The sequence below is a fragment of the Rhea pennata genome, unplaced genomic scaffold (assembly GCF_028389875.1).
Source record: "Rhea pennata isolate bPtePen1 unplaced genomic scaffold, bPtePen1.pri scaffold_32, whole genome shotgun sequence".
NCBI lineage: Eukaryota > Metazoa > Chordata > Aves > Rheiformes > Rheidae > Rhea > Rhea pennata.
Window position 1 is genome coordinate 3,171,867 of NW_026907679.1, and position 139,770 is coordinate 3,311,636.

The window sequence follows — 139,770 nt, forward strand, 5'->3', positions numbered from 1 at the left end:
AGCAGGGCTCCAAGCACTGCCTGCAACTGCTGACCTGAGAGGAGACAAGGCTGACAGTGAGATGTGATAGGCAGTGTGGAGCAGGAGGCCAGAAGAGAGCTCCTTGCAGGAGAAATTTTAACAGGTCTTGACACAGTAAGTCTGGCTGAGGAGCAGTGCTACTGAGGTTCCTGGAGGGGTCTTCTAAACCTCTTCCATCCCAAGACTGAGAGCTTCTTTTAAGGATTACTCTCCTGGCTTCTCTAGTGTTGGGAAGAAAGAAATGCTTTAGAGCAGGGATTCCCTACCACATCATCAGAGGGACAGGGCAGGGCTATGAAGTTGGGACATGCACCACAATCTGTCCTGGGCTGTGATTCAGAGCAGCGTCCCAGCACGACAGAGGAAGGTCGAAAAAAAGGCTCCATGAAAGGGAAGGAGTTTCCTTCCAGGACTTTCAGCTCCCTCCTTTTGGCAGGGAGAAAATGGAAAGTTTTCTGGATTGTCAATGGACTGGGACTCACTAACCTTCACTCTTAGAGATCTGTAGGAGGTCTGTGAGAAAGGTCAGCAAATCCCTTCAACTTCGTCTCCATTTCCAGCAGCACCAGCAGCACCTTTATGGACTTACAGGGGTTTATGTGACCTGCTCCTGAGGACTTACATGCACAGAGATGTCCCTGGAGAGTGCCCTGTCCTAGGCAGTTTCTGTAGGGCAGAACTGCACACACAGAGGGTGGGAGAGGGTCTGTGAGCACCAAGAGGGAAAAGATATTAGGACAGAGAAAGCTGCCAGCAGAGACAACTCCAGGCAGCAGAGATGGGCAGGGAATGAGAAGAAACTGCAAACAGAATTATCGTGGGAGGATGGATTTGGGCAAGTCATGGTCAGGCTCTCCAAATCAGACACCTTCCTCTGGGCAAGGTGCCTGTGTCTCCTCTCCCACTCAGCAGAGTCTCTGCCCTGACAGCCACGGAGTCCAGGCCATGAGCTGTCTCCTCTGCAGCCAGACCTCCGGCAGAGGAGAAGGGCCTCTCTCCTGCCACGAGTCTGTTTTGTGCTGCCGAACAAAGGGGCTGAGAGTGACTTCCCTGCAATGTCACTGTCTGTGATGTGGCATGCCCACCTGGGTAAGATGAAAGTTTCCCCAAGTGTCATTCTCTGTCTCTCTGTCCCTCTCCCCCTGCCTCACTCTCTGTACTTGTCTGCCTTGGCATCAGGATCATGGTGTTGCTCTTTGTTTCCCCTCCTCTCCATGATGGTCCTATTCTCTCAGACTTGACAGGACTGGGGGGATGTCAGCTACAGTTCAGATCTTGACACTGTGAGTTGGAGAACAGAAGGGTCTGCATGGGAATGAGGTTTTCCCAGCTCTCTTCTTACCTGTGATGCTCCAGACAATGCAGTTCGTGAGGCAGGGAAATGATCTGATTCTCCCTTAAGGAGAGCCCATCTACAGCCCTACTAGTCCTTTGACTGCTTCCCTGTGATGTCCTGCTAGGCTCAAGTTCCTCCCCAAAAGCCAGAGCTGTCTCATAGCACCTCTGTGATACCTGAGAGACAAGCGAGGAAGGTGCAGAGATGCTGAGAGTCTGGAGACGGTGGTGGGAGGCTGTACAGAGGCACCTGAAAAGAGCCCTGTGTGTCCTTGGCTAGAAGGGGAGTGTGCAGAGCTCCCTCAGGTGCCTGCAGAAAGGATGAGAAGTTTGGAGACCTGCTCTTTGAAACTAGATTCCTCTGCACTCAGCAGGGGCTGGTTTCTTTTTAGGGTAACATCATCCTTCAGCTCAAATAGGTGTGAGCACAGCACAGCTGGGAACAGGGCTTATAGATAGACAAAATGTCCCCACTCTGTGGTAGGTAAAATGAATTTGATCCTCTCAGAACTTGCAGTAGAAATGCTGAGGATTTCTGCCTTTAAGGAACACTGCACGGCTGTGACAAGGACATCTCCAAGAAACTAAACACTATTTAAAAATCCCTAAAACCTCAAACCTCATTCTTTAGAGTAGGAACTGAAGATGCTGAGATGCTCTTCGACAAGGTGAGTGCATTTCATTTGACAGAAAATGTGAATGTCAGGGCTAGTCACCTCCACTCCCCTGTTCCCACTAATGTACAGCAGGACAGATCCCTCTGCAACCCACTGGCAGAAGTCACTGCTCTTCAAAACACACTCAGTCAGTGCAAAACAAAGCTCAAGCAAAGAAGCTGCACAAAGATCCTCCCAGTAAAGAGAGAAGCAGTGAGGGAGGGGTTTATGAGAACTAGAACATTTGGGGCCTTTTTTGCTTGAAAATTCTCTCCTAACTTATCAGTGTCTTTTCTTCTTTGGACAGTCCCCCATGCCTGGAGAGAGCAAAATGTCGAACAGCAGCTCCTTCAATGAGTTCTACCTCCTGGCATTCACAGACAGATGGGAGCTGCAGCTTTTGCACTTCTCCCTCTTCCTGGGCATCTACATGGCTGCTCTCCTGGGCAACGGCCTCATCATCACAGCTGTAGCCTGTGACCACCATCTCCACACCCCCATGTACTTCTTCCTCCTCAACCTGTCTGTCCTTGACCTCAGCACCATCTCTAGCACTGTTCCCAAATCCATGGCCAATTCCCTCTGGAACATCAGGGCCATTTCCTACTCAGGATGTGCTGCTCAGGTCTTCCTGGTTGTCGTCTTGTTTTCAGCAGAGTATTCTCTCCTCACTGTTATGGCCTATGACCGTTTTGTTGCCGTCTGCAAACCCCTGCACTATGGGATCCTCATGGACAGCAAAGCTTGTGTCAGAATGGCAACAGCTGCCTGGGCCAGTAGTTTTCTCAATTCTGTGCTGCACACTGGAAACACTTTTTCCATACCACTCTGCCAAGGCAACACAGTGGACCAGTTCTTCTGCGAAATCCCCCAGATCCTCAAGCTCTCCTGCGCAGACTCCTGCCTCAGGGAAGCTGGGCTTGTTGTGATTAGTCGCTGTTTAATCTTTGGGTGTTTCATTTTCATTGTGGTGTCCTACGTGCAGATCTTCAGGGCTGTGCTGAGGATCCCCTCTGAGCAGGGCCGGCACAAAGCCTTTTCCATGTGCCTCCCTCACCTGGCTGTTGTCTCCCTGTTTGTCAGTACTTCATTCTTTGCCTACCTGAAGCCCCCCTCCTTCTCCTCCCCAACTCGGGATCTGGTGTTGGCTGTTCTGTATTCATTGGTGCCTCCAACAGTGAACCCGCTCATCTACAGCATGAGGAACAAGGAGCTCCAGGATGCCCTGAGGAAAATTATTTCATGGACATTTTTCAACAGTGATAAGATTGCCTTTGCCCTCCGCAAATGATTCTCACTGTATCCCATATCGTGACCAAGCATTGTTTACTCACTTTTTTTTTTTTTTTTTTTTTTTTTTTTTTGCTATTGGTAGTAGTACTTGTAATCAAATTGTGGTATAAATGGTTGGATTCATTCCACTTTTACTGAGACTGCTCTGTCTTGCCTGATGCCTATGTAAAAGAGGCAGAAGAAGAAAGGACAGAGAGGCAGAAGAAGAGAGCTGAAACGTTGATTTAAATAAAGTAGCTCCTCAGAACAAATTTTCTCCATTGAAAGTAATGATAGGAAATGTTTTACATTGGACCACATAGAGAGCTGTTTCTGCCTGAGATGCCCTGTGCTTCCGTGTGGTGCTGGAAATTTTGGAGATAGCTCCTATGGCTTGTCATTTGTAAATGTATTCCAAACCACCTGAGCTGGGACAACTTTTACCTCCATTGACAAGAACGGGAAGTCCAGACAAATGGGTTAGACAGAGACATTTGCACTGATGAGGTCTGGCATGGGGTGAGATAAGCCTCCTCCCTGTTGTCCCCCAAAACAATGTCACACTTCATTGACCATGCAGAGAATGAAAAGGGAGTGTGGCTAGATGTTTTAGCGACTCCTTTAAAACGTCATGGTAACGTAAGTATGTTGAGATTTGTGAAAATTTGGCTATCCAAAACCAGAACATTTTCTTTAAGCTGGTCATCCTGCTTTCTTCACCAGTCAAGAGAGCCTGACACTTCAGAAAGCAACATGCTCTGCACAAAGACTGAGGGTGGCATGGACAGCCATGGGCACTGGGTGGTCTTCTGAGCAGCGGACTCTGTGTGAGACACAAAAATACCTTGTTTAGTATTGTAGGCCTGATTATAACAGAGATGTTGAGAAAATGAAAGAAATTAAGAAGAAGGTTTAAAATGAAGAAATGTTTTATTTTACAGTCCAGCTTTTACTTTTTCTGTGATTCTTTTTTTTTTTTTTTTTTTTTAAGAGAGAGAGAGAGTGTACTTTCTGGGGGATTTAAAGGCTTTATTTAATTTTATTTATTTATTTATTTATTTTTAAGGGAAGAGATGTTCAGAATTGAAGTGGGATATAGTCACAGGGTCATGGACAGCTGGTGCCATTGCAGGTGCCCTGGTCCCCTCTGCCCTGCCTCAATCTGCAGATCTGAGGAGCTCCAGTCTCCAAAGATTCCCTCTGAGAGCTACCAGGCCCAGGCAGGTCCCTTGGAGACACCAGAGCTTCTCCAAGTACCACTCAGTGGTTGTGGTTGGATAGCAGAGCTCTGCCTGGAAAGGTCAAGAACTGTTTTCAACATTTCAAAAATATGACCACACTTCCATTAGCTCAAATGACAGGCTAATTTTAATGTCAGTATTTTCCTATGAGGAAATAGTGGAAGAGGATTAATCTCTGAAGAAGAACCGTCGATCTGTCCTTGACCTTGTGTTTTCACTGCTCTGTCTATTCAGCTGTGGATGTAGGTCTATTAGGGATATGGATGTCTCACATATTCCCACATGTCCTGATTAAACTGATCATTTCTAAAGTCAGCTTTGCATCAGATGGTCTGGGCGTATGCACTTTCTATATTTCCCAGTCTTCCTCCTCCCTTTGAGCTTTGTTCATTCAGATACCTCTCAACTCTCCAGGTGCTGCTCTGAGTTTCTGGGAGTCTGAAGCTTGTCTCATCTCCCAGCAGGCTACCTGTCTCTTTACATAGCTCCTCTGCTGTGGTTCTCTCTAGCCTTTCCTTTCTATCTGTCAAAAAACATTTTGAGGAAGGTTATTTCTTCTGGGAAGTGGACCTTGCTGGAGGGGTTCCCTAGGGGCTGATGAGAGCAGAAAGTTTGAGGCACTGATTGCAGGTAGGCAAAGGCAATGTGCAGGTGGCTGTGATGCCGAGTCAGCCCTGATGTGCATCGTCAAGAAGGATGGCCAAACCTCACTGCCAGCCCTAGGGAAGGATGATCCTTTCCCTCACACTTTGCTCAGGGCTCTTCCTAGGGACAGTGTGAGGGTGGGGGTGTGCAAGGCCAAGTGTAGGACAATGATTCAGCACACTTTGGGCCAACAGGGGAAGGGGAGCCATGAGACCCTGATGCCACAAGGAAGAAGTTTCCTCTCATAGGCCTTTGTGGCAGACACATCAACCATATCAGATCTCAGTTCTGTTGGAAGCTTTCAGCCTTGGCATTGTGCTCAGTCACCTCCACCACAGACAATCCAAAGCTGTCCCAAACCTGAACCTGTTTCCCTGCAGCCTGTAGGCACCCAGCCAGCTTCCCCACCTTGTTCTCACTGCAGGATCTCCCCACCTTTACTGACATCCCTCCGTCCTTGTTGGCTGCTCCTTGAAACACAAAGCCTGGAGCTGATCATGGAGTCCCTTTGGGTGTCCTGTTGCACCACAGCACTACCCTACAAGTGACATTCTTGTTAGCTGAAGGATAGTCTGAACCTCTCAAGATGCAGTTTGTGACTCTTTCCCCTTCTCATGCTGCTTCCCACTGCCAAAACAGACTCCATCATCTCTGAAGCCACCCTTCAAGTAGTCACAGCCAACTACTCTAGTGACCCTAGCCTCACTTCAGCAGGCCAAAGCAACCCAGGTCCCTCGGTCTGTCCATACAGCCCATGTACTTCAGGACCCCAATCCCATCTGGGTAGACCTCTTCTGAACCATCACCAGTTTCTCCCCACTCTTCCAGCCCTGGGTAGCTCACACTGGGACCCACTGTTCCAGACGTGGCCACACCAATGCTGAGTTGAGGAGGATGAGAACTGCCCCTCTCTGGCTGGCCATGCTCTTCCTAAAACAGTCCTATGTGTAGCTGGCCTAGTTTGTGGTGAGCATGCACCACTGACTCATATGACATCCTTCATGACATTCTCCTCAGGATCAGTCCTCTGCCAGCCAGGTCTCTGCCTGGCCTGATGCATGTGTTGTTCTGCCCCACTGACGAGCCTTTCAAACAGGACAGGATGCAGAGTGTACCGCTGTGGACCCCACCTTTACCTGACTTCCTGCTAAAGCCTGACCCATTCAGTAAAATGCTCTGAGCTTGATCATCCAGCCAGCCTTTTGCCCATCTGAATGTGTGCTGGATATGCACTACTCTCCTCTTCTCTGCATGTACAGGTCATTATCATTTTATCACAGAAGACAATCAGGTTATTGAGGAATGTTTTACCTTTAATAAATCCATGCAGACTCTTCCCAGGCACCTTCTTCTCCTGTCCAGAAATGTGATCTGAGAGGACTGGCTCCAAGACACACTCCTCACCAGGGTGAGGCTGATCGGCCTGCAGCTCCCTGGTTCATCCTTGTGGCCTTTTCTGAAGAGGGGCACAGCATATTCAGTATTCTGCTAGCTGGGACCTCCTCTGATCTCCACAACCTTTCCAAGATGAGAGAGAGCAGCCTTACTGTCCTAGCAGTTGATTGTCCCTATGTCCATGGATGCGAGGATTCTAACCCCATAGACTTCTACAGGTTGAGTTGTAGAGACTTAGCCATTGTGGGTTGCATTTTTCCTCAGGAGTCCTGACTCTAGACACAACAGCTCAGCAGACCTTGATGGTGAAGACTGAAGCCAGGAAGGACTTGACTTCCCGGGACCTATCTACATCCACTTTTGCTAGAATCCTTGCCCCATTCAGCATTGAGGCCACATTCCCTTGTTTATCCTGTCACTGTGACTGAAGTAGTAGCAGCTTTTCTTCCTGTCCTTCACATCCCCTTTAAGTGTCTCTGTCCCAGAGGAGATTTGGCTTCCTTAACACCATCTTGACTTTACTGGACAATATTTCTAAATTCCTCCTTGGCAGTCTCTCCATTCTTGCTCTTTCTATATGCTACTTTATTGCTCTGGAGCTCACATGTGAGCTCCCTATTTATCTAAGATGGGGTCCAGGGATGTCCACTAATTTCACAAACTCTGTGTTATGAGTGTTCTTTTGCTTGACCAGTGCATTCCTTAAAAACCTGCCAGCTTTCCAGAACTCCTTTGCCATTTAGAGCTGCCTCCTTTGGTCCATCTCATGGAGCAGCTCCATATATCCAAGTTTCCCACATAGGGCTTCCCTCTCCTCATTTTCCTGGTGGTTTCTCCTGAAGAACTTGTATCTGCCATTGAAGGACGACAGTCATGTAAGTGATCCCACCATGTCTCAGTTATTCCAGCCACATGGCAGTCTTGTGAGAGATTGTGCATCTCCATTTGCTCCTGCCTGAACCCTAGGCTGTGTATGTTTCCATATAGGTTGTCTTCAACACCCTCAGCTGTGGCACCGACCAAAGATTTGTCACAGGGAAACATGTTACTAAGGACCATACTCATGCAAAGGCTTTGATTGCACATGGTGACATGCTGGCATGGATAGCAGGTGGTGATGTACTGGTGAAAGGAGGTTCTTACTAACAGAACAAACCCTGCAGTGCCCAAGGCCACAGGGAAAGAGCTGGGCCATGCAGGAGTGGGAGGAGAGGGGCTGTCTGCCTGAGCTAACTCTATGGCACCATTGCACCTGTGACAGACTTCCTGAACCAATCTCCAGGAAGGACAACGTGCCACAGAAGCAGTCCCTGTGCCTGGGCATCCTGTGATGCAGGCACCCTGAGGACATCATTAGTCTAATCCCTGTCCATATCATCTGCTGTGTGAGAAGAGGTTCAGTGGGAGGAGAGCTAGGAGGCTTTTTGAGAGTACTGAGACTAGAGCAGACATCGGTGTGATGTTCATATTCATAGGTAGCCATCCTCTGATGAAACAAATTGCAATGTTGGAATCAGTCTCCCCTTGCACTCTTTAGAAAAGGAAATTACGTGGATGTTTTAATCTACTTTAGGGAACATTTCCCAGGAGGAGGGAGCATAAGAGACAGAGATATTCATGTCTTCAGCTGGATCACTGTTGCCGAGGGGGGCCGGGAGCCTGGGACAGAGGAAGATCATGGCAGCCTGGCAGCACTGCTGAGACATGGTCTTGTGCAGGAGCAGCTCCTCTGCAAAGAGCAGCAGGGCTCTGGGCACTGCCTGCTGCTGCAGAGATGAGATGAGTGAGAGAGAAGGCGAAAGGCAGTGTGGAGTGGGAGGACGGAGGAGAGCTTATTGAGAGATAAATCTTCTCAGCCTTTTGCACAGTAAGTCTTTGGCTACAGGACAATGCTACTGAGGTTCCTGGAGGGCTCTTCTGAACCTGTTCCATCCCATGAGTGTTTTTTTTACAGATTACTTTCTCAACTTCTCCAGTGCAGAGGACTGGGAGATGCTTCAGAGCAAGGATTCCCTGCCACACTGTCAGAAGTACAGGGCATCCTGCTTTTTCCTCCCAGGGATGGCTGCAGGGGTGTGAAGCCTGTGCATGCATCCAGGTGTGCATGGACTGTAAATCAGAGCAGCATCACTACACCTCAGGTGCTGTGTGCCTGGGGCAGTGACCCTGCCGCCTGTGAGGGTCAGCACTCAGTCTGCCTGGGAATTCCTCACTATGCTGTATGGAGAGGCTCTGGGTGGGAGGAGTGACTCCCAGCAGGGCAGGTACTTTCTCCCATGGAGAGGCTGTTGAGTGGGTGAGGACTGGGGGACATATCTGGAGGTGACTTTTCAACAGGAATGCCAAGGCAGGGGAGAGCTGAAAGAGAAGGTGCTTTCATGAGTTGGTGCTTTCAGTTATTTTCTGTTTGGGTGGGGTGAAATGGGTCTGGATGTGTCAGGTTTAAAAGAGTACTGAGGCTCCAGGATACTGATACTGAGAGAGGGTTAGTTCTGGGAGGGACTCGGCAAATCCCTTCATCCAACCTGAAGCCTACCGATAGGGTCAGCATCACCTTTCCACCCTCAGCTAGCTTTGCTTCACCTGCTCCTTAGCACCTACAAGCCTGGAGGTGCCCCTGGACAGTGCCCTGCCTCTGGGAGCTTTCTGCAGGGCAGAGCTGAATGCTGAGCATGAGGGATGGGGTCTGTGATCAGTGAGGGGAGAGATGTGGGGACAGAGACACAGCTCCCTGCAGGGACGGCTTTAGGCAGCAAAGCCATGGTCAAAGTGTGAGAGGAAACTATCAACTCCAGAGCCCCCTCTCCTCTGTGCCCAGAGGCTACACCAGGGCTGTGCTGAGGATCCCCTCTGAGCAGGGCTGGCACAAAGCCTTTTCCATGTGCCTCCCTCACCTGGCCGTGGTCTCTCTCTTTATCTGTACCTCATTTTTTTGCCTACCTGAAGCCCTCCTCCATCTCCTCCCCATCTCTGGATCTAGTGGTGGCTGTTCTGTACTCAGTGGTGCCTCCAGCAGTGAACCCCCTCATCTACAGCATGAGGAACAGGGAGCTCAAGGATGCCCTGAGGAAACTGCTTATATAGGTACAATGTCAGCATCAGTAAATATCCAATGTGTGCCCGTGCCTCCTTCACAGGGCATTTGGCATCAAGGCTCCGTGTTATGCATTTCTTTCTTACTTTTCTCTGATATATTCTTGTAAAATGAAAAAAAAAAAACATTGTTTTGGTTTGCATCGCTTCTCAGGAATCTCTCATTTCAATCTGACCCAGGCTTCCCGCTTCATCAGCAGACATGGGGGAACCTCAGAGCCCACTAGTCTGAACCCCCTCAGATGCCCTCTGGGCAACACAGGTAGCTTCCCTTTGCAATGTCTTTTCCAGCACTGATACCAAGGAAGCTCAGGGGGACAGAGTCGGACTCAGATGAGTACAGACCGGGTGATACCATGGTCCTGTGTCCACTAGAAGAGCTCAGCTCCCCTGGCCACAGTCAGTGTGTGATCTGCCATCCCTCTTTGGGGAAGGTGGCAGCCAGCTGTCACTGTGACTGGTCCCTTCCCACTGCAGTGCTCCAATGCTCACAGCAGAGCAGGAGTGGGGAGGAGAAGAGTCTGGAGGCAGCCTGTGGAACAGGCCCTCTGCTCCTCAGCACCATCCCCACATTACCACAGCTGGCATTTCCTTGCCGCAGCCTTCGATTAGGGGGCTGCAGATTTCCTGGAGAATCATTCACCAAAAGTAGCAAGACTTTCCCTTTTCAGAGCTGTTCTCCTAAGTTCCACACTGTCCTGCTGTGTTCTCATGTGTGTGTATGGCCTAAGTGCCCTGGTAATGTGGTGCTTCCTTGCGGATTTCTGTGAGCTCAGGCAGGACCAGGCACTGGGCACCTTTATGCCAGACCTGGCCTCCAGAATAACATTTCCATAGTGACAGGGGATCTCCTCTGTGACGTGCCTGAGATCTGGCCTTTCTTCAGAAGATGGAGTCAAAATTAACCTCAAGGGATTGCACCACAAAAGGGAATGCTCTTTTTCTTGTAAGCTCCACGGGATCCAGGGGATGAGCTTAGAGTCTCTGGCTGATCTGCTAGGGACACAGGTCTGGATTCACGGCACATCTGTCAGTGACCAGTGTAGATGGTCTCTGAATTACCTGCCCTCAGTTGTCCTGCAGGTGACAGTGCTGATGACAGATGCCCGTCCTCCTGGAGGGGAATCAGAGCCATGAGGAGAGCTCAGGGGAGCTCCAGGCAGAGTGTGTGCCTCGGGTGGGCAGGGAATGGAGCCTCGCAAAGTGAGGGATGGTCCACAGTGGAGTAACCAGAAAGTAAAGCACTAAATCCCGATATTCCTGGGAAAACAAGGGCTCTGCAATGCCTGGAGAGGCAGTGGGGACCCGGGAGGCCCAGGGAAAGGGCACTGGAGAGTGATTCCTGCACCCTCAGTGAAACACCACCGGCTGGAGTTAGTGCCCACCTAACACATCTCCTGCCATTGCAGATGGCCTCGGGTCACTCTGAACATGGTCCCTGAGCACAGACACACGCCAGCAGTATCAGCAGTGGTCATTCCTGTCTGATGAGGTCTGCTTCTCACCCTGGCCAGCATGGCCAGGGCAGAGTCAGGAGTCACCATGTGACCCCTTGGCTCCACAGCCGCTCACTCTGCAGAGAAGCCCTGCCACCCCGGGGTCCTGTGGGGAGCACAGGGCAGGGGTTCAGGAACAGTTGGCCTGGCCAGCATGGACACACTGACCTGGGGAAGGGCTTTCTGGAGAGCAGGGATGTCCCAGCAGAAAAGGCAGGCAGCACTCAGAGATAGAAAATGAGAAGGAGAATGAGGTTTCTCTGTACTCCAGCTCGGGACAGATGGCTCTGCCCCTGGGGTAGCAGGAGCCGCAGGGCCAGGGCTCCTGTGCTGTGCTGGGCAGAGAGGTGAGCATGGAGGGGCTGCAGGCAAACGGGGAAGCGGGTCTTCTGGGCACAAGAACAGGAGAGGCAGAGAGTGACTGGACTCACTGTGGGGCCTCCTCCCCTTTGCTGGGAAGCTTGGGCCATGAACCATGTGGACATGAATGGTGTGGACGTGGCTGTGCCTGGCCTTGCACCTCTCGAATGCTGACCTGACCCTGTTCTCGTCCTGCTGACCCAGCACCCCATCTCTACTATGCATTTGTCTCCTCACTACAGTCAGGAAAGCCTTGGCAAGGGAAGCTGGGACATGAGCAGATCCTAGAGAAGGTTGTAACTGCAAAAGGTGACTCTATATCCATAACAGCCCACCTGATATCCATAACAGCCACTCTAGCCTGACAGCCAATTTCAGCGTGTAAGGAGAGCTTCAGATCTGGGACTCCTACACAGGTCACACTGCATGTAGAAGTTTAGCTGCATGACAAAGCAAGGGCAGCTGCTTGGGCCTGATTTTGTGACACATAGTTGGGCAGGCAGGTTCTTCTGTGCCACAGCTCAACTACTTAAGCATCATTTGTGATAGGGTTCCTGCTACAAAGAGGATGTGGTCGGGAGCAGCAAGAATGGGGCTGCTCCGTATAGGAAGGGAAGCAGAGCCAGGAGCAGAGGGCACCAGCAAGGCAGGCAGGGCAGGGACCCACCCATGGGAGGTGCTATCCTGCAGTGCCTGGACAAGAGGAGCAGAGCAGGCTGGGAGATGATAACTGGGGCCAGGCACAGTCCAATAACAGCAAGACAGGACTGGAGGACTCCAGTCGGCCCTACTTTGTGTGGGAGGCTGGACAGGAGACCTCCAGAGGCCCCCTCCCACTGAAACTCCTCTGTGACTCCATGAACTCTTGCTCTTCAGCCTCTGCTTCAGAAGCACTGCAAGCTCACTGTGCATGGGAAGCCCATGAACGTCCCTGTGCTCCTACCCTCAAACAGGCATCCACTCCAAACCTGAAGCCTGGCCAGTGCCTTGGCCGTGCAGCCGAGGGCAGGGCTCTTCACCCCAATTTCCCTTCTTCTCACCCTGCTCCTGGCATTGGTGCTGCTGTGCCCATGTTAAAACCTCCTGGCACCAGGCTGCCCTGGGGCCCAAGGTGGCCCCAGCTCCCTCCAGGGCTGCACTGGAGCCTTTCAGGAGTGAGCTGAAGTGGTGCTGGCACTGCCAGGGTGGATGAAGAGAGGGCAGCTCCCCTCTGCCATGCTGGGGCAGGGTCTGGGTCTGGGCACAGTGTTTCCCTGGGGACCTCCCAGAGAAGTTGCTCAGGGAGATCCTCCACCTCTGCCTGGCAGCAGCACCAGTGCTCAGGGTGCCAGGCAGGACATGCACAGATGGGAGAAGGAGGAGGAGCTCCACAGGGGGAACACCCTTCATGGCCTGGTGCCTTCCCCCAGAAACCTGCATTTGTCCTGCAAGCACATGGCATTTTTCCTCTCCCAGGCCTTTTCCAGCCCAACCCAGCCCCTCTCTGGCTCTCCTCACATCTCCTGCTCTCTCCGCTGCCCACCCAGCAGAGCAGCCCCAGATAGGATGGCCCTACAGCAGTGCCTGCAGTAGGAGGCTGCAGAGCCCTGGACACTCACCCCACAGCTCCAGCCCCTCTGAAGGACACAGCAGCTCCTGTGGGGCAGAGAGGGGTGTGAGCCTCTCCATCAGCACCTGGGCTGGGGGTCAGCAGTGGCACAACAAATGGAGACTGATGGCTTCATGTCTCCACTGCACCTATGAGCAGGAGGTCCTTAACTCTGGCTGCCTGCAGCCCCTTTGGGCAGCCCCTCTCCCCAGGACAGCACAAGAGTCCTGGCCCCGGAGCTCCTCAGGCAGTTCCAGTGACAGAGCAGCTTGCCCTGAACTGAGAGACATAGCAACGGGTTTTCATTTATTCCCCACTACAAGCACACAATTGGTCCTTTGCTCTTCTCTGCAGACATCCTTGTTCCCCAGAGAGCCTTTCCCAAGGTCAGTGTGTCTGTGCTGGCCTGGCCGGCCATTCCTGCACTGCTCCCCTAGGTTCCCCACAGAGCTGCAGGATCGCAGTGCTGCTCCGCAGGGTGAGTGGGCTATGGGGCCACTGGGTGACTCAGCACTGGCCATGATGGTCAGAGCAGAGCCAGCTGGACCAGCATCGTTGCACCTGACAACCTCTCCCCCTGCCCAGGATTTATGACAGTGGAGGATGGATGGAGCAATGACAGGGCATTTCTCAGAATCACACAGAGTGGCTGAGGTTGGAAGGGACCTCTGGAGATCATCTAGTCCACCCCCACCCTGCTCAAGCAGGGTCACCTAGAGCATGTTATACTGGATTGCATTCAGGCAGGTCTTGAATATCTCCAGAGAAGGAGACTCCACAATCTCTCTGGTAAACCTCTTCTAGTGCTCTATCACTCTCACAGCAAAGAAGATCTTCCTTATGTTCAGGTGGAGAATTTCACATTGCTCAGGATGTGTTCAGAGGTGTCATGAGACCCAGCCCACTCCCCCTCCTGTGAATGAAGAGCCCTGATTTGGTGCATTCCTTGGTTTGTCCCTTTCCTTTTGATTTTGAGGGTCTCCACTCCGGAGAGTGCCAGTCCAGGCACACGCTGCCCCTGGAGTTCCCCTCTGTTTGCCAGGTGACTCCATATTCCCTTCCAGAAGAATGACCATCTGTCACCAGCCCTCTAATATGTGGTACAGTCCCCAATAGAGACCTCTTTGACCACTCACCCTCTCCAGGGACACTGGGCATCCACAAGTGACGGCTAAATCCATCCCCATTCCCTCACATAACACTCAAAAGAGTTGATGCCCCTTTGTCCATGGGAATCCCAGGCACAACAACAGGGCCTTTATGGGTGCAATTCCCTGAGCACATTCTTCACTCCTGCTTGGGAAGAAGAGCCCAGCCTTCAGGCACAGTACTAAGGAGATCTCCTTTTATTACAGAGATGTTACTTGGGAGGCCAGCTCTGACACAGTGGAAAGTCAATTTTAAGGAGGCCTCTGGATCACAGAGATGGGATTTGTGCTCCTGCAGGAGCAGAATGAATTCAAACATTTGTGCACAAATAGGACTATTACAGAGAGAATTCCTGCAGCACAAGTGTTCTGTGAGATAAACTGGGAATCGCTTGTGAGGTGACATGGGCAGCCTATGGCTGCTGTACTTGTACCAGCTGGAACAGTTTCCTCACTGACTCCTGGAGCTCCTTGTTCCTCATGCTGTAGATGAGGGGGTTCACTGCTGGAGGCACCATCGAATACAGAACAGTCACCACTAGATCCAGAGCTGGGGAGGAAAAATTGGGGGGCTTCAGGTAGGCAAACGTGAGAGTCACAACAAACAGGGAGACCACGGCCAGGTGAGGGAGGCACATGGAAAAGGCTTTGTGCTGGCCCTGCTCAGAGGGGATCCTCAGCACAGCCCTGAAGATCTGCACATAAGTCAGCACAATGAAAATGAAACACCAGAAGACTAAAAAGACACTAACCACAATAAGTCCAACTTCCCTGAGGTAGGAGTCTGTGCAGGAGAGTTTGAAGATTTGGGGGATTTCACAGAAGAACTGGTCCACAGCATTGCCTTGGCAGAGTGGTATTGAAAATGTGTTCCCAGTGTGCAGCACAGCATTGATAAAACCACTGGCCCAGGCAGCTGCTGCCATTCTGACACAAGCTCTGCTGTCCATGATTGTGCCATAGTGCAGGGGTTTGCAGATGGCAACATAGCGGTCATAGGCCATGACAGTGAGAAGATAATACTCTGCTGAAAACAAGAAGATAACCAGGAAGACCTGGGCAACACATCCTGAGTAGGAAATGGACCTGGTGTTCCTCAGGGAATTGGCCATGGATTTGGGGACAGTGGTGGAGATGGAGCCAAGGTCGAGGAGGGCGAGGTTGAAGAGGAAGAAGTACATGGGGGTGTGGAGGTTGGGCACACAGGCTACGGCTGTGATGATGAGGCTGTTGCCCAGGAGGGCAGCCAGGTAGATGCCCAGGAAGAGGGAGAAGTGCAAGAGCTGCTGCTCCCGGGTTCCCGCAAGTGCCAGGAGAAGGAACTCATTGAGGGAGCTGCTGCTGTTGGACATTTGCTGCTTTGGGGCACAGGGCAACTGTCCAAGGGGGGAAAGACAGTGACCACTTCTTTTCTCTGAGAAAAACTTTCAAATTTTCTTAGAAATACTACCCACTTAGCCACCCACCCCACAGTATAGACAAATTTCTTTTCTCCTTCTCAGGAAGACCTTCGTTCAGCTCCTCAGCTTCAGCTCCATCTAAGTGTTTTGGAAGGAGCGGAGGCCTGTCCTACTTTACAGCAGGTGGTATGTGGGGCTGGTTTGTGATAGCTCTGATTTTCACAATTGATGTGCCCACCTTTAAAGGAAAAGATCTGTTAATATCCTTACATACAGTTCTACAGAATTTGTGCTGCATACAGAGTGGCATTTTTTTACAGTTATTTGTTTGTAGATTTTTTAGATTCTTCCATCACATCTGGTGAGTGGTCTTTTTAAGGACAGATGATTTCATTTCTGCAAGGATGAAAAAAAAAAGAGAGAGGAGAAAGTGAATTGTAGTAAATGCTGGCTCAGGAGTGCTGTTGAGTCCTCCTGCCTTGCTCCCAGCTGCCCTGTGCTTGCACTTGCATTACCCAAAGGATGATTTCACCCACAAGTTACTCTAAAAAAAGACATTGAACTCTGATGAGATCAGGGGAGGCTGGTTTCAAAGCACAGATCTAACTCTGCTCTCTTTCACAGCCCGAGGTGGAGATGTGATGGAGAGAACAGAACGTTGCTCCTGACATACCTGATTCGACCAAGGACTCTGTGAGCTGACTGCTGAGAGTGGAGGAAACTCTCAACACTTCCATTCTAGCCGAGGAAACGCTGGGTTCACTTCAGCTGCACACATACGAAGGTGCTCAGCAGCATTTTCTGGTGTTAGTACCTCCTGAACTACTTGAAAGGGATCTCCAGCATTGCTAAGATCCAATGGGAGAGCTGTGTCCTTCTGGAGGGCAGCTTTCAAACCCAGCAGGACACCATAAGGACTCACTCACATGTTCTGAAAAGGAGATCTCCGAAAGGGAGAGTCAAGTTGTCCCCCAGACCCTCAAATCACATTTCCCAGCACCCTGGGATGAGAACAGGCCGTGGGCACCTCAGCCCTCTGCAGACACCTCCATGGGAGGACCTCAGGGTGGGTGTCTGAATTTGTAGCTGAACCTCCAGCTGACAGCAAGTACAAGAGCAGAAAGGGAGAGGGAGGACCACGGGAGAGTTGCCTGAGTCCAGCCTGCCACAGTGTTTCTGTGGGCACTTTCCTCACGTTTCCCGAGAATCTCTCAGCTCCCTGGAGCTGTCCCCACTGGGAGCTCTTTCTCTGTCCCCACGTCTGTCCCCTGTCAGTGCTCCCTGACCCCATGCCACCCACGGGGCATTTGGCTCTGCCCTACAGACTCCTTCTGGCCAAAGGGCCCTGCCCAGGGGCATCTGCGTGTGCAAGACCTAAGGAGCAGGTGAGACTAAGCATTATGAGACTGGTGAGAGCTGCAAAGGTGATATTGCTGCTGCTGGCAGGTGAAAAGGTGACTAAAGGAGCTTTCTGGGGTCCTTGTAGACCTATTGGTCCCTCACAGGAATACTGCAGAACTCTCTTCCAGTCACCTAAGCCTAAACCATCCTTTCCAGTTTGTGCCCTGCCAAAGATATAAAACAAAATCAGAGCCTCCGGAGAGTGCCTTCCCTTTCAGGCAAGCCTGCCATGCATGTTAGAAACCAGGAGAGTGATCCGTAAAAAGCCTTCCAGGCACGGGATGGGCTGGGTTCAGAAGACCCGTCCAGGAATCTCAGTGGTGTTGTCCTGCAGCCAGAGACTTACCGTGTCAAAGGCTGTGAAGATTTTCCCACAGTGAGCTCTCCTCTGGCCTCCCACTCCACGCTGCCTTTCACTTCTCATCTCATGTCCACAGTCAGTGCCTAGAGCCTGGAGCCCTGCTGCTCTTGGCAGAGGAGCTGCTCCTGGACACCGCTGTCTCTCAGTAATGCTTCCAGGTTGCCATGGGCTCCCTCTGTCCCAGGAGCCCGGCCCCGCTCAGGAGCAGGGGGCAGCTGAAGACATGAATTTCTCTGTGCCTTGTGCTCCATTCTCTTGGGAAATTGTCCCTGAAGTAGACTGAAATAATCACCGACGGTCCCTCTCTAAGCCCCGAAGGAAGAATGATTCCAGCATTACAATTTATTTCATCAGAGAATGGTTATCTGCAAGAGATGGAAATCTCCCACTCCGGAAGCCCCTGTTCCATCTCTTAACTAGGCAGGACACCTGGAAAGGGGCAGGAAGGGAGCTCGTTTAGCCATGGCTCAGGTATTGGTTCTGATGAGTCTTTCAGGGCATCGCATGTCTGTTTAGAAGCCCCTGAGCTGCAGTGGGACTCAGATCCCTCCCATGACCTCCACAGGCACAGAGAAGGTGGGATTCCCCTTGCCCGAGCAGAAGTGTGCACAACAGAGATGTTTGCCTGTGAACTCCTTGTCTGAACTGCCATTGCAATCACTGGAGATGGCGGGTGGGAGTCAGTCCCTCACCCACAAATCTCTGGTGTTAATTAAAGAGACAGAGTTAAAGAGACGGATAAGAGTTAAGGAGACAGTTCAAGTATCTGTTTGCTCTGATGGAGCAACTACGAGAATCACATCCTTCTGGAGCATGAGGTGGGGGCCAGGTGGGGAATTTCCTTGGCCATGACACTAGATGTCTAACACTGCTGGAGCCCCACTCACTACGAAGCTGAGACACAAGCCAATCCCTACAGTGCAAAATCCTGATGTGATTCAGTGCAGACTCTTGATTTAATGACGTAAAATAGGCTGGCAGGTCCATACCGGATGCCTGGGTTGTCCAGCACCACTGTGTATTTCTCGCAGATACAGCGTGGCACCTACAGGAAAATCATGCCCCTTTGGCACGCGTGCTGGGCAAGTGCCCCAGGGCATCTTGGGCTTCCTACCTGTGCCCAAACAAATGAATCCTACCTCTGCCCTTAGGCACAGTCATTATCGTCCACATCCAAGCGTGCTGTGTAAATGGGAGGCACATCACACCGGGGTCTCCACTCCAGTCTCGGCACTCTCACACCCTTCTAGCTCTCCTGCTCCTGAACCTCTTCTCACCTGCCCAGATGATATGAACAGGGACTGGGCTAATGGTCTCCCCAAAGTGGCTGGATCACGGGCTTTTCAGGGCCTGGGAATTGCTCAGTAGCACCCTGTCCTTCCTGGAGATCAGTTCACCTCTGACACAGGCCCCACGATGCTGCAGAGTCAGCTCAGGCAGCAAACCCATTCCTGCACAGCCCAGCTGTATTTCTCCCTGGCACTGCAGGGTTTGCTCTCTTAGTGGGAACATCCTTTCACCATAACATTGCCACCTGCTTTGTATGCCAGCATGTCCCTGCTCTGAAGTGGGACCATCACGCACACTGTGTCCTTGGCCCTTGATAACAGGTTTCACCATCACAGATCTGACTGAAACATTGCTAGAATAAATAAGATGTGGTGAGATCACTTGCATGACTGAAAGGAACCAATTGTAGGGTAGAAGGTCTTCAGGAGAGAACAAGGGAGAAGATGAGGAAGGGGGATGTCCTTTGTGTGAAGGGGCAGTTCACATGTGTGGAGCTCTTCCATGGGAGAGGCAAGTGTTTGGGTAAGCACCAGAGTCAGGGTGACATTGTGATGGGAACTAGACCACCTAATCAGGGTGACAAAGTCAATGTAATGTGAGCAATTCTGTGGATCACAGGCCCAAGTGATCTTGTGGGGCAGGGAGGGGGATGGACTTCAGTCTCACAGATATTCTCTGGAAAGGTGAACAACAGGCTGGAAACAGGCCAGGAGGTTTCTGGAGGGCACCAGGGACAGCTTCTTTGCACAGTTGCACAATGAGACAGTCCTCATACTTCCCTCTGTCTGCAATTTCAACAGGGAGGAACTGATCAAGGATGGGACAGTCAGTGTTGTGCTTTCCTACTGTGACAACGAAAAAGCAGAGTTCTAGATCCTGAGCAGAATGGGGAAGGATAGTAGCGGAGCTCAGACCCCGGACTTCAGAGAAGCAGACTTGGGCCTGCTCAGGGGACTGGTGAGGGCCCAGGAGCTCCGGAAAGCCAGCAGGTCTGTAAGGACAGCACCTGCCAAGCACAAGAATGGGCCATAGTGATACTCAGTAAAACTAGCAGAAATCTTGGGAGACTGCCTTGGCTATGCTGGGAAATCAGGATTGACCTCCCAGGAAAAAGGCTGTATGTAAGAATTGGAAGGAGGGAGAGGCTAAAAAAAAGTAGAAATCAGAAAACTTGTCCAGCAAAACAGGGATGGTCTTAGGGAAGCCAAAGCTCTGCTAGGATTGGACTTGCAGGGTACGTCACTGGCATCAAGAAGAGCTGTTACCTCTTCAGTTACAGTAAAAGAGGAAAAAGGAAAATGTGGGCTCAACTGCTGGTTCGGGCAAAGAATCTAGTAACAGAAGATGCAGGAGGGTCTGAGGAGTTCTGTGACTTCTTGGCCCCACTCCACCAACAAAATCTCCTGGGCTGTTTTGCCTGGAGCCAGGTCTTCAGAGGAAAAAAAGAGCCACAGGTGGAAGAGGGTTCAGTGAGGTATTATTGGCAAGAACTCAACCCCCACAAGTCTCTGTAGCTGGATGGGCTTCATCAGAGGATACTCAGAGAGCTGGCCAATATCGTAACAAGGCCAGTCGCTATCATCCCTGCAAGGCTGTGGAGATCAAGCGAGGTCCCAACAACTAGAAAGAGGAATCTGTGCCCATCTTCCAAAAAGGCCACGAGGACAACTTGGGGAGCTGCAAGCTCTTCAGTCTCATTTTGGTGAGGAACGTTTCATGGAGTGAGTCCTCTTGTTGTCCAAAATCTGGGTTCTGTTACCTGGTGTGCAAGTAACCAATAGACACACAGGGTCGAGATATTTATTTGCTTAATTTCTGCACAGAGATGGGTGCTAGGTGTTAGATCCACAAAGCTAGCAAACCTTCTCCCCCTCTCATTCTTCATTTATACACACTTTTCAGGGAGTACTTTATACAAATCTTTCTGTTGGTTACAGTTTCATTACCTCAGGTAATTGCTCTGCGCTTGCACTTTCACATTCCTGCTAATTAGCAAAGGAAGCGAAGAAGAGGCGGTAACATCATTATCATGTCATTTCCATCTCATTTTTCATTTAAGGGTGCGAAGTTTAATATGTTAATAAGCCTTAATGAACCTAAGGTCACTCCTGGGTTATTCTGCTCTTTTTGTCTTACCTACCCCTCGCAATCTTCAAAGCGCTGTGGTTTCATCAAGGTTATTTAGCCAGAGCTGGTTATCCTTTGCAGTACTGTTTTTCTCTCCCCCTTGTCCTTGAGTCTTGTTAACTATTTGCAAGGTTTTTCTCACAGCATTGCTCCAGCACTGTTACAAATGTTCATACCCCTGTGTAAGAAAGAGGTGTTCTAACCACAGCTATGCAGTATGGAAGGTATCGATGGAGTCGAGGGATGGGTAATGTAGAGGGATGCTTCCAGCTTCCCCCAGCATCTGGGGCCAGTTACATGCAGTCTGCATTCCTGTGCCTCATATTCTGAAAGAGAGGACATCAAGAGTTTGACATAAGGCCTGATTGGATGTCAGGACTTGGAAACAGGAAGCCTGCTCTCACTGCTGGGGCAGTGTTAATTCCTGCAGACAGGAATTAACTGCTCCTTACTCCAGTGATGGGATCTGTCCTTGGGACCACCACTGCAGGAGTAAAGCAGTCATTTGCAGTCACTGAAACTCCTTTCTTCAGTGTTCAAGGCAGATAGCCTGCTGTTGGGGGTATTTGGCCACCCCTTCACCCCATGACTTTGACTATCATAACAACGGAGCAGAACTGAATCCTGCAGCAGCTAAAAGTTAAGGACTGAGAGTATGTGAGGAGAATGGTAACTGGCCTAGTGACCCCACCTCCATGTTTGCCTGAAGGATATAAATAAATTGGTTGTTGTTTTATTAATCTCTTACTTTGCTGTAAAGGTCGTGGGGAAGGATGATTGGATCCATCCTTTCCATGTCAGGAAATTACCACCTTCCCAGAACAGTGAGACCTTTACCCAGGAAGATAAAGCCATGCTAGATCATGAAAAATGAAGGAATTTCTGGTACCTGTTGCACTTGTTTCCTTTCCAAGGCCTTGTGGACATGTGAGTCTCTGGTTGCTTGGCCAAGCCAACCATCTCAGAGCATAAACCGAGGACATTTTCCTCACTGGTGTCTTCATCATCCTTACAGGAGTGCCCTCCTCCTGAATGCTGCTCCAAGGGGGGAAGGATTAAGATACCACCGACACGGGTGGCTCTAGGTGACATGTAATAATTGTGGTTCTTGTGACCCTCGTTGGTGTGACCCATGTTACTGAGGCCAGGGGGTGAATAACTCTCAAGGCTGGAGTTGGGGAAAGGTAAGTAGGCCAGGGGCAGCAGAACAAATTAACTGGTGTTGTTCCTGCCCATCGCATCAGCCCCAGGCTATAGAGGCTGGAATAGGTGCAATAACATTATCAACTAACTAATGACTCTATTCAAATTATCAAAATGATTAGGCTGCTAATAAGTTTACTTAGTGTTCGGGTGGCCCATTCCAAATATCCATAATGCAGCCTGAGATTATGTCTAAATAATGTCTCCTGTGCAGCCTTACTGCCCTGGAACCCACATGCACGTTCCCCGTTTAGTCAAGCTGGGTCCCAGAGATGTCCACTAATTTTATAATTGTTTGTATGGAACATTCTTGTGCTTGACAGGTGCAGTCCTTACTGAGCTACTGGCTTTCCTGAGCTCCTCAGTCCTTCAGAGCTGCCTCCTGTTATCCATCCCATGGAAGAGCTCCATACAACCAAGCCACCCATCCACATACAGGGGATCCCCCTCCTCATCTTCTCTGGCAGTCTCTACTGAAGAACTTGCACCCTGCCATTGAAGGACTCCAGTCATGCGAGTGATCCCACCAGTTACTCCAACCCTGTGGCAGTCCTGTGACAGCTCATTCATCTCCATTGGCTCCTGCCTGCACCTCAGGCTGCATACATTTGCATATTAGTTGGCTTCACCACCTCAGCTGTGGCACTGATGGAAGATTTGTCACAAGAAAACATGTTACCAAGGATCTTTAGTATGCAAAGGCTTTGATTGCAAGTGGTGACATGCTAGCATGGATAGCAGGTGGCAGTGTAATGATGAAAGGGGTTCCCACTAACAGAACAAATCCTACAGTGCCCAAGGCCAAGAAACAGAGCTGGGTTGTGCAGGAATGTCAGGCAAGGGGTTGACTGCCCAAGCTAACTCTGCAGCACCATTGCACCTGTGACAGATTTCTTGAACTAATCTCCAGGAAGGACATGTTGCCATTGAAGATGTCCCAGGGCCTTGACAGCCTATGATCCAGCCACCCTGATGTCATCATTAGTCCAGTCCTAATTCATATCATCTGGTGGGGTCAGAAGAGGTTCAGGTGAGGAGAGCAAGAAGGATTTGAGAGTGCAGAGATCAGCACAGAGACCTTGCTGTGATGTGCCTCCCATTTGTGCAGTACACATGGATGTAGGCAAGATGGGCTTTGCCTAAAGACAGTGGTGGGATTCATTTGTCCAGGCAAATGTAGGAAGCCAAACATGCTCTGGGGCACTTGCCCAGCACGGACTCCAAAGGGACATGGTTTTCCCTAAGGTCTCATGCGGTATCTGCTACAGACATACGGTTGTCCTGGACACTTGAGCATCTGACATGGCCCTGCCACCCTATTTTATGTCAATAGATCAAGTGTCTCCACTGAATCACATTGGCTTTTTGTAACACTGGAATCTGCCTGTGTCTCGGCTTCATAGTGAGCGGAGCTCTAGTCATAGTAGGCATCTAGTGTCATTTCAGATGGTCAAGGAAATTCACCACCTGGCCCTATGCTGATGGTCCAGAAGGATGCGGGTGTCCTGGTTGCTCCATCAGAGCAAGGAGACAAAGGCACATACCTAAGACCAACTCTGTCTCTTCAAATGTCACCAGCTGTTTGCATATGAGCAACTGACTTCCACCGTCCATCTCCAGGGATTGTAATGGGAGCTTAGACAAGGAGCTTGCTTGCAGACCTCTTATGCTCACTTCAGCTTAGGCAAGGGGCATCCCACCTCCTATGTGCTTGTGGCATTCACAGGAAGGAGCTGAATCCCACTGCTTCCCAGTGGCTTCTGAACAGGCATGAGATGCCCAGATTGATTCATCTGAAGGAAAGCTGAACCATGGGAAAATGAGCTCCCTTCCTGCCTCCTTCTCGGTGTCCTGCCTAGTTAAGATACGGGAGTATGGATTTCCAGGGTAGGACATTTCTGTGTCTCCTAGATGACCATCCTCTGATGAAACAAGTGACAACACTGTAACTGGTTCTTCTGAACTGTTTAGAGAGAGACCAAAGGTGATTATTGTGTTTTACTTTCGTGAACAATTCCCAGGAGGAGGGAGCACAGGGGACAGAGAAAGTCATGCCTTCAGCTGGGCCACTGTTGACTGGACAGAGCAGGCTGCTGGGGTGGAGGGAGCTCATGGCAACCAGACAGCAGTGCTGAGAGACAGCTGTGTGCAGGAGCAGCAGCTCCTCTGCTAAGAGCAGCAGGGCTCCAAGCACTGCCTGCAATTGCTGACCTGAGAGGAGACAAGGCTGACAGTGAGATGTGAAAGGCAATGTGGAGCAGGAGGCCAGGGGAGAGCTCATTGCTGGAGAAATTTTCACAGGTCTTGACATGGTAAGTCTGGCTGAGGGGCAGTGCTACTGAGGTTCCTGGGGGGGTCTTCTAAACCCATTCCATCCCAAGACTGAAAGCTTCTTCTAAGGATTATTCTCCCGGCTTCTCTAGCGCTGGGGAGGAGGAGATGCTTTAGAGCAGGGATTCCTTGCCACACTGTCAGAGGGACAGGGCAGGCTGCTACAGGAATGGTGTAGGACTGTAAAGCTGGGACATGCACCACAATCTGCCCTGGGCTGTGATTCAGAGCAGTGTCTCTGCACCACAGAGGAAGGTGAAAAAAAGGCTCCATGAAAGGGAATGAGTTTCCTTCCAGGACTTTCAGTTTCCTCCGTTTGGAAGGGAGAAAAAGGAAAGAGTTTTCTGGCTTGGCAAGGGACTGGGACTCACTAACCTTCACTCTCAGAGATCAGAAGGTGTGTGAGAAAGTTCAGCAAAGCCCTTGGGCAGCCTCACCTCCCACCACAGTTGCACCAGCAGCAACTTAATGGACTTACCAGGGTTTATGTGACTTGCTCCTTGGGACCTGCATGCAGAGATGCCCCTGGACAGCGCCCTAATCTGGAAGGTTTCTGTAGGGCAGAAATACGCGTGCAGAGGATGGGACAGGGTCTGTGAGCACTGACAAGGAAAAAGCATTAGGACAGAGAAAGCTCCCAGCAGGGACAGCTCCAGGCAGCAGAGATGGGGAGGGAATGAGAAGGAACTGCAAATAGAATCATCATGGGGAGATGGGTTTGGGCAAGTCTTGATCAGTCCCTCCAATGCAGACACCTTCCACTCGGCAAGTGCCCTGAGTCTGCCCTCCTATCCAGCAGAGTCTCTTCCTTGACATCCCTGGAGTCCAGGCCATGAGCTGCCTCCTCTGCAGCCAGAGCTGTGGCATAGGAGAGGGGCCTGTCTCTTGCCATGGGCCTGTTTTGTGGTGCCTGATAAAGGGGCCAGGAGTGAATGCTCTGCGATGTCACCATCTGTTAGGTGACATGCCCAGCTAGGTAAGGTCCGAAGTGCCCCCCTCTCTCTCTCCTTGCCTGCCTTGGCATCAGGATTGTGATGTTGCTCCTTGTTTCCACTCCTGTCCATGATGCTCCTGCTCTTCCCTCAGGCTCCTTGGGGTTCAGCATTTTCAGCTGCAGTGCAGACACTGAGGCTGCAAGTTGTGGAACAGAGGGGTCTGCATGGGAATGAGGTTTCCCCAGCCCCTTCTAAACTGTGCGGCTAAAGGAACTGCAGTGTATGGGGTTGGGAAATGAGCTGACTCTCCCTTAAGCAGAGCCCACCTTGAGTCCTAAAAGTCCTTTGACTCCTTCCTTGTGGTGTCCTGTCAGGCCATGAGCTGCCCTCCAGAAAGGCAGGGTTGTCTGGTAGCACCTCTGTGATATCTGAGAGACAAATGAAGAAGGTGCAGAGATGCTGATAGTATGGATAGGGTGGTGGGAGGCTGCCTAGGGGCACCTGAAAAGAGCCCTTTGTGTCCTTGGCTAGAAGGGGAGTGTGGAGAGCTCCCTCAGGTGCCTACAGAAAGGCTGAGAAGTTTGGAGACCTGCACTTTGAAAGTTGACTCCTTCGGGGATGATTTCCTCTCAGGACTCACATTAGAAATGCCAAGGATTTCTGTCTTTGTGGAACATTTCCCAAAGGTGATATCTAGAAGAAAATAAAATCCCTATGAAATCCCTAAAATTCTGTTCCTCAAACCTCATTCTTTAGAATTGGGACTGAAGATGCTGAAAAGATCTTCTGCACATGGTGAGTGCATTTCACCTGACAGAAACTGTGAATGTCAGGATTAGTCACTCCCATTTCCCTGTTCCCACTGCTGTACAGCAGGAATGACTCCTCTGAAGCCCATGGGCAGAAGCCAATGCTCCTCAGAGCTAATTCAGCCAGTGCAAAGTGCAGCTCAAGCAAGGGAGCTGCACAAAGACCCTCTCAATAAAGATAGAGACAATGTGGGGGTTTCTATGAAAACAGGAACGTCTGGGACTTTTTTTTTTTTTTTTTTTTTTTTTTTTTTTTTTGTCTGAAATGTCTCTCCTAACTTCTCCATGCCTTTTCTTCTTTCAACAGTCCCTCATGTCTGGAGAGAGCAAAATGCCCAACAACAGCTCCTTCACCAAGTTCCTCCTCCTGCCATTTGCCAACACACCACAGCTGCCGCTCTTGCACTTTTCACTCTCCTTGGGCATCTACCTGGCTGCCCTCCTGGGCAACGGCCTCATCATCACAGCCATAGCCTGTAATCCCAACCTCCACACCCCCATGTACTTCTTCCTCCTCAACCTCTCTGTTCTGGATATTAGCTCCATCTCCACCACTGTCCCCAAATGCATGAACAATTCGCTGTGGAGCACCAGGTCCATTTCTTACTCAGGATGTGCTGCTCAAGTCTTTCTGTTTGTCTTCTTATTTGCAGCAGAGCACTCTCTCCTCACAGTCATGGCCTATGACTGCTACGTTGCCATCTGCAAACCCCTGCACTATGGCACAATCATGGGCAGGAGAGCTTGTGTCAGAATGGCAGCAGCTGCCTGGGCCAGTGGCTTTCTCTATGCTCTCCTGCACACTGCTAATACATTTTCAATACCACTCTGTCAAGGCATGACAGTAGACCAGTTCTTCTGTGAGATTTCCCAGATCCTCAAGCTCTCCTGTGCAGACTCCTACCTCAGGGAAGTTGGGCTTACTGTGGTTAGTCTTTGTTTAGTCTTTGGGTGCTTTGTTTTCATTGTGCTGTCCTACGTGCAGATCTTCAGGGCTGTGCTGAGGATCCCCTCTGAGCAGGGCCAGCACAAAGCCTTCTCCATTTGCCTCCTACACCTAGCTGTGATCTCCCTGTTTGTCAGCACCTCCTTTTTTGCCTACCTGAAGCCCTCCTCTGTCTCCTCCCCAGCTCTGAATCTGGTGGTGGCTGTTCAGTATGCAGTAGTGCCTCCAACACTGAACCCCCTCATCTACAGCTTGAGGAACAAGGAACTCCAGGATACCCTGAGGAGAATGATTTCATGGACATTTTTCAGCAGCAGTAAAATTGCCTTTGCTCTCCACAAATGACTCTTCCTATGTTCCATACCAGGACTGAACTTTGTTTTTTTTTTTACTTTATTATTGCTATTGTTACTATTAGTAGTGGTATTTATTATCACGTTGTTGTATAAGTGCTTGGATTCATTCTGCCTCTACTGAGACTGCTCTATCACACCTGGTAAAGTGTAAAATTGTTTCTGACACTGGGTCAGAGCTGACTCTATCACAGTATCTCTGTAATAAAGCAGATTCTACCCAGTGCAGACCCTGAAGTTAGAGATTCCTACAAAGATGGTGTCAAGAATAGACCCAAGGAATTACGCAACAAAAGGGCCTATAGTGCAGAGTCCTCTTTGAGTTCAGGAACTGTGCCTGGAGAGGGGACTGTGAGGTGACTTGCAGCTGAGCAGCTGATGGGGCACCAGCAGGTCCATGGCTGGGCTATGTGCTTTGGAGCTCACTTCTGCCAGAGCAGCTGAGAGGTCAGCATTTGTTCCGTGGCTGGGGGAGTTATCGTGAGGTGCTAGCTGTCTCAGAGGCTTATTGACCAGTGATAGAAACATGTCTGTGGTGGTGACTGGGAGGTCATCTCCTTCTGGGTCCCTGAGAGCCCAGCAACTGGCAGATAGGCATGGATGTCGATTAGGAGGTCTCTTTTATTAGAGGACCTGATAGGCCAGCAGTAGCAAATGGTTGGGGAAGTTATCTTGAGAAAACTGATGACTTGGAAGCCCCTAGGCCAGCAGCAGGGACCTGCTGGGGGTATACGCTTGTGAGGGCATGTGAGCAAAAGAGAGAGACGAGAGCTGGCATGGTGAGCCCTTGGGAGAGCACTTCCTCTCTGCTTCCTGGAGGTGACAAGGGAGCAGGTACATGGCTGTGGCTGGTTGTTCACAGGCAGTGCCTGTTGCAAGGCCTTGAAGGACACGAAGGGAATGGGAGGGCAGGAGAGTTGGGCTTTGTGTGTTTTGGGGACCTTGGTGGGTCAGCTGCCTGCTGCAATTTGTAGTCCTGTCCCTGATATGTCCCTGCTGCAGAGGTGCATGTTAACTGGCCAGCCTTTGGGGAGGCATCAGGGTGGTGGATGCAGCATTTAACAGTGGCCGCGTTCCCTGTAGTGGGGACGAGTGTGACCCCAGTGGAGCAGTGCTTTGCATGCAGCGCTCTACTAAGATGGGGAGGAAAGGACTAGACCTAGGGATTTGTGCTGGGGCAGTGGCAGTCGGCACGGAAGGCACCATTAGGCAGTCTTTGAGAGCAGAGCAGCAGGCACAGTTTGAGAGCTGAGGCAGGAAGTAGCCTCAGCACCAAAGCAGAGCAGAGAAGGTGCAAAACAAGGTCAGGAAGCAAAGCCAGAGGAAGGCCAGGAAGAGGTCTGAGTACCAAATGGAGGCACAGCTTCTGAGTGCTTCCATCATTGTCTGTGACAAGGTGTAGGCACTGGTGCCTTCAGATGTCCTGCAATAATGCCCCCCGCTCTGCTCAGTAGCCATCAATAGCCCTGCTGCCCACACAGGGCAGCATTTGTGCCCAAGGTCACCCTCCAGAGAGCCTGCAGAGAGCCCTTGGCTGCAGCCAGCTGTGTGCCAGCTGCAAAGCCTGGCAGACTGGCTGGGGCCTGGGAGAGTCCACCTCTTCTACTGCCCCAGGGCATTGCGGCTGCTTTGTGAGATGACACCACAGTGACCTCGAGCCACACCACAGGCTCCTCTGCCAGGTTCACTGGCCCAGCATCAGCATGCAGCACGAGGTCCCCAGGGTGCCATTCCTCATGCCGCCTGTCTCCAGGAAGCCAGGGCAGCTGGGCCTCTCTTTGTGAAGCCGCACATCTCCTGTGTGCGGCCAGGAAAGCCTGATGGGTTCCTTCCTCTGTGTTGCTGTGCACTAGGGTGTCCCTGTCACCGCAGAAAAAGCAGGAGTCCAGTCACATCCTGGTATGGTGAACTGGCTTCTCCCACAGCCCAGAAAGCAGCCAGGTAGATGCGACAAGCAGGGCAGTATGCCAGTAGCTGGGCAGCAGGGACCTCCAGGCAGAAGTGGCAGTGTTGGAGGTGAGGGGCAAGCTGAGCTGTTCTGGGCACCAGATCATGGCCCCAGGGGTCATGGGTGCCAGACCATCTGCCTGCCCCACAACAGCAGTGCCAGGGCCCTAGCCATACTTTTTCAAGCCCAGAACAGCAGCAGGTCCAGGAAAGCAGTGCTCTCTCCCCTGAACACGTGTTCACGATGGACACCACCTCTTGAAGGTTGCACAGTGGTTACTATGACTGTCAACATGAATACCATGCACTGAGAGTGCTGCTGCCAGGCCTCCCAGCTGTTGATGTAGGCAGTTTGAATCACTGGTGCATAGAATTCTCCAAAGGTCGGGACTTAAGCCACATTTCTGCAATAGACTCATGCAGCAAGCACTTTCTGGCTGAGCAGCTGCCATCAAGTCTGTTGAAGACAGTCAGCTCATGGTGCTAGGGGAGAGTCACAGATGTGCTTAGCTGCCTGTTTGAGGAAGAACTCAAGTCATCATTCACATTACACTCTGCAATACCCATGCAGGTGACCAGAGATTCAGAAGGTGTTGTCCCAACCAACCTGGTGAAGCACATGTGAGGAGGTTCATCTGGTTAATTGATAAAGCCTTTGAAATGTAGAAAAGTTCTGATTTTCCAAGCATCCTGAGCAGTGCTGGGAGTGGTTGGCAGAGGCACCATTTAGTGCATTCAGCCGCTCTACTAAACCTGGCACTCAGCCTCCTCACAGGCTGGCAGGAGTTTTCTGGGGCCTTGCACATGCACCGCTGTCTTCTTGTGTGCATACCACCTGGTTCAGCAGCTAGTTGCTACCTGGACAAGACATCTTCTTGGGCTTGCCTGGTCTCTATTCCAGGGACTCAACTGGATATGTGCAGGCCCAGAGATGGGAGCCAAGAACACATGCAGATCATCCAGTGTGTTCATGGCAGTGAGACCCAGAGTACGTTTTATAGTACCTCACCACCTGGCCTGTAGTGCCTGACCACCTCACCTAGCCCCTGCCCAGCCCAGACTGTGCCCCGCATGAGTTTTAGCAGATAGCATGCTGTGGGATCTTCTGGGGTCTCGTGCAGAAGACAGACCATGCAAGGCTGGCCTTTTCCCCTCCATCGGGATATGGAGACATGCAAAAGGATGGAGCTGGCCATGGACCACCTCATGGCTGGGATACGCTGCCAGTGCTGGAAGGGCTGGTCTGGGGTGATGACCGTGGGGCTGCTTCCACACTTTGGGAGATCTGGCGAGGAGTCAGTCTGGCAGAGTGCGTGATCGCAGCCACAAAGTGCGTTCCCTGCACACTGACCAAACTCCTGCCAGGGTCAGGTGTGGATATTCCCTTTGGTCAACAATGTCTGGCTGCTTCTCAGCCAGCAGCTGCTCAAGCTTAGCCCAGCTGAGATAGTTCTAGTAGATTTAATGGCCCCTTAGGACAAAAGTCAAGTCCCACCTGGGCATCAACCTATGCCTCCGGCAGGCTTCCATCAGTGACCCCCAATGCCAAGCAGTTTCTGAGGATCCCCAAGGAGTCTGGAGTTTAAATCTTCTATTAAATCTATCATGATTAACTCCTCATGAACCTTGAGTGTTTCTCTATGCTGATATTTGACACTCCTTTCCCACCTTGCAGTCACAGCATGCAGCACAGAGAAGAACCTGAGCTCTTCTCCTCTGCACTCGCCATGTCTTGGTGCCTTTCCCAGGAGACCTGCATTTGCCCTGCAAGCACGTAGCTCTGCTCCCACACTGCCATTCTCACACAGTAGCTGCCTGCTGGCATTTTTCTCTCCTGGGCCCTGACCAGCCCAGCCCAGCCCCTTCGTGGCTCTCCGCAGCCCCCCTGTCCTCTCCCCAGTCCAACCAGCAGAGTAGCCCAGGCTGGGAGTGGCCCCAAAGCAGTGCTCACTACAGGGGGCTGTGGAGCTCTGGGCACTCACTGCCCCTCTGGGAGTGGGGTGGGGGGACAGAGAGGGGTGTCAGCTCCACATCAGCTGCTGGTTAGGCCAGCAATGGCACAAGGAAATGGAGGCCAGTCACTCCCTGTCTCCACTGCTCCCATGACCAGGAGATCCTTAACCCTGGCGGTCTCCAGCCCCTCTGGCCAGTCCCTCTCCCCAGGACAGCATGAGAGTCCTGACCCCAGCGTGCCTCAAGCAGCTCCAAGTGACAGAGCAGCCTGCCTCAAGCCGACAAACATAGAAACAGGTCTTCATTTATTCCTCCCCACAAGCACACCCTTGTTCCTTTGGTCTTCTCTGGAGGTGTCTCTGCTTCCCAGAGTGCCTTTCCCCAGGTGAGTGTGTCTGAGCCAGCCAGGCTATCCATTCCTGTATCAATTCCCTGGGCTCCACACAGCTCCCTGGTCTGGCAAACAGGCTGTGGTCTCCCTGGGTGACTCTGCACTGGAGATGCTGGTCAGGGCAGAGCCAGCTGGACCAGCAACACTGCACCTGACAACCTCCTGCCCTCACCAGAGTCTGTGGCTGCGGAGCATGGATGGAGCAATCACAGGGCATTTCACATTGCTCAGCATGTGTTCAGAGGTGTCACTAGACCCAGACCACTCCCTCTCCTCATACCAAAGAGCTCTGATTCGGTGCAATCCTTGGTTTGGCCCTTTACCTGTGAGTGACTCTACTTGGCTTTAGGAGTCCTCACTCACTGCACATCCCAGGCACAAGCTGCCCCTGCAGATGCCCTGTGCTCTCTGGGTGGCTCCATATTCCCTTCCAGAAGGATGGACATCTCTCACCAGCCCTCTAATATGTGTGACAGACCCCAGCAGACACCCGTTGACCACTCACCCTGTACAGGGACTCTGGGCACTCAAAAGTGAAGGCTAAATCCTCTCCACATTCCCTCACACTTCACCCAAAACAGCTGAAACACCTTAGCCCACGGAAATCCCAGGCATGGCAAGAGGGCCTTTTTGGTGCAATTCCCTGAGGACATTCTTGGCATCAGCTGTGGAAGAAGAGCCCAGCCTTCAGGCACAGCAGTAAGGAGATCCCCTTTTATTACAGAGATGCTACTTGGGAGGCCAGGTCTGGCACAGTGACAGGAAGATTTACAGAAGGCCTTTGGGTCACACAGTGTGGATTTCTGCCTCTGGAAAAATGGGAGGAATTCAACCATTTGTACACCTACATGATTATCAGGTAGAACTCCCACAGCACAAGAGTTGCCTGAGACAGACTGTAAGTGGCTTGTGAGGAGAGATGGGCAGCTCATTGCTGCTGAACTAGTAGCAGCGGAAACAGTTTCCTCACTGCCTCCTGGAGTTCCTTGTTCCTCATGCTGTAGATGAGGGGGTTCATGGTTTGAGGTACCACAGAGTACAGAACAGTCACCACCACATCCAGAGCTGGGGAGGAGATAGAAGGTGGCTTCAGGTAGGCAAACAAGCCAGTGCTGACCAACAGGGAGACCACTGCCAGGTGAGGGAGGCACATGGAAAAGGCTTTGTGCCGGCCATGCTCAGCGGGGATCCTCAGTACAGCAGTGAAGATCTGCATGTAGGACAGCACAATGAAAACAAAACACCCAAACGTTAAACAGGCACCAATTCCTGTAATCCCAACTTCCCTGAGGTAGAAGTCAGAGCAGGAGAGCTTGAGGATCTGGGGGATTTCACAGAAGAACTGGTCCACTGTGTTGCCTTGGCAGAGTGGAATGGAAAATGTACTAGCAGTGTGCAGAACTCCACAGAGAAAGCCGCTGCCCCAGGCAGCTGCTGCCATTCTGACACAAGCTCTGCTGTCCATGATTGTGCCATAGTGCAGGGGTCTGCAGATGGCAACATAGCGGTCATAGGCCATGACAGTGAGGAGAGAATACTCTGCTGAAAACAAGAAGACAACCAGGAAGACCTGGGCAGTGCATCCTGAGTAGGAAATGGCCCTAGTGTTCCAGAGGGAATTGACCATGGATTTGGGGACAGTGGTGGAGATAGAGCTGAGGTCAAGGAGGGAGAGGTTGAGGAGGAAGAAGTACATGGGGGTGTGGAGGCGGTGGTCACAGGCTATGGCTGTGATGATGAGGCCGTTGCCCAGGAGAGCAGCCAGGTAGATGCCCAGGAAAAGCAGGAAGTGCAAGAGCTGCAACTCTCGTGTCACTGCAAATGTGAGGAGGAGGAAGCCATTCAGGGAGCTCCCGTTGGACATTTGCTCGGCCTTGGTTCAGGGCACTGTCCAAGGAGGAAAAGGCACAGACAAGTTAGAACAGGCTTCTCTGAGTAAAGCCCACTGCACTCCTCATAGCACTCCCCCCGCATTGCTTCTCTCCTTTACCTTGTTCAGCTTCTTTTCTAACCTGTGCTTTGTGTGTAGTGCCAGGACCTCTGCCCACGGGCCCCAGAGGAGTCAGCCTGGCTCTGTGGGGGGACACAAATGGAGGTGTCAGACTGCCCTGTATGTTTGCTGGGGATACCTGGGGATGGGCACCATGAGCTGAGTGAAGGGAAATCCATTCTGGTGACCGGGGAGGAACATTCTCTTTTCAGCACTGAGAGAGATGAATACAGCACTCAGGGCAGCTGTGTCTGAAAGCCAAGTTTGTTGTGAGGGATTCATGTTCCCCAAACTTGCCCTCTTGAACAAGGGTGTCTGTATCTGGATCAGTTGCACCAGCTCCCATTCCAGCAAGGAAAAGACACAGTGCAGAAAAGGCAGGGGCTGACCCAACCCTTCCTAGACATCTCTGTCCCACTGAGACGGAATCTGCCCTCACAGCAGTTTACCATCTTCACAGCAGTTTACCATCTTCATTCTTTCTCCGGACACTGTATTTGAGTGGGAAGTCGCTGCCTCCTTAACCCCAGAGAGCAGGAGAGCAAGAACTAAACTAACACAGAGAGGTGAAGAAACAAGGAGCAACAAGGTGATGCTCCTACCAGAGGGAAAGCAAGGAGCGAGACACAGATAAGCACTCATGAAAGCTCACGAAAGTCTTCACCCTCCTGAGCACACCACTTCCCAGATGGCAACATCGCAGGACAGTCGCTCTCGGCCCCTTTGACACATAGTGGAAATGGGCACGTTGCAGGAGACATGCCCCTACCCTCTGCTGGAGTTGTGGCTGCTGAGGAGGGGGCTCATGCCCTGGACCCCCCGACCTTGAGGGTAGGGGCTCTGTAGGTGGTAGAGCAGACACAGGGGGCTTAATTAGAGGAAGCTATCTGCAATGAAGGGGAAGACAGGGAGATCTCCAAATTGTCCCCCCAACACACACACATGCACGCACATTTATGCTTCCAGTTTCCTCCCATTCGCTGATCATATCTTAACCACTCAGAGCTTTTCCTCCTGGGAGCTGTTTCTCTCTCCTATGTCTTTTCCCTGCCAGCACTCTGCAAACAGTAGGTAAATGAAAGCACAGACTCAGCAGAGACCTTGTCTTTAAGGTAACCCTTGTCCCTGCCTTGAGTGTTGTCTAGAAAAGGCCTGTTGGACATATTGTGGGGGTGAGCTGGAGCTGAGAGCACTCCTGACCCACGCAGCACCCTCTCAGCTGGAGAAGGAACATGCACTGCTGAGGGTCACTCCTCCCACCCAGAGCTTCTTCCCACAGCACTGTGGGGAGCTCCCTGGGCAGGCTGAGTACTGACCCTCGCAGGTGGCACAGTCTCTGCCCTGGACACACAAGACTCTGGGGTGCCGGGTCACTGTTCTGAGTCACAAACCCAGGCAGATCTGGCTGCCCTCCCTGGCTTCACAGCCCTGCACTGTCCCATCTTGCCCCATCCCTCTGGCTGTACACCAATGAATGCCTGCTCTAAAGCACCACCTACTCCACACAAGAGAAGCTGGGAGAGCTGCCCTGAGAGACCCTTTCAGCTGTGGAAGGTTCCAGCTGCAGAAGAACCTGCCAGGAACCACAGCAGCAATGTGGCCCTGCAGCCAGAGACTTACTGTGTCAAAGGCTGTGAAGATCTCTCCCTGTAGAGAGCTCTCAGCTGTCCTCCCCTTCCCAATCATCTTTAGCTTCTGAGTCACTCATCTCATCCTGGTGCCTGCAAGCAGTGCCTTGAATCTTGCTGCTCCTTTAAGAGGAGCTGCTCCTGGACACAGGTGTCTCTCTGCAGTGTCTGCCAGGTTGCCATGGGCTCCTGCAGTCCCAGGAGTAAGGCCCAGCTCAGGAGCAAAGATCCAGCTGAAGACATGACTTTCTTTGTCCCCTGCGCACCCTCACGATGTTCCCAGGGCTCCAGGGCTGACAGTTCCTGAAAGGTAGCAAGGTCACCCCGGAGAAATGTCCACTGAAGTAGACTAAAGGCTTTTCCAGTGGTCCCTGTCTAAACAGCAGGGAGAGATGTAGTCCAGCACTGCAGTTGGTCTCATCAGAGGATGGTTATCTATGAGACGCGCAAATGTCCCACTCTGGAAAGTCTGGCTCCCATCTCACAAGAAGACAGGACACCTACACAGGGACAAGGAGGGAGTTCATTTACTTGTGATTCAGGGACTGATTTGGAGGAGTTAGTCTAACCTACCTATGCCATTGAGAAGCACCTGGGTTGGAGTGGGATTCAGTTCCCTTCTGTGCACTCCACAAACTTGTAGGACATGGGATTCGCCTTGCCCAAGTATGGGGTGCACAAAATGCCTGTCTGCATGGGAGCTCCTTGTCTAAGGTGCCATTGTAGTCAGGGGAGAGGGAGTACAGGAGTCAGCTGTGCACCAAGAAGTGCCTTCTCACACTTGAGATGCCAGAGGTGGTCCAAGGCATGTGTCACTGTGCCTGCTCTGATGGAGCTACTATGAGACCCACATCCTTCTAGAGCGTCAGCTGGCGACCAAGTGGAGATTCTCCTTGGCCATCTGAAAGGACACCTGCTACCTACTACTGCAAGAGCTCTGCTCACTCTGAAGCCCAGACACATGCAGATCCCAACACTGCAAAGACCTTATGTAATTCTGTGCATGCACTTGATTCAATGCAATGGCAAGAGGCCTGCAGAGCCATGTCAGGTGTAGGGCATGCAGCACAACCACCATGTTTCTAGCAGGCACAGCACAGGACCTACAGGAAAATCATGCCCTTTTGGAGGGGCTGCTGGGCAAACACCCCGTGGCACCTTGGATTTCCTACTTCTTCCCAGATTCCCACCACTGCCTTCAGGAAAAGTCCATCCCGCCTACATCCCAGCATGCTGCAATGATGGAAGGCACATCATGCCAAGGTCTCCACACATATGCCTATATTCTCCTTTCTGCAAACCTTTTCTGATTCCCACTGATATGAACAGGGACTGTGCTAAGGATGCAACCACACCACGGCTTGATTGCTGGCTGTGCAGGCCCAGGGACTTTCCCAATGGCGCCTTGTCCTTCCTGGACATCCAGTCATTCCATCACAGGCCCTAAGGCCTGTTGGCCTGTTCCTGAAGTCATGGTGGGCATCAAATACCTCTCCTGCCACAGCTGCACAGCTCAACTCTGTTTCTGCCTGGCCTTGGGTACTGCAGGGTTTACTCTCTTAGTGGGCGCCTCATCATTACATCACTACCTGCTATCTCTGTCAGCAGGTGTCTGCTTTGAAGTGGGACCTTTGCATTTGGTGTCCTTGGCTCACAGAGACAAGCCTGTGCTCAGCCCTGGTGCCACAGCTGAGGCTCTGCAGCCCCAATATACACAAATGCACAAAGCCTGGGGCAGCAACAGCAGGAGCTAGAGATGTCCAGGCTATCACAGAACTGCCACATTTTGAAGCACCATGATTCTCATGGGGAGACTTTAAGCTCCCTGATTATCAATGGGAGGACAATGCAGCAGGGGTCAAACAATCCAGGAGGATTCTGGAGGGTATGTGGGACAATTTCCTAGCACAACTAAGCCAGATATATCAACAAGGCTGATGCTTTCCCGGACTTGACACCTGCAAACAAGGAAGAACTGATCAGAGATGACCTACACAGTGTCAGCCTTGCCTGCAGTGGCCCTGAAGTAGTGAAGTTCCAGATCCAGAGGGGAATGAGGAGGAAGAGTGGCAGAGTCCAGACTCTGGAAGTTAGAAGAACGGACTTGACCTACTACAGGGACTAGTGGGAGGATCCCATTGGAGGCAGCTTGGAAAGGCAGAGGAGCTCAGGAAAGCTGGCAGGTCTGAAAGAACAGCATCCTCCAAGCTCGAGAATGGCCATGCTGATATCAAGAGAGCAAGCAGACATCTCAGAAGACAGGCAGCTGAACAGAGAACTCATAGCTAAAAATGATAGAAAAATGTGGCACCCAGGAATGGGAAGCAGGGAGAGGCTGCGAAGGAGCAATTTAGAAATACTATCCAGGGAAGTCAGGAAGCAGCTAGAAAAGCTAATGCTGCTCTAGGCAGACACTTGCAAGGGATGTCAAGGGCACAAAGATGAGCTCCTATTGCTTGAGCAAAAGAGAAAGAATAACAAGGGAAATGTTGGCGCATGGCTGAATGGGTCAGGGAATCTGGTAACAGCAGACACAGACAGGTCTGGGGAACTCTATACCTTTGCTTCAGTCTCCACCAACAAGGTCTGCCAGGCCACAGTGCCTGGAGTCAGGACTCCTGAGGAGAAAAACAACCAGCAGTGCCAAAGGCTTGAGTCAGAAATTACTTGAAAGACCAATAATGTATGGTATTGGATGGGTTGCATCTGAGGATGCTGAGAGCTGGCACTATCTTGCAAGGCCTCTCTTTATCTTCTTTAGGGTGTTATGGAGATAGGGGAGGTGCCAATGACTTCAGAAAGGCAAGTGTCATATTTAAAAAAGGCCGTAAGGATACCTGGGGAACTACAGACTGTTCAGCTTCGCTTTGATGAAGAGAATGTCCTGGAACAATGTCATGTTCTCTCTGACCACATTTCTGGGTAAACAAAGGAGAAAAGGGGGAAAGGGAACAGTCTGCATGGAGTTCCCGAGCATAAATCATGCTTCACCAGCCTGATGGCCTTCTATGTTAACAGAATTGTATTTGCGCATGAACAGAGAACAGTGAATGCCAGTTTCCTTGAATTTAGGAAGGCTTTTGACGTTTTATCTCCTAGTATACTACCGTACAAGTTAGGACTTCATGGTGTGAATGGGTGGATAAACAAATGGTCAAAGAACTGGTTGCATGACTGGTCTCAGAGGGCAGTGGTGAAGGGGTAGTATTTCCTTTCGGGAGAGACCTGTCCTATTTAAAACCTTTATGAATGGCCTGGAAGGAGCAACTTTCATCACATTCATAGGTGACTCCAAACTGGGTGAGGGGCACCAGTCTTATGCTGGAGGCTGCCACTGAGAAGGCCCTGGACAGGCAGGAGGAATGGGCTGTCAGGAATCTCATGAAACCCAGCAGGGAGAAATGCCAGGTCCTTGTACCTGGGACACACCAACACCCTGCAGAGATACAGGCTGGAGACTGAGTAGACATGGAGCAGATCTTTGAAAAAGGATGTGAGAATTCTGGCAGAGAGTAGGCAAAACATGAATCAGTCATGTGGCCAGGCAGGAAAGAAGGCCAACAGTATCCTGGGCTGTACAAACAAGAGTGCAGCCAGCAGGTCAATGGAGGTGATTATCCCTTTCTGCTTGGTACTTGTTATACAATTTGTACAATACTGTGCCCAGTTTTTGGCCCCCAATACGAGGTCCTTGTATGAGGATGACATCAAGAAGATGCAGCCACGCTTTTCATTATGGTGACAATCTGAAGGTTGAGAGACAACAGCCGTATGTTGAAGCCCAAGAGGAACAGACTAGAGAGATGGAAAACTTTTTTCCTTGACAGGATGGTCAAGCATTGGCATGTGTGGCCCAGAGGAGCTCTGCTGTCTCCATCTCTGCAGGCTTTCAAGACTGGATCAAGTGCTCGGCAACCTCCTCTGAACCCACAGCTGAGGTGCTCACCTGAGGTGAGCACAACATTGGGTTAGAGGTTTCCTGAGGTCCTGTGCAGCTTAAAAGAATCCCTTCCACCAAAGGTCTTCTTTAGTCAGTGTTAAGGAGAGCAGTCAGCTCTCCTTGACCATAGAAGTAACTCAGAGAGAAGCAGGCTCAGATTAACTAGCTTTGTGGTCCTGCTCCAGTCGGGGATGTTCTGACACAAGGCTACTTGGCAGGTATTCAGGCCTCCCTGAACTGCTCTGATCACTCCTTCATTTTTTTTCCCTGTTTTTCTCTCCTACCATCCTCATACTTTCCCATACAAACACCTCTTTTAGCCCTTCTTTCCCTTTAGGCCCTTACTGTGCTTGCTTAATACCTTCATTTCCCGTTTCAGAGATTATTGCTCTTGTAATTCCTACTTTGGTAAGGAGGTCCCTTAAACTAGTACCTCCTTTTATCACTTCTACCATCCTGCAATTCCTTGCGCTCTTGGGTTGTTAGAGGCACCCCATCTAATGCACTTTGCGTGAGCACATACACACTAAGAGCTGACACAAAGGAGCTTCAGGCAGAGGGATGTGAGAACCTTGGGGATTCTGCCAACAGAAACCTTATGAAGTTTTACAAGGAGGAGAGCAAGTCGTGCACCTGGGGAAGTGGAATCCCATGCATCAGAACACATTGGGACCTTGTTGTCCCAAAATCTGGATTCTGTTACCTGGTGTGCAAGCAACCAATAGACACACAGGGTTGAGATATTTGTTTATTTCATTTCTGCGCAGAGATGGGTGCTAGGTGGTAAATCCACAAAGCTAGCACACCTTCTCCCCCTCTCAGTCTTGATTTATACACACTTTTCAGGGAGTACTTTATACAGATCTTTCTGTTGGTTACAATTTCATTATACCAGGTAATCGCTCTGCGCTTGCACTTTCACATTCTTGTTAATTAGCACAGGAAGCGAAGAAGAGGCGGTAACATTATTATCATGTCATTTCCATCTCATTCTTCATTTAGGGGTGTGAAGTTTAATATGTTAATAAGCCTTAATGAACCTACGGTCACTTCTTGGTTATTCTGCTGTTTTTGTCTCACCTACCCTTCATATTCTTCAAAGCACTGTGGTTTCATCAAGGTTCTTTAGCCAGAGCTGGTTATCCTTTGCAGTACTGTTTTTCTCTCCCCCTTGTCCTTGAGTCTTGTTAACTATTTGCAAGGTTTTTTTCTCACAGTATTTCTCTAACACCACCTGCTGCTCCTGCAAATTCACTCCAAGGTCAACAGCACAGACACAAAGGACTTTGGCCCCTTCTCTGCTGGAGCCCCCCTGCCTGCTCTCACAACTGGTTGATTTTGCCTGTCTTCACAGCATTTCCTGATTCTCTCTGCAGTGGACACTGAGGATTTCTTCTGCTACTCAAGACCTTTGGCAACAGTTTGGAAGCTGATGAGTCAGCAGGTGTCACAGCTTGCAGGCAAGAGTGGGCCTCCTGGATAGCACAGCCCCGATCCCAGCAGCATGCGCTGCTGCCTCCCACCAGTGGGCAAGCTCTGGGGCACCTACAGCTTGAGGAATCACACTGCAGGGCTGTGACGGAATGGAGTGATGAGAGATGAGATGGCACTGCAGAAACTCTCACTGCTGGTAGAACAGTCGGGAACTGAGTGATCGAAAGGAAGCCAAGGCAGTTGTAGGCAAGACTGAATCCTGACTGGATCAACAGATGACTGGGCTTGCAATTGGTTTAAGCTGTGACTTCTGGGGAGAACAACAGTGCGAACTATGAAAGATTAATGCCACCCCCCAAGGTGTGGACCCTGCTCTGGGCAGTGGGACTTCCCCCAAGATTCCACCCAGTGAGAAGTGGATGCCCACACCGCGATTCCCCCGTGACCGATGGGGCATCTTAATTCAGCTGTCTGGGAACAGGAAATTTGTCCTTTGGCTTCTAATGGGTCTGCAATCATGTATGTGGGATGCTTCACTTATATTTCTTTATTAATCATGGACTACTGCGGCAGCAAGGTACTCCCCAATTAAGGGAGGGCCCTGTGGCAGCTTACAGGGAGTTTATACAGGATGCCTTTATCCAGAGAATGTTACTTTAAAAAAAAAAAAACACCACCTACCATTTCATTAGTCAGGGACACGAGTACATAATACTCTTACCAATTTCCCTACTTTGGTTGCTGTAAGCTATGTCTTTATTTTAAAATGTTCTCTCTGCCAAGGACCTAACATCTGTGTCTTCTTAGGAAACACCTGCTGCAGGACATGAGTTCCACCAAGGACATGCATTTTGCTCTACTAACTCATCACAAAGGTATAACCCTAGACATCCCCTTGTGCATAAAACCTACAGAGAGAACAGAAGCTGCATTGTGCCTACCACCCCCAATCCCGTGGGGCTGCAGCAAGGAGAAACTCCAACAGGAGAACCAAACTGGCAAAGAGCTGGGCAGAGACGGGCCCGAAATGGCCTGATGCATTACCTCTACCCAGGAGAACGGATACTACTTGGGAACTACTATAGAACTATAGGAATTAACCAACCTCCCAGAGCTTTACCTTCTCTGGAGCGCTTTGTGCCTTATTTATCATATTCCTCACTTGATGGAAGCCTAAATGCTAAGCTCTTCAGAATGCTCAGACTGTTTTGTTTTTTGATTTTTTGTTTTGAGTATTGACCTTAGTAATTGTGTAGGTGTTGGTTCAGTTTGACTCAGGTTGTGCAAACATTGTTGTGGGAAAGGAGAGAACGAGGCAGAATACAAGCAGGGGGCCGAAGAATGATGCTGAGCATATTAAAGGAAGAAGGAAAGGAAGAATTGCCTGGACTAGCAGTGTCAGAATTTAATTCCTGGAGAAGAATCCTCCCTTTGCAGTGCTGGCAGCTTCAGCAGGTACCTGGAGCTACAGACCTCTGGCTTTGCTTGGTTCAGGTGCGGAAAATGTGGGGCTGTCTTCAGCCACAAATCTCCCAGGGGGCCTTTTCCAGTGAACCAGCACTCCTAAAGGAAGGGGGGGAAAAAAGGCACAGTGAGAGTTGAGAAGAGCACGTGACCTCCAGAGCCATGACTTCTGCCTGGGAAGGCAACTAAGGCCTCTCTCAGCAGCTTGTTCCATCCATCAGCCAATGAGCCATGCTGCCAAAACCTCTCAGCGAGCAGAAGGAGAGGCAAGGCCAATTCAGACTCAGCACACGTTGACCCTGGCCTCCCAGAGCTGCCTTAAGGAGCAGGGAAAGATTCCACTTCACCACTCCTCTGCCAAGCAGAGATGCTGCCAAGGAGCAGCTGCAGGGCATACTGCTTCCTCACGTACCAGTCCAGCCCCACTAGGCAGAGAGAGATCACAGCTGTCTCTACCTTCCTCTTGAGCGGGGCTAAGAGCACCTACCAGCTCACATAGGACTCTGAGCACATGCCCCTGAAGCTCTCGGGGGGCTCTCTCTGGGGCTACCTGCCAGAGTACAGTGCGGCCCACCTTCTGCTACAACAGGCTCAACTTCTGCCCAGGAAGCAACTCAAAGGCACACGTGAGCAACTTACAGTGCTCATCTCCAGCCAAGTCTTCTCCAGCAGGTTGCCATGGTCTTCACAGGCTTGGAGGCCCTGATTGAGGCACAGCAGGCTCTGCTCTTCATTCCCCAGCATCAGGAAAATGTAGGCTTTCAGGTGGTAGACTCTGGGGTAGAAGACGGGGCTTGTGGAGCACCGAGAGAAAACCTCTTCGGCTAGCTGCCGAGAAAACAACAGAGAGGTACATCAGGACAAGTCAGAGAGCCCAGCGATGGCTTGGCACAGAGAAGGGCACCAAATCCCCAAAGAGAAAAACCAGCCACAAAGAAAGGAGGAGTGCACAGCTAGCAAGGCTGAGGTACCACACAAGTCTCTCCTGAGCCCTAACACCTCCTATGGAGCAGCCATTTCAGCAGGGCTCACTAGCTCATGGCTGAGCAAGGCTCTTCTCCTCTCCTGTTTGGGCCAAGCAGTCCCACAAGGGAATTCTCATGCGCCCAGGAAGACTGCCTTCACCTGACTGCCTTCTCGTCCCCCTCTTGCTGACACCTCTGTTACAGGAGTCTTTAGCCACGTTGCTCCCTAAGGTGCTACCCTCTGGCACTACCCTGACTCCATCCTGTCGTGGCTGCTTCTACCTGCACAGGTCAACCCACTGCTGCTAGCAACACAGCTTTCCCCAGAGGGCCCTTGCAGCATGCCCCTCCCCTTCCTCCGCATCCCTCACCCTTAGAGCCCTGCGGCAGCTCTCACGGGCCCTCCACGAGCCGTGCTCCATGTCCTTTTTCAGCACCAGGCTATGGCACTCCAGGAGCCGGCTGCACGCTTGGCTGGCCACAAGGCAGGCGCCAGTGCTCTTCAGCAGCCTCTTGGCCTTTTCAAAGGGCTTCTGGAAGTTGTCCCACTGCCCAAGCCTTGCAAACCTACATTGTCCAGAGGAAAAAAGGAAACACAGACAAACACACACTCAGGCACATTTTGTAGAGATGAGCAAGTAACCAAGAGGTCTCCTAGGCTATAGGCTCCAGCCCCAACCTGGCTTCCAGAGGCAATGCATCCTCTAGGACAAGGAAGCTACTGGGGGCGTACTGGGGGGCTGGGGGGCTGAACCGCAGCGTGTTGTAGCTGCTCCTGATAAGCATCCCTGAGAGCACTGCATTGTAATCAGGCAGCAGTAGCTCAATTCCTTCTCTCCCGCGTGAACTTGGTGTTCTCGTCTCCCTGCTACATCACAGCTGAGCAGGAATCTACTGCTGTCCCTCCCGACAGGGTCCTCTCCGCTCCCCTTCCCTCCAGTTTGCTTGACCTGCTTATAAACGTGTGCGCAGGCGTGTGTGTTTGTGAGCCAGCGGCACTCAGCACTCCCCCACAGTGATGAGCGAGACCACAGGGAAACTGCAAGGACTGGAACCCAGTCCCTTGCAGGCACCCAGGAGACACAAGCCATGCTAGGCAGGAGACTGGGACAATGGCTGCCTTCTCCCACCAACACAGCATTGCTCCAGGCCCTCCTGCCCTCCCCGAGCCAAGCTCTTGCACTTAGGCAGCATTCAGCCTGCATCGCTTTCCTGCGCTGAGAGAGAGCCACACCAGTCCGTCCCCAACATTCAAGGGGAAAAGGAAGGCTGTGGCTGAATGCCGCCAAGGCATCCTTCCCTGCAGGGCTCCACAGCAGCACAACCTGGGGCTCCTTGCCACCTTGCTCATCCTGCGTGGCCCCCTGGCCCCTTTCACCACCGTGCTCCAGAAGCAGCCGCCTTGGTGGACATGGGATGGGGGCATGTGATAAACGCAAAGCTCCCCCTTTCCCGGCCACAACCACTGCCTGGGCCTCTCCCCGCTCAAAGCAAGTCTCCCACTTACCAAAGAGCCAGGGACGAATACAGTCCAAGCAGGATGCTGCTCTGCGCCTGGAGAAGGCAGTTGGCTTCGTTCTGCTCCACGAACCTCCTGCACTCTTCAAAGGACTTATACTGCCACCCTGCAATACAAATGTCTCTCAGAGAAGCCGCGAAGCAGCACCTCCCTCCCTGGCCTCACCGTGCCTCAGGCATTCAGAGGAGCAGAAAGCTCCAGCGCAGCTGGCAAAATTCTTGGCAGGCAAAGCACTCACAGAGCAACAAACCTCACAGGAAGCAGGCAAGGGCTGCCCTTCTACCCTAGCTCCTCAGGGCTGTTCAAGTGCACGGAACTGCCCTTGAACGCAAGGGCAGAGAACATCAGGAAGGAAGCAAGAGAACTCCCAACTCCCCTGACACCACGTCTTGCCCTTGAGAAATCTGCAGCTTTCTAGCACTGCACAAAGGCACGCTGCCACTGAGCAGCAAGGACAGCGACCCCAGAGCACAGGCTCTTAGGAGCCTCCTGCTCAGGCACATGCCAGCACTGCTAGCCCTGCTTCCTGGGGAGCCAGAGCAGAGTGAGGCGGAGAAGAGCTTTCAGAAGGGGCAATCTCAAAACACAGCTAGGAAAGAGCATAACTAAAAGCACTGTCAAATTACTCTTGGCTCCCATGTTAGAAACGCAAAAGGGGAAAAAAATGACGAGGATGCAGGCAAAGAGAGAAATGCGCACAGCGGAAAGCTCTGTGGAGGAAATATAAGGATTGCTGGGGGCTCTGGGGTCATTGTTCTACCAGGAGAAAAACTGCTTTGGCCAGCACAACTGTTTCCGTGTTTCCAGAGGACAGGGAAACCTGGCAGAACTCTTGTATTGTCCACTCCAATCTCTAGAAGTCTTGTACTGACGGTGCACTTCTGCTTGTGCTGGGAGGGCTCTGCCTGTTTATACCTTGCACAAAGCCCCCAGCTCTGGCCCACAGGTCCAGGGGGGCAGCATTGCCTGCCCAGCAAACAGGCTCTCGGGGGCCCTCCTCACTGAGCACTTACCAGCATCAAGCAAGAGGTCTAAGCAGCAGCAGCAGAAGCATGCCTGCCCAACGATCTCATCTGCTCCAGACACCTGCTCCTCTAGCCTGCGCAGCACTGCCTCACATTCCGGGTACCTGGGGAGGAACACAACGAGCCTCCAGGGAGCCTCTCCACGGGCTGGGAGCCCAGGCAGCACCTCCAGACACTTCCCACTCCCCTTCCCAGCACCTCTCTCTCCCTCGTTTTCCCTTCTTTGCTCTTCCTCCCAACTCCGTCCCACTTTCTCCAGCAGGCCTGTTCTCACCCAAAGGTCCCTGACCCCCGACACTGTGCAACCCCCACTCTCTCCAGCACCCTGATTACCTCATCTGCAGAAAGAGTGCCGTGAAGAGGGTCCTGAGAACCATGTAGCCCAGGTCAGGCTTCTGCAGCTCCATGCAGAGCCTCTCAGCACGATAGCCTGGGAAGAGAACAAGCAGACTTGCACCGGCTCTCTCGGCAGAGATGCCTTCTTGCAGGCGGCGGGGGCAGTACCTACCTACGTCGACGGACAGAGGCAGATTTCCCAGGCTGAGGGTCAGATGGGACAGGGCCTGGGCAAAGCTGGCTGTGTTTAATACCCCTCCTCCAAAGAGCTGCACCTCAGCGCTAAGCTGCATGGCCGCCCGCCCGTATTGCAGCCACTCTTCCCGGCAGCCCAGGTTCTGGCAGCACAGCGCATATTCCAGGTAGGACAAGAGGACCTAGAAGGGTCCAAACACGACAATGCACACGACTGTCTCTCCAGGGCAATTCCCTGGCCTAGAGGGGACAGGCCACAACCCAGCTGCCAGCTTCTCTCTTCTCTTCCACCCTCACAGCGCGCACCCATACGACCAACTCTTCTTCCTACTGCCACTGCTAACTGCAGCTGTGCCAAGACAGGGGCCCCTGGCCTTGCACACCAGCATTATCAAGAGCCACGAGGAAACTACAGAATACACAGTGGTGCTGCCTTAAAGCCAGAACCACCTCCATGCTCACAAATAGGAAACAAATCCAACGCGAGGGACTACCAAAAGCAGCAGCAACCCACACCCTCTGGAAGTTCATCCAGAAAAGGGCAGGCACACGTCCATCTTTGGGCTCTTCTTGCCGGGGGCAGGCCCTGCTGGTACTCTTGCCAGGCCAGGGAAAAGGAGCCGTGTCAGGGACGGGTCTGCTGCTGCAGAGAGAAGGCACTCACGTGACTCGCGTCCTCGGACTCCTCGGCCGTGTTCACCTTCATGAGTGCTGCCAGGCGGGAGAGCCTCCGACTGCCGGCGGCGCTCTCCAGGCTGAAGAGCTGCCGCAGCAAGGACAGGCAGTGGCTTTGCCGGAACAGCCAGGGGAGCCTCTGCCTCCTGCCACACAAGGGAAACTGCTGGGCTACAGCCGCTAGGCACACTGTGCCGAGTCCCACGGGGCGGGGGAAGCAGGGGGATGGAGGAGACGGCTGCACCTCCTTGCAGAAGGGCAGCTGACACAGGCACGGCCGCAGCGATACAAGCGGCAGAACCAAGGAGCACCACCCAGGAAATATGACTGCTAAAGATGGTGTCTTGGCACTACAGTGTTAGGCAGGCCAAGCAAAGCTGGCCACCGGGAGGAAAAGGGGCCTTGCACGGGAGGCCTGCGCCTGGCTGCAGCCTCTGAGCTTCCTCCCTCTCACAGCTCACCTCCACTTACGCCGACAGGCCCACCTCCTGCTCCTGCCAGCACACTCCCTTCCCCTCCCCACACTCTGCTCCCCACTAACACCTCCCTGCTCTCACCAACACCATCTCCCATGCCAACACCCCAGTAGCTGCCCAATACAACCCACAGCTGCTCCACCCATTAGCCTCCAGCTCCCTCAGCAGCTTTCCCTCTGCCTAGAAGAGCCTTTGCTTTCCCTTCTGCTTCTTACCCTGCCTCCTGAGGAACGGAGCAGTCTCTGTTCTTCTTGTGGGAGGCATGCTCTGACTTTTCCAGCACAAGCTGCAAGGCGGCGCCAGTGGAGGTCGTGGGGAATTTCCTCTTCAGCAGGCTCAATGCCTTCCTGATCATTGTCTTCGCCAGCTCCGTTTGTCCCATATGGTAGCAGACCTGCACAGCAAAAGGGCTTTCAAGGCTGTCCCGTTTTGCACAAAAGCTCATCCCCAGTGCATCAAGCAGCCCCAGGCACAGCTGGGAGTCCTGAGCCTCCCAGCTACTGGGAACGCTAAGAACAGGGATACTGGGAAGGCTCCCAGAGGGCTCCGATTCAGCACATAACCAATTGCATGTCTCTGGCGGAATCAAGGCCAGGACCTCAGCTGGTTTGGGCCAGGGGGCAAAGGGGCCCCAGGAAAGCAGGCTGAGAGCAGCCACAGTTAGGTGGGCCAGGGAGAGCCTGCCCCACCCCACCCTACCCCACAGGAAAGCATTCAACTCCACCCACCAGGGGAGCCCACCAAAACCACCCTGTCACCTTACCTCTCCTTTGAGGCTCAGCAAAGTGGCTTCTTCAAAGCAAGCAAGCGCGTTTCCCTTCTTAGCCACCAAGGTCCTCAGCACTTCTGCTTTCTGCAGGTTCCGGAAGGCCTTTGAACAAGCACACAGAGAGCAGCTGAGCATCGCTGCCAAACCTGTCCCCAGCCCCAGCACTCCCAGGTGCCTCACCTGCATCTGCCCCTGGTGATGCCCACCCAAGCACAGTCACGCTGCCTCTCACACCACGCACAAAAGCACTCCTTTGCACCACCTCCTGGGAGGTGCACCTTGCACCAAGGGGCTGCTTCACGGCCCTGTCTCCCTTGCCACAGGAGAGGCAAACAGGAGGCAAACGCTGGGTCTCCCTCCCACCAATTCATCCCCGAGTCCCCACAAAGGCAGGCCCCCAGGCAGGCCCTATTGCAGTGGGGAAATGGGCTTGCCCAGGGCAAGGCACTTGAGAGGACTCCACGGGCAGTGGGCTCTGGCAAGCACGGCAACTCACCAGGTAGTTGTCGGAGACGTGCAAGTAGGCAGCCGCACCCTCCAGCAGATAATAAAAGGCTCGGGCGTCATTGCCCACTGCCATGTAGTGCTGAGCCAAGGGCACAAGCACCAAGTCCACAATGGCCTTGCAGCTGCAGGAACACTCCACACCCTGCGTCCAGTGGGTCTTGCTGGGCACCTTGGGCATCCATTCGGTCTTAGCCAGAAACCGCTTTGCCGCTCTGGAGACAAGATCACGGAGAAAGAAGACACCAAAGCACACACCAGCGTCACCAACACCGCTCCTTCAGCCTACGTTAAAGACACGTTCTAGCACAGCACGAGGCCACACGCACGAAGGCACCGCACGGGAGCCGTGGGTTGCACAGCCTTCCCAGGCGTGCTGAGGGAGCTCGCTCAGTCCTTCTTTCTACCCCACACAACAGTGACCTGCACCCAGAGTTCCCTGGGCCCTCACAGCTTACAGCTGACACCACTGACTCCAGAGTGGGCTGCAGCCCCCCATCATTGCTATGACTTCCCCCTGTGCTCCTTCCTCCCTTCTGCTCTCACCTTCTCTCCTCCCTCAAGACCTTTGGCTCTCCCTGCATGGCAAGCAAAGCCAGGACAACTCACTCACACAGCACGCTTTGGCAAGATTTGTTCCCTGACACTGTGGGCACATTGACCAGTAAATGCTGGGCACTCTGAGGAGCCCTGGGGCCTCAGGCAGGGCAGAACCGGCATGAGAAGCAACAGCTCCCCTTTTCAGCAATGGCAAGCCATTCCGTTGGCCACAGTTGTAACAAAGCAGCAGGAGCACCGGTCCTGTTGGCGCCTTTGCTGCCCCGGCTCTGGAGGAGCACTGCTCTTTTAGGCAGGCAGAGAGACCAGCTGGCATTTCTGTCCCCTTCCACAAGCCACCCTGCCTCCAGGGGCTCCTTTGCCCCTGCACAGCTTGCAACACTGTTCTCTAACAGCTAGAAAGCCAGGGCTGCTCCACTCCAAACCACCATCAGCACTGGGATCCCACCGGCTTCCCCAAAGATACGCATCCCCATGGCCATCTCAACCCAGCTGCCTCTCACAGGCCTGATCTCGCCAATGCTAGACTCACAACGGGCAGCCCAAGCGGGGAACTCCGCTTATCTCCTCTGCACACCCTCACCCCACTGCCCCCCAAAATCATCTTCAAAACCTTGGCTCCTCACCGAAAAATCTCCTCCAAGCAGCTCTTCTCTTTCAGTACACCACTTGAAGCATCTGCAAAGAAAGCATGGCATTAAACACCTCCTCACTGCACATGCCGTAGAGCTGCTTCTTGCCATTCTGTAGCACCAAGGGAGGAAGAGCAGAGCCAAAGGCCCTGGCGGCAGCTCCCTCTCCAGCTCCTTCCCTGACATCTGCCTTCACTGTGGGGCTCGACTCCAGACTTAACCCAGCTTCACCAAGTGTACTAGACACACTAGCTAATACACCTCAGCCTGCTGAGCCACGCGTGCACCTCTGCCAGGGGATGGGCTGCCCTCCCATAATTCTGGGAAAATGCAGGTGGACACGCAAGGGGAGAAAGGCGCTGCGCTGTGGACACATCATCGCTCTCATTGTGGAGCTGTGCTCAGTGGAGAAATGAACTAGTCCTACAACAGTATCCGCCTTGCACTGGAAGCATCCCCACGCTTGCGTGAAACAAGTGTGCAGTAGGAGTGGGCAGGACCCAGGCTCCAGAGCAGGGCACACGGCATACCCGTAGAGGCGGGGAGCTCGTCCGACTTCATCTCCTCGCTGGTCGCCAGGGAGGCCTCCCAGTTGTGCCAGTAGCAGTCGCTTCCGTGCTCTTCTCCGCTCTCGGCCTCCTGCGTGCTGCCCAGGGCCAAGCGGTGGAAGGCAACAAAGTCGCCTCCCCCGCAGCACTGGCACTTGTGCGCGTGCCTCTCCAGGAAGGCCGCACACTTGTGGTGCAGGGCCACCCTCTGTCCCTTCGGCCACAGCTCGTACGCAGCCTCCTGCAGCAGCGGGGCGCAAAAGGCCAGCATGCCAGACTCCAGCCTCACCCTCTGCTTGCTCTCCTCCACGGATGACTTCTGCGCATCTGAAAGGCAACGGGGCTTCCCATCAGCCAGAGCTGGGGCCAGAGCTGGGGCCAGAGCTCAGGCATGCCATAGCTGCACCATGAAAGACAGGCCTTGGCGTAGGCCCTTGGCAAGAAACCAGCGCTCCTGCACTCAGAGCCTCCGGGCCAGACAGCAAAAGGGCCCACCTTGCCTTCCTCACACTAGCACGGCCAGCGCAACAGGCTGCCGGGCTGCTCTCCCTGCCAACAGGCTGTGCAGCTGCGCTCCAGGCGGCAGCTGGGGATGCTGCCAGCCGCAGAAGCAAGACACAGCCAGCTCTTTCTGCCCACTCTGCAAGACACTCCCAGCCTCCTATGCTCCCCCGGCGCTAGGGGACAATAAAGATCAACGCACACTAAATCCCTCATCTGCACACAGCAGGAGGCGGGGTCAGCAGGTCCGGGCTTTCGTACTCCCTCTCCTACACGGGCTATGAGCCGCGCTTGCAGGCAGGGCAGCAGAGGGACTCGCAGCACCTCACTGCAATATTGCCCTCCAGCACAAAGCACAAAGCACAGGCTCCTCGGAAATGGACTTGTCTGAGCTTTTAACAACCCATCCCTAACTCCCCGGGGTGCCATGAGCATTACACACCTCCTCCGGGCAGGGGGCATTCTCTGGGGAGCCCCACCAGGGACACAGACAGCGGCAGCAGCAGCCTGCAGTGCTCCCAGGCTCCCCTTACCACGTCTTACCGCTCTCCTCCTCCAGAGAGGGGCCCGACCCCTCGGTGGGAACACTGCTCTCTTCTGCCCCCTTGGCAGCATTCAGCCACTTGAGGATGTTGCATCTCACCAGGGCATTCAGCGCCTTGTTCAGCTTGGCCCTGCTCCACCCGGGAAGGATGTGGAACAGCAGCTCCGTGCTAAACAGCGGCCCTAGGATGGCTGCACACTTCAGAACCATCTGCTCCGAGGGCTTCATGCTGTCCAGCTCAGCCAGCGCAATCCCTGCCAAAAGCAAGCCACATGTCTCTCCCTTGCCCGCTCCCCACCATCACAGCCTGCATTAGCTGCAACACTTGAGTGGGTAGATTCTTCCCTAGGGACCCAGCCCCTTGGACAACTGCAACCCAGGGCACGTGTCTTCAAGATGCCTCTGCTCCTGCTTGACTCACAGGAAGCAAGGACGGGGGAAAGCAGAGATGCTCAGATGAATGCTCCCCCACCACGGATGAGCAGGGCAGCATCCAGCACATGCATATGTCCGGGCATGCAGCTTGCCAGCTCTGCGCTCTATTTATGTCCACAGGGCACACAGACAGAGAGCTTTTCCTGCACCGCCGAGGCCAGCTCAGAGCTCCCCACAACCCCGCATTTCCCTTGGTCACACAAGACTTTCCCCTTCTTGGACAAAGCAGCTCCTTCAAGAAGAACACTTGGGCACGGGGGACATTTCTGCCACCCGCATTCGGCCAGGGCTCGGCTCGAGGGCAGCCATGCTCATTCACAGCTTCCCATCCAGCACCCCCTAAAATGGGGCGATTTCTGGGCCAGCCCAGAAAACAACAGGCAAAGAGAGATTCGCAAGAGGCTTTGCTTGGGCTTCACTGCCTTGAGGCCTGCACGAGCAGGAGAAATTACAAACAGAACAATGAGGTGCGAAGCCTAGTTCAAAGCTCAATCGGAGCCATGACAAATATCCCCTGGAAATGCATTTTCTCTTGCTGAGAACAGTCTGCTCCCAATATCTTCCTTTCTCCGCCCCCTGCCCACCCCACCCCACTCAGAGCAGACAACATGCAGGTTTCTCTGCGGACAATCCTACGGGACCAAAGCAACCTGCCCAGCAGAGTCCCAGAGGGGAGAGGCTCAACTCTGCAGCACACCGAGGCCCACACTCTCCAGCTCAGGCCCTGGCAAAGGCACCCAGCACTGCTGCCAGCTGCCGCAGCGCGGCTCAGCCCCTCACCTTTCAACGTAGGGGGAAGTACAGTGTTCTGCAGGGTCACATCCGGCCTCATGGTGCACACCCTGCGGTCCTTCCCCGCACTGGAGCTCCGTGCTGCTGTGGTGGTTGAAGCCTCCATCACAGAAGCTGAGCGGCACAAGGGAGCAGGAGAAAGCGATTAGCAAAGGGAGACAATTCATGTCATGACTTCCTGCTTGCAAACACTCCAAAATCCACCTCAGCGGGAACAAGGCCTGCCTCAGGTGGCCTGATGCACTTGGCCTGCACCAAACATGCTCGCTAAGACGAGCAAAGCACTTCCCTTGCATACCTTTGTTTCATAGCCCTTCCCTAACATTAGCTGTTGCCAGGCAGTTTCCCCAAACACTCCCAAGTCAAAGGCTCCAGACCTCCTGACTGGGGAGGCAACGCCTCAAGGCAGAAGGCAGCAGGGTTGCCGTCATCCCAGAGGCAGGCACCTTGCCAGTGCAAATGCAAAATCGGGGGTCACTCAGGGCTGCTGCCAGAGCCGTGGCAAGCTGGTTGGCATTCATCCCTAGGTCGTGTTACCACTGCCGCCTTCACTTAGTAGCACCTTTGGGGGCTTTCACACTTTGGCATTCAAGTTCCCAAGGCCTGTGCCTCGCCTCTGCTGGGTTTGATGTCAGACTTCTTGGCAAGTGACCTTCTTTGCCTTTTGCCCAGGGAAATACACGCACATTCCAATGCCTCTTAAATAACACGCCTACATCGGCTAGAGAGCAGAGTTCTCCAGGGCATCCCAAGAATTTGGGCGGCGACTCAAAGGGCCAAAGAAGGGATTTTCCACAGCAGCACCTCTGATGTCCCCATGAAAATCCACCCGCGTGGGGCATGCTAGAGGCAGAAGCAGCATGCCCCGCTTTGTGCCTAGCCGGGGTCTTGTGTTTAATCTCTCTCTCTCTTTAGCCAGAGCGTGCCCAAAGCCAGCCTGCGGTCAGGCTGCTCTGCGCCTGCCTGCCCTCACCCCGCACACGGAGCTTCGTAAGCAGCTGTGCTCAGGGACAGAAATTGCTCTTTCCCACCCCTTCAGGCAGGCTTCAAACTACGCTTTGGCCTATAAGGCAGAGGAGAAGGACAGCAGGGGCTCACAAAAGCCAGAGTCCTCAGACCACCTGCTGATGAAGAAGTTTTTTCTGACCAACAAACACGGTGTGCGGCAGGAACATAAAGTGCACCAATGCCGTATACCCATATAGAGAAGAGCCTGACCCCAGCAGGAGCTCTCCTTGAAGCAGCAGACCAGGCATTGTGGACTCCAGGCATCCATTTGCCTTCCCTTGCCCTCAAGTGTTTTCGTTAACATACTGAACTCTTCAGGCCCTCTCTCTGGTCCTCTAAATGCCTCCCACCCAACATCCCTCAGCTCCCTCCAACCTCAACCCTTCAGCATTCACCCCTAGCAGGCCTTACAGCACCTGGCACCATGTGTCTCTGACGGACTCAATCTAGCCCTGTGGCTGTGCACAAGGAACATTCCAGCCACAGGACTCACCACACTGGCCCAGAAGAAGCACCTGCGTTCACATGAGTTCACGACAAGACCAGCACTCATCTGAGTGCCAGGCAGCAGCTCTGCTCCTCCTTTGAAATTGGCTGCCATGGCACCCTTGCTTCTCCTCTCAAAGACACCAGAACTCCCCGGCCTCGGCTTGGGCTGTCCCAGCAGCAAGGCCTGTACAAACCCACACCTGATCCACACCACGCTCTGTGTGGCTGCAAGAGCTGACAGTGCCAAGTTCACAGGGGAAGCCTCGGCCAAGAATGCGCTGGGGAAAATGCACCACAGCAACTAGGCAGTCGGCCGCAAAGGTGCTTACTGAAGAGGCTCTCCCACTTGTCCTCTCGTTTCTCATCCTTCCCCAGTGGGTGGAACAAGAGCATGTCGTGGCCAAGAAGGTAGCGCAGCAGTTCCTCACAGTAATAGGGGATGCCGTAGCTTCTTTGCGTCAGCAACCTGCAAAGGAGCACATCCAGCACTCACTGACACAGGCAAAGGCAGGCGCACACGCACACGTTTCAGGTGGGCGCTGAGCCACTCGGGCAGAGCACAGAAACCAACGTCTTCACCACAGCTCCACCTCACTTCTGAAAGGGCCACGACTCCCACAGGCTTTGGCACCCGAGTCACCCGGAAGATACAGCCTTTGCTGGAATCCTCGGGAAAAGCAGTGCAGATAGAGCCCCAAGCAAGCCTTGTCCTTCGTGTCCCCAACAGCCTCGATGCTCTCCGGCACCGGTGAGAACCTTTGCCCCCGTGAATCACCCCTCAAAGCCTCACCACACAGACTAGTGCCTTTGCCACCCCTGAGCCATGCCAGCGTGCAGGACCACTTCCTTCCTGCCTTCCAGTGCAACACAGAAGGCTGGACACCTCCTGTGCTCTGTGCCTAGGCAGCTGCCCACTCGCAGCTCATGACTGCCAGTATGTCCCACTGGCTAGAGGCACAGGCCCTTCTAGAAGCTCTGCACTGCCGTTTCTAGGGCTTCATTCCCTTTGGCTCTCTGCACAGCTTCAAGCCCTCAGCAAGAGCTCACAGGCCCCGCCTGTGACTTACGTCTCTAGATCCTGGGGCAGGCTGACAACTCCAAGCGCCTGGCAGGCTTTCTGCACTACAGCAGAAGGCTTCAGCTCTCCCAGACGAACACAACTGGTTTTCTGCAACTTCAGGATGTCTACGGCAGCTTTGCAAAGCCTCTGTCTTCTGCAGTGACTGGCAGTGAAGCTCATCACCATGAAGATCGAGACATCCCTGAGCACGCTCCACATCAGACTCCAGGAGGGAGAGTCGATGCAGTGGGCGTTGTCGATGACAAATACAACGCCATCTTCTTCAACAGTCTGAAACAAACAGCTTGCTCTGCGGGGATTCTGATGGGTTCTCAAGTTGCTTCCATAGCAGCAACTTTGGCCTCTTTCTCCCCCTCTCCAGACAGAGAGGGAGAGAGAGAGATGGAGAGAACGCTCTGAAGCCTCTTTCCTCTCCCCAGCTACTTAGGCATTCAGAATCTTACTGACTTGCAATTGCTCTTAGACTTTAAGGCCTCTGGTGCAAAGTAGGACAGAAGAACCTTGTTGCTCCTCCCGAGCACGTGCCCACCAACTTTATGGGAGGAAAGGTATCGGGGGTATGGGCAGGGGTGCTTGGGCTCTGAAAGGTAAGGACTCAGGTACATCGTCCTCCCGCCAGCTCCCACCACTCTCCTCCTGAAGCCTCCGCCTGTGGCATTGGTGTCTTCCTCTGAGCCCCGAGGGAGAGAAGAGCTCACCTTCTGGAGCACTTTCTTCAAAACCAACTCCAGCTCCATTTGCCTTTGAGTGCCACTCATCTGGGAAACTGCCGTCGAGAGGGGAAACTGCCCAGAAAAGCACAGTCATAGAGAAACAGCCTTCCAGGGCTTGCAGCACACCTACCCACCACACAACACCAACCCAGCAAAATGCCTCTCCTGGCCTCACCATCAGCCCTCTCCCCAACACAGCTGCAAGGAGACAACACAGTGCCAATACCCCCGGGAGCCGAGAAGAGAAGCCCTCTGCTTGTTCGCTTGTGATGGCAGCTCCGGGAGGCAGCGGACCACTCACACAGCACTCAGCTCAACACAAGGTCATCAGCCCCATCTCCAAGCATCTCTTCAGTGCCTTTTGCCCAACGCGCTCAGGAACAGAAGCCTGCGCTATATGCCCCTGCTCTTCCCTCCAGGCAGCTAAGCGACTCCCCACCAGAGCCTCCAAACTACAAAAGCTCACAAGCAGCCCTTTGCCAGGGCCAGAGAGGGCCTCGCTCTCACCTTAACGAGGAAGACGTCGTTGAGGAGGCAGTAGCTGCTCTCTGCCATCAGCCCTTGGAGCTTTGCCTGCAGCACAAGCTGTCTGGCACTGCACGATTGACATGCCTGCAGGCCCAGGGCCATGGCCAGCACCATACGGAGGGCAGAGTAGACCTGCTTCAGGTTTAGCTCTGTCAGTTCCACGGCCACTACCCTGCCACGCAAAAGCAAAAGGGACCGAGATTCAGAGAGCAACGCAAAGAGCTGCAGACTTCCAAGGCAAAACTGTCAGAGAAGAGACACATCATGCAGGGCTGTCTGCAAGGGAGCTCTGGACACACAGCCCCAGACGGACTCTTCTTCCGCACACCTCCAAGTGCTTCACAGAGGGCCAAGCTTTTCCCGCGTCTTACAAGGAAAAGCCACAGAGGGGCAATTGCTGCCAAGCCCCTGGCAGAGCCACCACCACACCCTGTGTCTCCACAGCTCTCAGCACCTCCCCCTGCACAGCAACTTGCCAGCTGAAGAAGCAAGGGCTGAGCAAGTTGGGCCTTTGTGTTTGAATGCCACAGCTTTGCCATCTGCCTCCTATACTACGGGAAGCCATGGCTACCGCAGTGGCCTTTGGGGATAAAGCCCAAGGGCAAGCAGCCTTTCTCTGGCAGCTCCACCACACCACTCCCGCCTCCCCCAGCATCTTTCTTCTCTTTACTCTCCAGCTGCATGAAAAGCACGCAGCTTGGGCTCTTGCCAGCCCTTGCAGCCTGGCCTAAGTTTGCAAGAGCAACAGCCCTGGCTCCACAAGCCACTTCCAGCTCCCGTGAGACGTAGTAGGAGAGCGTGCAGCTGCTCCATACCAGCAGCTCCAGGAGGCTTTTCAGGGATGCGGCAGGCCAACGGCCAGCAGCACTAGCAGAGGGGCTCGAGGATGCCACGAACATCAGTGGATGGGCAAGGGAAGTGTCCCACAGGTAGCGCTCCAAAACACTCACCTGTGGCCAGCAGCCTGGCCCAAAGATGCGAGCTCAGTGAGTAAATGGCTCTTTCCAGAGCCAAGCACACCCTCAAACGCTAGGATGCTGCTTTCGCGACAAGTCCTGTAGGCTTTCAAGGCACTTTCAAAGAGGGCAATCTCCTCCTCGCGACCTGTGAAGGCAGACAAAAAGCAAGCTGCTGTAGCGAGCTCAAAAGCCAACAACCTTGGGCAGCCTTCCCTCTTGCTGCCACTGCACCTTCCCTCCACCGCACCTGCGAGCCTGCCCGCACCCAGGGCTCCTTCCCACCCCAACAGCTACAATTCTGCAGCTAGGCCTGCCATAGGGCACTCACAGCCCCACCTTCCTGCTGGAGCCTGGGAGCAGCTGTATAGTTGCACTGAGCCTGGGAGCAACTGCATTCCTGAAAGCTCCTGACACGCTAGCGGTGCAGGAAGGCAGGAAGCACTAGGCGTCTCACTCTGATTCCCACCTCCACTGCTGGCCCAACTCCAACCTTACGAACGAGCTATGAGCCCAAACCTGATGGCCACTGCAGGCAACACCATCCCTTGGAAAAGCATCTCCATTCCCAGGCTGGTACTAGCAGCTACCAAGGGCAAGAAATGGGCATACACAAGAGCAAGGCATTCACCTACCGAGCAAGGGGCCGTACTCTGACCTCTCCTCCATAAGATCCAGGCCAAACATGCTAGCAGGGGGAGAGAAAAACAAAAGTCAGTGAAGGAGGCAGAAGCTGGAGGACAGAGTCATGCGTGCAGCTGAGGACACACTCTTGCCTACCCGCTCTTCTTTTGAGCATAATGGCAGCCTGCCCACGCTCCCACCACCAAAGTTCACGCTCATTCAGGAGAGAGTGCAAACACCAAACAAGCACAGGGAAAACTTCCAGCACATGGAGCACAAGGGCTTCTGACCACACTGGCACAGCACACGCTATCAACGTGCAAGCAACAGAGGCCAAAACATCATCCAAAGAGAACCTACAAGCCTGGCCCAGAGGAACAGCTCCAGTTTCACCAGCAAGCAAGCAGGAAGACAGGCCCGGCCACCCACACTTTCCCAGGGGACCAGCACGGAGCAAAGTGCTTTCCAAGAGCTTCCTGCTCAGAAGCAGCCGAGATAATACCCCCTGCGTGGGTCAGAATTGCTACTGCACTGCCACGTGCATGCCAGCAAGCAAGCACAGGGCAGAAAGCAGAGTTGCAAGCCCTCTGGGCCTACGGACTCCCAAGAGCCCTCTCCACCCCTACGCCATCACTCCCACTCTCCCAACAGCAACAGGCACCAAGGTGAACAGGCAAAAAGCACGGCCGTGCTATGGCTTTCCCTCTTCCTAGCCACAGTGGTGGGAGGACTGGGGTGGGCAGCAGCTTGGCCTCTTTCTGCACAGCTCCTCTTTTTGCCCAAAGCTGCACCCTGGGTGCCTCCACGCCCCCAGGCAGCCTGCTCAAAGAGCACACTCACAGCTTCTGCGACATCCCCAGGTACTGATAGACAGTGCCAGGATCGCCAACCCCCTTCATCTGGGCCTTCGGCAGCTCCTTGAAGTAAGACCGGGGCAGCCGGGACGCTGCGTAGGTCGCCGCATCGCAGGACACCAGCCCCGGGTAGTGCTCCATCAGCCGGGCAGCCAGGTTCACCTTCTGGCCCATGACTGCCACAGAGAGAGAGCACGCGTTGACGTCCTCAGGAGAGCAACCCGCACCACCCTTCCAGGCTGCCGGCTGCATCCCCCGCAGCACAGGCCAGCACAAAACCCTGCTGAGCACGAGCGAGAGCAACAAGGAGGCTCACAGCCCGTCCCCCGTCGTACGGCGGGACCCGCGCCGCCTCCGCCGGTCCCGACGCACCGCCGCAGGCCAAGCCCTCGTCCTGGCCCGGCGCCCAGGGCCCACAGCTTCTTCCCCGACACTCTGCCTCTTCCTGTCATGGACGCGGCCCGGGCACCCGCTCCGCAGACGGACACCTCGTACCTGTGTACTCGTGCCTGACGCGGTGGCCGACGACTCCGCAGAACGCCGTCCCGCTGGTGACCCCCACGGACACTGCCCTGAGGCGCAGGCAGAGCAGCAGGGATCAGCAGCGCCCGTGCGCAGTCCTGCCTGCCCACCGCCGCCCCTTCCCCACGTCCCCGCGCTCTGCCGTCTGCCCCGGCAGCACAGGCCTCGGGGACCGGCAGAGCCCGGCAGCGGACACGCCAGCTTGAGCGGGCTGCGTGTGCAGAGCAGCCAGGCGCTCTGGCACCCCTCCGCACCCCCCGCCCCAGGCCGTCCCAGGCAGCACGCCTCCCCACTCACTCGATTTTCCCCAGCCTCCCGGAGCAGGCGGTGGAGATTTTAATCGCGCTTTCCAAGGCGCAAACGCTCTCGCAGGGCAGCTTTCCTCCAGGGAGGCCAAACACACACAGCAGCGTGCAGCCCTGCCGAGGACAGAGGCAGCACACCTTGCCGCAACGCCTGCACCAAACCCTTCCCGCCCTGAGACTCCAGCCTCCGCCGACCGCAGCAGAGCTTCAGGGCACCCCAGGACACAGGGTACCGCTCCCAACGCCGAGGCAGAGCTGCTTCCCCTCTCCCCACCGTGCGAGAGACAGAGCCGCTTCCCTCCTCTCCACCACCACCCTCGCCCTCGTGCGCGGGGGCACTGCTCCTCCACGCTCACCTTATCAAACATGGAGATTTTGTTGATTTCGCCCTTGTGAGGACGGAGGATCTCCGAAATCAGCACGCTGCTGTCCTGGATAGCCTTGCAGATTTGCGTTAGGTTGACCTTGGCAGCAAACTGCAGCTTCACAAAGAGGCAGGTGACCGGCCGCAGCTCGGATAGGCACGCCAGGGGCTGTCTGTCGTCAATCTGGAAGACAGCAGCGGGCCACCTCCACCAGCCAGCTCGCCCTGGGCGCTTCCTGCCTGCAGCAGATACCAAGGCAGAGCGCACAGAGCGGCAGCAGCGGGCGCTCTCAGAGGAATGCAGAAAGCCTCCTCGCAGTGCAAAGCAGGCGTCAGCCTGCGCGAGGCAGACACGCAACGGTGCAAGAAGGCACTGGGCATGGATGGACACAAGGGGCTACCCTCAGCAACACTGTCACTGCTGCGGAGGCATCCCTCTCTTACCCCAGGGCCATGGCCAGAACAACAGCAGTGGAAAATGCAGAGGGCAATCCACCCCACCCTCACCCCCGGTGCTCTCTGCAGGAGCACACAGTCGGCAGGTTTCTGGCCCCTGCAGCACTCCTTTCCCAGGTTTTTGCATACAGGGGCATTTTCTTTGCCTTACCTGCTGTCTGGAGAACTGCCGCTCTGCAACACACATCTCCTTCTCCCCTCCCTCTCCCCCAAAAGGCACCTCCCAGCACTCGTGGCCATACCTTGCGCAGGACACTGGCTGGGATGTACTTCCTCAGCACCTTCCCCTGAGCACGATGAGGGGCCAAGGTAACAGCAGGCCTCAGGACGCCTACGCAAGGAAAACACACGCGGTCACTGGCAGCAGGGCGCTACGAGCCTGGCTACGGGGGCCTCGCAAAGCAGGGGCTGGCACTGCAACTCGGGGAGCAAGATCCTCCGCCCTTTGCCCGTGTGTTCCTCTTGCAGGTGCTCAGCCACAGCAGTCCCCTGGAAGCAGCAGGAAGCAGCCAGTGCCTCTGCCGCAGCGCAGCTGCGCCCCAAGCACAACCACTAACTAACTGCAAGGGGGAGAGGGCAGAGGCCAGGCCCCAGCGGCCCCTCCGCAAGCCAGTCCCCATCTTTCTGGGCAGGCACAGAACAAGGCAAAGCCGGGGCACTCACCTGGCATTTCCGGAGAACGGCAGTTCAGCTGGGCTCGCATGAACTTGGAGAAAAGGTCTTCACGCTCCGACACAGACATCCGCTGCACGCCTGTAACCTGGAGGCACACGCAGCAGAAGCACTGCCATCGGCCTCCCCAGGAGTCCCAGGGCACGCATCCTACCCTCCCTCCATCCCGCCCTCGCTTCCCAGAGAAGAGGAGGAGATCCCCGTGTAGCAAAGCCACCTTGCTGGATTTGCACCGGGACAAACGCTGGCATCAGCAGCACACGAGCTGTGCAGCCATCAGCCACACACCCCGACGTCTACAGAACACCGCCACGACCCCAGCAGGGCCAAACCCTGACACTCCCTCCTGACCCCACCGCAAACCCAGCAAGCACAATCCACAGCTAACCCTCGGCTGGAAGGGCAACAGCTACAGCTCTCCACCTCCGCTTTACAGCTACAGCCCCCACAACGCCCATCTCCTCAGCCTTCACACACCTTCCTCCCTCACCCCCAGCTCCAGGTGCCCCAAACAGCTCTAGAGGCCATCTCGCCCACCTTCACAGCTCCTTGGCCTTTCACTCTCTTGCTCTTCACCTGGCTCTGGTTACAGAGCTCCCAGCAGCTGGCTGACAGGATAATATCACTTGCACTTGCAAGGTTTTGCGCCTGCCAGACCTCACCCACGGCCTTGCCAAGGATCAGGAAGTGCTGCTCCTTGCGGTCTCCCACAGTCAGCAGCGACATGTGCCCTGCAGAGATCCCTGGGGAGAGACAAGCACAACTGAGGCGCAGAGCACTTGCACCTCCGCAGCCTCCCGCGGCGGCAACTCTCCACAGGCTCCGTTTCAAGCTCAACCCTGGAGACAGGCTCCTGCTCTCAGCTGCTTCAGCTGGAGGCACCCATCCTTCATTACGGAGTCCAGCTGGAGTGTCGATGGGGAGGGGGTACAAAGTGGGGCCTGCCAACAGAGGGGCCTGAAACGGGTGCCTGGAAAGAGGCACGTGAAGCTGACACTGACAAAGTCTTCACAGCCACAGCAAACCAGAGGCCCAGCACACCAGCACCTTTGCTGGCCATCTGCTCAGGGTGCGTGCAGGCAGCTTGTAAGCGGCTGCCTGAGAGCACACAACAGCCTTCCAGGCAGAAGGTTTCCACTGGCCCCACGAGGGATCCCCACCTCTCCCCCAGGCGGAAAAGCACCCTGTGGCCCTGCACAGGGCCATGGAGCCACACACGGCACGGCTAGTCCAGCACACCCCATACCTATCTTCAGTCGGAGCTTCAGACCCACGTCTGTGTCACGGACGCTGTACTTCTCCTGGATTTGCCGGCAGCACTGCAGCACCAGGCTGATGGTGTCTCTCAGCTGTGTTTCCCTCACTCTCCACAGCACCAGTACAGCATCCCCTGCAGAAAGCAAGGGAACGGGGGAAGGCTCTTGTGAGACCTGACGCGCCCTGAGCTGCACCCCCCTGCACGGACAGCAGGAACCGGCAGGCGTGCTGAGGAAGATGCACTCGTCGGAAGGCCTCCTCCTCAACTACAGCTCTCTGGCACAGGGATGCCTTCCCCTCCCCCAGGCCAGCTACAACAGCAGCCACAGAGGATGAAGGTGCACAGTGTGGCTACAGGAACACGGGCACCCCCGCAGCTGGTCCCACTCAGGGCAGAGATGAGAGGCCTCTCTCATCCCCTCCTTCCTACCATGCTGCCTCAACCCCCAAGCTCCCAGGCTGCCTCCCCAACACCTCCACACCAGCCCTGTCCCACTGCAGCTTCCCGCTTGGGGGCCGCGATGGCAGCTCCCCAGGAGCACCTGCATGCCAACAGAGCCTCCCCTCTGGGCTTTGCCAGCTCACAGCTCACTCTGTCCTCTCCCCTAGCACGCCTCTGCAGTGGCAGCAGACAGAGAGAAGTTTCATTTAGAAGGACATACCTGCAAACTTCAAGATGTCTCCTCCAAAGCCCAGCAGCTCTGCAGGCGAAAGAAAGCAAGAGAAGAGTTGCCTCTACACCTTCTCCAAGCAAGCCACAGAAGCAGCCACTCTGCTGCCTGAGCAGCACAAGGGCAGTGGTGCCTGGTGGGGCACCATTCAGGAAAGCACAGCTCCAGCCCCGCCTCTACACTGCTCACAGGCACCACAGCACTGGTGCCTATGGTACTGGGCACTGCCCAAAGGAGCTAGTGAAGATAACACACCCATTTCTCAGCACCAGTGTCCCCCATCACAAGAGCCCAGCTGCTCTTGGTGGCCCTCAGCGCCCACAGAAACCCCCAGCACGCACAAGGAGGCTGCCTAGCGCACCTCTCTGCTCTCCCAAAGAGCAGCCTCATGGCACCGTCCCAGACAGTCCTGCAGAACGGCACTTACCCTCCACAACGTCGCCCATGTAGTCATTGAGCGTTTGCGTTAGCTCGTCCGCACCCCGCTCGAGGCTGACGCTCTGGCTAAATTTCTCTGTCAGAGCAGTGAAACCTCAAAGAGGCACAAACAGGCACAGAGGAATCAGCAGGTGCCTACATGGCCGCCAGCTTCACGCTCCCACCTCAGAGAGCGTGCGCATTACATTGTGCCCTGACCTGGCTTGTGACAATGAGCCTGCACCACCCAAGAGAAACCACCACTCTCGCATTGGCCACTGCTCCTGGCAGCGTGCCTTCTCCCACACCACACAGCCTGGAGCAGGGGCCCCTGGCCCACGCGCTCTTGCAGCCCGTGGAGGAGTGCCTAGCACTGGGTACCTCTGCTGAGCTCAACTAGCCGACTCCCAGCCTCTTCCAGGCCTCTCCTCTTTTGGAGCCCCTTGTTCCTCCTGATGTCAGCCACCTCTGAGCTCTACATCCCCCAAAGTGGAAGATGGCAGCAGCAAAGAGGCCTCCTCTGATGCATTCTCCACCAGAGGTGGCACCGGGGCTCCCAAAGGCCCAGAAAGTCCCAATGCCTCGTGTCTCTGACTTCTTCTCAACACCTGCCCTTCACAAGCCTTGGACCCACCTGAGACGTCCGCAAAGAGCAGTACTACATGAAAATTCTGAACGCAACGGGCTTCGTGCCTCAAGTCCTCAGATAAAATGAGGTCGGGGACGTAAGCAGCTACTTCCCTGAGTTCTGAGCAGTGCTTGGACCTTCTCTCCCAGGCACAAGACATCGTCAGCACCCTTGGGGTACACAGGGTACCTCAGGAGAAGACGACCGTGCCCAACCGGGAGCAGGCTAGCACAACACCGCGCAGGGTTGTGCAATAACCCGGGGCCTTGGGAGGGGCTGCTGGCCCTCTGCCACCAAGGGGCAGGTTACAGTCAGCCGGCAGTGACATCGGCCACACGTCACCGATTGCCTCTGTGCTGTCATCAGACAAGCGAGCCAGCTATCAGGGACAGCTTCTGCACGTCATCGCTGCCCTAGCAACTGCAGCACGCAGCGGGGCACGTCCTAGGTTGCTCTGTTGTAAAGAGCAAGTGGGTCTTTTCCAGAAGGTGGGGGACAGAGCAAACCTCCAGCCACAGGGCTCCTGGCGGAGGCCAGGAGGAGATGGACAGGGCTGCACCAGCAGCACAGCGGACGGGCATATCAGAGAGGGGAGGAAAAAGCTGAAAGACGCGGCAGGAGGCAGCTCCAGCCCCCTGCTCTGCGGGAGAGAGCTGTGTAAAGCTTCCACGCCGCAGGGACACCCCCTCACGCTGGGCACCCCAGCTCACAGGCAGCCCAAGGCTCACTGCTCCCTACGGGAAGGTGAGCCGGGGCTGAGGCTGACACCCTCGCAGGCGGTGCCCTTGCCCTTACAGAAGGCCTCTGGGTCACACAGAGGGTATTTGTGCTTCTGGAGAAGCGTCATCAATTCGAATATTTGTGCACAAACATGACTATCAGAGACAGAACTCCCAAAGCACAAGAGCTGCTTGAGAAAAACAGGAAATCATTTGTGAGGAGAGCTGGGCAGCTCATTGCTGCTGAACTAGTACCAGCCGAATCAGTTTCCTCACTGCCTCCTGGAGCTCCTTGTCCCTCATGCTATAAGTGAGGGGGGTCATGTTTTGAGACACCAATGAGTGCCGAACAGTCAAGACAGAGGAAACAGCGCTCAACAGCAGGTAGAACTGAGTACCAAATATACCTTGGGGCTCAATAAAATGCAAAAAATCCTGATGATCCTCCTCTCTCCCTATAATTTTCTCCAAGTCTTGCATGGTTAACTGAGCAAGTTTCAGGAGCGTAGCTGAAAGATAGAGATTTCAATAATATACATGATCTTTATGCTTTTAAAGTTTTTTTTTATGATTATCATTCTTCAGCTTCCCAATTCTGTGTTTGATCTAGAGTGTCTCCTACTGAAGTCAGGGCATGTAGGAAAAGCAGTATCCCAGAGGTCAGGCACTGCATGGGCAATCTTCCTCTCCATCTCCCCAAACCTGCCATTGCTCTCATCAGCTACCTGAGTCTTACATCACTTGTCTTAAAAGCTAACCTTCTTCCACGGAAAGCTGCAGCTGAATATTACAACTCATATGCCTCAATTCCCACCTGCTTTCCTTAGACAACTAGCCACATATAGACACAGATTTTTTTTTTTCATTTAATTGCAAAAATATAATAAAATAAAGCACCATACAATTTCATTAAAAAGTAATCAACAGTATGCTAAGTCCAAGCTGCCTCTGAAGAGGTAAAAGTTACACAAGGGACAGAGCCCTACTAGAAACATTTTGGATAGATGGGAATGGTAGATAGAGACACAATGCCAAAATGCAGGTCCTGAGGCATTGCACAGCCTTACGGGCTCTGCATGGGGCCTGGGCAGCAGCACTGCAGCGTGGGGGCATGTCCTGAGAAGCCCAGGGTCAAAAAAGTGGGAGATGCAGGGAGCCACAACTGTACAGCCCCCCTGAAAGAGCCAGGATGCTGGGGGGGATCTGGGGTTCCATGGACTGCACGCAGGGGAGAAGCACTGCCTTCAGGTGATACTGAAAAGCCCATGGACCTACTGAGGTCCAACATGAGAAATACCTTTCCACAGGCTCAGTCAGAAGGAAACCTGGCCAACATTCATGGGAAATGGGAAAATGTCCCCTGGTTTGCTGCCCAGGGTCCTGAAGAAAGCCCTTCAGAGGACGTGTGTTAAGGACATGTTTGCTCTTGTCTGGCCTATCATCTCTCTCTTAAGTGCCTCAGACCCAGAAACCTTGCTGAGGACTTCTAAAACCAAAGAGCCTGCTTTGGTGCCTAATGGAGGAAGACAATATCCTACCCCATATTATCCCGCATTCTACTTCTACAAAAAGAGCGGCCCACTGCAGAAACACATGACTTTGATCTTGTCCTTGAAAAAGGCCAGACCCGAAACCAATCCCCAAGGCCCAGGGAACTGCACAGGTCTCCCCAGTGCAGTCACCTGTCAGTGCAGGGCCACAGAAGTGACCTCTCCAGTGCCCCATCTGAGAGATTTCAGAGCCTTTGGCATCATTTGGAGACGTTCCTGAAGGATGTATTGGAAATTTTTGGAACATGACTGGCATGAGGAGCAGTGACTGATCAAGAGGACATGAGGGGAAATGTCTCAGCTCTCTCCCTGGCTATGCCATCTACATGGCAGTGACCTATTGAGCCCCCCCAAATGACGCAAGCAGGGGTCACAGCAGGATATGCCAAATCATATGAGGTGCCTGCTGAATCAGAGGCTTGTTGACCAGTGACAGAGACATAGCTGTGGTGGTGACTGTGAGATCATCTCCTTGTGAGTCCCTGAGAGGCCAGCAGCAGGCAAACAGGCGTGGATGTTGATTGGGAGGTCTCTTTTGTCAGAGGACCTGCTAGGCCCGCAGTAGCAAATGGCTGGGGAAGTTATCTTAAGGAAACTGATGACTCAGAAGCCCCGAGGCCAACAGCAGGCACCTGCTGGGAGTATGCACTTGTAAGGGCATGTGAGGAAAAAGAGAGACAAGATCTGGCATGGTGAGCCTCTGGGAGAGCTCTTGCTCTCTGCTTCCTGGCAGTGGGAAGGGAGCAGAGGCTGGGCTGTGCCTGGCAGTACATAGGCAGCACCTGTTGCAAGGCCTTAGAGGACACAAGGGGAATGGAAGGTCAGGAGAGTTGGGCTTTGTGTGTGTTGGGGTCCCTGGTGAGTCAACTGCCTGCTGGCATGTCTAGTCCTGTCTCTTCTGTGTCCCTGCTGCAGAGGCACATGTTGGTTCTGTGTGGCATCAGAGGGTGCAGCATGTCACAGTGGTGGCGTTCCCTGTGGTGAGGATGGAGGTGTCCCCACTGTTGTGCTGCTCTGATCAGGAGATGTCTGAAGAGCGCAGTGCTGTGTTTGAGGAGCCCCACCAAGATGGGGAGATGGGGAGTGCTCCGAGGTGAGGTGTAGGGGGAAGCTGGGAGCACCCCACCACACCAAAACCTAGTGCCATTTCCCAGCAGTCTGCATTCCTGTGCTTCACACTGAAAGGGAGGATGTCAGGACTTTGAGATGAGGCCTGCTTGGGCACCAGACCCTGAGGGACAAAGCCTCCTCTCACTGCTGGGGCAGGGTTAATTATGGTGGTCTGCACTAATCTCCTTCTGTCAGGACCTTGGGAGACAACACCTGCTTTCACTGCTGGGGCAGTGTTAATCCTTGTGGACTGGAATTAACTCCTCCTTACGCCAGCTGTGGGCTCTCTCCTTGAGACCACCACTGCAAGAGTAAAGCAATCATTCGCAGTCACTCAAACTCTTTACTTCAGGGCTGAAGAGTGCTCAAGGCAGCTAGCCTGCTGCTGGGGATGTTCAGCCACTCCCCCCACCCCATGACTATGAGTACGATCATTGATGGAGGAGAGTAGAACCGTGCAGCAGCCAAGAGCTGGGGACTGTGACTGCATGAAGAGAACTGCAACTGGTCTAGCAACTCCCCCTCCACCTCCCCCTGAAGGGTTTAAATGGGTTGGCTCCAAAGGCCGTCTTTGACTCCTCACTGGTGACTGTGAGTCTGTCAACTTGTGGAACCGCTCGGGATGGGGACGCCCTCTGGCAGTTACTCCCTTGGGACTCCGTGTACGTTGGTCGCTGAGGCAATGCATGGGTAAGATCAATTACATTTCTTTTGTCTAGTTCATTTGTTTGGGTCGTTACAGTTAGTGTAAATGAGCTAGCTTTGCCTGTTTATTAAGTAGTTACCATTAGTATAACTTGTAGTGTAATTAGAAAATAAGGATTCTAGTTGAGCTAAGTTTCTGTTAATAACAGTTGTTGCTTTGCATCACTGCAACTTGTGCAGTAAATTCTGATGCTTGAAGCAATCTGTGGAGTCATGCTGTAAATCTCCATCTCCCCCCTCCTCACCCCCCTCGCTCCACCCCCACCCCTTCCTCCCCATGGTCTAGGACTGTAGTCAGTTGTCTGTCGACAGTAGAAGAGATGGGTTTCCCTCTCCAGAAGAGCAATGGAGCGGAGCTTTCCCTGGGGGAGTTGGAAACACAGAACAGCCCTGGGTGACACTCAGCAGGCAAGCCCTCTGGAAGAGCATGATTCGGATAGACTGGTGGGCACAGCACACGTCTTCCAAAGAAGCCCCGGGAAGACCTTCCAAGTGGGAGCACAAGGCCTCCCCAGAATATTGCCTTGCAATGCCACTCTGCTTTGTGGAGTGCCTTGTGCTGGGCAACATCCAAACAAAGAGATCCACAGCCGCACTAAGCACATCCTTGGAATTCTAGAGCCACAAAGCTTCTCAGGGAGTCAGTGTTTGGTTGCTGCTGAATTACAAACAGCACCCTTGGACATCAGCATCATGAGTAAAGCCTTCTATCCCTGTGGTGCCATGGCAGGGTGGCAGATGAACAGGGAAGGTTGCTTCAGATTAATCAAGTCTTTGCAAGCGTTTTTGCCTTTCTTCAGACAAGCTATCCAATTTCCTGGGTCATCTGCCTCATCCATTCTCCTACCTGGAGAAAGGAGGTGCTCCACAGGAAAATCCCACACAGCTCCTTGAAAGACCCAACCAGTTGTGCTCCAGCCCTGAACAGTGTGCTCCCTCCAAGCTTTGCACTAGCACCAAAATATGGCACCATGCACCTTTACATCAGCGGGTCCCCGTTGAGCTCTCATGCACCATTGTCATCCTGTGTGCAAGCCATCTTGTTGTGCAGCTTGTTGCACAACTCTGCAAGAGCTGGACAAGGCATCTTCCTGGCCCTCCCTGGTGTCTTGTCAGGAGACTCAACTGGATATGTGTAGGCCCATTTTCTCATTGTAGCTCTGCCATTGTCAGGGTACAGCAAAGGCCAGCTGTTCCCTCTGGGACTGGGAGCTGGGAACCAAAAACAGTCACATGGTTGGCATGGCAGGGACATCAGCCGCCAGGGCCTCATCCCACAGTACCCACCTGAGGCGAGCGAGACAGGCCTAGAGATGGTAGCCAAGTTCAAGCATGTGTCCAGATCATCCGGCGTGTTTGTGGTGATGAGACAGGTTCAAGATCAGGCCAGGAAAGCAATCTGCAGGTCAAGGTCAGGATGAGGTGTGATGAGGGTCATTAGGGTTGAACCCTCATGGATTCACATTCCAGTAATCTGTAGGTAGATCCCACATCAGGCCAAGAGGTCTAGCTATGGCTCAGAGTCCACAGCAACAGTGTCCGGGGCCGGGCATAGGATGGCTGTGGCTGAGCAGAAGACTTGCCTCAGTAGTAAGCAGATATGCCCAGCTCTGCCTGCAGGCCATCAGCTCAGCTCTTTTGAGCCTACAAAAGGCTCAGATGTACTCTAATACTGTCGGTCAGCACCTGGGGACCCTGCATGGCATGCACCTTTCGTGTTGCACTTTTGATGTCACCTGGGAGGCGTGCCATTCTCAGTGAGGCCTTCAGCCTGTGGATGGTGCCCAAGGGAAGGTGAGGAGGTGATCTAAGAAGTCTGGGAGATGTTGAGACCAGAGAAGGCTGCAGAAAGAAGGAGGGCAATGTGTTTATGACAGGCTGATGAGGCAGGTGCAGGCACTGGGAGCAGGAAATAGGAGGAGGTGGGAGTAGAGGTCTAGACTGGGCGGACAGGAGATTGGGCAAGGAAGGACAGAGAGGGCAAGGAGGCAGTGGCAGGGGTGAGGATTCAAAGGGATGGCAACTTGGAGAAAAGGGTAAAGAGGAAAAGAAGGTGATGACAGAGAGAGAGGACTTCTGTATGGCCACATGTTGGGCCATCTGCTTCAGGAGGTGCGGACCACCTCTCTTATCCTGGCCGAGTCATGCCAGAGGAGAGCTCCAGCCACTCTGATCCCTGCCCTGGACCAGCTCAGATCCGGGAGACATGAACATGCCTTGGACACAGTCTGCTGAGACACCCCTGCTGCCCCACGAGGTAGGTTTGGGGAAAAGACCGACCCTCCGAGCTCTCCAAAGAGCATGACAAGCCCCGTAGCCAGGAGGGTACCGGCACTTCCTGACTGTGCAGATGCAGGGCCAAGCTCTTGGGCCACAGCCAGCACGTGCAGCAGCACAGCTAGGAGAGGACAGCCCTGCACTTTCATTGCATGCATGTGGGGAAGGCTGGCAAGTGGCAGCTCCTGATGGAGCCTCAAGCCTGCAGCCTTTCCAAATACACGTTGCTTTGCGCAAGCCAGCACACACCGGTGATACAGAAGAGATGGAAGTGCCCGAGCTCCTGCTGCAAACATGCCCCAGGGCAGAGAGACAGAGAGCTGCAGGGCACAGCTGGTGTCTTGGTGCTGCAAGTGCAGGCGGTCCTGGCCTGAAATGGCCCAGAGGAGTCTCAGGAACAGGCTGTGCTCAGTGCTACAGGGGAAGGCGAGAAAGCCCCAGGGACTGCTGCCAGTCTGTCCCGGGGGGGAAACTCCTTCCTGACCCCAAAGCTGGTGATCATCTGTTCCCTGTGCATGTCAGCTAGATCTGCTTTCCAGCCAGCCCTAGGAGGGGGCCAGCCCCACCAGGGGACAGCAGCATGCCCCGACCCCTTTCCTCTCACAACCTGCAGCCACCTGAGAGTCTTCAGAGAATGGGGGAAAAGAAAGAAATATACAACAGACGTGATAGTGCTGGGAGGAAAATAAATCTTCTCCCAGGTGTTGTCTGCCAAGGTCCTGACAGAAGGAGGTAAGTGCAGACCACAGGGTGCTCCAAGGGGTTGGCTGAGAGCTGTGACACTGGTGATGACCACTTGGAACATCTTCACGTGCCATTTCCTGCAATGTCTGGGTGCTGCATCTGGCACCGAAGGAGCTAGGTGTGAGGAGCTTCGGAATGGTCGTCAGCTGCTGAGAATGGATGTCCTTGTTCTTTATAGGCCATTGAGTCAACCTTTTCCACTGTTGTCCAGCTGAAAAGGCCTGGTATCCTTTGGGGCCTGCAGGTGGGTGGAGCGCTAATCCTCCTGCTAGGGGGGTTGTGGCAGTCCTAGAAGGACCAAGGTTACAGGCAGCTTTGAATCTGAGCCTTCTCGGAGCAGGAATTGGGTCAGACGACCTCCAGAGAACTCTTCCAACATAAATTCCTCCACCATCCTGTGGCTGCACAAGGGCTGCATCAGTGGTGAGATTCAGCCTGTTGCTTTCCCATCAGGAAATGCCCGATGGCAGGAAATGCCAGTCTCCGCTCCCAGAGGAATGGCTGCTGAGAGTGGCAGGAGGTGTCCCTGTCCTTTCCCACAGGAGGCAGGCACAGGCCAGCAGTGCCCAGCAGTGCGACGCGAGTATGGGAACAAACCTGTCGTCAAGCCTGTTTGCCTTGACCTCTTCGGATCAGCTCAGTGGATGGGGCTTAGAGGAGACCTGGAGCTGGAAGATGCTGACCTTCCGCTGCTTCTCTGAGAGTGAAAACACTGCCATTGCTGTCACTTGGCACTGCTGTCTATGTCTTTGGTGGCATCCCAGGCAGAAGAGGAACTGCATCAGCAGCCTTTCTGAGGTGCAGACAGCTCAAAGGCCCACTCTTGTGGCAGCTGCTGGGCACTGCAGCAGGACTCTTGCACTCCAAGGGTGTGGTACCCCACAAAAAAACCTTGCTGGCACCTTGCCTTGTCTCATCAAGCTGCAAGTATATCCTCTGAAGAAAGGATGCTCTCAGGGCCATATCAGCAGGGGACCTCTCCTGCGCCCATCTTGCTGCAGCCTACAACCAACACAGACTGGCGGGAGATGTCAAGCACAGGTGAGGAGAACTGGCACCTTGAAGTGTCCCTTGTCCTCAGGGGGAACATTCGTGCCGTAATGGGGAAGGTCCACCAGCTTCGCAGCTGCAGCAACTCTGTGAAGCTTTGCCAGGGAGCTCAAACCTCCCATCTCCATCAGCCACTCAGCAGTCCTCCTCCCAGGGAGGCAAGGACTGTAGCTGCATCATGTGGGATAACAGCCATTTCCCGAGGCACTTTCAAAGACCCTTCTTTGCTGTCAGAGGTCAGACACTGAGGGCCACTTGGCTCTGCATGCTGGAAAACGAGCAGCACGTGGCACAATTAGCACAGGCCACAGTGTGGCCACATGCCACAAGCATCAGAGGAACTGCTCTTGCTAATTTTACTGAAAGCAGGAAACACTGCCTCAGAACACGCAGCATTAGACCTGTGGCAGGCTCCTGCCTCTAAATCTAGTCCTGCAACAAGACAGCAGATTCCTGTGCACTGCAAGCTTTATCCCAGTGGTGGCAACACTGGCCAGTAAATGGCTTCAGAAATAATTAGATGGCTCCTGGCTTTTCAGAGTCCGTGAAGAGATGGGTTTCTGTCTGCAGAAGAGCAGTGGAATGAGCTTTCCCTGGGAGAGCTGGAAGCACAGAATAGCCCTGTGTGCCCCTCAGCAGACAAGCCCTCTGGAATAGCATGATCCATCCAACTGAGTAAAGCCCTCTGTCCCTGTGGTGCCATGGCCAGAATGGCAGACAACCAGGGGAGGTTGCCTCAGGTTGACTGGGTCTTTGCAAGTGTTTCTGCCTTTCTTCAGACAGTCTGTCCAATTTCCTGGCTCATCTGTTTCCTGCTGCCCAGAGGAAGGAAGTGCTCCACAGCAAAATTCTGCATAGCTCCTTCAAAGACCCAAGCAGTCCTGCTCGAGCTCTCAACAATGTGCTCCCTCCAAGTTTTGCGCTAACACCAGAACATGGCACCATTTACCTCAACATCAGCATGTCCCCCTGACCTCTCCTGCAAATTCCATGGCCACAGCTCCAAAGATGCAGCAGCCTCAAGAGAATTTCTCCCAGGCCCTTGAGTGCCACCACAGGTGGGAGATCGGGAAAAGCTTCCAAAGGGCAGCTCCAGGCACCTTGCAGCACACCCTGAGGCAGCACAGCGCAGGATAAAACCAGCTGCTCAACTCCGCAAAGGCAGTGTTCTCTCCACCTCAAAACCATAGTACAGCTTTGGTTTGTCTCAGCCCTGCTGAAGGTTGTCAGGTTTTGTGTGGAAGGAGGCTGTTGTCAACAGCTGAGCTGATGGTGAAACAGCTGGGGAGGACTCTTCTAGCAGGAGTGCCCTGGAGGAGGGGGTGACTCCAAGAAGAGCGAGGAAGTGGTGGCCTGTGATGTCAAGGAAAGTTGCTGGGCCATGTGGGGGAAAAGCAACGTGGGCGAGAGAGCAGCAGGAATGCAGGGAGCTGTAGCGTGGGCTGCACAAGGAGCCAGTGGAGAGAGTTGGGGTGAGGATTAGCAGGCAGAGCAAGAGGGGTGGCCTTGGAGTGTCTCTGTGCTCTGGAGTGCCTCAAGAAGGGCAGCCTGGAGAGCTGGAGCTGGAGAGAGGAACCTTGGTGGTGCTGCCCAGCTCTCAGCTGCCAGCCAGGCTCCAAAGCTGAAAGCAGAGGCTTGGAGGCAAGGCCATGGGGATGGGGACTGCCAAGGCGTTGTGCTGGGGGTGCCGCCAGCGATCCCCGGGGCTTGGCGAGGGCTGTTGCCACGGTGAGCAGCAGGGCTTGGTGATGGTGGTGGCATGGTGCCTCCAAGGCCCTGGTGGTGGGGCGGTCTGCATGGGGACTGTGTCCCTGCTGGGAGCAGAGCCCCTGGGGTCCTCCCTCTGAGGAGAGCCGCTCCCTGAGGAGGCAGCAGCTGCCCTTGGTGCCGGAGCAGCAGGTCCCCAGCAGAGGATCCTGCAGAGGCACCAGGAGCAGCAAGCAAACGGCTGCTGCCAGGCTGCACACGCACTGCCAGGCATGCCAGAGCACAGGGGCGAGGTGAGCCATGGGGCTGGAGGCAGGGGCAGGCAGCAGGCATGGGAGCTGCCCGGAGAGCAGCCGGCTGGTTTGGCAAAGGAGCTGGGGTGAAAGAGGCAGGCAGGAGCTCCTGCGGCCAGGTGGGAATTTCTTGCTGGCCCTGGGGATTTTCCCTGGGACAAAGCACAGCAACCTGCATGCTCCAAGGCCCCCACAGAGCCTGTGAGCTCTGTGCTGAGGGGCAGAGAGCAGCTCTGGGCCCAGCTCAGCCAGGCCGCGTGCAGCCAGAGCTGCCCTTGCACACAGGCCTCAGGTTTCCTGCTCTTCAGCAGCCACTTGCACCAAGACAACCGCCTCCACCCTGTGAGTCCTTCTGCCCACAGGTGGCCAGCAGCAGCTGCCCGCAGCAGTGCAGCACAGCCGGAGCCCAGCTTGCTCCCACTGAAGGCACAGGCTGCCTCGGCTGCCCAACACACGGGGCTCATGGGCTTCTGCACATGTCCCCGCAAAGGTGCAGAGCTGAGCCATGACGCTGGCCTTGAAAGCCTCTGTCTGACTCCCTGGAGCTGCTGATAAGCCAGTGGGAAGTGCTGGCCAAGAGCAGGAGGTGACTGCCTGCCGGTTTGCTGACTGCATGCTCGGCCTGGCAGCCTGCAAGGACATGCCTGGGGCTGTCCAAGGCAGCTGCCATTTCTATGGGGCCTCTCAGTGACTCCGCTCTGACGATGCTGGTTAGGGAAGAGCCAACTGGACTAGCATGATTGCTGCTGACAATCCCTCCCTCCTCCTTGGATCTGTGAGTGTGCAGGATGGACAGAGCAATGACAGGGCATTTCACAGAATCAGACAGAATCACAGGATGGCTGAGGTTGGAAAGGACTTCTGGAGATCGTCTAGGCCAATCTCCCGGCTAAAGCAGGGTCAACTAGTGCATGTTAGACAGGATTGCGTTCAGCTGGATGTTGAATATCTCCAGAGAAGGAGACTCCACAACCTCTCTGGGAAACCTGTTCCAGTGCTCTGCCACTTTCACAGGAAAGAAGTTCTTTATGTTCAGGTGGAGAATTTCACATTGCTCAGGATATGTTCAGAGGTGTCGTTAGACCCAGACCGCTCCCTCTCCTGAGAATGAAGAGCCCTGATTTGGTGCCTTCTTTGGTTTGGCAATTTTCCTTTTATTGACTCCAGTTGGTTTTGAGAGTCTCCACTCCCTGGACATCCCAGGCATACGCTGTCCCTGAAGATGCCCTCTGCTCTCCCAGTGGCTCCATACTCCCTTTCAGAAGAAGGCATCTGTTATCAGCCCTCTAATATGTGGGACAGCTGCTAACAGAGACTTCTTTGACCGTTCACCCTCTCCAGGGACACTGAGCACCCATAAGTGAGTGCTGAATTCAGCCCTCACTCCCTCACATATCACTTGAAAGATCTGATACCCCTTAGTCCATGGAAAACCTAAGCACAACAACAGGGCCCTTCTGGGTGCAATTCCCTGTGAGCATTCTTGGCTCCAGCTTGGGATGAAGAGCCCAGCCTTCAGGCACGTACTAAGCAGATCTTTTACTACAAACATGCTACTTGGGAGGCCAACGCCGACACAGTGACACAGTGATAGGCCAGAAGGCCTCTGGATCAGAGACACGGGATTTGTGTTCCTGCAGAAGCAGATGAATTCAAACATTCATGCACAAATATGACTATCACAGACAGAATTTCCACAGCACAAGTGTTCTGCAAGACAAACTGGGAATTGCTTGTGAGGAGACATGAGCAGCTCCTTGATGCTAAGCTTGTACCAGCTGGAATAATTTCCTCCTGCCTCCTGGAGCTCCATGTTCCTTATGCTGTAGATGAGGGGGTTCAGTGTTGGAGGGACCACTGAGTACAGAACAGCCACCACCAGATCCAGACCTGGGGAGGGGAAGGAGGGCGGCTTCAGCTAGGCACAGATGACAGTACTAACATACAGGGAGACCATGGCCAGGTGTGGGAGGCACATGGAAAAGGCTTTGTTCCAGCCCTGCTTGGATGGGATCCTCAGCACAGCAGTGAAGATCTGCACATAGGACAGCACAATGAGAAAAAAAAAAAGGACCTAAAGACAAAAAAGACACTAACCACAATAAGCCCAACTTCCCTGAGGTAGGAGTCTGCACAGGAGAGCTTGAGGATCTGTGGGATTTCACAGAAGAACTGCTCCACAGCATTGCCTTGGCAGAGGGGTATTGAAAATGTATTAGCAGTGTGCAGGAAGTAGGAAGAACTCAACTCTTTTCCTTTCAAAATGAAGATAATATAGAAAAGTAAGAAAAAAAGGAATGAACAATTCATAGCCGTGACCAAAAATACTCTAGGAATGATGAAATAATGCACATGGGATGGTTCTTGGTGCTAAAACTGCACCCGTTGAAAAAGTTTTCTCAATGCATCCTGGAGCTCCTTGTTCCTCATGCTGTAGAGGAGCGGGTTCAGTGTTGGCGGCACCACTGCGTACAGAACAGCCACCACCAGATCCAGAGCTGGGGAGGAGAAGGAGGGGGGCTTCAGATAGGCAAAGATGACAGTGCTGACAAACAGGGAGACCACAGCCAGATGTGGGAGGCACATGGAAAAGTCTTTGTGCCGGCCCTGCTCAGAGGGGATCCTCAGCACAGCAGTAAAGATCTGCACATAGGACAGCACAATGAAAATGAAACATCCAAAGATTAAACAGCCACTAACCACAATAAGCCCAACTTCCCTGAGGTAGGAGTCTGTGCAGGAGAGCTTGAGGATCTGGGGGATTTCACAGAAGAACTGGTCCACTGTGATGCCTTGGCAGAGGGGTATGGAAAATGTATTAGCAGTGTGCAGGAGAGAATAGATAAAGCCACTGGCCCAGGCAGCTGCTGCCATTCTGACAGAAGCTCTGCTGCCCATGAGGATCCCATAATGCAGGGGTTTGCAGATGGCAACATAGCGATCATAGACCATGACAGTGAGGAGAGAATGCTCTGCTGCAAATAAGTAGACAACCAGGAAGACCTGGGCAACACATCCAAAGTAGGAAATGGCCCTGATGTTCCAGAGGGAATTGGCCATGGATTTGGGGACAGTGGTGGAGATAGAGCCCAGGTCAAGGAGGGAGAGGCTGAGGAGGAAGAAATACATGGGTGTGTGGAGATGATGGTCACACAGTACAGCTGTGATGATGAGGCCGTTGCCCATGACAGCAGCCAGGTAGATGCCCAGGAAGAAGGAGAAGTGCAAGAGCTGCAGCTCCCGTGTGTCCATGAATGCCCGGAGGAGGAACTCGTTGAGGGAGCTGCTGTTGGACATTTGCTGCTTTGGGGCACAGGGCAACTGTCCAAGGGGGAAAAGACAGTGAGCACTGGTTGTCTCTGACAAAAACTTTCAATTTTTCTTAGAAATACTACCCCCTTAGCCACCCACCCCACAGTATAGACAAATTTCTTTTCTCCTTCTCAGGAAGACCTTCGTTCAGCTCCTCAGATTCAGCTCCAGCTGAGTGTGCTGAGAGGAGCAGAAGTCTGTCCTACTTTACACCAGGCGGTATATGGGGCTGGTTTGTGATATCTCTGATTTTCAGAATTGATGTCAAAGAATGTCCACCTGTAATGAAAAAGAGCTGTTAATATCCTCACACACAGTTCTAAAGAGTTCATGATGCAGCAGAGAAGTTTAGCATTTTTTACAGTTATTTGTTTGCAGATTTTTAGATTCTTCCATCACATCTGGTTAGTGGTCTTTTTAAGGATAGATGTTTTTCTTGCTGCAAGGATGAACATTAGAAGACGAGAGAGGAAAACGGGCTGTCTGCTGCTTAATGCTGGGTCAGGAGTGCTGTTGAGTCCACCTGCCTTGCTCTCAGCTGCCCTATTCTCCACTTGCATTACCCAAAGGATTATTTCACCCACAAGTTACTCTAAAAAAAGACATTGAACTCTGACGAGATCAGGGGAGGCTGGTTTCAAAGCACAGATCTAACTCTGCTCTCTTTCGCAGCACGAGGTGGAGATGTGATGGAGAGAACAGAACGTTGCTCCTGACATACCTGATTCGACCAAGGACTCTGTGAGCTGACTGCCGAGAGTGGAGGAAACTCTCAACACTTCCATTCTAGCCGAGGAAACGCTGGGTTCAGTACAGCTGCACACATACGAAGGTGCTCAGCAGCATTTTCTGGTGTTAGTACCTCCTGAACTACTTGAAAGGGATCTCCAGCATTGCTAAGATCCAGTGGGAGAGCTGTGTCCTTCTGGAGGGCAGCTTCCAAACCCAGCAGGACACCATAAGGACTCACTCACATGTCCTGAAAAGGAGATCTCCGAAAGGGAGAGTCCATTCATTCCCCAGACCCTCAAATCACATTTCCCAGCACCCTGGGATGAGAACAGGCCATGGGCACCTCAGCCCTCTGCAGACACCTCCATGGGAGGACCTCAGGGTGGGTGTCTGAATTTGTAGCTGAACCTCCAGCTGACAGCCATTACAAGAGCAGAAAGGGAGAGGGAGGACCACGGGAGAGTTGCCTGAGTCCAGCCTGCCACAGTGTTTCTGTGGGCACTTTCCTCACATTCCCTGAGCATCTCTCAGCCGCCTGGAGCTGTCCCCACTGGGAGCTCTTTCTTTGTCCCCACGTCTGTCCCCTGTCAGTGCTCCCTGACCCCATGCCACCCACGGGGCATTTGGCTCTGCCCTACAGAATCCTTCTGGCCAAAGGGCCCAGCCCAGGAGCATCTCTGTGTGTGCAAGACCTAAGGAGCAGGTGAGACTAAGCATGATGAGACTGGTGAGGGCTGCAACGGAGATATTGCTGCTGCTGGCAGGTGAAGAGGTGGCTGAAGGAGCTTTCTGGGGTCCTTGTAGACCTATTGGTCCCTCACAGGAACACTGCAGAACTCTCCTCCAGTCACCTAAGCCTAAACCGTCCCTCTCAGTTTTTGCTCTGCCAAAGATATAAAACAAAATCAGAGCCTCCGGAGAGTGCATTCCCTTTCGGGCAAGCCTGCCATGCATGTTAGAAACCAGGAGAGTGATCCGTAAAAAGCCTTCCAGACCCGGGATGGGCTGGGTTCAGAAGACCCCTCCAGGAATCTCAGTGGTGTTGTCCTGCAGCCAGAGACTTACCGTGTCAAAGGCTGTGAAGATTTTCCCACAGTGAGCTCTCCTCTGGCCTCCCACTCCACACCGCCTTTCACTTCTCATCTCATGTCCACAGTCAGTGCCTAGAGGCTAGAGCCCTGCTGCTCTTGGCAGAGGAGCTGCTCCTGGACACCGCTGTCTCTCAGTAATGCTTCCAGGTTGCCATGGGCTCCCTCTGTCCCAGGAGCCCGGCCCCGCTCAGGAGCAGGGGGCAGCTGAAGACAGGAATTTCTCTGTGCCTTGTGCTCCATTCTCTTGGGAAATCATCCCTGAAGTAGATTGAAATAATCACCGACGGTCCCTCTCTAAGCCCTAAAGGAAGAATGATTCCAGCATAACAATTTATTTCATCAGAGAATGGTTATCTGCAAGAGATGGAAATCCCCCACTCGGGAAGCCCCTGTTCCATCTCTTAACTAGGCAGGACACCTGGAAAGGGGCAGGAAGGGAGCTCGTTTAGCCATGGCTCAGGTATTGGTTCTGATGAGTCTTTCAGGGCATCGCATGTCTGTTTACAAGCCCCTGAGCTGCAGTGGGACTCAGATCCCTCCCATGACCTCCACAGGCACAGAGAAGGTGGGATTCCCCTTGCCCAAGCAGAAGTGTGCACAACAAAGATGTTTGCCTGTGAACTCCTTGTCTGAACTGCTGTTACAATCACTGGAGATGGTGGGTGGGAGTCAGTCCCTCACCCACAAACCTCTGGTGTTAATTAAAGAGACAGAGTTAAAGAGACAGATAAGAGTTAAGGAGACAGTTGAAGTATCTGTTTGCTCTGATGGAGCAACTATGAGAATCACATCCTTCTGGAGCATGAGGTGGGGGCCAGGTGGGGAATTTCCTTGGCCATGACACTGGATGTCTAATGCTGCTAGAGCCCCACTCACTACAAAGCTGAGACACAAGCCGATCCCTACAGTGCAAAATCCTGATGTGATTCAGTGCAGACTCTTGATTTAATGATGTAAAATAGGCTGGCAGGTCCATACCGGATGCCTGGGTTGTCCAGCAACACTGTGTATTTCTCTCAGATACAGCATGGCACCTACAGGAAAACCATGCCCCTTTGGCACGTGTGCTGGGCAAGTGCCCCAGGGCATCTTGGGCTTCCTACCTGTGACCAAACAAATGAATCCTACCTCTGCCTTTAGGCACAGTCAGTATCGTCCACATCCAAGCGTGCTGTGTAAATGGGAGGCACATCACACCGGGGTCTCCACTCCAGTCTCGGCACTCTCACACCCTTCTAGCTCTCCTGTCCCTGAGCCTCTTCTCACCCACCCAGATGATATGAACAGGGACTTGGCTAATGATCTCCCCAAAGTGGCTGGATCATGGGCTTTCCAGGGCCTGGGAATTCCTCAGTAGCACCCTGTGCTTCCTGGAGATCAGTTCACCTCTGACACAGGCCCCACGATGCTGCAGAGTCAGCTCAGGCAGCAAACCCATTCCTGAACAGCCCAGCTGTGTTTCTCCCTGGCACTGCAGGGTTTGCTCTCTTAGTGGGAACATCCTTTCACCTTAACATTGCCACCTGCTTTGTATGCCAGCATGTCCCTGCTCTGAAGTGAGACCATCACGTACACTGTGTCCTTGGCCCTTGATAACAGGTTTCACCATCACAAGTCTGACTGAAACATTGCTAGAATGACTAAGGTGTGGTGAGATCACCCGCATGACTGAAAGGAACCAATTGTAGGGTAGCAGGTCTTCAGGAGAGAACAAGGGAGAAGATGAGGAAGGGGGATGTCCTTTGTGCGAAGGGGCAGTTCACATGTGTGGAGCTCTTCCATGGGAGAGGCAAGTGTTTGGGTAAGCACCAGAGTCAGGGTGACATTGTGATGGGAGCTAGACCACCTAATCAGGGTGACAAAGTCAATGTAATGTGAGAAATTCTGTGGCTCACAGGCCCAAGTGATCTTGTGGGACAGGGAGGGAGATGGACTTCAATCTCACAGACATTCTCTGGAAAGGTGAATAGCAGAGTGGAAGCAGGCAGGAAGGGTTCTGGAGGGCACCAGGGACAGCTTCTTTGCACAGTTGCACAGTGGACCGGTACTTGTATTTCCCTCTGTCTGCAATTCCAACGGGGAGGAACTGATCAAGGATGGGACAGTCAGTGTCATGCTTTCCTAGAGTGACCATGAAAAAGCAGAGTTCTATGTCCTGAGCAGAGTGAGGAAGGATAGTTGTGGAGCTCAGACCCTGGACTTCAGGGAAGTAGACTTGGGCCTGCTCAGGGGACTGGTGGGGGGCCAGGAGCTCAGGAAAGCTTGGGAGACTGGCTTCGCTATGCTGGGAAATCAGGACTGAGCTCAGGGCAAAAAGGCCATATGTAAGAATTGGAAGGAGGGAGAAGCTAAAAAAAAAAAAGAAGAAATCAGAAAAATTGTCCAGCAAAGCAGGGATGGTCTTAGGGAAGCCAAAGCTCTGCTAGGATTGGACTTGCAAGGTGCGTCAATGGCATCAAGAAGAGCTGCTACCTCTTCAGTTACAGCAAAAGAGGGAAAAGGAAAATGTGGGCTCACTGCTGGTTCGGGCAGGGAATCTAGTAACAGAAGATGCAGGTAGGTCTGAGGAGCTCTGTGCCTTCTTGGCCCCACTCTCCACCAACAAGGTCTCCTGGGCTGTTTTGCCTGGAGTCAGGACTTCAAATGAAAAAAAGAGCCACAGGTGGAAGAGGGTTCAGTGAGGTATTATTGGCAAGAACTCAACCCCTACAAGTCTCATGAGCTGGATGGGCTGCATCAGAGGACACTGAGAGGGCTGGCCAATATCGTATGAAGGCCAGTCGCTATCCTCTTTGGAAGGCTGTGGAGATCAAGGGAGGTCCCAACGATTAGAAGAAGGAATATGCTCTGCCCATCTTCCAAAAAGGCCACGGGGACAACTTGGGGAGCTGCAGGCCCTTCAGTCTCATTTTGGTGAAGAGTGTTTCATGGAGTGAGTCCTCTTGCATCACATTCCTGGGCATGTGAAGGAGGAGGAGGAGGAGGAGGTAATGGATTTACTGAAGATAAATCATTCCTGAGCAGCCTGGTTGCTTTCATGAGAAAAGCTCTGTACTTGTGGAGGAGAGGAGAGGAGAGGAGAGGAGTGGATGTTATCTGCTGTGATTTAACTAGGTGTCTGATGGTATCTCACACTATTTTCTTGCATACAAGTAAGGCATTACACTGCACTGGGTAGACAGCCGGATGGGTAAAAAGCTGGTTGGATGATCAAGCTCAGAGGGCTTTTGTGAATGGGTTTGGCTTTACCTGGAAGCCAGTGACGAGTGAAGTATGCAAGTGTCCATACTGGGACTTGTCCTGTTTAACAACTTCATCAGTGACCTCGAGGACACAACTCTCATCACGTTTGCAGATGGCACCTAATCAGGAAAACGGTCATAAGCTTGAGGGCTGCCATCCAGATGGACCTCAGCAGGGGAGAGGAACGGGCTGCCAGGAACGTTGTGTTGACTGTGGAATGGAAGCTATGGCCATGCACAACATCATCATTTGATGTCATTCATTCTAAAAGAGACATGGATGCACGTTGAAACCAGGTCCAAGAATCCTTTCCCAGGATGCATTTCTCTGCGTGTCTGATCAGATGATCAACACTCAGGCAGTTCTGGTCCTCCCCCACCCCCAACACGCACATGTGAGTCAGTGAAGCCTGGACGATTAAAGAAGTGAAAAGGTGCCTGTGTGCATCCTTCTCCAGGGGACGTGGTGCTACCAGACAGAGCCGACAGGCCCAGGGAAGGAGCTGCCAACTTCTCCAGAGCACGTGTTCCTGCAAGGTCCAGGAGAGACCTTTGCCCGTACCCTGGCTCTCCAGCTGCAGGCTAGACAAACACATAAGAGTGTTTTTTGTTTGTTTTACCTAAAAGGATGGACAACACATTTCCTTGATTTTGAGTCCCTTAAGGAATACTTTTAAATCAACATGACTAAGAGTCTTGTTGGATCTTTCTGGTGGAGGCTCAGTCCTTCCATTTGACCAGTAATAACAACGCACTTTACTGGAACTCTAGTACTGAGTTTCAGCTTTGTAGTTACTTCTTCCATGTACTGATATAACCTTCCCTCCATGAAGAAATGTTTCTCTACTCTCTTTTATCCCAGCCCTCATTCCTAAAACAGTCAAGGCTGTTTACAAGGACCCAGCAACTTGAATCCAAAGGACACAGACATTTACCTGTTGCAGTTAAGAAAAGTTTCTTCTTGTCTAGTAGGCATTTGATGAGGCAGTTCATCCTCAGAAGCCTGAAGGTAATTACTCATCTTTATATATTGCACCCTCATTTAAAACGTGGTTAATGCCACCTGAAAGACAAGAGTTGTTTGCTAACTTCCCTGCATAGTCCATGTTGAAGGTACTTGCACTAGCACAGCCTCCAAATCTGAGCTGAAAAACATTCCCTTGCATTTTGTGATTTAATGGGAACACACTATATTCTTGTCTTGACCTCACCACACAGCACAGCAGAGTGAACGAGTGTCTACAAAGCTTTCCCGAATATCCTGATTTGGCTGAGTATATCTCCCCTGTGGTGAAAATGCCTATTATTCTAAGAATAAATACAGATGATGATCAGGAATGCCTTCTGCAGTGCAGAGATACCCGAACAATACATATACTGTACATATGTATATACAAATATGTGTGTGTGCATGTGTATACATATATATATATATATATATATATACACACACACACACGCATATATGTGTGTGTATATGTATTTCCTGACAGAACACTTGTGTAGAGTAACAGAGTCCCCACACAACTGTAGGAACTGTGTTTTTGTAGCTCTGTGCTCTGTGTGGTTCATTCCCACCAGCTGATCAGTGTTTCTTTCTATGTGCAACAGCAGCCTCTTTCTTTCAGGATCCAGAAAGTCCCAGAGAAGCCAACCAAATCCCTACTTGCATGAACTCAGTGCTGAGTCTATGCAGAGGACTCCTGGCACCTTCCTTGATTCACAGCAGTAGGAGCCTGGCACCAGCCCCACTGCCCAGCACAGCCTGGGAGTGGCTCAGGCCTCCCTGGAGAGCCCCAGCCCAGCAGGGAACAGCCCTGCAAGGCCACCGCATTTCTGGCCTGTCATCTCCAGGGACAGGAGTGTCCTCCCAAGCCATTTCACAGCCCTGGGGCTGCTGCTCAGCTGCTCGGGCTGAAGTGGCCTCACAGCTGCTCTGCTGATGCTGTTCCTGCTGCTGGCCTCTCCGGTGCTCGGGCAGAAGCGACCTCGCAGCCCACACCGAGGCCATGAACCTGCTCCTGGCCCAGCAGCAGCAGAGACACAACAAGAACATCCACGAACCAGGAGGCTGCTGGTGGCACAGAACCTCCAGAGCAGGAAGTGACCTCACAATCGGCAGCATGGCCGTGTCCCCTCTTCTGGCCTATTAGGCACTCAGGCAGCCATGACCTCACAATCTACATCCAAGCATTAGGCCTGTTTCTGTCCACTCAGCAGCAGAGACTGCGGTGACATCACAAGGACCTCCCTGAAACAGGATCCTCCTTCTGGCCTGTCAGATCCAGAGAAACCTGTGACCTCCAATGAGAACCAGAGCCTGATAGATGTTAGCCTATCAGGTGCGCAGGCAGCAGTGACGTTGCAAGCACAAACTCCAGTCACATCCCTGGCCTGGTCTGACTTCTCACATAGCCGTGACCATGTCATTGACCCCCAGGGATGTGGGGAAGGTTTTTTCCTGGGATTTCCTTGCTTCTGCAGTGGCTTCTCAGAGCTGGGAGAGGGCCCAGGACGTAGCAGGGCTTTGGCCCCAGCCACGTGTCAGCACCTTCCCATCATGAGCCGTGGGGCCGGTCCTTCCTCCTGCCAGACCTTTGACCAGTCAACTGGTCTCGAAGAGAGTGACAAGAGCCTGAGGTCTCCTTGACCATCCTGAGGACATGCTCCTCAGGGACTCCCCAAAGCACAGCTGGCCCCCAAGCACCTGGCCCAGGAAGTGTGTGCAGGGGCACTGTCACAGCCACAGCCGTTGCAGTGCCATGAGGATCCTGCCAGGCCTGTTCTTCCAGCACTTCCTCAAACAACAGGCTTGGGAGGACCAGGAAGGGCCACGTCCCCTGCATGCCCATCCAGGTGGCTGAGGGAGCACCTTGGGGACTTGGTTTCCTTCAACACAAGGACATTCTGGGTGCAGCAGTTGGCCTGGCATTCGCTGATGCCTTCCCCACGACTTCTGGAGCCGAGACCGCCGAGCCTTCAGCCACCCAGGTTCTTAATGTCTCAGACAGAAATCTTTCTTTCAACGCCCAGAAACTCCCCCTTGTCTGCAAGGGGTCTCTCAAATCCTGCTGCCTTCCATCTCTGAAGGAATGTCAGGAAAAGACTCTCCTTCCCCCAGGTTCTTCTGGCCATGGAAGAAATGGCTTTACCAGAGAGGGAGTAAATCCACCCGTATTTGCAGATGTTTAGTGGAGGGACTCTTGGCCTGAATTCCCCCTCTTTTGATTCGTTTTTACTTTCTTCCTTCACCTCCCCCACAGAGATTTATCTAACTGTGTGGGATGTGCCATGAGCCCATGGCATGAGCAGAGGGAGCCATATCCATCCCCATGGCTCAGGGCTGGGATCCTTGGCAGCTCCGGAGGGTCCCTGTCACTTGGTTTCTCCAGGCCTTTGCTGTGAGGCCTCGTGCACACGTTTGCTTTCTCAGTGCTCTCCCCTGGCTGCCAGATTATCACTATGGCATTTCCCTGCACTCAGCGCTTTCTCCACAGTCTTGATTTATGTGTTACACAAAGGGAAAAAAATGGAGTTCAGGGTAGACTGAGGTGGGACCACGGGAAGTATCACTGCACAGCAGAGAAAGCATCAAGTAGCTCATAGTCACCCTCAGGATGTTCAGTCCTAACCCCCCGTGAGCAAGCCTGGACCCGCCTAGCTCCAGCCACTTGGCAACGGGCAAAAATGCCGTTTTCATCGTTGTGTTTGCAGCACCTGGGCGCTCTGTTGGCCACACCACTCTCTCCAGCATGGGCAGTCTGACAGTTCTGCTCTTCCTTTTTTTTTTGCTCCTCTTTTTTTGTCAGAGCTGCCAGGATTTTTTGTGTGTCCCACTGCACTTGCCCTGCTGCCTGCACTCTTGCTAGCACAACCCAGTGTAACAGTGGTTGTGTTTGCTACAGGAGCACCCTGCTGACTGCTGGTCACCTTCATATCCACCACAACCTTCCTCAGATCCTCCTTCTTGTCCTTCTTGAAGACGGATGTAATGTTTGGTGGAGGAGTGGGAAGGGCCGGGGACCAGGCAGTGGCTGCAGGGCTGTGCCAGCTCTTACTGTACTGCTGGTCCTTGCAGTGTGGGGAGAAGAGACGGGAGATGGGGCAGCATGGGGGTGGCAGCGGGGCAGGGGACAGTGGGGACTGCAGCAAGGGGTCGTGGCTGGTGTTTCTGCAGCGCGGTGGCTGTCACATCCATCCAACATGCCAAAGTCCTGCACTGAGCCCAGGCAGACCAGGCCATTTCCCTGGTGCCCGTTCCACCCTCCCAGCACGATGGGGACATATGGGGAGGGCGCCCCACCTGTCCTAGTGCTCCGGGCCAGCTCCACGAGGCTGGCACAGCTTTGCCTGAAGGATCCCTTGGTCCTCGGCCTCTGCTCTGGCACAGCTGGGGCAGGGGCAAGAGCTTGTGGGGCAGGGCTAGGAGAGCTCTCCTGGGAGCTTCTCTTTCACAGGGGAGTGGTGAGGAGCATCGTGCTTCCACCTGCGCCTCATCCCTGCACCCACACGTGCTAGGCAGGCACCACACAGGGCAGTGGGGCCTTCAGGAGTGGGGAGAATCCCTCTGGCACGGTCCCCATGACAGCCCTCAGTGACCCAGCCACCCACAGCCCCCCTGCTTTGGCAGCCTCCCCCAGCACCTGGCCCCTGCCCAGCCCCAGTCATGTCCCGCATTTGAGATAGCACACCATCATCCTCCGGGGTCTGGCTGGGAGAAAGGCCAGCCAGGGCTGCTTGTTCCTCTCGATACAGGCACGAGCCCAGCAGGACGGAGCCGGCCACGCAGTAAAATGTGCCCAGAAAGCTGGGGTGCATGGGCAGAGCTGGAAATGGCCGATGTGAGAGGCCAGCGTGTGACGCAGGCCCAGGGGCACCTCTCTGGTCAGCTGATGCAACCAAGGGCGTAGACTGGCCATCTTCTCATCTGTGCCCAACATATCTTGGTTCCCCTCCACGAGATCTGGCTCTGTACCACAACCCCTCCCCCCGACCTGTGTCCTCATCTTTCCCACTCCCACAGCTGAGCTGACGTTGGTGCTTTCCTCTCCCAGGCCCTCTCCAGCCCAGCCCAGCCTCTCCCCGCCTCTCCTCACCTCCTCCGCCCTCTCATCAGCCCACCCAGCAGAGCAGCCCAGGCTGGGGGTGGACCCACAGCAGTGGTCCCCGCAGGGGGTGCAGAGCAGGAGGTGGGTGCAGCAGCTCCGGTGGGTGAGGGGTGTGTGTCAGCTGCCCCATCAGCCTCCAGGCACACAACAGCTCCTTTCCTCTTCTCTGGAGACATCCCTGCTCCCCAAATAGCCCTTTCCCGGGGGGGGGGGGGGGGGGGTTGCATTGGTGCTGGCCTGCCTGGCCATTCCTAGACCCTCCCCCATCCTCCCCATGAGGCTCTGAGCTGCTCTGCCAGTGCTGCTCTGTAGAACAAGTGACTGCGGGGCAACAGGGCCACAGGTTGCCTCCACACTGGCCATGGTGGTCATAATGGGAAGCAGACCCAGCCGGATAGGCATCATTGCACCATACAGCCCCTACCAAGGAGTCTGTGGCTGTGGATGATGCTCTGAGTAATCACAGGCCATTTCAAATGGCTCAGGCTGTGTTCAGGTGTGTGGTTTAATATAACACACGAATTTCATTGAAGGTGACAAGAACCACTCTCCAGGCTCTCTTCCCTGTTCCTGCAGGGTCCACACTGCCCCTCATCAGATTGCAGAGCTCTCACTAGCCTTGGTTTTACCCTTTACCTTTGGATGACTGCCCTAGATTTTGTGAAGCTCCATTCACTGCTCACCCCAAGGCACATGGTGCCCCTGGAGATGCCCTGTGCTCTCCTGGGGGCTGCATGCTCTCTTCAGGAAGGATAGGCCTCTGTCTCCAGCCCTGTCATATTGGAGATACGGCCTGACCATTCATCACCTCCAGGAGCACCTGGCACCCACAAATGAGAGCTGAATCCAGTCCTCATGCCTAACACATCACCGATAAGCTCATCACCTTGAGATAAGCTCATCACCCTGGGGAGCCCGGGAACAGCAACAAGTCTCTTCAAGGTGAATGTCCTTGAGCACATTTTAGACTGCAGCTTTGGAAGGAGAGCCCAATCTTCAAGCACTGAACTGAGGAAATTCTCTTTTATTTGAGTGAAGCCAAGTCTGACACAGTGACAGGCACATTTACAGCAGGCATTTCAGTCAGACAGATTGAGTTCGTGCCACTGGAGAAGGGATGAATTCAAACACTTCTGCACAAACATGATTTTTCACAGAGAGAATGCCCAAAGCACAGGAGCTGTTTCAGAAAAATTAGAAGCCAACTGTGAAGGGGGATGGGCAGCTTACTTCTTCTGAACTAGGACCAGCTGAATCAGTTTCTTTAGTGCATCTTTGAGCTCCTTGTTCCTCATGCTGTAGATGAGGGGGTTCAGTGCTGGAGGCACCACCAAGTACAGAACAGCCACCACCAGATCCAGAGTTGAGGAGGAGATGGAGGGGGGCTTCAGGTAGGCAAAGATGCCAGTGCTGATGTACAGGGAGACCACAGCCAGGTGCGGGAGGCACATGGAAAAGTCTTTGTGCCGGCCCTGCTCAGAGGGGATCCTCAGCACAGCCCTGAAGATCTGCACGTAGGACAGCACAATGAAAATGAAACACCCAAAGACTAAAAAGACACTAACCACAATAAGCGCAAATTCCCTGAGGTAGAATTCTGAGCAGGAGGGCTTGAGGATCTGGGGGATTTCACAGAAGAACTGGTCCACTGTGTTGCCTTGGCAGAGTGGTATTGAAAACGTATTTCCAGTGTGCAGGAGAGCATTCAGAAAACCACTGGCCCAGGAAGCTGCTGCCATTCTGACACAAACTCTGCTGTCCATGATGGTCCAGTATTGCAGTTGTTTGCAGATGGCAACATAGCAGTCATAGGCCATGACAGTGAGGAGAGAACACTCCACTCCAACTGAAAAGAAAAACAGGAAGAGCTGGGCAGCACATCCCGAGTAGGAAATGGACCTGGTGTTCCACAGGGAATTGGCCATAGATTTGGGGACAGTGGTGGAGATGGAGCCAAGGTCCAGAACAGAGAGACTGAGGAGTAAGAAGTACATGGGGGTGTGGAGGTGGTGGTCACAGGCTACGGCTGTGATGACGAGGCCGTTGCCCAGGAGAGCAGCCAGGTACATGCCCAGGAAGAGGGAGAAGTGCAAGAGCTGCAGCTCCCGCGTGTCTGCAAATGCCAGGAGGAGGAACTTGTTGAGGGAGCTGCTGTTGGACATTTGCTGTGCCGGGGTTCAGGACACTGTCCAAGGAGGAAAAGATGTTGATAAGTTAGAACAGGCTTCTCTGAGCAAAATCCATGTCACTTCTCAGACACCCCCCCCTCAAACTTTCTCTCCCCTCTGCCTTCATTCACTGCCCTTTCCTGCTCACTGTTTCATGCTGAGCATGCAGTGCCAGGGCCTCTGTCCATACGCTCCTTAGGAGTCAGCTCTGCTCTCTTAAGAGGTGCAAAAGAAAATGTCAGACTGCTTTGTGTATTTGCTGGGGATACCTGGGAATGGGCACCATGAGCTGAGTGAAGAGGATTATGTCCAATGACTCAGTGGGAATATTGTCTTTTTTTCTCTGTGAGAGACAAATACATGGTAGATGATTTTGAAAAAAAGAGATCCTTGTGAGGGATTCGTCTCTCAAGACCTTGCCCCCTGGAACAGGGGTTTCTGTAGCTGTCAATCACAACAACTCTCATAGAATCATAGAATCACAGAATTGGTAAGGTTGGAAGGGAACTCTGGAGATCATCTAGTCCAACAGCCCTGCTCAAGCAGGGTCACCTAAAGCATGTTAGACAGGGTTGCATCCAGGTTGGCCTTGAAGATCTCCAGAGAAAGAGACTGCACAACGTCTCCAGGCAACCTGTTCCAGTGCTCTGTCACTCTCACAATAAAGACATTTCCCCTCACGTTCAGGCAGAACTTCCTGTGGTTCAATTTCTGCCCATTGCCTCTTGTCCTGTCACATGGGACAATTGAAAAGAGTTTATCCCCGTCCCCTTCACACCCTCCCTTCAGATTCTTATACACATTGATAGGATCCTCCCTCAGTCTTCTCTTCCCCAGGCTAAAGAGGCCCAGCTCTTGCAGCCTTTCCTCATAGGGCAGATGCTCCAGCCCTCTGGTCATCTTTTTAGCCCTACGCTGGACTCTCTTCAGAAGCTCCATGTCTGCCTTGTACTGTGGAGCCCGGAACTGTGCCCAGGACTCAAGATGAGGCCTCACCAGGGCTGAATAGAGGGACAGGATCACCTCCTTTGACCCGCTGACTCTTCCCAGTGCACCCCAGGATACCATTGGCCTTCCTGGCCACAAGGGCACATTGCTGGCTCATAGTTAACTTGTCATCCACCAGCACTCTCAGGTCCTTCTCTGCACAGCTGCTCTCCAGAAGGTCAGCCCCCAGCCTGTACTCGTGCCTAGTGTTATTTTTCCCTAGGTGCAGAACCCTGCACTTGTGCTTGTTGAACCTCAGGACGTTCCTCTCTGCCCAGCTCTCCAGCCTGTCCAGGTCTCTCTGAAGGCTAGCACAGCCCTCGGGTGTGTCAGCCACTCCTCCCACTTGGTATCATCAGTAAACTTGCTGAGGAGGCACTCTGCCCCTTCATCTCACTCTGCCAAGGGAGAGAAACAGTACAGCAAAGGCAGAGCCTGACCAAACACTTTCCAGATGTCTTTGTCCCAGTGAGATGGTCCCTGCTCTCATGTCACTTTACCTCCTTCACTCTTTCTCCAGGCCCTGGAGCAGCAGTGGAAGTGAGTCACTCTGGGGTACACATCCTGCAGCAATTACCTCCACTTGTTTTGTAGAAAGACTGTGAGCATTTAAACACTGATTTTCTCTAGAAAATGGGCTGCAATGAAGCGGTCTGTTTCTGTATTTCCAGAGTTTTCAGATGCCTCCATCAAACCATGGGAACATTTTTTGATGCAGTAGAAATCTTTGGCATTACAGGTGCTCTCAGCATGATCTCTCGTGTATCCCAAGGGGAAAAAAGGGCTCATGAGGACTTTGTATGTCTGGTCTGTGCATGAGTCTTGCCCCTCACTGCTCAGTGTTTGCACCTCTCTCAGCTAAAGGACAGTCACACCCAAATTACTCTAAGAAAGAAATGAAATTGAGTTGAGACTGGAGGAGTTCAGTTTCAAAGTGAAGATTTCCAAGTCCTCCCTCTCAGCCCACATATGGAGAGAGTGCTCTTCAGAGCATTTGATGAGGTTTCTGACTCACATGAAGGGCACAGGGACTCTCAGCTCTCGCTCATATGATACAGGAGAGCTGTGGTCTTCTGGAGGGCAGTTTGCAGCCTGGCAGGACACCCAAGAGAGACAGTCAAGAGTGCTAACGATGGGGCTTCTCCTTACAGGAGAGTCAGATCATTCCCCCACCAGACGAGATGGCTTGCTTTCTAGAAAGGTGGAAGAGGGCTTGGACACATATCCTGGCTATGAAGCTGCTGTGAAGACAGCTCCACACAGGACCCATAGGGTCAATGCCCTAAATGCAGCTGAACTCCCTCCTGCAGCCCATAGAGCATGAGAGCAAGAACCAGAGCAGCACAGAGAGGTAGAGAAGCAAGGAATACTGTTACCCTCCTACCAAAGGGAAAGCAGTGAGAGACAGACAAGCACTCTGGAAAGCCTTCCCCTCACCCAACTGAGCACATGACCTCCCAGATGGCAACATCACAGGACAGTTACTCCCACTCCTCTGTTGCACAGTGGGAAATAGGCACATCACAGGAGAAGTGCACCTCTCCTCTGCTGGAGCTCAGGCTGCTGAGGAGGGTGCTCATGCCCTGGACCCCTGGCCCTGAGGGCAGAGGCTCTGCTGGTGGGAGAGAAGATACAGGGGGCTTACTTAGAGGAAGATGTCTGCATTGAAGGGGATGACAGGGAGGTCTCCAAATTGCTCTCTCCCCACCCCCAACACACACATTTCTGCTTCTTGTTTCCTCTTATTCACTGATCATATCTTAACTGCTTGGAGCTTTTCCTCCTGGGAGCTGTTTTTTTCTCTCCTAGGTCTTTTCCCAGCCAGCACTTAGCAAACAGTAGGAAAATGCAAGACCCAGGAAAGCACTTATCATTAAGGTAACCCCTGTCCCTGCCTTGATTGTCCTCTAGAAAAGGCCTTTCAGAAATACCCTGGAGGTCAGCTGGAGCTGTGAGCAGCCCTGACCCACGCAGCACCCTATCAGCAGGAGAATGAACCTGCCCTGCCAGGGGTCACTCCTCCCACGCAGAGCTTCTCCCTGCACTGCTGTTGGGAGTCTCCTGGACAGGCTGAGCGCTGACCCTGGAGGGCAGCAGAGTCACTCCACTGGACACACAGCAGTCTGAGGCGCAGGGATATTGCTCTGAATTACATCCCTGGTTAGAGCTGGATGCACTCTCTGGTTTCACATCCCTGCACGGGCCCTGGAAGGAAGTAGCTGTGATGTCCTGTCCCTCTGATCACTTAGCAATGAATGCCTGCTCTAAAGCACCACCTCCTCCAAACAAGAGAAGCTGGCAGAGCTGCCCTGAGAGACCCTTTCAGCTGTGGAAGGTGTCAGCTCCAGAAGAACTCAGTAGGAACCACAGAAGCAATGTGGCCCTGCAGCCAGAGACTTACTGTGTCAATGGCTGTGAAGATTCCACCCTGCAGGGAGCTCTCAGCTGTCCTCCCTTTCCCAACTCTCTTTAGTTTCTGAGTCGCTCATCTCATGCTGGTGCCTGCAGGCAGTGCCCTTAGTCCTGCTGCTCCTTTAAGAGGAGCTGCTCCTGGACAGAGCTGTCTCTCTGTAATACCTGCTAGGTTGCCGTGGGTCCCGTGGTCCCAGGAGCCAGACCCAGCTTAGGAGCAGAAGATCAGCCGAAGACATGACTTCCTCTGTCCTCTGTGCACCCTTACGATGTTCCTCGGGCTCCAGGGCTGCCAGTTGCTGAAAGGCCAAGAGGTCACCCCCGAGAAATGTCCACTGAAGTAGACTAAAGTAATCACCAATGGTCCCTGTCTAAACCGTGGGGAGAAACTGAGTCCAGCACTGCAGTTTGTCTCATACAGAACAGTTTTCCAAGAGAGGTGGAAATGTCTCTCTCTAGAAGGCCCTCCTCCCATCTCATAAGAAGACAGGACACCAGCACCAGGACAAGAAGGGAGTTCATTTCCTTGTGCTTCAGGGACTGATTTACAGGAGTGAATCAATACATCTAATGCCCACTGAGAAACCCCTGGGATGGAGTGTGATTCAGGACCCTCCCATGCACTCCACAGACTCACGGGACATGGGATTCCCCTTGCGCAAGTTGTAGTGTGCACTAAAATGCCTGTCTGCATAGGACAGAGGGCCCTGGACAGGCAGGAGGAATGAGTTGCCAGGAATCTCATGAAATTCAACAAGGATAAATACCAGGTTCTTGCACCTGGGACAGACCAAGACAGTGCAAAGATACAGGCCGGGGACTAGGCTGTCGTGGAGCAGCTCTGCTGAAAAGGACCTGGGGATCCTGGTGGGCAGAAGGCAGAATATGAGACAATAGTGGGCCCAGGTAGCAAGGAAGGCCAAGGGTGTCCTGGGCTGTGTGAACAGGAGCACAGACAGGAGATTGGTGTAAGTGGTGACCCCTCTCTATTACTCACTCCTTTAGAGCAAATGTACACTTCTGCATCCACTTTGGGGCTCCCTGGTACTAGAAAGATGGTGATAAATGGGAGCAAATTCAGTAGAAGGCCCCGAAGGTGGTCTCAGAGCTGGAGCACTAGATCTGTGAGTGAGCAGGGCTTGTTCAGCCTGGAGAAGAGATGCCTCTGGAGGGACCTAATAGCAGCCTTCCAGTACCTAAGAGGAGGCCCTGAAGAAGATGAAGCAAGGCTATTTATCATGGTCCATGCTTCAAGGACAAGAGACAATACCTTCCCATACAAACATCTCACCCATGTTTATTCGTCCCCATTGGCCCTGGTTTTGCTTGTTTTGCATCTTCGCTTGGTATTTCTGAGATTATTGCCCTGTTAAGTCCTATTTGAGGCAGGAATTCCATTAAACTAGAACCTCCTTTTATTACTTGTGCTGCTCTGCAATTCTATTTGTTGCTACCTTCTTAGAGGCACCACAAGTCAGCCTGAGTCCCCTGCACATGCACATTACAAGCTGGTATACCCGAGCTTCATTCTGGAGGACGTTGAGAAATGTGTGTATTCGGCCAACAGAAACCTCATGAAGTTTTACAAGGAGAAGGGTCAAGTCCTGCACCTGGGGCAGGATAACTCCATGCTTCAGGGCAGGTTGGGGCTTTATCAGCTGAGAAGTGCCCCTGAGGGGAAGGGCCTGGGTGTTATGAGAAATGCTATGTGAGCCAGGGAGGCACAGTCATTGCAAATAACGCCAAGTGACCGTGAGCTGCATGAGGAGGAGCTGTTATTCCCCCTCCACTCAGCCCCGGGTTGATGACACCTGGAGTAATGTGTCCCTGAATGGGTCTCCCAGGCACTTGTTTTGGTAGTGAGAAGCAGCACAAGTAAGGGAAAGAGTCACAATCTGCAGCTTGGGAGGTTCAAACCAGACATTAACAGGAACCAAAGTCACTCGAAGAGTAGTGCTGTGATGGAAAAGATCATGCAGAGGGAATCTGTGATCAGCCCCTGGCTCTGTGTTTTGAGGAACAGCCAGTGAGGACAGGGAGACATAAGTAACGGGAGGGAGATCTTGAGGTGGGAGCAAGGTGGGGAAGCGTCTTGGATGTCTGCTGTCTGCAGGCACCCAGCAGCAGGTGTGGGACACTGTAGGACAGTGTGGTGGAGACAGTGGAGGGCACTGACATGCTGAAGAGCCTGAAAGAGCAGAGGTCTTTGTTCTGCGGCTGCTGTCTCTGTCACTGAGGCCTACCAGGAGACTTCATGACCTCACTGTCCCCTTGCCCACCAGAGGACCCCAGGAGGTGTTGTGTCATGATCCTGCACTTGAGCTTGCACATCTCCACCTGCACACTGCCCCAAGGAGCAGCCCTGGGCAACTTATAGGGGGAAGGATCTCCCTTCTCAGGAGCTGGGTGTCTGCGATCGGCCATTTTGCTTGATAAAACACGTCAAGGGGAGATTCGGCATCAGTCACCTGCACGTTGCCTTCACCTACCTGTAATCAGTGCCTCCAACTTTCTGCTCTAATCAGCCCCCAGGGAATCTTTCTTGCTAACGGCCCTCAGTGGGACCCATTAATGCTCTGTGTAACTTTCAGCTCTGCTTCTGACTTTGACTTGAAAGCTTTGTTCAGTCTCCTCTCAGTAGCTGAGGCTGGTGGACCAAATACACCATGGGGCTCATTAAAATGCAAAAAACCCTGGGGAAACTCGTGTCTCTCTGGAATTTTCTTCTAGTCTTGTATGGTTAATTGCAGAGGTTTCGGGAAAGAAGATTGTAATAGCATGGAAGTATTTCTACTATAAAAATTTTATTACTATCATTATCATTATTATTTTTTCAAGTTAAAGACTAAATGACAGCAATATTCTCCAGTTGATGCTGATCCACAGTGTCCCTCAATGAAGTCAGGACGTGTAGGAAAAGGAGCATCGCAGAGGTCAGACGTTGTTCAGACAGTATTCCTCTCCATCTCCCCAACCCTACTATTGCTCTAATCAACCACCCTGGACTGCCATCACTCTTGTTAAAGCCAAACTTTTCCCACCAAAGTTTTCCAACTCAGCTGTACAGCTCATATGCCCCAATTCCCACCTGCTTTCCTTAAACAACTAGTTGCAGACAGACGTAGAGGTTTGCATTTTGTTTAATTGCAAACAAACAAAGAATAAAGCATGATAGAGTTTCATTAAAAGATACACTCCTCCACACGATGCTAAGTCTGAGCTGCCTCCAATGAGGTCCACATTCCACAAGGGACAGCCTTACTAGAAACTGTTTGAAGAGATAAAAAATGATAGATATGATCACAATTAAGGATGTGGCTAAAGGGACAGACTAGTGAAAGATGGAGCAAGCATAATGCTCCCTGAAGGGCAAGTCAGCAGCTCGCTATCAGAATGACCCAAGAGTAAGGGGAGGAGGAAAACTGGAAACAATGGAAAATTACAGCGTCCACCAGTGTGCTGTAAAGGTGATGGTTGAAATTGTCCATTTACTCAAGGGATGTGGAAGCAGAAGAGAGAGCCATGCAGCTCCTGGGGGTCCTGGGTCATGCTGGGGGCTGCGCTGCTCTTGGAGATCTCTGACTGGGCTGTGCTGCTCTACAAAAGTCTGTGCCAAGACAAGGAGGAGCAGGAAGGTTGGTGGTAGGGACATTCCCAAGCTCCAGCAGCTGCAGAGGTGGGAGCCGGTCACCTCCCAGATTTCTGAATGAGCCAAAATGCAGGTCCTGAAGCACTGCACTGCCTTACAGGCTCTGCACTGGAGCCTGGGCAGCAACACTGCAGCGTGTGGGCATGTCCTGAGAAGTCCAGGGTCAAAAATGTGGGAGATGCAGAGAGCCAGGACTGTACAGTTCCTTGAGAGAACCAGGATGCTTGGGGGGACCATGGACTGTACTCAGGGGAGAAGCACTGCCCTGAGGCAATGCTGAAAAGCCCAACTGAAGAGTGAAAATAGCTTTCCGCAGGCTCAGCCAGAAGGAAAGCTGGACAAAATTCATGGGAAATGGGAAAACTCCCCCAGGTTTGCTACTTGGCCTCATCCATGGTTTTGGAGCATAGCATGCACCAGAGTCCTCAAGAAAGCCTTCCGATGGATGTGTGGTAAGGACATGTTTACTGTTTTCTGGCTTATGACCACTATTTTAAGGACCCCAGACCCAGCTGAGGACTTCTGAAATGAACGAGCCTGCTTTGATGCCGGCGGAGGAAGGCTGCGTCCTGCTCCATATTGTCCTACCTCCTGCTTCTACGAGGACAGCAACACACAGCAGAAACACACGATTTTGATCCTGTCCTTGGAAAATGCCAAACCCCAAACTAATCCCCAAAACCCTAGATAACTGCAGAGGTCTCCTCTGTGCAGACACTTGTCGGTGCAGGGCTGAGAGTGCTGGTGGATGACAGATTGACCATGAGCCAGCAATATGTCCTTGTGGCCAAGAAGGCCAATGGTCTCCTGGGGTAAATTAGGAAGAGTGTTGCCAGCAGGTTGAGCAAGGTGATCCTTCCTCCTCTCCTCAACCCTAGTGAGGCCTCCTCTCGAGTACTGTGTCCAGTACTCAAGGTGGCTCAAGCCCACCAGGGAACACCAGCACTGCCTGACCCCTTTCCTCTTGCAACCTGCAGGAACATGAAGGTCTTCAGAGGATGGGGGAAAAAAATCCAAAAGAAGTGCTAGAGTTGGGGGGAAATAAATCTTTCCTGGGCCCAGCAGGGGACCACTGGGTACTCAAGGGGTTGAGTGAGAGTGATGACACTTATGTTGTGCAACCATGCTGACGGCATATCTTCATATGCCATTTCCTGCGTTGACTGGGTGCTGCATCTGGCACTGAACAAGCTATGTATGGGGAGCTTTTGGAAAAGACTTCAACAGCCTTCTCCTTCTGCCAGAGGAATGACTGCAGTTTCTGAAGGACCAAGGTTACAGATAGCTTTGAATCTGAGCCTGCTCGGAGCTGGAATTGGGTCAGACTACCTCCAGAGAACTCTTCCAACACAAATTCCTCCACCATCCTGTGGCTGCACAAGGGCTGCATCAGTGGTGAGATTCAGCCTGTTGCCTTCCCAACAGGAAATGCGTGGGCACAGTCTCCACTCCCAGAGGAATGGCTGCTGAGAGTGGTGGGCGGCATCCCTGTCCTTTCCCACAGGAGGCGGGCACAGGCCAGCAGTGTCCAGCAGTGCAACGTGCGTATGGCAACAAACCCTGCAAGCCTGCTTGCCTTGGCCTCTTTGGGACAGCTCATCTGATGGAGCTTAGAAGAGACCCTGAGCTGGAAGATGCTGAGCTTCCGCTGCTTCTCAGAGAGTGAAAGCACTGCCATTGCTGTCACTTGCCACTGCTGTCTGTGTCTCTGGAGGCATCCCAGGCAGAAGAGGAACTGCCTCAGCAGTCTTTCCGAGGCATCGTGTATGGGAAAATGCTGAAGAATGTCAAGAAGACAGGTGATGGAAGGTATCCAGCCTGTTCTGTGGGAAAGGAGCATCAACAAGGCAGGTTGACCCCTAGTTGTGATCATCCAGCTGGGCCTGTGCCAGTGTGGCACTACACCTGGGCTTTGAATCAGAGTTAGCAGTGAGCTCAGTACGGGTACAGTGCATGTGTATAGGACATAAAAACCCCTTCTAGTGCCCCCTGCAGTGTTCCTCAGCATGGGCCGATGCTGAGAGTTCCCTTGGATTCCCCCACACCTTTATTGACTCAATCAGGAAGCTGCTGGGAAATCTGCATTTAGACACAGAGGTAATAAATGTTCAGTGTTGACCACAGTGCGCCTTGTGTTTGTGTTTGTGTCCCTGCTGGGGGTCCAGGCATTGCCTCCATCTTGCTCTTACAATTGGCGCAGTTAGCAGGATACACAACCACAGTGTTGTGGCTGAGGAGAGCAAAGATAACTGGAAACTTGCTGGAAAGACAGGACAAGGAGGCACAGACAGTGCAGGAGGCCCCTGCAGAGCACTGATGATAACGTCTTGACACAGGTGGTGGAGGAGCCACTGAGGAGGGGTGCCCTACTGGACCTTGTGCTAACCAACAAAGAAGGACTGGTTGGAGATGTGAAGGTTGGGGTCAGCCTTGTCTGCAGTGACCACGAGATGGTGGAGTTCAGGATTCTACATGGAGGAAGCAAGGCAATAAGTAGGGTTGCAACCCTGGACTTCAGGAGCATGGACTTTGGCTTATTCAAGGACCTACTTGGAGGAATCCCATGGGTTAGGGTCTTAGAAGGAAGAGGAGTCCAAGAGAGCTGGCTGGTATTCAAGCATCACTTCCTCCAAGCTCAAGAGCGGTGCATCCCAAGGAGAAGGAAGTCCAGGAAAGGGGGCAGGAGACCTGCGTGGATGGGCAAGGAGCTCCTGACAAATCTTGAACGGAGGAAGAAAATACACAGAATATGGAAAAGGGGACAGGCCATTTGGCAGGAGTATAGGCATGTTCTCAGAGTGTGCAGGGATGTGCAAGGAAGGCCAAGGCCATTTGGAAATAAGTCAGGCAAGGGATGAGAAGGACAACAAGAAGAGCTTCTTCAAATACATCGTTAGCAAAGGAGGACTGGGGAAAATGTGGACCAACTCCTGAATTGGGAGGGTGGGGAGGGGGCTGGAGACAAAGGCTACAGAGAAGGCAGAGTTACTGAATGCCTTCTTTGCTTCCGTCTTTGCTGCTGAGGGCAGCCCTCAAGAATCTTGGAGCCTGGAGATGAGACTTTCCCTTGGTTGAGGAGGATTGGATTGGAGATCATTTAGGCGGACTTGACATCCACAGATCCATGGGACCTGATGGGATACAATGACAAGTACTGAGGGGGCTGATGGATGTTATTGTGTGGCCGCTCTCCATCACCTTTGAAAGGCAGTGGAGAACTGGAGAGGTGCCTGAGGACTGGAGGAAAGCCAATGTCACTCCAGTCATCAAAAAGGGCAAGAAGGAGGACTATAGGCCAGTCAGCCTCACCTCCATCCCTGGAAAGGTGATGGAATAGCTCATTTGGGATATCATCTCCAAGGATGTGGAAGAGAAGGAGGAGGTTAGGAGTAGTGAGCATGAATTCATGAGTTCCCCAGGTTCAGTACTGAGGCAAGCGTTGTTCAACTCATTCATCAGTGACCTGGATGAGGGGATGGAGTGCCTCCTCAGCAAGTTTGCTGATGATACCAAGCTGGGAGGAGTGGCTGACACACCTGAGGGCAGTGCTGCCATTCAGAGAGACCTGGACAGGCTGGAGAGCTGGGCAGAGAGGAACCTCATGAGGTTGAACAAGGGCAAGTGCAGGGTCCTGCACCTGGGGAGGAATAATCCCATGCACCAGTACAAGGTGGGGGCTGACCTTCTGGAGAGCAACTCTGCAGAGAAGGACATGGGAGTGCTGGTGGATGACAAGTTGACCATGAGCCAGCAATGTGTCCTTGTGGCCAAGAAAGCCAATGGCCTCCTGGGGTAAATTAGGAAGAGTGTTGCCAGCAGGTCGAGGGAGGTGATCCTGCCCCTCTGCTCAGCCCTGGTGAGGCCTCATCTCAAGTACTGTGTCCAGTTCTGGGCTCCCCAGTACAAGAGAGACATGGAACTACTGGAGAGAGTCCAGTGCAGGGTTACATAGATGATCAGAGGACTGGAGCATCTGCCCTAGGATTAACGGCTGCCAGAGCTGGGCCTCTTCAACCTGGTGAAGAGAAGACTGAGGGGGGATCTGACCAATGTGTACAAGTACCTGAAGGAAGGGTGTCAAGGGGATGGGGATGAACTCTTCAGTGGTGCCAAGTGACAGGAGAAGAGGCAACGGGCACAAACTGAAGCACTGGAAATGCCTTGTGAATGTGGGGAGGAATTTCTTTCCTGGAAGAGTGACAGAGCCCTGGAAGAGGTCGCCCAGAGAGGTTGGGGAGTCTCCCTCTCTGGAGATATTCACAACCTGCATGGATGTGATACTGTCTAACATGGTCTAGGTGACCCTGGTTGAGGAGGGGGGCTTGGACTGGATGATCTCCAGAGGTCCCTTGCAACCGCAACCATTTTGTGATTCTGTGGTTGTGCACAGGCACCCCAGTGTGTGCACACCCGTCAGGGCAGGGGCTCAGGGAGAGCAGCTGCCTGGCCCCAGTGTGGGGCTCCAAAAGCACCCATGAAGCCAGGGGTCCTGAGTCTCTGGGGCAGGAAACCACCCTCACTCCCTGAGCTGGGCACAGCACCCCAGTGCCCGAGCTGCCTGGCCTCCTCGACCTACTGCCCCAGCCCCAGACTGAGCCCTTTGGGACAGGGCACTCGCCAAGGCCCCACAATAGCCTACTGCCTTCTGCCTCTCCAAAGCCCTGGTAGGGAGCTGCCAGTCCAGGAGATGCTGCCAGGCAGAGCCCCGTTGTGCAGTCACTGTCTGAGGAGAAGGGACCTGGAGGCACTTGCCCTCATAAATACCCTTCCCCCTTCCAACACACACAGAGGCTAGTTTTGTTGACTGCATTTATTGATCATTGGGGGAAAATGGCCCCAGCCTCCCGAGGATCACGTGAGGCATCCAGGGATGACCATCTCCTCATGCCGCTGGAGGGGGACAGGGCAGGGAGTCATCCACAATGCCAGACTTCAAGGACAGGGAACATGATGTTAATCCAAATTCTGCTGGGAGAAGGGAGAGGTCATCTCCCCACCAGGTCCCTCTGAAATGCTTGGGAGAAGGAAAAGGGGGTTGGAGCCCCCAGTGGCCCCAGGGCAGGGCTGGGATCTCCTTGGTCTATTGAAAACCTAGAGCTGCTGCTGGTCTACGTGGCAGTCCTGGAGGTCTGTATAGACCACGGAGCCCTGCCCCATCCATACAGTGACCCTGGGGGTCCGTACAGCACCCAGAGCACGAACAGCACCCAGGCCATACTGTTGCCCTGGTGGCCTGTGTGGCCCCACTGAGCAAAGGGGTAGGCGGTGTGTGGGGAGGTGTCTCTGTGCAGCTCTCCCCTGGGGCAGATCTGTCCTCCCACCCAGGCCCAGGTTCTCCACACCCCAGAGGGCTCTGGGATCCCCTCAGGTCAAGGATCCCTTGGAGGGCTGGGGATGCCCCAGTGCTGCTCACCTAGGCCAGACGGGCTGCAGCCTGATGTCTCTGGTGCAAGGGCAGCTTCAGATGCTGTGGAGAAAGGGAGTGTTAGGGACACATTGGGGTGAACTGGGTTGTCCTGGGAGGCAGGGAAGGCCCTGGGAGCCCTGGGGAATGGGGTCTCTGGGGAAAACACTGTACTACGTGCATGTGCACAGGGTTCCAACGGCCACACTGGGCTGCAGTGTGGTCTGCTGAGGCACACTGGGTGCACGGGAGTAGCCTAGTAGAGGAGGGGAGGGGTAGGATCTTGGGCCTACAGGAGCTGTGGTACCTACCAGAGCCCTCTCCTCTCGCACGAGGTCTACCTGCAGCAGGAAAGAGACAATTAGTCTGTGCAGGACACCAGCATGTCCCGAGGTCCCAGCTGTAGACAGGGGGGACCAGACCCCCTCCAGTTCCCCAGGCTAGCTGCACCGCAAGTGCACCCTGTTACTTACTGGCACAGCAACATCTCCATCTACAAGTTGACCAGCATCTCCCACTGCCTAGGCAAGAAGAAGCATGTGTCAGTCTGGACTGGGCTGCGGTGATTTCCCCATTACACCCTGCCTCAAGGCTCCCCCTGGTCTGACTGGGGGCAGGGATGGGCTTGCTTGTCCCTCTGCTCCTTGTACACCTGTGTCCTACCCAGGCCAAAAACAGGAATAGGGATGGGGGGTTGGATTTGGGGGCCCAAAGGGAGGGGATCTCGCACCTGCAAAACAAGGAAGGTGGCTATCAGGTGGATGGTGGCAAGAAGATGTGATATGGAGGGACCTAAATGCAGGGTCTGGAATGGTGGGGGCCTAAGGGGAAGGGATTGAGGCCCCCAGAGCATGGTATTGGGGATGCTGAAGGGACAGGATTGTGGGACATTGTAGGGAGGGCTCTGGGATGCAAACGGAAGGGACTTGGAGAGGGCAAGAAGGGTGACGGGGGTGAGCTGAGCACGGAGGATTGGGGGAAGCCAAACCAAGGGCTTTGGGGGACTGGAGGGGTGGGATTTGGTAGCCTAGGTGAAAGAAGGTTTATTTGAAGAGCACAAGGACCCACTGGGGTGAATCAAAGGCAGAGCACTGTGGTGGGGACTGAAAGGAGGTGTCTGGGGGAGACTGAAGGTAGGAGGTTCAGGAGTCTTGGCTGGAGGGAGATCAAGGGCACGTGGTCTTGGGGAGACAGCAAAGAGGGGATAGAGGTCTCCAGAATGAAGAGATTTCTGGCCTCCCAGAGAGGGAGTTCTTGCCTCCTCTCCATCAGAAACAACAGCCATAAGGGTGGTGAAAAATCCCACCTCTGTTCCCCACCCAGGGCTCCCCTGTGGTGTCTGGAGGGGAATCTCCAGGCTCTTTAAGGGCCCAGACTCCTACCTGGGACCTGGCGTGGCCATCAGGACACTTACCGGAGAGTTCAACACAACGCCTTTGTCTTCCACCTGAAGCGGCCCCACTTGCTGGAGAGACAGGAGAGCAGCCATCCCACCCTTGGCACTGATCCCCCCCTGCTTCTGGCACCAACACAGCCACCTTCCCTGGCACCAATCCAATATCCTGCATGTGGCAGCTTTGTGGAGAAGGACCCAGGTGTCCGGGATGGGCAGGGGACTGTGCCCCTGTGACAGCTGGACCCCCTGCAGTGGCATTCTCCTGCCCAAACCTGTTCCCTTCCTCACAGCCCCACAAAGTCACATTCCCCCAGTCTCCCAGGGCCCACATCTCCCTCCCTGCTCCTTGTCTCCCAGCACCCCTCACCTCCCAGGACAGTTCTTCCCCCTAGGGCCTCCCCAGAGCTGCCACCAGCCTCAAATCTGGGGTCTCCAAGCAGAGCCATGCCTGGCCCCCTCTCCAGATCTTTGGGGTAATGGGGTGCTGAGACTGAGCCCTCATCTAGGGGCACTGAGGACAGTGGGAAATGGGGACCTTTGGAGGGAAGGGTGCTTAGGCACATGGGCGATGGGGACACCATAGTGACTGGGCACTGAAGGTCAGTGGGAGTCCTGGGGAGGAGGCTCTGGAAATGAGGAGCACTGGTGAGTGATGGGCACTGGGAGAGCAGGGGTTGTTGGGCTTGGAGCAACTGCTGAGGATGGTCTCAGTGCCCAGCTCCAACTCACCTCAGCTCCATTGCACTGGGGACCCAAACTGGTCCCAGGCTCCAGCTGCAGCCTCCTCAGAGCACAGCACAGCAGAGCACAGCACAGCAGAGGAGGAATGAGAGGGGAATACTCCCTGTCCTGGACCTGCCACTGACTAGAGACCATGCCCTCCCGGACAGCCAGGTCCTTCTCTGCAGAGCTGACCATGCCCAATGACTCCCAGCACCCTGTCTCCAACTAGGCTCCAGCACCAGCCTCTTCCCTGGATGGTGCTCAACCAGGGCTCTGTCTCTTCCCCACGGAGTGTCCTTTCAATACCCTGGTCCCCTGCAAAGGCCTCCGCTGTCCCCAAGCAGGATGCGGCTCTTCAGAGGGCACGCAGTGAAGCAGGTGCTTGTCCCTGGGCAGCCACTCGGAAGTAATTGTGCCCATGGAGTGTCTCTGATAAGCTGTGTGTGCCCAGGGCTCCGGGCACAAGGACTTTATTCAGGGAGCTGGCCGCCTCTGGAGAGGGCCCAAGGGCCTGACCCGGAGGTGGGTGTGGGCTGGAGAGGTAGAGCTGCCTGGATGCCTGGGTTCCTTCCATCACCTAGAAAGGCCTACGCTCCCTGGGGTATGGGGCCTGTGTGGGGTAGGGGGATCATAGGAGCTGGGACACTGTTTCATCTTGCCCCTCAAAGTGGGGAAGGCCTAGATGGCCTGGGGAACAGGAGGTTTTTATCTACAGTCCCACTCTCCTAGCCAGGGCAGAGGAGGGAATCAGGTATCTGAGCCCTCATTCGCATCCTATCCTGAGCCAGCAGCCCTTGTGAGACATCCCACTGGTCTTCCTCCCCACTGGGGCTGCATCCCATGGCTCAAGGTAGCCCAGACGCTGCGATCCTTTACCCATCTGGGGTGCTGTGCTTAAAATGGAAAGGGAGCCGGTATGCCTCGATTCCTCTCCGGCCTTGCAGGGGGAGGCTGGGCTCCTGTCCAAGCCACTGCGGACTCCTTCGGGAGTGATGCAGATGTTTGCTCCCGTATCAGGCCTCTTCAGTACCTCTGCAGTTTTCATACATGCAGCAGAAGTGACAGAGTTAAAGAATGCTAATTGTTTTCCCTGCTTTGAGACCTTTAATCTCCAGCTGTTACACTGCCAGAACTACGCTGGCGTTTTGTGTCATGTTGCTGCTGCCGCCTGTGCCCTTGTGAGAACAGAAAAGTGCCGACTGTCTCCAGTCACTTGCAGGTGGCCAAATGCTTTTTCCTCGCTTGCATAAACTACCTCAGCCACAGTCCTGTGTTCAGCACACAGGAAGGGAGAGGAGAAGATAGTCCCCGGCCCCAGCTGACTGAAAAGTTGGGTGAGAAATGCTTTTCCTCACAACGGCAGCTCCCCTCCACAGCAAAGAATAACGGCCTTGCTTTGGAAATGGAGAAGCAAATACATAATGTTACGTACACTCAAAAGTGACCTCTTCTTCATGTAGCTCTCCTTGGAAAAGAAGAGGTGAAAGTGCATGAAACAACTAAAATAGCAACCCAGGAGGGATGATCCTGTAGGACATGGTAATGCTGAGGCCTGTGTCACCTGTCTGAGAGTAAAATACTCTGGGCTTGCTCCATCTGTGAGTGTGTGCGAATAATTTCTTTTGATGACACCCAAAACTGGAACCAAAGGCTGGTGGTGAAAAACTGGTTTAGGCTTTGAACCTAGTGGGAGACTTTCCCCAGTTTCAGGGATCTGAGCTGTCATACTGATTTTAGTTCCCCTCATGCTTGTGAGAACTCTTTCCATTTAACTTCTACAGCCCCCGTCCTCTCCCCGTGCACCATTCTTCGGACACCCTGAGCCACTGGAGCATGTGGAGCAATGGCCCTGCGCTCCCCTCATTTGGTGGTTCCCCTCCAAACTCCCTCCTTCTGTGGGGGTGGTTTGTGGCTTCTTCTACACAAAAGTGTACAAACAGTCTTGGGGGATCCATTTCTAACCTACGCGAATGTGGAGACTAATGAATGGACTGAGTTTGTCACTGCCAACAAATGAACTGTGGGCTCTGAGCGAAGTCATTTTATGGAGTTCTTCCTCCCACAGGTGACATTTCCTTCTGTTGTGTGCCAGACTTAGCTCGTACACTACCAATGGAGAGTCTCCTAGCACCTCTATATTCTTCCACTGCTTGTATTAGGTCCCACCTCCTTCATCGCTGGCCTTTCCTTTTTTTTTAATTTGTCATATTCGTTATTTGAACCACATACCTCGAAGCAGGAGTTTAATTTTTGTCAAGTTCATTGATTCTGAAGGAATATTATTATTATTTAAAAAAAAAAGACTAGGAAAGCAGGTGCTTCTCAATTGCCTTTGAGAACTAGAAAGTGTGCCATGAGCACACCCTGACCAGGCAGAAACTCCTGCGAGTGAACCCAGGCGGCAGCAGCAGCACCACAGCCCATGGGGCAGCAGGAGCTGCTAGCTGGCCTGCTGCAGGGAAATGGGCCACCGACCAGCCTGTGAGGGAGGAACCGTCTTCAGCGCACGTCTCTTTTCGGTTACTAAATGGATCAAGCAGGAAACAAGGATCTGAAACTGAGTTACAAACAGAGAAGACATCAAGCTGTCAGATAAATGGGGACACATAGCCTAGCCAGAGGACACGATGACTTCATGGCTATTTACAGGTAGTGCACCCAGGCTGTGCTAAGGCACGAACCTAAAACATAGTAGAGCCATAAAGCATGTTCTTCAAACACTAATATTGCTCATTTTGTGCTGTTAGGGTGTTAGGATAACGAACTACCATGAAACTCTACAGCCTTCCTCACCCTCCATGCAAGCTCGGGCCCTTTACATTTGCCAAATGCTGTCCCATACCCCACACTAGAAGGAGATGGGAAGGATACTGAGAGCACCCTAAACAGCTTAGCAAAAGCTTTGACCACTTCCAGGTCAGGACAAGGATCACCTCTTGTGCCTTCTGAAAGGTAACCACTGAGGTACGTTGACAAATCAGCTCAGATTTTTCTCTCTCTCCACTGCCATTCGCTTCTCCTCCCAGCCAACTTGTTGTCCTGATGGACAAGAGGGCAGAGGCTGCTGGTCCCAAAGAGACAGCTGCCACAGGGAGCATCTGCCAGGCAGAGCCCCCTGCCCCCTCCAACCCCCATGGCTTGTGGGGTGAGAGCCGCCCTCTGCGTCCAGCCAAGATTTTCTTCCTGATCGTCCTTTCCAGCTTAATTGCTCCACAGGGAAGGTGCTGGCTACGGCTGGTAAAATGTTCCTGCACTGTCTCAGGTGCCTAGTTGTCCTGCAGGAAGGTGGCCTGAGATCAAAATTGCCACAGCAGAGCCATGAATGCCTCCTTGAGACTGCACGTTCCTCTGTAAACTCCTCCTCTGTTTACTAAGTGTCACTGTAATTCAATATATCATGCTGGTTCCCATTTCTTACTCCCTCCTAAAAACAGCCAGCAGCCTGTGTCACCTGTCTGAGAGTAAAATACTCTGGGCTTGCTCCATCTGTGAGTGCGTGCGAATAATTTCTTTTGATGACATCCAAGACTGGAACCAAAGGCTGGTGGTTAAAAACTGGTTTAGGTTTTGAACCTAGTGGGAGATTTTCCCCAGTTTCAAGGATCTGAGCTGTCATACTGATTTTAGTTCCCCTCATGATACAGACTCCATCATGACTTCAGAGAGACTCTGTCTAGTTTTATCCAGATGAAAAGAGATAAAGGAAAGACACTGAGACATGGCTCACAAGAGCTTTAAATCAGTCGGCTTATTTCATGAAACATTATATGTCATTTTGCAAGATTACTTCTCGCAGGATGGATGTTTGCTCTTGTCCTTATGGGAGGCTTACCATAACAAGGAGGGCTGCTGTGGATTGCTTGTGAAAAGACTCAAGCAACCCAGCACTGACTCAAATATTTGCTTTGGAAATTGTCCAGAAAGGAAGCAGTCAACTGGAAAATTTTCATTTTGACTGCCTCTGCTTTTTGCGTTATTTGCTGGAAAGCTGAGTTACAAAGTGTTGAATTATTGCTTGTACTTAAATAGGCTGTGACACTATTGGTCTTCTGAAGTTATTGTGAACATAATTAATGAAGTGTATGCATGGCCATAATTGAGGAATATTGGCTTAAGACAGGTCAAGACTCTTTTTGAGAGAAGTCCAAAGTAAACTGATTACATTCGGTATTCACTTGACATTAAAGTGCTCTTCAGGGAGGCCCTGTCTGCCCTGCCCTGGTGTGAACTAGGGATACATAAGCGTATACATCATACATCTACAGAATACAGTAGTATCCAAAAATATGTGCTACTTTTTTTTTTTTCAGTAGAATATTGTGATAGTGAAACATGAAGAATTGCCTCATTCTCTGAGAGGAGACTTTAAAAGTCACCGAATCACAGAACAGTTAAGGTTGGTAGGGACCTCTGGAGATCATCTAGTCTAACTCCCCTGCTCAAGCAGGGTCATGTAGAGCACATTGTACAGGATCACGTCCAGGCGGGTTTGGAATATCTCTAGAGAAGGAGATTCCACAACCTCTCTGGGCAACTTCTTCTAGTGCTCTGAAGCACTGGAACCTCAAGGCATAGCTGCTGCTGCTTGTGTTGCCTCCTTGAACCCTCACTAGCAAGGGCCAAGAGCACTTAACAGAGGGTTATGCCAGATCTGAAGCTTGCCCATTTTTCTTGCAGAGTCATTTCCCTGAGAAAGTGACCTTATTCCCTCACATACTTCCCAAATAAATTTTAGTGCAGTTGCTCTCTGCAAACCTTGACCTGCAGTGAGATGTCTCAGAGCTGGCACACAGTGCATACCAGGAGCAAGAACATTGGAAACCCAGCCATCCGGGCAGCTCTACCCCTCCAGCCCACACCCACCTCCGGGTCAGGCCCATGGGCCCTCTCCAGAGGCGGCCGGCTCCCTGAATAGAGTCCTTGTGCCCGGAGCCCGGGGCACACATGGCTTATCAGAGACACTCCATGGGCACAATTATCTCTGAGTGGCTGCCCGAGACCAAGCACCTGCTTCACTGAGTGCCCTCTGAAGAGCCACATCCTGCTTGGGGACAGCGGAGGCCTTTGCAGGGGACCAGGGCATTGAAAGGACACTCCGTGGAGAAGAGACAGAGCCCTGGTTGAGCACCATCCAGGGAAGAGGCTGGTGCTGGAGCCTAGTTGGAGACAGGGTGCTGGGAATCATTGGGCATGGTCAGCTCTGCAGAGAAGGACCTGGCTGTCCGGGAGGGCATGGTCTCTAGTCAGTGGCAGGTCCAGGACAGGGAGTATTCCCCTCTCATTCCTCCTCTGCTGTGCTGTGCTCTGCTGTGCTGTGCTCTGAGGAGGCTGCAGCTGGAGCCTGGGACCAGTTTGGGTCGCCAGTGCTGAGCTGAGGTGAGTTGGTGCTGGGCACTGAGACCATCCTCAGCAGTTGCTCCAAGCCCAACAACCCCTGCTCTCCCAGTGCCCACCACTCACCAGTGCTCCTCAGTTAAAGTGCCCCCCCCAAGACTCCCACTGACCTTCAGTGCCCAGTCACTGTGGTGTCCACATTGCCCATGTGCCTAAGCACCCTTCCCTCCAAGGGTCCCCATTTCCCACCGTCCCCAGTACCCCTAGAAAAGGACTCAGTCTCAGCACCCCATTACCCCAAAGATCTGGAGAGGGGGCCAGGCATGGCTCTGCTTGGAGACCCCAGATTTGAGGCTGATGACAGCTCTGGGGAGGCCCTAGGGGGAAGAACTGTCCTGGGAGGTGAGGGGTGCTGGGAGACAAGGAGCAGGGAGGGAGATGTGGGCCCTGGGAGACTGGGGGAATGTGACTTTGTGGGGCTGTGAGGAAGGGAACAGGTTTGGGCAGGAGAATGCCACTGCAGGGGGTCCAGCTGTCACAGGGGCACAGTCCCCTGCCCATCCCGGACACCTGGGTCCTTCTCCACAAAGCTGCCGCATGCAGGATATTGGATTGGTGCCAGGGAAGGTGTATGTGTTGGTGCCAGAGGTGGGGGGATCAGTGCCAAGGGTGGGATGGCTGCCAGGGTGGTTGTCGCTGCCAAGACTCGTGCTTCCCCAGGGCTCTTGGGACAGGGGTGGAAGGCAGCAACGGGGAGTCCTGGGAGGGATAAATTTGCTCCTCACCCTTTGCAGCCTCATCCAGGATTCTCCAGACCTGGGAGGAAGATGAAGGTCGCAGTGGTTAGCGTGGCCCTGCTTCTTGCCATCCTGTGCTACTCAGCAGATGCAGTGGTGAGCCCCAAAGCCACGGTGATGAGCTCAAGGCTGGGGGTGGCTGCAGGGCCAGGGCTTTCCTGGGCCTGCGGAGGGCAGACGGACACACAGCTGCTGCAGGGGCCTGGTGGGGAACTAGGCCAGAAACTTCTTTGGTGTTATTTATTTCAAAATGGGGTTTGCCAATGGGTCTCCATCTCCAGCTTGGTCCCTCCTCTGCAGCCCCCTGACATGGGTGCAATGAGCTGAGCCGAGCTGAGAGGAGGGCGATAATCCTTGCTGGGGCCCTGCCAGCTCCGCTGTGGCTACCATAGCCTCCGGGGCCGTGGCTCTCCACCGCCAGGTGGACATTGTGGCAGTCACAGTGCCCTCCCAGACTCCTGGGTCCCTCTCGCACCCTGACCCTCTCCTGTCTCTCCAGCAAGTGGGGCCGCTTCAGGTGGAAGACAAAGGCGTTGTGTTGAACTCTCCGGTAAGTGTCCTGATGGCCACGTCAGGTCCCAGGTAGGAGTCTGGGGCCCTTAAAGAGCCTGGAGATTCCCCTCCAGACACCACAGGGGAGCCCTGGGTGGGGAACAGAGGTGGGATTTTTCACCACCCTTATGGCTGTTGTTTCTGATGGAGAGGAGGCAAGAACTCCCTCTCTGGGAGGCCAGAAATCTCTTAATTCTGGAGATCTCCATCCCCTCTTTGCTGTCTCCCCAAGACCATGTGCCCTTGATCTCCCTCCAGCCAACACTCCCAAACGTCCTCCCTTCAGTCTCCCCCAGACACCTCCTTTCAGTCCCCACCACAGTGCTCTGCCTTTGATTCCCCCCCAGTGGGTCCTTGTGCTCTTCAAATGAACCTTCTTTCACCTAGGCTACCAAATCCCACCCCTCCAGTCCCGCAAAGCCCTTGGTTTGGCTTCCCCCAATCCTCTGTGCTCAGCTCACCCCCGTCACCCTTCTTGCCCTCTCCAAGTCCCTCTGTTTGAATCCCACTGCCCTCCCTACAATGTCCCACAATCCTGTCCCTTCAGCATCCCCAATACCATGCTCTGGGGGCCTCAATCCCTTCCCCTTAGGCCCCCACCACTCCAGACCCTGCATTTAGGTCCCCTCCAGATCACATCTCCTTGACACCATCCACCTGATAGCCACCTTCCTTGTTTTGCAGGTGCGAGATCCCCTCCCGTTGGGTCCCCAAATCTGACCCCCATCCCTATTCCTGTTTTTGGCCTGGGTAGGGCACAGGTGTGCAAGGGGCAGAGGGACAAGGAAGCCCATCCCTGCCCCCAATGGACCAGGGGGAGCCTTGGGGCAGGGTGTAATGGGGAAGCCACCTCAGCCCAGTCCAGACTGACACATGCTTCTTCTTGCCTAGGCAGTGGGAGATGCTGGTCAACTTGTAGATGGAGATGTTGCTGTGCCAGTAAGTAACAGGGTGCACTTGCGGTGCAGCTAGCCCGGGGAACTGGAGGGGGTCTGGTCCCCCCTGTCTACAGCTGGGACCTGGGGACATGCTGGTGTCCTGCACAGACTAATTGTCTCTTTCCTGCTGCAGGTTGACCTTGTGCGAGAGGAGAGGGCTCTGGTAGGTACCACAGCTCCTGTAGGCCCAAGATCCTTCCCCTCCCCTCCTCTGCTAGGCTACTCCCGTGCACCCAGTGTGCCTCAGCGGACCACACTGCAGCCCAGTGTGGCCATTGGAGCCCTGTGCACATGCACGTAGTACAGTGTTTTCCCCAGAGACCCCATTCCCCAGGGCTCCCAGGGCCTTCCCTGCCTCCCAGGACAACCCAGTTCACCCCAATGTGTCCCTAACACTCCCTTTCTCCACAGCATCTGAAGCTGCCCTTGCGCCAGAGACACCAGGCTGCAGCCCACCTGGCCTAGGTGAGCAGCATTGGGGCATCCCCAGCCCTCCAAGGGATCCTTGACCTGGGGGAATCCCAGAGCCCTCTGGGGTGGGGAGAACCTGGCCCTGGGTGGGAGGACAGATCTGCCCCAGGGGAGAGCTGCACAGAGACACTCCCCACACACACACACCCCCTTCCCCTTTGCTCAGTGAGGCCACACAGGCCAGCAGGGCAACAGTATGGCCTGGGTGCTGTTCATCCTCTGGGTGCTGTACGGACCCCCAGGGTCACTGTATGGATGGGGCAGGGCTCTGTGGTCTATACAGACCTCCAGGACTGCCACGTGGACCAGCAGCAGCTCTAGGTTTTCAATAGACCAAGGAGATCTCAGCTCAGCCCTGGGGCCACTGGGGGCTCCAACCCCCTTCTCCTTCTCCCAAGCATTTCAGAGGGACCTGGTGGGGAGATGACCTCTCCCTTCTCCCAGCAGAATTTGGATTAACAATCTGTGCCCTGTCCTTGAAGTCTGGCATTGTGGATGACCCCCTGCCCTGTCCCCCTCCAGCGGCATGAGGTCATCCCTGGATGCCTCACGTGATCCTCAGGAGGCTGGGGCCATTTTCCCCCAATGATCAATAAATGCAGTCAACAAAACTAGCCTCTGTGTGTGGGGGGGGTGGGGAAGGGTATTTATGAGGGCAGGTGTCTCCAGGTCCCTTCTCCTCCGACAGTGACTGCACAATGGGGCTCTGCCTGGCAGCATCTCCTAGACTTGCAGCCCCCTACCAGGGCTTTGGAGAGGCAGAAGGCAGTACGTTATTGTGGGGCCTTGGCGAGTGCCCTGTCCCAAAGGGCTCAGTCTGGGGCTGGGGCAGTAGGTCAAGGAGGCCAGGCAGCTCGGGCACTGGGGTGCTGTGCTCAGCTCAGGGAGTGAGGGTGGTTTCCTGCCCCAGAGACTCAGGACTCCTGGGTTCATGGGTGCTTTTGGAGCCCCACACTGGGGCCAGGCAGCTGCTCTCCCTGAGCCCCTGCCCTGACGGGTGTGCACACACTGGGGTGCCTGTGCACAACCACAGAATCACAAAATGGTTGCGGTTGCAAGGGACCTCTGGAGATCATCCAGTCCAAGCCCCCTCCTCAACCAAGGTCACCTAGACCATGTTAGACAGCGTAACATCCGGGCAGGTTGTGAATATCTCCAGAGAGGGGGACTCCCCAACCTCTCTGGGCGACCTCTTCCAGGGCTCTGTCACTCTTCCAGGAAAGAAATTCCTCCCCACATTCACAAGGCATTTCCAGTGTTTCAGTTTGTGCCCGTTGCCTCTTCTCCTGTCACTTGGCACCATTGAAAAGAGTTCCACCCCGTCCCCTTGACACCCTCCCTTCATGTACTGATCAATGTACACATTGATCAGATCCCCCCTCAGTCTTCAATCCCTCAGGCTGAAGAGGCCCAGCTCTGGCTGCTGTTCATCACAGGGCAGGTGCTCCAGCCCTCTGATCATCTATGTAACCCTGCGCTGGACTCTCTCCAGTAGTTCCATGTCTCTCTTGCACTGGGGAGCCCAGAACTGGACACAGTACTTGAGATGAGGCTTTGCCAGGGCTGAGCAGAGGGGCAGGATCACCTCCCTCGACCTGCTGCAACAGTCTTCCTAATTTGCCCCAGGAGACCATTGGCCTTCCTGGCTACAAGGGCACATTGCTGGCACATGGTCAACTTGTCGTCCAACAGCACTCCCAGGTCCTTCTCTGCAGAGCTGCTCTCCAGAAGGTCAGCCCCCAGCCTGTACTGGTGCATGGGGTTTATCTCCCTAGGTGCAGGACCCTGCACTTGCCCTTGTTGAATGTCTAGCCTGTCTAGATCTCTCTGAATGGCAGCCACTCTGAATGGGAGTGTCAGCCACACCTCCCAGCTTGGTATCATCAGCAAACTTGTTGAGGAGGCACTCTGTCCCTTCATCCAGGTCACTGATGAATGAGTTGAATAACGCTTGCCTCAGTACTGAACCTGGGGAACTCATGAATTCATGCTCACTACTCCTAACCTCCTTCTCCTCTTCCACATCCTTGGAGATGATATCCCAAATGAGCTATTCCATCACCTTTCCAGGGATGGAGCTGAGGCTGACTGGCCTATAGTTGACCAGGTCCTCATTCTTGCCCTTTTTGATGACTGGAGTGACATTGGCTTTCTTCCAGTCCTCAGGCACCTCTCCAGTTCTCCACGGCCTTTCAAAGGTGATGGAGAGCGACCACACAATAACATCCATCGGCCCCCCTCAGTACTTGTCATTGTATCCCATCAGGGCCCATGGATCTGTGGATGTCAAGTCTGCCTAAACGATCCGTAATCCAATCCTCCTCAACCAAGGGAAAGTCTCATCTCCAGGCTCCAAGATTCTTGAGGGCTGCCCTCAGCAGCAAAGACAGAAGCAAAGAAGGCATTCAGTAACTCTGCCTCCTCTGTAGCCTTTGTCTCCAGCTCCCTCCCCCACCCCCCCATTCAGGAGTTGGTCCACATTTTCCCCACTTGTCTTCTTGCTAACGATGTATTTGAAGAAGCTCTTCTTGTTGTCCTTCTCATCCCTTGCCTGACTTATTTCCAAATGGCCTTGGCCTTCCTTGCACATCCCTGCACACTCTGAGAACATGCCTATATTCCTGCCAAATGGCCTGTCCCTTTTCCATATTCTATTTCTTCTTCTGTTGGAGTTTTGTCAGGAGCTCCTTGATCATCCATGCAGGTCTCCTGCCCCCTTTGCTGGACTTCCTTCTCCTTGGGATGCACCGCTCTTGAGCTTGAAGGAAGTGATGTGGGAATACTAGCCAGCTCTCTTGGACTCCTCTTCCTTCTAAGACCTTAACCCATGGGATACCTCTAAGTAGGTCCTTGAATAAGCTAAAGTCCACTCTCCTGAAGTTGAAGGTTGCAACCATGCTTATTGCCTTCCTTCCTCCATGTAGAATCCTGAACTCCACCATCTCGTGGTCACTGCAGACAAGGCTGACCCCAACCTTCACATCTCCAACCAGTCCTCCTTTGTTGGTTAGGAAAAGGTCCAGCAGGACACCCCTCTTCAGTGGCTCCTCCACCACCTGTGTCAAGACGTTATCATCAGTGCTCTGCAGGGGCCTCCTGCACTGTCTGTGCCTGTCTTCCCTGCAGCTTTCCACTTATCTTTGCTCTCCTCAGCCACAACATTGTGGTTGTGTATCCGCAGTTGTGTACAACTGCGCCAATTGTAAGAGCAAGATGGAGGCAATGCCTGGACCCCCAGCAGGGACACAAACACAAACACGAGGCGCACTGTGGTCAACACTGAACATTCATTACCTCTGCGTCTAAATGCAGATTTCCCAGCAGCTTCCTGATCCAGTCAATAAAGGTGCGGGGGAATCCAAGGGAACTCTCAGCATCGGTCCATGCTGAGGAATGCTGCAGGGGGCACTAGAAGGAGTTTTTATGTGCTATACACATGCATTGTAGACGTACTGAGCTCACTGCTAACTCTGATTCAAAGCCCAGGTGTAGTGCCATGCTGGCACAGGCTCAGCTGGATGATCATGACTAGGGGTCAACCTGCCTTGTTGATGCTCCTTTCCCACAGAACAGGCTGGATACCTTCCATCACCTGTCTTCTTGACATTCCTCTGCATTTTCTAATACACAATGCCTCGGAAAGACTGCTGAGGCAGTTCCTCTTCTGCCTGGGATGCCTCCAGAGACACAGACAGCAGAGACAAGTGACAGCAATGGCAGTGCTTTCACTCTCTGAGAAGCAGTGGACAGTAAGCATCTTCCAACTCCAGGTCTCTTCTAAGCTCCATCAGATGAGCTGTCCCAAAGAGGCCAAAGGACATTGGATTTCTTCCAGTCCTCAGGCACCTCTCCAGTTCTCCACGGCCTTTCAAAGGTGATGGAGAGCGGCCACGCAATAACATCCATCAGCCCCCTCAGTACTTGTCATTGTATCCCATCAGGGCCCATGGATCTGTGGATGTCAAGTCTGCCTAAACGATCCGTAATCCAATCCTCCTCAACCAAGGGAAAGTCTCATCTCCAGGCTCCAAGATTCTTGAGGGCTGCCCTCAGCAGCAAAGACAGAAGCAAAGAAGGCATTCAGTAACTCTGCCTCCTCTGTAGCCTTTGTCTCCAGCTCCCTCCCCACCCCCCCAATTCAGGAGTTGGTCCACATTTTCCACAGTCCTCCTCTTGCTAACAATGTATTTGAAGAAGCTCTTCTTGTTGTCTTTGTCATCCCTTGCCTGACTTATTTCCAAATGGCCTTGGCCTTCCTTGCACATCCCTGCACACTCTGAGAACATTCCAATATTCCTGCCAAATGGCCTGTCTCCTTTTCCATATTCTATGTATTTTCTTCCTCCGTTCGAGATTTGTCAGGAGCTCCTTGCCCATCCATGCAGGTCTCCTGCCCCCTTTCCTGGACCTCTTTCTCCTTGGGATGCATTGCTCTTGAGCTTGGAGGAAGTGATGTGGGAATACTAGCCAGTTCTCCTTGAACCCCCTTCCTCCTAGGGCCTTTACCCATGGGATTCCTCTAAGTAGGTCCTTGAATAAGCCAAAGTCCACTCTCCTGAAATCCAGGGTTGAAACCCTACTTATTGCCTTCCTTCCTCCATGTAGAATCCTGAACTCCACCATCTCGTGGTCACTGCAGACAAGCTTGACCCCAGCCTTCACATCTCCAACCAGACCTCCTTTGTTGGTTAGGACATGGTCCAGTAGGACACCGCTCCTCGGTGGCTCCTCCACCATCTGTGTCAAGACATTATCATCAGTGCTCTGCAGGGTCCTCCTGCACTGTATGTGCCTATCTTTCCAGCAGGTTTCCAGTTATCTTTGTTCTCCTCAGCCACAACATTGTGGTTGTGTATCCTGCCAACTGCGCCAATTGTAAGAGCAAGATGGAGGCAATGCCTGGACCCCCAGCAGGGACACAAACACAAACACGAGGCGCACTGTGGTCATTTATTACCTCTGTGTCTAAATGCGGATTTCCCAGCAGCTTCCTGATCGAGTCAATAAAGGTGTGGGGGAATCCAAGGGAACTCTCAGCATCGGTCCATGGTGAGGAACGCTGCGGGGGGCACTAGAAGGGGTTTTTATGTGCTATACACACGCACTGTACACGTAAGGAGCTCACCGGTAATTCTGATTCAAAGCCCAGGTGTAGTGCCACGCTGGCACAGGCCCAGCTGGATGATCATGACTAGGGGTCAACCTGCCTTGTTGATGCTCCTTTCCCACAGAACAGGCTGGATACCTTCCATCACCTGTCTTCTTGACATTCTTCTGCATTTTCCCATACACCATGCCTCAGAAAGACTCCTGATGCAGTTCCTCTTCTGCCTGGGATGCCTCCAGAGACACACATAGCAGAGACAAGTGACAGCAATGGCAGTGCTTTCACTCTCTGAGAAGCAGTGGACAGTAAGCTTCTTCCAGCTCAGGGTCTCTTCTAAGCCCCATCAGATGAGCTGTCCCAAAGAGGCCAAGGCAAGCAGGCTTGCAGGGTTTGTTGCCATACTCATGTTGCACTGCTGGACACTGCTGGCCTGTGCCCGCCTCGTGTGGGAAAGTACAGGGACACCACCCACCACTCTCAGCAGCCATTCCTCTGGCAGTGGAGACTGTGCCCACATATTTCCTGTTGGGAAGGCAACAGGCTGAATTTCACACCTGATGCAGCCCTTGTGCAGCCACAGGATGGTGGAGGAATTTGTGTTGGAAGAGTTCTCTGGAGGTAGTCTGACCCAGTTCCAGCTCCAAGCAGGCTCAGATTCAAAGCTATCTGTGACCTTGGTCCTTCAGAGACTGCAATCATTCCTCTGGCAGGAGGAGAAGGCTGTTGAAATCTTTTCCAAAAGCTCCCCATACACAGCTTGTTCAGTGCCAGATGCAGCACCCAGTCAACACAGGAAATGGCATATGAAGATGTGCCATCAGCATGGTTGTACAGCCTAAGTGTCATCACTCTCACTCAACCCCTTGAGCACCCAGTGGTCCCCTGCTGGGCCCAGGAAAGATTTATTTACCCCCAACTCTAACATGTCTATTGGATTTTTTTCCCCCCATTCTCTGAAAACCTTCATGTTCCTGCAGGTTGTAAGAGGAAAGGGGTCAGGCAGCACTGGTGTTCTCTGATGGGCTTGAGCCCCCTTCCAGAGCTAGCTGGGAGTCACACCTTGTTCACGTGCACAGGGAACAGTCGATTGCCAGCTGGGAGTGTGGAGGTGGAAGGAATTTTCCCCCAGGACAGACTGACAGCAGTCCCTGGGAGGCAGGAGTCTTCTTCCTCTGTAGCACTGAGCACGGCCCATTCCCAAGGTTCCTCTGGGCCATTTCAGTCTAGGGACTGCTGCTCTTGCAACACCAAGAAACCAGCTGTGGCCTGCAGCTCAGTGTCTCTCCGTCCTGGGGCACCTTGGTAGCAGGAGCTCAGGCACTTCCATCTCTTCCACATTCTTGGCATGTGCTGGCTTTCACAAAAAAAAATGTAGTGTGAGAGGTTGAAGGCTTGGGGCTCCATCAGGAGCTGCCACTTGTCAGCTGTCCCTGCACTCATGCAATAGAAGTGCAGGGTTGTTCCCTTCTCCTAGCTGTGCTTTTTGTGTCATGCGGGTGCTGGCTGTGGCCCAAGTGCTTGGTCCTGCAGCTGTGCTGTCAGGAAGTGCCAATACCCTCCTGGCTGTGGGGCTTATCATGCTCACAGAGGGTGGCCAACAAGGGTGGCCACCCTCTGCAGCAGGGTCACACAAGGGACAGGACTAGACATGGCAGCAGGCAGGAAGCACACCAGGAGTCCCAAAACACACAGAGTCCAACTCTCCTGCCCCTCCATTCCCTTCCAACCCTCCAAGGCCTTGCAGCAGGCGATGCCCCTGAACAGCCAGGCACAGCCCTGCGCCTGCCCACTTCCCACCTCCAGGAAGCAGAGGGCAAGTGCTCTCCCAGGGGCTCAGCACGCCAGCTCTCGTCTCGCTCTTTTACCTCACATGCCCTCACAAGCACAGACCCCTAGCAGGTGCCTGCTGCTGGCCCCTGGATTCTAAGACATCAGTTTCTTCAAGGTAACTTCCCCAGCCATTTGCTACTGCTGGCCAATCAGGTCCTCTGACAAAAGAGACCTCCCAGTCGCCATCCATGCCTGTCTGCCTGCTGCTGGCGTCTCGGGGACTCACAAGGAGATGACCTTGCAGTCACCACCACAGACATGTCTCTGTCACTGGTCAATAAGCCCTGGAGACAGCAGGCACCTCAGCATAACTTCTGCAGCCATGAAACAAATGCTGACACGCAGAAGTGAGCTCCAAAGCACATAGCCCAGCCATGGACCTGCTGCCGCCCCATCAGCTGCAAGTTACCTCACAGTCCCCTCTCCAGGCACAGCTCTGCTGCTATCCAATCAGTTCAGCAGTCACAAGTGACCTCACCATCACCAGCCAAGCCTTCTTCCTGCAGCTGGCCTATCAGGTACTCAGACAGAAGTGACCTTATCATCGAGAGTGAAGCCATGTGCCCCTGGCTGGCCTGTCCGCTCCTGCCAAAGAACTGATCTGACACTGGTGATTTCCTGGCATAGCTCAGAGAGCTGGCACAGAGAGCTGTGATCTCCCTGCCCGCACCTTGGCCATTTGGCTATTGCTATCTGCAGCTCCTCCTGCCTCCCCCGTGGCTGAGCCAGCTCCTGAATGGCCACCTTGACTCCCCTCATGGTCTCACTATTCTCATAGTGCAGCAAAACACCCTTTAGATATCAGTTACTAAGTTACTACTACTATTACAAAAAAAAATATGAAGATTAGCTTCTGCCTATGCTCTTGAGAGTCCCATGGGAGCTACAGGACACCCCTGCTCCAAGACACAGGACCCCTTTCCTGCCAGATCCAGATCCCAAAGGGGGACCCACTCCCAGGGAAACCTGGCCATGGATTGCCCCCACTCTGTACAAGGGGAGGAAACTGGCCCCACAGGAGCCCTGGGGCTCAGGGCAGACCCAGCCACAGGACCCAGGAGTCCCCTGAGCCAGAAGAGACCCTCACACAGGGCTCTTGTGGCAGCCCTCAGCCATCCAGCTAACCCATAGCCCAGAATCCTCAGCCATTTTTGCAGTTAACACTCTCTATGACACCTCAGGAAGGAGCTTGTGAAACCCTTATCTTTGGTGGAGAGCCACAGGAGCACTGGGAACAAGGAGCTGTCATCTGGGCTGATGGTCTGGGTCCTCCATCTCACTTGCCCCCTTGCCCTCAGCTTACCTGTCCAGCTGGGGAAAAAGGATGCTCTTACCATCTTGTCACCCACAACTCTTCTGCAATGTGTCCCTGCTCCTCTACCTGTCCACAAGCGGCCCAATGTGGCCCTGCTGCCTCCTGTCCCCTCTCCTCAATCTGGACCAGCTGCAAAGTGCAGCAGTGGGGAGCACATGATCAGTGTCCAGCAGATCCCAGAGAAGCAGCTTCCCAGTGCCCTCGCAGGGAAGTGAGGGCCCTGCTACGTCACGTGGAGACCTCCTGTGATGCAGCTCATCCCACTGTGGCCTCAGCTTGTGTCACTGAGGGCCTCAGTAGGTCACTGCCATGGAGATGGCACAGCCAGGGAGAGAGCTGAGACATTTCCCCTCATGTCCTACAGAGCAGTCACCTCTCCTCATCTCAGTAATATTCCACGATTTTCTCATAAATCCTTCAGGAATGTCTCCAGATGATGCCAAAGGTTCTGAAATCTCTCAGATGGGGCACTGGAGAGGTCACTTCTGCAGCCCCACATTGACAAGTGTCTGCACTGGGGAGACCTGTGCAGTTCTCTGGGGGTTTGGGATTAGTTTGGGTTTTGGCATTTATCAAAGACAGGATCCAAGTCATGTGTTTCTGCTGTGGGTCGCTCTTTCTGTAGAAGCAGGATGTAGGATAATATGGAGCAGGACACAGCCTTCTTCCTTGAGGCACCTAAGCAGGTTATGAAGTTTTAGAAGTCCTCAGCTGGGTCCGGGGTGCATAAGACAGATGTGATACACCAGAAAAGAGCAAAAGTCTCCTTAACACACATCCGCCATCGGGCTTTCTTGAGGACCCTGGTGCTCGCTATTCTCCAAAGCCATGGGTGATGCCAGGCAGCAAATGTTTTCCCATTTCCCATGAATTTTGTGCAGCCTTCCTTCTGGCTGAGCCCATGGAGATGTATTTCTTCTCTCCTGACCACAGGTGAGCCTTGATTTTTTCAGCATCACCTCATGGCAGAGCTTCTAACCTGCGTACAGTCCTTGGCACCTTGGATCCCCCCCCACAACTCCGTCCCAGCATCCTGGCTCTCTTGAGGGACTGTACAGCCCTGGCTCCCTGGATCTCCCAAATTTTGGTCCTGGGCATGTCAGGACACACTCACACGCTGCAGGGCTGCTGCTCAGGCTCTAGTAAAGAGCCTGTAAAGCTGTGCAATATCTCAGGACCTGTATTCTTGATCATTCAGACATTTGTGAGGCTATTTGTTACTGATTTCTTTTCTTTTTTTTTTCTTTTTTTTTTTTTTTTTTACTGAAAGTATATCGTGCAACTAAATGAAAACGTTTCTGGGTATATTTGCAGCTAGTTGTCTAAGGAAAGCAGGTGGGAATTGGGGTATATCAGCTGTAATATTCAGTTGCAGCTTTCTGCAGAAGCTTAGCTTTTAAGACAAATGATGGAAGTCCCAAGAAGATGATGAGTGCAATGGCAGGTTTGGGGAGACGGGGAGGAAGATTGCCCATACAGGGCCTGACCTCTGGGATACTGCTATTCCTACATGCCCTGACTTCATTAGGAGACACTCTGGATCAATATCAAGTAGAGAACTGAAAAGCTGAAGAATGGTAACCATAACCCCCCTCCTCCATGACCACCGCTATAAAAGCATAAAGATCTTGTATATCATTGAAATCTCCATCTTTCAGCTACACTCCTCAAACTTACTCAATTAGCCATGCAAGACTTGGAGAAAATTATCAGGAGAGATGTGGTTCATAAGGGCTCTTTGCATTGTAATGAGCCCCAAGGTATATTTGGTACTCAGTTCTACCTGCTGTTGAGCACTGTTTCTCTCTCTTCTGTCTTGACTGTTCTTCCTCATTGGTGCCTCCAACACTGAACCCCCTCATCTGCAGCATGAGGAACAAGGAGCTCCAGCAGGCAGTGAGGAAACTGATTCAGCTGGTACTAGTTCAGCAGCAATGAGCTTCCCATCTCTCCTCACAACAGATTTCCCATTTTTCTCCAGCAGCTCTTGTGCTTTGGGAGTTCTGTCTGTGACAGTCATGTTTGTGCACAAATGTTTGAATTCATTGCACTTCTCCAGAAGCACAAATCCCATCTGTGTGAGCCAGCAGCCTTATGCAAATCTGCCTATCACTTTGTTAGAGCTGGCCTCCTAGGTAGCATCTATGCAATAAAAGGGCATCTCCTTACTGCTGTGCCTGAAGGCTGGGCTCATCTTCCCCAGCTGGTGCCAATAATATCCTCAGGGAATTTCACATGAAAAGGCCCTGTTTCAATGCCTGGGATATCCTTGTGCCAAGGTACAGCAGCTCTTTTGGGTGATTTGTGTAGGAATGAGGGCTGGATGCAGCCCTCACTTATGGGGTGCCCAGGGGCCCTGGAGAAGGTGAATGGTCAAGAGGTTTCTGCTGGGGACTGTCTCACATGTTGGAGGGCTGGTGACAGATGCCCATCCTTCTAGAAGGGAATATGGAGCCACCTGGAGAGCACAGGCATCTCCAGGGCAGCGTGTGCCTGGGATGGCCAGTGAGTGGAGACTCCCAAAACCAAGCAGAGTAACCTAAATGTAAAGGGCTGAAACAAGGAACACACCATTTTAGATCTCTACAGTCTCAGGAAAGTGGGTGTGTCTAATGACACCTCTGATCACATGCTGAGCGATGTGAAATGCCCTCTGATCACTCCATCCATCCTCCACAGCTACGGACCCTGGAGAAGGGTTGTCAGGTGCAATGATGCTGATCCAACTGGGTCTGCCCTGACCAGCACGGCCAGTGAAGAGTCACCTTGTGGCTCCACAGCCCACCTGCACTGGAGAGCAGCACTGCCATCCCAGGGCCTGGGAGAGCCCAGGGGAGGCATTCAGGAACCATCAGATAAGCCAGGCCAGCACAGACACATTGACATGAGGAAAGACTCATGACATGGGGTGATTGTTCTCCGTTTCCTTGTGCCATTGCCAACCTCCAGTTCTGTGAGCTGATGGGGAGACTGACACCCCTCTCTGTCCCCAGGAGCTGCTGTGCCCTTCAAAGGGGCTGGGGCTGTGGGATGAGTGCCCAGAGCTCTGCAACCCCCCTGCAGCAGGCTCTGGTCTGGCAACATCCCCATCCTGGGCTGCCCTGCTGGGTGGGCTGAGGAGACGGCAGTGAAGTTGCTGGACTGGACAGGGCCCAGGAGAGGAACAGTGCCAGCAGGCAGCTAATGCCTGTGAATGGCAGTGTGGGAGCAGAGCCATGTGCCTGCAGGGCAAATGCAGGTCTCCTGGGAAAGGCACCAGGACATGGAGGATGTCAGAGAGAAGAGCCCAGGTTGCTCTCTGTGTTACATGGCACAAGCTGCCCCAAGGGGAACATCATAGGCCAGCCCCTCGGACAACTGCTATCCAGCACTGGCTACTCCTCCAGCTGTGGGGGTGGTCCATGGCCAGCTCCGTCCCCCTGCAGGTCTCTGTATCCTGATGAGGGCAAAAGGGTCAGCCTGGCATGGCCTCTGCTGTGATCCAGACCCTGGCAGATCCAAGAGCATGATGTCTGCTAGCACCCACATGTGGCACAGCCCATGCTGGGCTGGGGTGGATGCTCAGATTCCCCAGACTCTATTGGGAGGCTTGGCCAACTGGGAGGCCTCAGGCAGAGCTTGTCCTGGAAGCTGAGGCAAAAAAGTCTTTTAGTACCGCAGCCCTTCTCATGTTCGAGGTCTCTGTTTCCAGCCCCAGCTGAGCTCTGCCTTTCCTCACACCATCCAGTGTGCACAGACACGGTCCCAGTGGTCCTCCTGGGTAGCCAGTCCTCCTCCCACCCTTGTGTACTTCCTGCCCACCACCCTGAGCGCTGGTGCTGCTGCCAGGGCAGAGGTGGAGGATCACCCAGAGCAGCTCCTCCAGGAGCTCCCCAGAGAAAAGCTGTGTCCAGCCCCAGCCTCTGCCCCTGCCCCAGCCTCAGCATGGCAGAGGGGAGCTGCCCTCTCCTGACCCACCCTGGAGGTGCCAGCCCCACCTCAGCTCACTTCTAAAAGACTCCAGCATTGCCCTCAGGGGTGCGGGAGCTGCGTCTCCTAACTGTGCATCATTGTAAGATCCACCCCAGGTGGCTGCCCTCACTTTTTTATCCAGCTGAGATTCTGCATGCAGTGTTAGCTGAGTAGGGGTCCAAATCTGAAGCTCTCCTTACTCCTTTGAATTGGCTGTCAGACAAGCATTGCTGTGCGCATATGGCCACCTCTTGTACCTAAAACTTTCTCCGGGTGCTGCTTGGGTCCTAGTATCCCTTTATAAGGCTTTCTAGTCTGTAGTGTGGAGGCAGAGACAGGAGTCAGGTTATGAGGATGAGGACAGGGACAGGACCGGACTTGAGAGGTGCAGGGCCAGGCACAGGCATGTCCACAGCATAAGCCAGGCAAGGCTCCAGCCTGTGATGCTTCACTGCAGGAACCTTGAATCACTCTCCAGGCCTCCTTCCCTCTGCCTCCTGGCTCCCCACTGCCTCTCCTGGGACCACAGAGCCCTCGTTTCCCCATGTATACCTGGATTTAGTGCTCTGCCTCCTGGTTACTCCACCACAGGCTGTCCCTCATTTAGAGCGACTCCACTCACTGCCCACCCTAGGCACATGCCATACCTGGAGATTCTCCGAGCTTTCCTGGGGGCTCAGATTACCCTCCAAAAGGATGGGCCTCTGTCATCAGCACTATCACCTGTGGGACAGCCTCGGGCAGGAAATCCAGACATCATTCACTAGCTCCTCTGGCACCGGTCACCCAGAGATGAATCCTGGATCCAACCCTCAGTTCCTAACAGGTCACACGTAGACTCTGAGCTTGCCCCACAGATCCCATGGAGTTCACAAGCAGAGCATCAGGTCTTTTTATGGTGTGATTTCTTTGGTCATATTTTTGACTCCGGCTTCTGCAGAAAGGCCAGACTTCAGGCATGGAATGGAGACAATCCCCTTTCATTATGGGAATGTTATTGTGTAGATCAGGTCTGGCATAAATGCACCCAATGCCTGAGCCCACAGCAATGCACAGGGAAGCACAAATCTACCATCACTCCTGTTACAAGAGCACTGAGGCCACATACACACATCAGAGCACAGCAGGACACTGTGGAAATGAGGAGAAAAGCCCTGGAAAGAGAAAGTCTTGCTGCTGTTGGTAGATGTTAGATGTGTCTCCAAGAAATATGCATCTCCCACACAGAGGCTGCAGCCAGAAAATGCCTCCTCTGGCAGTGGGGGAACAGTCCTGAGGAGCAGAGGGCCTGTTCCCACAGCCTGCATCCAGACTCTCCTCCTTTCAGACTCTTGCTTTGCTTTCAGTGCGGTAGTACTGGAGAGGGAAGGGGTCAGCCCATGGTGAAAGCCGGCTGCCATCCCTGCAGGAGAGGGGTGTGAGATCACACCCTGACTGTGGCAAGAGGACCTGAGCTCTCTTAATGGACATGGGACACATGGGACAATGTTACCTGTAGTCGTCTGAGGCTGACTGTGAGCCCCTGAGCTCCCTTGGTGTCAGTGCCAAAAGAGACACTGCAAAGGGAAACTTTCCTCCTTACACTGAAGGCTTCCAAGGAGCTCAGATTAGTGACCTCTGAGGTTCTCCCATCTCTGCTGATGATAGGGGAAGCCTGGCTCTCTGCTTGAAGAGAATCTCTGGATAATATTCAAATGAGATATTCCTGAGGACAAGTGGCTGGTAGCAAAATATTTATTCTTTTAGGAGAATGTAACAGTGAAAAATATGTAAGAAAGAAAGATATGAACAACACGTAACTACATTGCCAAATGCCTTGGGAATGAGGAGCAGCTGCACATGGGACAGCTATTAGCGCTGACCCTGTACTCACTGGATCAATTTCTTTAGTGCATCTTTGAGCTCCTTGTTCCTCAAGCTGTAGATGAGGGGGTTCACTGTTGGAGGCACCACTGAGTACAGAACAGCCACCACCAGATCCAGAGTTGAGGAGGAGAGGGACTGAGGCTTCAGGGCAGCAAATACTACAGTGCTGAAAAACAGGGAGACCACGGCCAGGTGAGGGAGGCACATGGAGAAGGCTTTGTGCTGGCCCTGCTCAGAGGGGATCCTCAGCACAGCAGAGAAGATCTGCACATAGGACAGCACAATGAAAACAAAGCAGCCAAAGATTAAACAGGCAGTAACCACAAGTGCCCAGACCACCCTGAGGTAGGAGTCTGTGCAGGAGAGCTTGAGGATCTGGGGAATCTCACAGAAGAACTGGTCTACTGTGTTCCCTTGGCAGAATGCTACTGAAAATGTATTAGCAGTGTGCAGCACAGCACTGAGAAAGCCACTGGCCCAGGCAGCTGCTGCCATTCTGACACAGGCCTTGCTGCCCATGAGGGTCCCATAGTGCAGGGGTCTGCAGATGGCAACATAGCGGTCATAGGCCATGACAGTGAGAAGGGAATACTCAGCCAAAATGAAAAAGACAATGAAAAAGAGCTGTGCAGCACATCCCGAGTAGGAAATGGACCTGATATCCCACAGAGAATTGGACATAGATTTGGGGACAGCGGTGGAGATGGAGCCAAGGTCGAGGAGGGAGAGGTTGAGGAGGAAGAAGTACATGGGGGTGTGGAGATGGTTGTCACAGGCTACAGCTGTGATGATGAGGCTGTTGCCCAGGAGAGCAGCCAGGTAGATGCCAAGGAAGAGGGAGAAGTGCAAGAGCTGCAGCTCCCGTGTGTCCGTGAATGCCAGGAGAAAGACTTCATTGAGAAAGCTGCTGTTGGACATTTGCTCCTTTTGGGCACGGGGGGAATGTCTGAGGAAGAAGAGACATTGACAAGTTAGGACAGACTGATCTGAGCAAAACTTTCTCAAAACCTCCCCCAAACACACCTACATTACCTTTCCCCATCTCAGTAGCACTGTCATTGAGCCCCATGGCTTGATCTATGGTTTGTGCTGGCTGAGTTTGCCATGAGGAGCAGGGAGCCTCTGTCTGTGGGCTCCACTGCGTACATGGGAACAGAGGGGATTAAGATTTATATTCCCAGTTCCAGTCAGATTTAATCCACTTTTAATGCTGAAGAATTTTTTAGCATCTTCACTCTCCCTCCTAAATAACATAGGTTCATTAATAGTTTTAAGGCTATTTTTCATCTTCTTTAGCTGAACCTGTCACACCTGGGAAGGCTTCTTGGAGATAGAAATCCTCAGCATTGCTGCTGCGCTCAGAGTGACCATCTGTGATTTTGGAGAGGCAAAAGCATTAGCTCTGGCTTTAGTGCAGAGAGACGAGAGCTGGCTGGTTCATCTGGCTTGTTCCTGGACGCCCAATTGTCCCACCTCAGAGGTGGAGGACAAATGAACTCGTGTTACCCAAAAAAGAAATGACACCACGGAGAGCAGGGGAATCCACTTCCAAAGCGTCCATCAGCACTCTTTCGGAGGGTATGAGAGGAAGGTCTCTCCTCTTCTAGCCAGCAATACGTCAGGCTCCTTCCAGCTGCCCACATCCAGCCACCCAGCAGCATTTCCATGTTCTCAGTATCTAGGTGCTTCTCCCTGGGGCACCTACGTTACACCCAGTTGCAAAGGGAGAGCTGTGCCCTTCTGGAGGGCAGCTTGCAGCCCAGCCAGACACCCCAGGGAAATAGCTGAATGTCCTAAGGATGGGGTGTCCTGATGAGAGAGTTGGCTTATTTCCTGCCCCACACACACTCCCACTGCATTGCCCAGAGCCCCACTGGTTAGAGGGGCATTTGGGCACTTCCCTGTCAAGGACACAGCTGCATGGCTGGACCCACAGAGTCAGTGTCTGAACTGCATCAGAAATCCCCTGTGCTCAGAGAGCCCAAGGGGAAGGACAAGGGCAGCATGGGCAGGTGGGAAACATGGAGCAATGCCATGATATTTGTGCCAAGGGAGGCAGGGACAGGGAGGGACAGAGGGGCTCTCAGGAGAGTCTCCTCTTCTGGATATCTGGCTGCAGAGGAAATGACTCATGCCCTGGACCCCATAGCCTTGAGGCAAGAGGGCTGTATTGGGTGGGAGAGGAGAGGACACATTGGAGTTGGTAGTTTCCTCTCACACTCTGACCAGGACTCCGCTGCTTGGAGCCATCCCTATGGGATTGTTTCTCCGTCCCATGTCTCTCCCCTGCCACTGCTCACAGACTCCATCCCACATGCTGAGCATTCAGCTCTGCTGTGCAGAAACCTCCTGGGGGCAGGACATTGCTCACAGACAAGTGCTTTTTTGCAGAGGCTAAGGATCGGTGAGACAAACCTAGCTGAGCTGGAGAAGTGATGCTGGTCTCTTGGCTTCAGAGTGGGCGAAGGTATTTGCTGAGTCCCTCCCAGAACTGCTTCCCTCTCCATCTCACTGTCCTGGAGCCTGATTCACCTGTCTAAACCTGACAGATCCAATCCCATTTCACCCACTCAAACAGAAAATAACTGAAAGCACCAACTCATGAAAGCACCTTCTCTTTCAGCTCTCCCCTGCCTTGGCATTCCTGGTGAAAAGTCACCTCCGGATATGTCCCCCAGCCCTGACCCATGCAGTAGCCTCTCCATGGGAGAAAGTAACTGCCCTGCCGGGACTCGCTGCTTCTACCCAGAGCTTCTCCCTGCAGCATCATGGGGAACTTCCCGGGCAGGCTGAGTGCTGACCCTCGCAGGCAGCAGAGTCGCTGCCCCAGGCACACAGCTGCCTGGAGCACAGGGACACTGCTCTGAAGGACAGGTCGTGCAAACCTAGGTGCACCCCGAGGATTCACACCCCTGTTGCCATCCTTGGAAGAAAGCAGCAGGATACCCTGTACCTGGGAAGGTGCGTCAGGGAATCCCTGCTCTGAAGTATCTCCCTGTCCTCCACAGTGGAGAAGTTGGAAGAGCAATTTGTAAAGAAACAATCGTGGTATGGGATGTGCTTAGAAGACCCTTCCAGGAACCACAGTAGCATTGCCCCATAACCAGAGACTTACTGTGTCAAGGGCTGTGAAGATCGCTCCCACAGTGAGGTCTCTTCTGTCCTCCCACTCACTCCACACTGCCCTTCACTGCTCTCTGACTCATCTCAGGTCAGCAGCAGCAGGCAGTGCCTGGAGCCCTGCTGCTCTTTGCAGAGGAGCTGCCTCTGCACACAGCTGTCTCTGGGCAGTGCTGCCAGGTTGCCAATAGCTCCCTCCATCCCTGAAGACTGGCCCCACTCTGGAGCAGGGGCCCAGCTGAAGACATGTTTTTTTCTGTCCCCTGTGTTCCCTCCTCCTGGGAAATGTTCTCTTAAGTAGATTAAAATAATCACCTATTGTCCTTCATTAAAGAGTGCAGAGATTCAAACATTGCCTTTTATTTCATCAGAGCTTGGCTATCGCTGACAGGTGGAAATGTCCCACTCTGGAAGCCTAGATTTGCAGGCTCTTAACTAGGCAGGACACCCAGATAGGGACAAGAATGGGGTTAATTGGCACATGGTTCAGACGTTGGTTCAGATGAGTCAATTTGGGCATCACATGCTGGTTTAGAAGCCCCTGGGCTGGAGTAGAATTCAGATCCCTCCTGAGAACTCCACAAACACACAGGAGCAGGATTCTCCCTGGCAAAAGTGAAGTGAGCAGAGCACAGAGGTCTGCAAGGGAGCTCCCTCTCTAAGCTCTCATTCTAATCACTGGAGATTGAGGGTGAGAACCAGGTGCTCACACACAAACACCTGGTGACAGTTGAAGGGCCAGAGTTGGTCCGAGGCATGTGCCACTGCCTGCTTGCTCTGCTGGAGTGCCCTAAGGCACTTGCTTTTCCTGCATGTACCAAACAAATGAATTCCAACAGTGCCTTTAGGGAAAGCCCATCCCCTCTGTGGTAGGCGAAACGGGGCGCTGCAGAAGATCACGGGATGTGACGTCCCGACGAGGCAGGGCTAAGACAGGAAAAGACAGTGCGAGCGCTTATATAAAGAATTGTAACGACGCAATAAACGCCATTTGCCGCATCCTCCCTAGGGAGTCAGTGTGGTGTGGCCCAGGGGCGGGCGGGGTTGCGGGCTCCTGACCTCACCCTAACTCTGGGTATTGTTGCGACGGCAACAAAGTGGTGACCCCGACGTGATAGGGTGAGGGTGGTCGCCGGGGCGACGGGGGTGGCGCCAGACGATGGAAGCGGTGATTAAGGTAATTCAAAGGTGCGCGAAGGAATGGGGAACTTCTGTGAAGTCGAGCGCAATTTCGGCGTGTGTTGAATGCCTAATCCAGGAGGGTGCTGTGCAGCGCCCTGCTGACATTCTTATCTCATCAAATTGGCCTCGGTGCTCCGAGGTGTTAGCAGAGCGGACTATGTCCGGCCACTTGGGAAAAGACCTTAAGGCTTGGGGTGTTGTGCTTACCCTGCTTCGCTGAGCGCAGGAGGAGCAGGAGGCTTGGCAGGCAGCACGGGGCTTGCTGTATGACTCGCAGCCGCAGGGCACCCAAACGGGGGACCCTTCGAACTCGCCGGGGGTATCCAAATTGGTGACGCGAGCGGCTGACACCTCCGATGAGGACCATTTGTCCCCATTGGAGCCGCAAGTTCTGCCGGTGCAGCCCGTGTCGGCTGCAGCGCTGCAAACACATAATCCTACACCTCCTGGTTATCCTTGGGAGGAGTTGCGAGCCGCCCATTACACTCTGGGCGAGGGAGGATTGCCTCCTGTCCGGGAAGAGCCTGAGAGTGAGGCAGACTCCTCGCGTCCATCGGCCCCCATCGACAGGCGTCCGGTGGTGCCTGCTGACGACTGGTTGCCGGGATGCTTGATTAAATCTAATTGGGGAGCCGAGGGAGCACCGGGGGGAGAGAGGAGCAGGACAGAAGCTGATGCAGACATGCAGAAATTAACGGAGCAGTTGCGGTGTATGCGCGGTCCATCAGCGGCTGCGCACTCGTCTGAGCGACAAGATGTGGGCACAACGAGGGCGGGGGGTGAAGGAGAATGGAAAGAACAACAGGACGTGGGGAGAGGTGGTAGTCAAGACAACCCAGACAGTCAAGGCCACTCAGAACTTAGCTCAGACTTGCGCAAGGTGCTCGAGGTGCTGCAACGATTGGAGGAAGAAGTTGGGAGGCAGAAACGTATAGTGCAGCAAGGGGGTGGGAAGCGAAGCAGTGACACAATCCAGCTGCCCAATTGGGACCTTGTTGCTAAAGATGTGTTGCTATCTAGCTTGGCCGTCCGCCCGGGAGCAGCGGTACAGATGTTCCCTGTGACTGTAACCGCAGCGGGGACGGAGTGGCGGCCTTGGGATGCTAAAGTGATTACACAATTGATTAAAACAAAGGCAGAACACGGCCTGAATCACCCGCTCACGCAGGCAATGCTTGATAACCTGTTGGGTGCAGGTCCGGCCACCCCGGCGGACTGTCGCCAATTAGCACAGATGATTTTAACACCAAATGAGAATGTCCTGTGGAAAGAGCAGTGGGCGAGTAGGCTACATCAAACGTTGATACAGGCGACGCAAGATCTGCAGAGCCCCCTCAGGCACTCCACTTTGGGGCGCTTGAAAGGGTCTGATGCAGGGCTAACCGCCCAACAGCAAGCGGCCGGTCTACGGACTGCAGAATTGAATGCCACAGCGCGGGCAGCCCGTGAAGCGTTCAATGATCTGCAGCGTTATGTGAAACCCCCCGAACCATGGACACAGGTGAAGCAAGGATTAACGGAAAATTTTGCCGATTTTTGCAACCGTTTGCAGGCCTCCCTAGAATTGGCAGCAACCTTGCCGGGGGAGGCCAAGAACGCAATTATGCTGGAGTGTATTCATCAGCAGGGCAATGAGCAGACTAAGAGCGCACTGCTCACGGCGCCAAAAGGAGCGTTGATAGGGGCAACCATAAAGCATGTCTTGGAGCATGCCCAGAATGTGCCGTCCAGAGTAACTTTTCCTCGCAAATGCATAGTGCATTTGTGCCCCACTCTAGTGTGCTAGTGGCCATGATAACGAAGATGCGGACGGCCGCTCTGCGTATGTTTGGTACCGAACCCTCCACTCTCTGGCTCCCATATAAAACCCAGTGCTGGGAGGGGCAATTATGCAACCAGGAAAAAATAGTGCTAGCTTTAGAGGGATACCCTGGGAAGATACGATGTGGGCCAACGCTCCAAGGTTGGACTCACTTGCGCATTATTCACCCATCCGCGTCAGTCTGGGTACTGACGCGACCTCAACCAGGCCTGACAGTCTTTACAGACGCCTCGTCACAAATGGGCCGAGCGGTAGTAGTATGGCAAGACAAGGGTGAATGGCAGTCTGTTTCTGCCCAGGATACCGCTCAATCAGTACAATTTTTGGAGGCAAAAGCCGTGTGCCTGGCTCTCAACTTACCGTATGAGGGCCATGTAAACATTGTCACAGATTCTATGTTTGTCTTTAAGCGCCTGGCCTCCATGGCCACGCCCGGCTGGGCGGGCACGGATATTGCCTGTATGCTTGAGCGCCATCTACAGGATCGCGGAAGTACTGTGTCCATATTACATGTAAAGAGCCATTCCAATGTCCCTGGATACTACCAAAGGGGTAACGCAGTGGCAGACCAAGCCGCGACGCAGGTGTACACCCTTCAGGACGCCCGCGCACTCCATGACCACTTTCACATAGGTGCACGTGGACTAGCCAAATCGTGCAACATTTCTATCTCGGACGCCAGAGCAGTGGTAGCCACCTGCCCATACTGTCAACATAGCCCTTTGCGGGGGGCAGGAGTTAACCCTCGAGGTCTAGAGCCTAACCAGATCTGGCAGACTGACTTTACCTGGTATGCGCCCTTTCAACCGCAAGCGTGGCTTGCCGTCACCATTGATATGGCCAGCACATACCTTGTGGCTACCTGTCACCGTAAAGCAACCGCCAAAGCCGCACAATCTCATTGGGAAACAACAATCGCTGTCTTGGGACTTCCTGAGGTCATCAAAACAGACAATGGAGCTGCATTTGTTGCTCATAGTACCCGGGAGTGTGCCAACAAATGGGGCATCCAATTAAAACAGGGAATTCCATAAAACAGCCAAGGTCAGGCCGTAGTTGAACGTACCCATCAAGTTCTGAAGCAACGCTTACGGGCGCTTGGGGAGGGGGACGGATTGGGCATAGGTGGGAAACGTGTCCCCTTACCCCTCCAGGCCAACCTTTTAGCTCGCGCACTATTTGGCCTGAATCATTTTGTGCGCGGGGAAAATCGAAATGCTCCGGTCGACAAACATTGGGCCAAAGCAGCGGTGGAAGACGGCCCTCCAGTCAGGGTTCGAGATCCTGAGTCAGGGGTCTGGGAGGATGGTTGGACCTTTATAACAGGAGGAAGAGGATACGCGGCGATCCGCAAGGGAGAGGCAATACGCTGGGTACCAGCGCGGTGGATACGTCCTGATGTCCATCAATAATACTCACCTTAGTTCTCAAGTGTCTTTTGCAGGTTCTGTAAGGAGGAAATACGTTCTTGTGACCGGCTGATATCATGAGAGCAGCGTCGCGGGAAAGAGAATGATGCCGAGTTCACAAGGATTGGGAGTTGCTATGCACGCTTAGCTTTGCTTTAGGGCTTTCACACTGGCTTGAGAATTACAAGGCTGCAGCCTGCTTACAGCACTGGCATCCCTGGCTTTGCCGCATGTGTACGCAGCTTGCGGCGTACAATTAATGAGTTACGGCGTCCTCACTCTGGGTATCAACGTCTCCTGATGATTCAAGAAACAACGACTGTATTGTAGCATGGAGAGGGGGACTTGTGGTAGGCGAAACGGGGCGCTGCGGAAGATCACGGGATGTGACGTCCCGACGAGGCAGGGCTAAGACAGGAAAAGACAGTGCGAGCGCGTATATAAAGAATTGTAACAACGCAATAAACGCCATTTGCCGCATCCTCCCTAGGGAGTCAGTGTGGTGTGGCCCAGGGGCGGGCGGGGTTGCGGGCTCCTGACCTCACCCTAACTCTGGGTATTGTTGCGACGGCAACACCCCTCTACACCCAAGTGTGCTGCACAACTGGGAGGCACATCACACCAAGGTCTCTGCTCTAGCCTCAGTACTTTCAAATGCCTCCAGCTCTCCTCCTCCTGAACCTCTTCTCACTCTATGAAGTAATACGGACAGGGACTGCACTAAAGATCACAGAATCACAGAATCATAGAATGGTTGAGGTTGAAAGAGACCTCTGGAGATCATCTAGTCCAACCCTCCCACCCCTGCTTAAGCAGGGTCACCTAGAACACATTCAGACAAGATCACCTTCATGTGGGTTTTGAATCTCTCTAGAGAAGGAGACTCCACAGCCTCTCTGGGCAACCTGTTCCAGTGCTCTGCCACTCTCACAGGGAAGAAGTTCTTCATTATATTCAGGTGGAACTTAGGTTGTGCCGGTTGCCTCTTGTCCTGCCGTTTGGCACTGCTGAAAGAGTCTGGCCCCATCCTCTTGACACCCTCCCTTCAGGTATTTGTAGACACTGATAAGATCCCCTCTCAGGCTTCTCTTCTCCACAATAAACAGGCCCAGTTCCTGCAGCCTTTCCTCATAGGACAGATGCTCCAGCCCTCTGATCATCTTCGTACCCCTACGCTGGGCTCTCTCCAGTAGCTCCATGTCTCCCTTGTACTGGGGAGCCCAGAACTGGATGCAGTACTCGAGATGAGGCCTAACTAGGGCTGAGTAGAAGGGCAGGATCACCTCCCTCGACCTGCTGGCAACACTCTTCCCAATACACCCCAGGGGACAACTGGCCTTCCTGGTCACCAGAGCACATTGCTGGCTCATGGTCAACATGTTGTCCACCAGGACTCCCAGGTCCTTCTCTGCAGAGCTGCTTTCCAGCAGGTCAGCCCCCACCCAGCCTGTACTGGTGCCTAGGGTTATTTTCCTCCCTAGGTGCAGGACCCTGTACTTGCCTTGCTGAACCTCAGGAGGTTTCTCTCCGCTCAACTCTCCAGCCTGTATAGGTCTCTCTGAAGGGCAGCACAGCCCTCACGTGTATCCTGCCAGCTTGGTATCATCAGCACACTTGTTGAAGAGGCACTCTGTCCGCTCATCCAGGTCACTGATGAATGAGTTGAACCAGACAGGACCCAGTACTGAGCCCTGGGGAACTCCACGAGCCACAGGCCTCCAACTAGACTCTGTGCCACTTGTGACAACCCTCTGCGCTCTGGCTTTCAGCCACTTTTCAATCCATTTCACTGTCCACTCATCTAGCCATCTTATGTTATGAGAGACAGTGTCAAAAGCCATGCTGAAGCCAAGGTAAACAACGTCCACTACTCTCTGCTCATCTCCCCAGCCAGTCATTCCATCACAGAAGGCTCTCAGACTGGTTAAGCAGGCTTTCCTCTTGGTGAATCCATGCTGGCTACTCCTGATAACCTTCTTTTCCTCCACATGTTTGGAGATGACATCCAGAATGAGCTGCTCCATCCCCTTTCCAGGGATGGAGGTGAAGCTGACCAGTCTGTAGTTACATGGGTCCTCCCTCTTGCCCTCTTTGAAGACAAGAGCGCCATTGGCTTTCTTCCAGTCCTCAGGCACAAGCTATCAAAGAATACCTTGTGAAATGCCCAGGCTATCACAGAACTGCCATATTTTGAAGCACCCTGAGGAAGTCTGTGGATCAGAGACCCTGATACTTATGGGGGGACTTTAGTCTCCCTGATTTTCAGTGAGTGCCAATGCAGCAGGGGTCAAACAATCCAGGAGGATTCTGGAGGGTATGCAGCACAATTTCCTAGCACAGTTAAGCCAGATGTATCAACAAGGCTGATGCTTTCCTGGACTTGGCATCTGAAAACACAGAAGTATTGATCAGAGGTGACCTAATGAGCATCAGCCTTGCCTGCAGTGCTCTCAGGTAATGAAGGTCCAGATCCAGAGTGGAGTGAGAAGGAAGAGTGGCAGAGTCCAGACTCTGGATGTTAAAAGAACAGACTTGGCCTACTACAGGGACTGGTAGGGGTGTCTTATGGGAGGCAGCTCTGAAGGGCAGAGGAGCTCAGGAAAGCCGGCAGGTCTGAAAGAACACCATCCTCTGAGCTCAAAAAAGGCCATACTGATACCCAGGAGAACAAGTAGACACCTCAGAAGAGAGGCAGCTGAACAGGAAACTCACAGCTGAACAAGAATTGAAAAATGTGGCACACAGGAATGGGAAGCAGGGAGAGGCTGCAAAGGAGGAATTTAGAAATATTGTCCAGGGAAGTCAGGAAGCAGATAGAAAAGCTAATGTTGCTCTAGGACAGACACTTGCAAGGGATGTCAAAGTCACAAAGATGAACTCCTACTGCTTGATCAGAAGTGAAGGAATAACAAGGGAAATGTTGGCTCTTGGCTGAATGGGTCAGGGAATCTGGTTACAGCAGATGCAGATAGGTCTGGGGAACTCCAGGCCTTTGCTTCAGTCTCCACCAACAAGGTCTGCCAGGCCACGGTGCCTGGAGTCAGGACTCCTGAGGAGAAAAAGAACCAGCAGTGCCTAAAGCTTGACTCAGAAATTACTTGAAAGACCAGAAATGTATGGGACTGGATGGGCTGTGTCTGAGGATGCTGAGAGCTGGCACTATCTTGCAAGGCCTCTCTTTATCTTCTTTAAGGGGTTATGGAGATAGGGGAGGTGCCAATGACTTCAGAAAGGCAAGGTCATATTTAAAAAAGGCCGTAAGGATACCTGGGGAACTACAGACTGTTCAGCTTCTCTTTGATGAAGAGAATGTCCTGGAACAATGTCATGTTCTCTCTGACCACATTTCTGGGTAAACGAAGGAGAAAGGGGGGAAAGGGAACAGTCTGCATGGCTTTCCCGAGCATAAATCATGCTTCACCAGCCTGATGGCCTTCTATGTTAACAGAATTGTATTTGTGCATGAAGAGAGAACACTGAATGCCAGTTTCCTTGAATTTAGGAAGGCTTTTGACATTTTATCCCCTAGTATACTACCGTACAAGTTAGGACTTTATGGTCTGAATGGGTGGATAAACAAATGGTCAAAGAACTGGTCGCATGACTGGTCTCAGAGGGCAGTGGTGAAGGGGTAGTATTTCCTTCCGGGAGAGACCTGTCCTGTTTAAAACCTTTATGAATGGCCTGGAAGGAGCAACTTTCATCACATTCATAGGTGACTCCAAACTGGGTGAGGGGCACCAGTCTTATGCTGGAGGCCTGCCACTGAGAGGGCCCAGGACAGGCAGGAGGAATGGGCTGTCAGGAATCTCATGAAACCCAGCAGGAGAAATGCCAGGTCCTTGTACCTGGGCCACACCAACACCCTGCACAGATACAGGCTGGAGACTGAGTAGACATGGAGCAGATCTTTGAAAAAGGACACGAGAATTCTGGCAGAGAGAAGGCAAAATATGAATCAGTCATGTGGCCAGGCAGGAAAGAAGACCAACAGTATCCTGGGCTGTACAAACAGGAGTGCCTCCAGCAGGTCAATGGAGGTGATTATCCCTTTCTGCTCGGTACTTGTTATACAATTTGTACAATACTGTGCCCAGTTTTTGGCCCCCAATACGAGGTCCTTGTATGAGGATGACATCAAGAAGATGCAGCCATGCTTTTCATTATGGTGACAACCTGAAGGTTGAGAGACAACAGCTGTATGTTGAAGCCCAAGAGGAACAGACTAGAGGGATGGAAAAGTTTTTCCCCTGACAGGATGGTCAAGCATTGGCATGTGTGGCCGAGAGGAGTTCTGCTGTCTCCATCTCTGCAGGCTTTCAAGACTGGATCAAGTGCTCGGCAACCTCCTCTGAACCCACAGCTGAGGTGCTTACCTGAGGTGAGCACAACGTTGGGTTAGAGGTTTCCTGAGGTCCTGTGCAGCTTAAAAGAATCCCTTCCACCAAGGGTCTTCTTTAGTCAGTGTTAAGGAGAGCACTCAGCTCTCCTTGACCATAGAAGTAACTCAGAGAGAAGCAGGCTCAGATCAACTAGCTTTGTGGTCCTGCTCCAGTCGGGGATGTTCTGACAGAAGGCTACTTGGCAAGTATTCAGGCCTCCCTGAACTGCCCTGATCTCTCCTTTCCTTCACTTTTTTTCCCTGTTTTTCTCTCCTACCATCCTCATACTTTCCCATACAAACACCTCTTTTAGCCCTTCTTTCCCTTTAGGCCCTGACTGTGCTTGCTTAGTACCTTCATTTCCCGTTTCAGAGATTATTGCTCTTGTAATTCCTACTTTGGTAAGGAGGTCCCTTAAACTAGTACCTCCTTTTATCACTTGTACCATCCTGCAATTGCTTGCGCTCTTGGGTTGTTAGAGGCACCCCATCTCATGCACTTTGCGTGAGCACATGCACACTAAGCTGACACAAAGGAGCTTCAGGCAGAGGGATGCGAGAAACTTGGGGATTCTGCCAACAGAAACCTTATGAAGTTCTGTAAGGAGAAGAGCAAGTCGTGCACCTGGGGAAGAGGAATCCCATGCATCAGAACACCTTGGGACCTTGTTGTCCCAAAATCTGGGTTCTGTTACCCGGTGTGCAAGCAACCAGTAGACACACAGGGTCGAGATACTTGTTTCTTTCATTTCTGCACAGAGATGGGTGCTCGGTGGTAAATCCACAAAGCTAGCACACCTTCTCCCCCTCTCATTCTTCATTTATACACACGTTTCAGGGAGTACTTTATACAAATCTTTCTATTGGTTACAATTTCACTACCTCAGGTAATCATCCAGCGCTTGCACTTTCACATTCTTGTTAATTAGCATAGGAAGCGAAGAAGAGGCGGTAACATCATTATCATGTCATTTCCATCTCATTATTCATTTAGGGGTGTGAAATTTAATATGTTAATAAGCCTTAATGAACCTAAGGTCACTTCTGGGTTATTCTGCTGTTTTTGTCTTACCTACCCCTCGCAATCTTCAAAGCACTGTGGTTTCATCAAGGTTATTTAGCCAGAGCTGGTTATCATTTGCAG

General features: G+C 53.2%; 8 protein-coding genes across 8 annotated transcripts; 2 read left to right on the top strand and 6 right to left on the bottom strand.

Annotated features, from left to right (window-relative positions):
- Positions 1-2,343: 2,343 nt before the first annotated feature.
- On the top strand, positions 2,344-3,303 carry LOC134154567 (olfactory receptor 14A16-like). Its single transcript, XM_062601242.1, has one exon. The coding sequence runs from the start codon at positions 2,344-2,346 to the stop codon at positions 3,301-3,303; it is 960 nt and encodes a 319-aa protein (XP_062457226.1).
- An 11,360-nt stretch (positions 3,304-14,663) lies between these two features.
- LOC134154568 (olfactory receptor 14A16-like) lies at positions 14,664-15,431 on the bottom strand. Its single transcript, XM_062601243.1, has one exon. The coding sequence runs from the start codon at positions 15,429-15,431 to the stop codon at positions 14,664-14,666; it is 768 nt and encodes a 255-aa protein (XP_062457227.1).
- A 5,717-nt stretch (positions 15,432-21,148) lies between these two features.
- On the bottom strand, positions 21,149-33,561 carry LOC134154569 (olfactory receptor 14A16-like). Its single transcript, XM_062601244.1, has 3 exons — positions 32,657-33,561; positions 26,595-26,627; positions 21,149-21,155 (listed from the first exon to the last, which is right to left on the bottom strand). The coding sequence occupies exons 1-3, from the start codon at positions 33,559-33,561 to the stop codon at positions 21,149-21,151; spliced, it is 945 nt and encodes a 314-aa protein (XP_062457228.1).
- Positions 26,676-27,398, top strand: LOC134154648 (olfactory receptor 14A16-like). The gene has a single exon (XM_062601326.1). The coding sequence runs from the start codon at positions 26,676-26,678 to the stop codon at positions 27,396-27,398; it is 723 nt and encodes a 240-aa protein (XP_062457310.1).
- A 13,257-nt stretch (positions 33,562-46,818) lies between the features above and the next one.
- On the bottom strand, positions 46,819-64,332 carry LOC134154570 (adenylate cyclase type 10-like). Its single transcript, XM_062601245.1, has 25 exons — positions 64,179-64,332; positions 63,555-63,659; positions 63,119-63,157; positions 62,446-62,589; positions 61,737-61,942; positions 61,191-61,287; positions 60,770-60,858; positions 60,064-60,255; positions 59,700-59,821; positions 59,376-59,452; positions 58,867-59,056; positions 58,038-58,090; positions 57,397-57,550; positions 56,426-56,618; positions 55,904-55,990; positions 55,192-55,475; positions 54,454-54,590; positions 52,616-52,741; positions 51,400-51,654; positions 50,338-50,682; positions 49,802-49,853; positions 48,610-48,832; positions 48,108-48,215; positions 47,560-47,738; positions 46,819-47,014 (listed from the first exon to the last, which is right to left on the bottom strand). Exons 1-25 carry the CDS (start codon positions 64,330-64,332, stop codon positions 46,819-46,821), a joined length of 3,807 nt encoding a protein of 1,268 aa, XP_062457229.1.
- A 12,365-nt stretch (positions 64,333-76,697) lies between these two features.
- On the bottom strand, positions 76,698-83,697 carry LOC134154571 (olfactory receptor 14A16-like). The gene is made up of 3 exons (XM_062601246.1): positions 83,640-83,697; positions 82,712-82,824; positions 76,698-77,648 (listed from the first exon to the last, which is right to left on the bottom strand). Exons 1-3 carry the CDS (start codon positions 83,695-83,697, stop codon positions 76,698-76,700), a joined length of 1,122 nt encoding a protein of 373 aa, XP_062457230.1.
- Positions 83,698-89,038: 5,341 nt separating this feature from the next.
- On the bottom strand, positions 89,039-89,974 carry LOC134154647 (olfactory receptor 14A16-like). Its single transcript, XM_062601325.1, has one exon. It carries the CDS (start codon positions 89,972-89,974, stop codon positions 89,039-89,041), a length of 936 nt encoding a protein of 311 aa, XP_062457309.1.
- Positions 89,975-117,223: 27,249 nt separating this feature from the next.
- On the bottom strand, positions 117,224-127,630 carry LOC134154572 (olfactory receptor 14A16-like). Its single transcript, XM_062601247.1, has 2 exons — positions 126,720-127,630; positions 117,224-117,257 (listed from the first exon to the last, which is right to left on the bottom strand). Exons 1-2 carry the CDS (start codon positions 127,628-127,630, stop codon positions 117,224-117,226), a joined length of 945 nt encoding a protein of 314 aa, XP_062457231.1.
- Between the last annotated feature and the right edge of the window lie 12,140 nt (positions 127,631-139,770).

Coding starts and splice junctions, on each gene's coding strand:
- LOC134154648 (XM_062601326.1), top strand. CDS start 26,676: ATGAACAATTCGCTGTGGAGCACCAGGTCCATTTCTTACTCAGGATGT.
- LOC134154567 (XM_062601242.1), top strand. CDS start 2,344: ATGTCGAACAGCAGCTCCTTCAATGAGTTCTACCTCCTGGCATTCACA.
- LOC134154572 (XM_062601247.1), bottom strand. CDS start 127,630: ATGTCCAACAGCAGCTTTCTCAATGAAGTCTTTCTCCTGGCATTCACG. Junction 117,258..126,719: donor GCACTAAAGAAATTGATCCA/GTGAGTACAGGG, acceptor GAGATGGTGGAG/TTCAGGATTCTACATGGAGG.
- LOC134154570 (XM_062601245.1), bottom strand. CDS start 64,332: ATGTCTTGTGCCTGGGAGAGAAGGTCCAAGCACTGCTCAGAACTCAGG. Junction 58,091..58,866: donor CTGGGGATGTCGCAGAAGCT/GTGAGTGTGCTC, acceptor TCCCCCTGCTAG/CATGTTTGGCCTGGATCTTA. Junction 56,619..57,396: donor GGCCAGGCTGCTGGCCACAG/GTGAGTGTTTTG, acceptor TTTGCGTGGCAG/GGTAGTGGCCGTGGAACTGA.
- LOC134154647 (XM_062601325.1), bottom strand. CDS start 89,974: ATGTCCAACAGCAGCTCCCTCAACAAGTTCCTCCTCCTGGCATTTGCA.
- LOC134154568 (XM_062601243.1), bottom strand. CDS start 15,431: ATGTACTTCTTCCTCTTCAACCTCGCCCTCCTCGACCTTGGCTCCATC.
- LOC134154571 (XM_062601246.1), bottom strand. CDS start 83,697: ATGAACTGCCTCATCAAATGCCTACTAGACAAGAAGAAACTTTTCTTA. Junction 82,825..83,639: donor ACTTTTCTTAACTGCAACAG/GTAAATGTCTGT, acceptor TTTCCTGATTAG/GTGCCATCTGCAAACGTGAT. Junction 77,649..82,711: donor CACTCGTCACTGGCTTCCAG/GTAAAGCCAAAC, acceptor CCCCTTGGACAG/TTGCCCTGTGCCCCAAAGCA.
- LOC134154569 (XM_062601244.1), bottom strand. CDS start 33,561: ATGTCCAACGGGAGCTCCCTGAATGGCTTCCTCCTCCTCACATTTGCA. Junction 26,628..32,656: donor CAGGAGGCAGTGAGGAAACT/GTTTCCGCTGCT, acceptor CAGAACAGAGAG/GTTGAGGAGGAAGAAGTACA.